General features: G+C 38.1%; 2 protein-coding genes across 3 annotated transcripts; one reads left to right on the top strand and one right to left on the bottom strand.

The window, feature by feature from the left end:
* Positions 1-40,281: 40,281 nt before the first annotated feature.
* Positions 40,282-92,097, top strand: EEA1 (early endosome antigen 1). 2 transcript variants are annotated; one of them, XM_081330408.1, is made up of 29 exons: positions 40,282-40,431; positions 43,003-43,095; positions 48,455-48,582; positions 49,244-49,298; positions 49,411-49,476; positions 50,467-50,506; positions 51,519-51,632; positions 51,723-51,844; positions 54,181-54,336; positions 59,550-59,666; positions 60,286-60,624; positions 62,429-62,578; positions 63,537-63,656; positions 64,578-64,781; positions 66,598-66,798; positions 68,142-68,255; positions 69,208-69,363; positions 72,255-72,358; positions 72,815-73,145; positions 74,495-74,596; positions 75,474-75,668; positions 76,315-76,497; positions 79,705-79,890; positions 81,013-81,144; positions 82,121-82,306; positions 83,066-83,304; positions 84,384-84,504; positions 84,799-84,897; positions 86,411-92,097. In XM_081330408.1, exons 1-29 carry the CDS (start codon positions 40,408-40,410, stop codon positions 86,531-86,533), a joined length of 4,200 nt encoding a protein of 1,399 aa, XP_081186534.1. In that variant the 5' UTR covers positions 40,282-40,407; the 3' UTR covers positions 86,534-92,097. The 2 variants fall into 2 exon arrangements, with proteins under 2 accessions (XP_081186534.1, XP_081186533.1); XM_081330407.1 differs by having other exon boundaries at positions 72,219-72,358.
* PLEKHG7 (pleckstrin homology and RhoGEF domain containing G7) lies at positions 92,096-129,933 on the bottom strand (the record flags this gene model as incomplete). Its single annotated transcript, XM_081330409.1, has 16 exons — positions 92,096-93,546; positions 95,068-95,165; positions 102,164-102,314; positions 104,181-104,260; positions 105,170-105,263; positions 105,975-106,090; positions 107,280-107,451; positions 109,679-109,792; positions 111,052-111,147; positions 112,623-112,718; positions 115,666-115,815; positions 116,065-116,166; positions 122,057-122,097; positions 124,123-124,250; positions 127,564-127,589; positions 129,271-129,933. The coding sequence occupies 16 exons, from the start codon at positions 129,931-129,933 to the stop codon at positions 93,439-93,441; spliced, it is 2,235 nt and encodes a 744-aa protein (XP_081186535.1). The 3' UTR covers positions 92,096-93,438.
* Positions 129,934-144,179: the final 14,246 nt, after the last annotated feature.

The following is a 144,179-nucleotide window of genomic DNA, read 5'->3' as shown; positions in this document are numbered from 1 at the left end:
AAATTTAAAACTATAGTCAGTCCAGGCCCGATTGTTGGAACATCTATGTCTTCAGGTCATGGCCGAAGGACCGAAGGTCAGGGGCCATCCGCAGCTCCGGAGGCAACTCATTCCAGAGGGTCAGCGCGCCCACAGAGAAGGGTCTCCCCCTGGGGGTCGCCAGCCGGCATTGCTTAGCTGATGGAACCCTGAGGAGGCCGGCTTTGTGGGAGCGAACCGGGCGATGAGAGGTTGACAATGGCAGCAGGTGGTCTCACAAGTACCCCGGGCCTAAGCCATGTAGGGCTTTAAAGGTAATTACCAGCACCTTGAATCGCACCCGGAGGGCAACCGGAAGCCAATGCAGCTCGCGCAGGAGTGGTGTAACATGGGAGTATCGAGAAACTCCCATAAGCACCGGCACGACCGCATTTTGCACCAGCTGAAGCCTCCGGGTGTATGCCCCCCCTCTCTTTCTCTCTCTCTATTTTTTTCTCTCTCTATTTTCTCTCTCTCTCTTTCTCTCTCTCTCTCTCTCTCTCTCTCTCTCTCTCTCTCTCTCTCTCTCTCTCTCTCTCTCTCCCTCTCCTACTCTCTCTCATGTGTCAGCAGCCACTTACCTGCCTGTTGAAAAGGGAAGGGGAGGAGGGGGGAACAGGGAGGGAGGATGAAGGAAGCAGCAAAGAGCAAAGACAGTGTGCAACATTGAAAGTTTGAGAAAGTTGCCTTCTATTCAAAAGTGTGATAAACAATTTTGTATCAGTTTCTGATTGGACCTCCATTGCATTTGAACTGCCTAGTCCTAGATGCTGCTGGGAAGAGCTGCAAGCTGTGAGTTAAGGGGGGAGTGCTGAGGAGAAAGGCTGCTGAGCTCTTGGTTGGACCTCCATTGCATTGTGCGTGAATCATATAACTAAAAAAAATCCAAAGGAGCAGCAGTATATTCAGGGCAAGGGTGTCTGAGATTGCAATTTCCTTTTATTTCAGAATGTCTGGCTTAGTTCACTGTAACACTTGTTCTGCAGCTGTCTTTCGCAGTACTCTTCTCAAACTTGGATACTGCCCTATCTGTAAATAAATCACTGGACTACAAGAACAGATTACTTATTTAGGGTCTGTAATCTGTGCTCTTCAAGCAGAAATTAGGTGTCCAGTTTGGCTTTTCTGCTTTATTGAGCTGCCACACTATCAGCCCCCTCTACCACAAAGATCCTGCAGGAGAAGGGCAGTGTGGACAACCGTGGGATCTGGCAGGGTGAGAGCTGTGAACCATGAACACAAACCTTTTGCTGTGTTCCTGCACAATATATACAGTGCCCTTCCTGACCTTAATAGGGACACTAAGGAGACAGATCAAGGTAGTTGTGATGATGATAACTCAATAATGCAAGGGATTGTGGTTTGAGGTGAAGAACTTGTTTTGGACAGGGGAAAGTGTGAATCAGGTATCACACATCAATCATGCAAGAAGAGCAAGGCATCCAAAAAGAGAAGTGACCTTCTGGTTGGTGATTCAATTATAAGGGATATAAATTTAGGAAAGGATACAGAGGTTTCAAAAGAGGTCAGGTGTCTTCCAAGTGCTACTGCCAGCAGGAACAAGAAGCATATTTTTAAGATAGTCAAGAATGCCAGCAAAGAGTATCATGTGGATGCTATTGTACATCTTGGCAATAATGATCTGTCCCAAAAAGATGTACTCTCTGTGCTGAATGATTTCCAGAGCTTCGGGCAGGAACTTAGCAAGATAGGCTGCAGGCTTACTTTTTCAGAGGTTTTTCAGAGGTTTTACCAGTGTATAAGGAGCAAAATGGAAAAGGCCAGCACATAGCAGAATTCAATATGAAGGAGTGGTGTAAAGGCGAAGGCTTTGCTTATATTAGTCATGATGTCTGCAGCTGGTCCAATGAAAAAGTGTACAAAAGAGATGATTTGCATCCATCAAAGAAAGGGACTGAATTACTTGGCAATAAATTCACACATGTTCTGGAGAAACTGAACAATGGGGACAGTGAGTTAATTGATAAAGAACGTTCCTGTCACGGGCAATCTAAAAATTATCAGCGCATGTAACATAGATGTGTGTGTGTGTGGACAGGAATATCAACCTTACTGTCCAGCAAAATCAAACTTTTAATAGCTAGAGGGATTTAAATTATTTAAAAGAAACAGACCAAATAAAAGAGGAGGTGGAATTCCACTCTATATAGGAAATAATTACATCTCTACAGAAATAGACCACAACAATGATGAAAACTATCTTGAATGTATTTGGATCAGTATAAAAGAGGGGAAAAATGACATTGCCATAGGTGTATAATATAGGCCACTCAACCAAACAGAGGAAATGAACTTTTTGCTAGTCAGTTAACTATGGTATGTAGGAAGCACATTACAATAGTAATGGGGGACTTTAATTACCTTGACATCAACTGGGAGACAAACTCTGCACCAAGTGGAAGATCAAACAGATTCCTGACAAACCTAGCAGACAACTTTGTCTCCCAAAAAGTAAAGGGAACTAGGGGATCAGCCATATTGGACTTAATTCTCACTAACAAAGCTGAAATGATAGAAGGTGTTGAAGTCACAGGAACCTTGAGGAGGGAGTGATCATGCAATATTGGAATTCAACATTATGCAAGCACATGCAATAGAACACAGTCAAACTAGAAAGCTAATTTCAATAAACTTAGAGAGAGCTTGGGAAGGATTCCATGGATGAGAATCCTCAAGGGGAAAGCAACTCAAGAACCTTGGGAAATTTTGAAAAGGGAGAGTATAAAAGCCCAGTCTAGCACAATACCAACAAAGAAGAAAACTAACAGCTCTCAAAAGAAACCAGAATGGCTGCATAAGGAACTGTCTGACAAATTGAAAGACAAAAAGGACAAGTATACAGTAAAAAGTGGAAAGAGGGGTACATAACTAAGGCAGAATATCAGCAAATAGCCCGAGCCTGCAAAGATGAAGTGAGGAAAGTTAAGGCTCAAAATGAACTAAGGCTTGTGACCAAAGTCAAAAATAACAAAAAAAGTTTCTTTCAACATGTAAAAAACAAGAAAAAAAATTAAAGAAATGATTGGTCTAATAGTGGGAGAAAGTGTCAAGAAGGTGATAAGCAAAAGGGAGAAAGCAGAACTGCTCAACTCAGGTTTTGCATCCGTATTTACACAAAGGGAAAAAACAGTCCAACCTATCAAAACAGTACTGTAAAAAACAGATTAGAAACACAAGTTAAGATAGGCAAGAAAATGGTAAGTGAGAACCTGTCCACCCTAGATGAGTTCAAATCACCTGGACTAGATGTATTACACCCCAAGGTTCTGAAGGAACTGGCAGATGTGATCGCAGAACCACTGAACTATATCTTTCAAAGATCTTGGAGCACTGGGGAACTACCAGAGGACTGGAAAAGAGCTGATGTAATTCCCATCTTCAAAAAAGGAAAAAAAATGGATCCAGGAAACTACAGACCTATCAGCCTGACATCAATACTTGGGAAGATCTTGGAAAAGACAATCAAGCAATGAATCGGCAAACACCTAAAGGCAAACAAAAGCCAAACATGGGTTTGTCATAAACAGATCATGGCAGACAAATCTTACCGCATTCTTTGGCCAGGTGACAAAATTAGTGGACCAGAGGAATGCTGTGGATATAATTTACTTGGACTTCAATAAGGCATTTGATAAAGTAGACCACAACCTACTACTTGATAAGATAGAAAAATGTGGGTTAGACAGCATCACCACCAGATGGATTCATAGCTGGCCGACCAGCCGTACTCAGCATGTGGTCCTCAATGGAACTGCATCTACATGAAGGTAAGTGTGTAGTGGGGTGCCCCAGGGCTCTGTTCTGGGCCCAGTGCTCTTCAACATCTTCATCAATGATTTGGATGAGGAGCTAGATGGAGAACTCATCAAATTTGCAGATGACACCAAGCTGTTAGGAATAGCCAACACTCCAGAAGATATGCTTAAGATACAGAAGGATTTTTACAGACTTGAACATTGGGTGCTATCTAACAAAATGAAATTCAGTGGTGAAAAAAGTAAGGTTCTACATTTAGGCAAGAAAAACCAAATGCACAGGTATAGTATAGGTGGTACCTTGCTCAATAGTAGTAACTGTGAGATATCAAAGTCTTGGACAATGACTTAAATATGAGCCAGCAGTGTGCTGCAGCTGCCAAAAAAGCCAACAGAGTTCTAGGCTGCATTAACAGAGGGATAGAATCAAGATCATTTGACGTGTTAATACCACTTTACAATGCCTTGGTAAGGCCACACTTCGAATACTGCATCCAGTTTTGGTCACCACAATGTAAAAAGGATGTTGAGGGTCTGGAAAGAGTATTGAGAAGAGCAACAAGGATGATTAGAGGATTGGAGGCTAAAACATATAACAAATGATTGCTGGAATTGGGTGAAATGATAGCAGTGTTCCAATATTTCAGGGGCTCCCACAAAGAAGAGGGAGTCAAGCTATTCTCTAAAGCACCTGAAGACAGGAGAAGAAGCAATGGATGGAATCTAACCAAAGAGAGAAGCAACCTGGAACTAAGGAGAAATTTCCTGAGAGTTAGAACAATTAATCAGTGGAACAACCTGCTTCCATGAATGCTCCAACACTGGAAGTTTTTAAGAAGAGATTGGACAGCCACTTGTCGGAATTGGTATAGGGCAGTGATGGCGAACCTTTTAGAGACTGAGTGCCCAAAACCCAGCTCCGGCCCCACTCTGTCCCTGCCCCCCATCCTGCCTGATCCACCCCCACTCCACCCGCAGCCTGGCCCTGCCCTGCCCACCTGCAGGGCCACTCACCACCTCTACAGTATGCCGCAGATTGCCCAGGCAACCCAGCAGCACCATGGCAGCCACACCCTCCGCCGTGCCTCGCAGCATCAACTGCATGCGATGGGGCATGAGGGCGGAGTCTTGTCCCCGCTGCCCGGCTGCCATTTCCTTGGTTGTGCTGCTCCGCATGGGCTGCGCTCAGGGGTGACTCTCCTTCTGGGGGGCTGCTGGTGAGGAGTGAGCCATGGGGCTTGGTGGGGCTCAGGCGATTGTGCATGTGCTCACAGAGAGGGCTCTGAGTGCCGCCTCTGGCACGTGTGCCATAGGTTCGCCACCACTGGTGTAGTGTTTCCTGTCTGAGCAGGGGTTTGGACTAGATGACCTCCAAGATCCCTTCCATCATCATCATCATCATCATCATCACCACCATCATTATTGTTGTTGTGTGAACCAAACTTTGGAAATCTTATATGTAGCCATGAAAGTTTGGTATAGATATCTGAAGATAGCCAAAAGAAAGGCAAATAACTCTGCTTCCCAATGGGAGCTGCATTCAGGTTTATGCTAGTAAGCCCCAAACCAAGTTTCTTTTGTCATATTTCAAAATATTTGGAAGCACTTCCTCTTCCCAATATGGTCATATTTAGTGAACTCTGTATGGCATTGATATTTTCCTTGCTGGAGTGTGTTTATTGGAGCAAGATGCTTATTTCTACCAAAACTAATAATAAATCCTTAGCATTCAAAGCAACCTTTCTCTTACTTAGGGCTATGCAGAAGCAATGAAGAACAGGGTGCAAAGATAAAGGAACATGCTTTCAGTAGCCAAAAACTTCAGATCTTCAGTAACCTAGATCTGTGATAGGTAGTATATATTTCTGAGCAACATAAAAATCTTCCCCCTTAGCATTTGAAAAGGCAAGCATGAAATTATCATCAATGGCACACATCAGACTTTTTCCCCCCACTCTGACTCCTGACACTCTTGTACTCAAGAACTATTTAATCTTTATTTAAACTCTCTACTAACACTGTCTAGGTGCTAAAAATCTTGTCCTGTCATTAATCCATTGACAAGAGCAAAATTTGGCTAGTCAGAAATGTTTCAGGATCTCTGTAAGTGGCAAAGACCTAGTGACATACTTTGGAAAGTTTCTATTTCCCTTCACAGACTCCAAAGTTAGAATTGGCACTTTTTCCTGTGGCGTAGCAGCTTCAATGTCATTGCCTTTCTTGTGCTGTCCTTACAAAGTCATAATGGACAAGCAACCCTTAAGGCACTTCTGTGGTTGTCATGGTCAAAGCTATATATGCTTACAGGAAATGCAGTATGCTTGGGGATAAGGTGATGCTTGCTTACCCATCTAAATCCTTGTGTAAATCACTACATGATGTAGTATGTTTTGAGGAACAGTTACATAATGAAAAAAAACCCTGTAGCACCTCTGGTAGCATAATAGGAACAGCTGAAAGACTGAGTTATTTGACTGATATAAAACATGCATAGATAAACCTTTTGGTTGCCAGACCTGCAGTCAAATAATAGGTTGCCTCAATATTGCCCCCAACTACATATGCAGTAAACACAAAGGCAGTTATGCAGGTTTATTGATAAGATAAGATAACCCTTATTATCATTTCTTACTGTGGGCACAACGGCACACATCAAAAATGAAATTTAATTGCCTGCTCTCAAAGTGAACACACATGACACACACCTAAACATACTATATACACATATGTATAGACCCACACCCCTACATATACATAACAAATATTAAACACTGTCCATCTTGAATATATAACGGAAGGGGGAAGCTTGAGAGTTCACAAGGTTAATGATGTATGGAATGAAACTATGGCTGAATCTGGATGTTCTGCTACACATACCACGAAGCCTCCTCCCAGAAGGTAACAAGGAAAACAGGTCGTGAAGAGGATGTGTAGTGTCCCAGATAATCTTATGGACCCTGCTCAAGCAACACTTCTGTGCTGTGTCCTGGATGGAGGGGAGGGAACTGCCAACGATCTTTTCAGCCATCCTCACCACTCTCTGCACTGCCTTCCTGTTTGAAGCAGTGATGCTTCCAAACCAGAGTGTGATGCTGTATGACAGGATGCTCTCAATCGTCCCCCTGTAGAAAGTGGTCAGAAATGGGGAAGGAAGATGTGCTTTTCTCATACGATGCAGAAAATGCAGGCGCTGTGGTGGCATACTCCTCAGCATTTGTATGTTGGTTATCACTAGCTGCTTCTTTAAACATGCCCCAATCCGTGCACTCAAAGCAGTCTTGTAATGCTACTATAGCTTCCTTTGTCCAAACCCTCACCTGCTTTACTATAGATTTCAATCTGACTAATAAAGGTTTCATCATGAGAAAGGCAGGGCTAGATGAATCAAAAGTTGGAATTAAGATTGCTGGGAGAAATATCAACAACCTAAGATATGCAGATGATACTACTCTATAATGGTAGAAAGTGAAGAGGAACTAAAGAGCCTCTTGTTGAGCGTGAAGAAGGAGAGTGCAAAAGCTGGGTTGAAACTAAACATTAAGAAAACCAAGATCATGGCATCCGGCCCTCTCAATTCCTGGCAAATAGATGGGGAAGAAATGGAGGTAGTGACAGATTTTATTTTCCTGGGCTCCAAGATCACCACAGATGGGGACTGCAGCCAAGAAATTAAAAGATGCTTGCTCTTGGGGAGGAAAGCCATGGCAAACCTAGACAGCACACTAAAAAGCAGAGACATCACCCTGCCAACAAGAGTGTGTATAGTCAAGGCTATGGTCTTCCCAGTTGCAATGTATGGCTGTGAAAGTTAGACCATAAGAAAGGCTGAGTGCCAAAGAATTGAAGCCTATGAACTATGGTGCTGGAGAAGACTCCTGCGAGTCCCTTGGATTGCAAGGCGATCAAACCGGTCAGTCCTAGAGGAGATCAACCCTGACTGCTCCTTAGAAGGCCAGATCCTGAAGTTGAAACTCAAATACTTTGGTCACCTTATGAGAATGAAGGACTCACTGGAGAAGAGCCTAATGCTGGGAAAGGTTGAGGGCAAGAGAAGAAGGGGATGACAGAGAATAAGGTGGCTGGATGGAGTCACTGAAGCAGTAGGCGTGAGCCTAAATGGATTCCAGAAGATGGTAGAGGACAGGAAGGCCTGGAGGAACGTTGTCCATGGGGTCGTGATGGGTTGGACACGACTTTGCAACTAACAACAACAATAAAGGATTATATGCTGGAATAAGCAGCACTGAGAGATGGTCAGAGGGGCCCAGGCGAGGTTGGGGGATAGCTTTGAATGCCTTCTTGATGTTGGAATAAGCAAGATCTAGTATATTGTCCCCTCTGGTTGCAAAGTCCACATATTGATGGAAATGTGGCAGAATCTGGACTCATTCCTGTTTTGTAACAAGCAACAGATCATACAATAAAACTAAGAAGAAAACCAATAGAACAATATTATTAGCATATAATAAACCATGAAAGTCACTCAGTAAGGTCACTAATAAGCTTTAGGCTTCCTGTCGGGCAGTTCTAGCTCAAGGCATTCCTGATGATGCCAGGGTAGATCCTTTTCAAACCCCCAGGGGAGGCTAGTCTACAAGATGGGGTCACCTTAAAAAACACTGCATTTGAAATTGTACTCTTTTCACCTCATAATTGTGGGAATTCTAATTGTCGCCTTTGCAACTGGATGAGGTGGTTTCACCAGGAAGAAGTCATCCTACAGATATCTAGGATTTAGATGAAGACACATTAAATCTCTTCCAGACAGGCTGAGGAGCATCTTCCTGTCTTCCTAAGCTACCTTCTTCCCCGTTACAATAGTATCGGCCTAAGGAGAGAAATTTGGTACATGCCTGGGGAGGGGTGATTGATATTGATGGCATGCTCATGAAGACCCCATACCCTGAACAATAGACATCAATAATAAAGAGACAGCAATGGAGGAGAGGGTAGGCTGGAGGGGGAAAAAAGAAGCAAGGACTGCAATCAGGTAAAAGTTTATGCTTATAACTTTTTTCTAAAAAAGAATCTCCCTTTGTGGGTGGAATGATTACGTCATTGCCTGTTGAGGTTGCAGTTGCAATTCTTTCTTGCTGAATAAAAGAAAAGTTGATGCAGAAGCAACACAGAAGGGGAGTGCCAATTCTGTTTCACCCCCTTTTTTCTGGGTTTTTAAATAATCTCTGCAATTTTGTAGTTTATATGTGCTACTGTATTTCTATTTGCAGCTCAATTACCTTAAACAAGAAAAGCTGCTATCCACTCTAGTTTGCAAAGGCAAACTGGAAAATTTTTCTTTTCCCCTGACTATATGGCCCTAAATACTTTTATTGTTATTTCAATAATGTTCTGTTGTGCCTCATTTTCTTTGCATTCTTCTTCTAAAGGCTCTCTGTGAGATCATATATCCAGCTTTGCTTTATATTATTCTCATTCTAACATCTCTTTTATGCAGGAGAGCCTATAGATCTGGAAATCCTGGGGATCTCCAGGCCGTATTTTAGCTGCTTTTTCAGTCTCTTGTGACTCTGTTTCCACCATTCCTATTTTTAGTTGCCATTTGCAACTGTACTTGCTTTCTGCTTAGATCGGAAAATACAGAGAAATTGGGTTAGCTGTCATGTGAACATCAGTATTTTGACAAGGACATTACATTTCTAACTTCAAAGGGCTGGGGATTCTTTTGAGAAGTAGAGCAGGGATTTACTTGGCTAGCAATGAGCAGGATCCACAAATTTACCACATTATCTGAAACAATGTCATATTTAAGCCCCAACTCCCCTACAGTACTGCAAAAAACATGAGAGATAACATCTACCTGTTTTGCAATACTAAGTCTGGTTAGGATATTGTTTATGACAGTACAGTCCTATATACAGTAAATCTACTCAGTACAAAGATTCATTGAGTGAGTATCCAGATGACTGTGCAGCTAATTACAGAGTTATCTATCATTTTAGTCATGATGACCTTGTGTGTATATAATCTGCTATATTCTTGGACTGAATTTAACTCTTTAACTGAGTTAATTTTGTTTCTGTAGTATTTCAACTACTGTACTTCGTTCAGGTGAGAAAAAAGCAATTAAGTGTTGAATCAGGTTAGATTTAGCTTTGTGCCTCCCTTTTATGTACAGTGTTCTGATTCAATACTAAACTAACATGCTATTATCTAATTATAGAGTGGGACATAAGCCGTTAACAACACAATTATCCATTTAGCACATCAGCAGTCATGATCTCTGTAAGAATAAAAGAAAGCACATCCCAGTTTTGCTCAGAGAATAATAGAAACATTCCAGAATCATCAGTTTTTGGTCTTAAATAACTGCCAATTTACTTTGGCAATGTTTTTAAGACAATAGGAAAACATGGGTTCTGCAGGGTATATAATTTTTAAGAATGGAGGGGAAAATAGGGCAAGTGCATAGCAAAGACATACTGTAGTCCAGGACAGTAAGGACACGTGACATATGAAAGATGCAACCTTGGCTAGATAAGGGGAAGAGTTAGTACTACATCGTTTGTAAGACTTGGCAGGGAAAGTCTATGATCTCTGCCAGTAAAGTCTAATGAAAGAGTTCAACTGTCACTTTTCTCCTGGCAATGGGAAGTTCTCAATCAAGTCCTTAGTTTGGGGTTGTTTTGCAAAATACATTTCAGAGATGTATTTTTCAGACTCAGAAATGAGAATGGGTAGTGTCTGTCTCTGTCTAGCAATCTATCTTAACAAAGATGCCAAAAAGTAAGCATGTAGCTCATTAGCTAATATATATGTTTTTTGCACGTTTTTTGAAGTGGAAGAAGACAATTGCTAGAGGTCCCATATATGGAGAAGGAGCCATTCAAAGGATGATTCAGCATTTGCAATAATCAGATGGACCGTTTACTTTTGTCCAAAGCAGCAAAATTTATTTAATTATTTAAAATAATTATTGCAGTATTTCTTCATATACTCTCATTTACAGGGCCATTATGTCTAATGAGAAAAAAGGAAAAAAAAGGAAAAAAGGACATAGAATGCACTGAGAAGATAAGGTGGTTAAGTTCAAACGAACTGTATGCCCAAGCTTCTCAGAGCCTGAAAAAGACAAATAACCTGCTTGTGTTTTACCCATTGAATGTTTCTGTCCTGGATGATCTTTGCTACCTCTATCTTAGTAGAAATTTCTTCCTTTCTGACTTGTCCTTCTTTTACTCCAATTGTTTTTTATTCTTTAGTTTTCTACTGTATTTTGAGCTAGGAATAAAGTGTGCCAAGTTGTTTGTAATAGGTAGCAAGGTGGAAAAATATTCGTAGGTAGATGATTTTGGCATTAAATTGAAATCAAGTTCTAAGATAATTTCTTCCCTAGAAATTTATAGTATCTTCTGAGTCGTTCAATCATCACCATGCCAAAATAACAGTAACATACCTCTTCAACATTGTCTGCTAAGAATGCCTATTGTGGAAAGAGTTAAAGACTCTGAACTGTTTAACAGTATGAAATTATCCATTCCTTCTGATTGGGGGATTGTTAAAAATGATATTGACCAAAGGTGATTGATGATGATTATGTACTATTGAGTCAGTGTTAGCTATTAGTGCTTACATAAATATAATTTCTCCTGGAAGATCTGTCTGTAACTGGGACCTTTAGATCTTCCAGTGGTGCATCCATCACAACTATAATTGAACTCATCTTACTGCTGGTCATGTTGTTTTTTCCTTTCCACCTTTCCCATCATTATAGACTTGTCAAGAGAGCTAAAAAATATGCTTACAAATATGTGTTGACTCCTGGCCACTCTGGACAAGGACCTGGCCTTGGCAACATTTTCAGAAATGGCTTGCAGTGTTTTCTTCCTAGAGCTAAGAGTGTGCAACTGGCTCAAGGCCACCCATCTGGCTTCATACCAATACAGAACTACAGTTAGAGCTCGAATTACGACCACAATTGAACTCAAAATGTCTGTTGCTAGGTGAGATATTTTTTAAGTGAACTTTGCCCCATTTTTCTTGCCACAGTTGTTAAGTGAATCACTGCAGTTGTTTAGTTAGTAACATGGTTGTTAAGTAAATCATCTTTTGTAACTTCTGACAAGCAAAGTCAATGTGGAAACCAGATTCACTTAATTTTCACTTTAGCCTTTTTCTTTTGCCCAATATCTTTCTTAATCAATATGTTCTGCTGAGTCAAAGAATCTTTCTATATTCTTATAGGTGTTACTGTACGTATAAAAAGTAAGTCAAGTACAGTATCTTTGTTAGAGACATTTGCCCACTCATTTTTGTTGAAAATCTTTTTCCTTCTTTTGCTCTCTGCTTCTCTTATCACTTTTTGTCCCTCCAGTTCTGGTGTTTTCCCTAGCATCTCTACAGTCTATTTTATCCAGTCTTTTTTCTTAACCTCAACTTTATTTTGTGGTGTTGAAATATAGGTTGTCTTTTCCAAATCCAGTATTTCTTGTAAGTTTTTTTCCACTTGGATTAAATCATACTTCTTTGTTTTGTAAGCTTCCGTCTTTAAGTCTCTATCCTCAGATTTATATTCAGTTATTTGTTTTATCTGTTCCTTCTCTGTTGTATTTTCCTGGAATTTCTTTTGTTGTAAAGTTGAATTGGAGATGAGTTGGTTTATATTTTCAAAGTTATTTGGGATTTCTTTGTGGCTTGAAATCATTGTTATTTGAATTAGTTGCAACATGTCATATGTCTCCTTTTGAAAATTATTTATTTTTTCTTGGTAAGTTCCTTCTATAAATCTCTGATTTTCCATGATGACAAAGAATCCATTTTCCCCCCACTCTGGAAATAGCTTTGAGGTCAGAGTTAAATAAATACTTATAATCCAGAGAGTTTAAAAAAAATCTTTTTTTTGTTCCCTAAAGTTTGTAAGTCTCACTTCATCTGCAGCTCAGATTGTTTCCTTTTTTGTCACAGCTGTTCTCTATTGTTAAAGCTTTGAAGGTCACAAGTAGAGATTAGTTTTTTCCAGATTTTGCCAAGTCTTTCATGAAAGCCATAGCTGTCATAGACTTTATCCACCAGTAGATGTCAGCACTGGTTTATTTTTCAGATTTTGGTCCTTCATAAAAGGTTTAATTCGCCGCTTCTGTTAGCAAAAGGGGGGGGCAAAAATCCCCCTCCTTCACTTTCAGAGGTTTTTTTTGCTTTTTGGGAATTTTTTTCCCCCTTCAGGAAAGTTAATAGGTAGTATAGAGAAAATCAATGTTCTTTTTTTACGAGTAGCTTAAAATAGTGCTTTTGACTTTGGTTGCTTACAGCTTGGGCTAGACTCTGAAGTTAGTCTAGCTTTTCTCCTGTTGGTTTCTGGAAGGCTTCTCCTGGACTGATCAGGTCGACTTCGGCCTCTCTGAGGTCCCTGGGACTTTCTTCCTTCTTTGCCATCTCTCCGAGGTGGTTTCTGGCCCATTTAGGGTCCCCTAACAGGAAGAAACTCAGCCGGAGGGCACGGAGTCCCGAACCCCTCGACTGCTGTACTGTGCACAGGACCGGAAATCTTCCAAAAGCATAATTATTGTTTTTATCCTGCTTCTTCAAACTTCACACAAAAGTGACTGGAGCTGGTTTCCTTAAATGTAAATGGAGATTTTAGCATAGTCTGGCTCTTTGTATGATGTTACAATTTCCAAGAGCATATTTGCAAGGGATATTAAGGGAAAGCTGGTATTTTGCACATGTGGGAATTGGATGCCTTGTCACTATATTTAAACTACTTTAATTAGCTAACTACTAATAGAATCCTGAGAAGTGCTATTATTGAAAAGTGATGCAGAAAAACCTGTTCATTAGGCAAAGAGGAGCAAAGTCTCAGACAGGATATCTCAGATAGAAGATGGTGATATGTTGAAGGACAAAGTGATTAGTTTTCCATAGGAAACTCTACATTACATATCTTGTCCTCAGCTCTAGTAGAGATACTGTCCTGTGGAAGTGCTGAAATACAATTAAGCTATTTCATGTTTTTCCTCAGTCACCAGGGTGTCTTTAGCCAGTCTTCTAAATCAAAGAGGGGCAATCTTTTTCACTGAGACTTTCTACCCTGCCTGAATGTGGTTTGAATATCATGTGACATTTTGGGATTCATTTTCTTAGAATAGTGGGGGAGGGGGATTGTTTTGCTCCTTACACTCCTGCAGTCATATTGTAACTCAAAAAAGTAGGGTAAAATTTGCTGTGATGGTGTTCCAAAGTAGTTATCTGCATGACCCATGATCCAGGTACAGTGCTATTCTCTCATATCTTTTATACAAGAAGTCATAGAGTATCATTCATGTATACTGTATGCATGTATATGTATATTCTTTCCATGGGTTAATAGGAAAGCCTTTAATTAAAGACTTTCAATTAAAGATTAGAGACTCAGATAATATAGAGTTAAGATATATTACAAAGACTTCTTCTAATTACATTTCTCTGTGTAATTGTTTTACCACATGATCAATTACAAGCTTTTGATCTAAGCCAGCCTAAAAACTTTGAGCTCAGTTTGAGAGCTTGAAGAAATTCACATTATGTATGCCCAGTTAAAGAAGTTAGAATGGACTCAGAAGCTCAGCAGATAAAGATGGGGCTTTGTTGTGCTGCAGCTAACATCATGATACCATCCTTTCATGTGATACCAGGACTATCTTTTGCATTTCTCTTCATATGGTAAGACTACTAACCTGACTGGATTGACACTAAACTAGATATCTAGTCTGTCTTTTTTGATAACTTATATTTACTTTGAAAGCTATATCTATTTTTAGTTATTGTATTCCCAGCAAAGGATTTATTCACTCCTCTCTCTGTCTCTGTCTCTCTACTCTGCAACCTTTCTGACAAACATGGGAGGGTATTTTTTCACATTTGGTTATGACTTTTGCTTGGCCTTTGCCAGATAGGTGTCATATCAAGGTTTTTTCCTTGACATTTTATGCTACAGCATAATAAATACAGCCCTGCAGCTAATTTATTAACTTCAGCATAGTTTAAACATTAACATGTATTATTTGTTGAAGCTTATTTGCAGCCTCTTGTATCTAGATCAATGACTGTCAACCTCAGCCACTTTAAGGTGTGTGGACTTCAATTCCCAGAATTCCCCCGTCAAAATTTCCCTCCAAAAACTATTTGGAAAACTAAATAGGACAGAAATTGAAGTTGACTTGAATGAATGAATCATTTCATTGGAGATAAATGGTAGTCTAGGAGTTCAAGAGTGTTGCAGAAACAATAATCAGGGCAAGATCAAAAGATATTCCAGAAGTAGAATTTCAGTCAAGCATGCAATTTATGATCAAACATAGATGCCTTTTATGCTATCTGAAAATAAATTAGGGTCTATACTAAAGAGGATACATTATTTGAGAATTGTCTTGGGGACACAATTCTTGCATTGATTGTAGCTGTTTCTACTGTAAAACTTCTGTGGTATTGTGGGATAGCAACATTGTACACATATGCTTACGCTCAAGAACTGAGACTCTAGATAAAGTGACTTGTTTAAATAATAGGAAGCTATTATGTGTCCCTTAGGATGAGTTTGGAAGTTAGTCTTACAAAACAATTTTTATTAAACTGGAGATTTATTGACATGCAAGAGAGAGAGAGAGAGAGAGAGAGAGAGAGAGAGGGAGGGAGGGAGGGAGGGAGGGAGGGAGGGAGGGAGGGAGGGAGGGAGAGAGAGAGAGAGAGAGAGAGAGAGAGAGAGAGAGAGAGAGAGAGAGAGAGAGAGAGAGAGAGAGAGAGAGAGAGAGAGAGAGAGAGAGAGAGATGAATACTAGAATAAAACCAAGTGGGGAAATGGGTATTTCTAATGTGATAACTAATTAGCTCAAGTGCTGTGCATTATGAACCTTATTTATAATATTCACACATGGCCTTGCAGACTGACAGACTTGTTGTGAGAATAGTGATGTGATGTGATGATGGTATAGCTGCTCCATTGCTTACAGTAGCTTGTATAACTCTATTTAAATATAATGCAAAAAGACTCTATGGACTTTTTAAAAGTATATTACATAAGGTAACTAAATCAAGATAAACTATACATCTCTGGAAATTCTCCCCATTATCATGATTTGAATGTGCACTCCACAGAGCAATCCAAACGTTTACTGCCAAATGGTTGATTTTATAATTTATTTACCAAATTTATATGGCTGCCCATCTCATATAAATGGGATTCTGGATTTCAGACAATAAAATGATAAAATAATAATTGATAGCTGTTTATTTGTAAGGGCTGAAAATAGCAGGTAGGGACAAGTGCGTCTCAGTCAAGACAGAACTGTTATGTAAATGAAGAATAGATGAGTCCAATTCTCAAGATCAAGAAAAGAACGGCCAAAAGTCTGTTCTTGAAGAGGTGGGGATAAAGGGCATAGAATTCAAACTATACAACTCATATATCTGTCTGTTTTGATTCCTGTGTGTTGTAATTCTTGTCTATAAGGAAGTAACTTATTTCAACAGTTTGAATTAGTATTATTGAATGCTGCAATTAATGAAAGTAAGGTTTAGTTTCTTGAGATTTGGTATTTGTTACAATGAAGCTGATTGTGGTTAAAGGGAGATGGTGAGATGTATCCTCAGGCTGGAAAAATAAGGTGTATTTTGAATGAATGAATGAATGAATGAATGAGTGAGTGAATGAATGAATGAATAAATAAAGACAATATTTATTAAGCTTTACAGAAAACAGCAGTTGAGTGCCTGAATGACTACAGACCTGTTGCATTAACGTTTGTAGTGATGAAATGCTTCGAAAGACTGGTTTTCCAACATCTTAGGACATGCCTCCCATGGGACTTCAACATACATCAATTTGCCTACAGGATGAACAGGTCGACAGACGATGCCATAGCTACTGCTCTACACTCTGTAGCAAGACATCTAGAGAAACCTGGAAGCTATGTCAGGATGCTTTTCATTGATTATAGCTCGGCTTTCAATACCATTCTGCCAAGCATCCTTATTGAAAAGCTGACTGACTTGAATTTTTCCCCTTCCATCTGCGATTGGATTAAAGACTTTCTAAAGGACCGGCTACAAACAGTGAGGGTCAGGTCTGTTTTATCCACCCCCCTGAAGCTTTGCACTGTACTCATTGTACACATATGATTGTGTATCGTCTGACCCATCCACTGCGATAATTAAGTTCGCAGATGATACCACCGTAGTAGGTCTTATTACAGGTGGAGATGAAACAGTGTACAGGGGGGAAGTACAAAAACTATCCATATGGTGTTTAGAGAACAACTTGCACCTGAACATTGGCAAGACAAAGGAGATGGTGCTAGACTTCCGGAAGAAAAGAGAGGAACCTGCCCCACTTTACATCGGGGGGGGGGGCTGTGTGGAGAGAGTTTCCTCCTTTAAATTCCTGGGAGTCTATTTCATGATTATTTATATGGTAGAGATTTCACTGTCTACACTGTCCACAAACCCCTTTTGGGCTTATTCACAACAGATAAGCAAACTCCCCACATACTATCTCCAAGAATGCTGAGATGGTCTATATTTGTGTCTGCATACACATTTAAGTTAATTCACAAACCTGGGAAGGAAATGGGCCATGCAGATGGCCTCAGCAGACTACCTCTGCCACTAATGGATCCTGATCCAGCTCCTGCTGCTAAAATATTGTCCATTCAGAACTTGCCTGAGTTTCTCCTCCATGCTGGGGATATTGCTGCTGAGACTGCCACAGATAAAATTCTGAGCAGAGTACTGTCATGGATATACATGGGCTGGTTGGAAAAAAGTCCAGTCCCTGATTTCCAAAGTTTTTTTGTCAGAAGACATGAATTGTCTGCACATAAGGGCTGCATATTATGGGGCAACAGAGTCATTATCCCCACATCATTGAAGGACAGAGTCTTACATTCCTTACATGAAGGCCATCCAGGCATTGTACAGATGAAAGCCTTAGCTAGAAGCTACCTTTGGTGGCCTGGCCTGGATAAGGCTGTGGAGGATCAAGTCCATGGTTGCTATACCTACCAGAGGTCTAGGCCTGAAATGCCTCAGGCCCCAGTTCATAGGTGGGAGGAAACACATACCCCCTGGTCCAGGGGTCATATAGACTACGCTGGGCCTTTTCAAGGACAGCTTTTTATGGTAGTAGTAGATAGCCACTCAAAATGGCTGGAAGTAGTTCCAGTCCCTAATATGACTACTGCTAGGACCATCCAGGTACTGAGAAAACTCTTTGCAACACATGGGTTGCCTGATGTTTTGGTTTCGGATAATGGGGCTCAATCCACTGCTGCTGAGTTTCAGGCTTTTCTCAGAGCTAATCTCATCAGACATGCTACATCTGCACCATTTCACCCCTCTTCGAATGGACAAGCTGAATGCATGGTGAGGACAACAAAGGAGGCGCTCAAGCGCATCATCATAGGTGACTGGCATCATAGACTGGCAGATTTCTTGCTCTGTCAACACTCTACACCCTGCACAGCTACAGGTAAAAGTCCTGCTGAGCTTCGTTGGGGAAGGTGCTTAATTACTAAACTGGACAGGTTGCATCCAGACAGAGTGGCATCCGAAGCCTCTAGACCAAAACCCCCGAGGGGGCTGCAAATAGGTGATTGGGTTTGGGCCAGGAACTATGGGCCTGGAAACCTGTGGGTTTCTGGTCAGGTGATCAAAAAATCCGGACCCCCCTGTACTTCTGGTAGCGCTGCCGCGCCAAAAGGTGGCGTTCTGAAGCCGCCCGATCCTGGGAAGCGTCAAAGTGCCTGGAGGCAGCGAAAATCAGCTGTCCTGTGGCGCTGGAGCTTCTCCCTCGGGAGAAGAGGGAGAGGCGAGCCGGACTGGGTAGAGGTAGAGCTCCCCTGCGATTCTCCCAAGTAGTTTGGGGGATAACAGGGTAAGCCCCCTCAGAGCCCAGGCTTTCTCCGCTCTCGGGACGTCTTTGCTCCAAAAGGAGTGGAACAAGACGCGACAACTGCACCTGCTGCTTAGAGGGGATTGTGAGTATTTTGTTCCTTTGGAAAGCAGGCAGAGCAAAGCAGGAAGATCTGAATTTTCAAATTGGATTTTAACTTTAACTCAGTTTCATTATCTTCTTCAAGTTTCAAGTTTGAAATGGAGTAAAAATGGCGCTGGAATGTTTCTCTCCTGTGTGAAGTGACTGTGTTTGGAAATTGTTATATTTCGCTACAAAGCAAGAGATACAATTTGCAACTGACTTTATCCAGTATCGGATTTTGCTTATTTGAAAGCCTATTCCCTTTTTTTTCCTATTGAAGGTTAAGAACTTTGGGAGAATTGTTATTTTTTCTTCCCTTTTTTCCCCCCCCTGAACTTTGATTCTGCTGGGTGAAAGAGGAAATCAAAACCTAAGAGATGGCTGTGAGATGTGGGGGAGGCAAAAACAAAAGCCTATAACTAGTCCAGTTACGCAAGACGCGGCCGTTTCAGAGCCTGTGGGAGGAGCACGTCCTAAGAGAGCAACAGCTGATCTTCAGGCCATGTTCCAAAGGCTCATGGTCACCAGAGATGGTGAAGTTCCTGACATGGAATGTTAATGGGTTAAATTCACCACAGAAAAGAAAGAAAGTATTTTTTTATCTGAAACAACATAAAAATGACATTGTTTGCTTACAAGAGACACATATTGCATTAAAAGATCAAAAATATTTGATTAATTCCCGATTGGGAACACATTTTGCATCTTTTGCTTCGGACAAGAAGGCTGGAGTGGTTATTTACTTAAGAAAAGACTTTTCGGCAAGATTGATTGAATCGGATAAACAAGGGAGATATGTTAGTATTGAATTAACACTACAAGGAAAGAAAGTTCTTCTTTTTTTTATTGAAAAGTTTTAAAATACATTTTATCTTTAACAATCCCCCCCTCCCCCTCCCCTACCTATCCCTCCCTACCCCTCCCCCCCCGACTTCCCAGAGCTAAGTACAGGGTATAAAAACAAAGAACAATCATAAACATCCATATGCTACCAACAATAAATTCTTAAATCTATCACTCTCTAGCTCATATAAGATAACTACAAACAATACTAATATTTCATATAGAGAGAAAAAAAAAAAGAAAATAGAAAGGAAGACTTATTCAAATGCTAAGTGAAACTTTTTAGTCCCGTATTTCTTCTGGATATATTCAATCCATTTTTTCCACTCCATAATATAACGTTCTTGCGAATGATCTTTCAAATAAGCCGAAATCTTTGCCATTTCTGCCAGGTCAGAAACCTTTAAAGTCCATTCTTCTATAGTCGGCAGTTCCTCCTTCTTCCAATACTGACCTATTAAAAGTCTTGCTGCTGTAACTAAATTTAACATCAACTTAGTGTCCACAACAGTAGCATCGGTAATTATACCCAACAAAAAGAATTGCGGACAAAACTTTATCTTTTGCTTGAAGATCTTCTGCATATTCCACCAAATTTTTATCCAAAAAGCCTTGACCTTTTTACAAGTCCACCATATGTGAAAATATGTTGCATCTTCACCACCACACCTCCAGCATTTTGGCTGAGAGTTCGGATACATACTTGCAAGCTTTTTAGGATCTAAATGCCATCTATAAAACATTTTATAAAAGTTCTCTCTTAAGTTTTGAGCTTGTGTAAATTTTACGTTCCTCACCCAGATCTTTTCCCACGTATCCATTGTAATAACTTCTTGGATGTTCTGGGCCCATTTTATCATACAGTCTTTAACCAGTTCTGTTTCTGAATCAATTTCTATCAATGCAAGATATATCCGTTTGATATGTGCTGGACCCTGATTTCTAATTTGCTTTATCAAATTTTCATCAGTCATTGCAAAACCAGTTTTCTGATCTTCTTTCCACCTGGCCCGTAATTGAGTATATTGAAACCAGGTTTGAACAATCTTCTCATCTCGCAAGAAATTATACGATTTTAAACACCATACACTTCTTTCCAAGCTTAAAATCTCCTTATACGTGGTCACGTCATGTTTGAAACCAACATTTATGTTTTCTATTGCGTGTTTTGGAATTGCCCACAATGGTATCTTACAGTCTAACTTATATCTATACTTCTTCCAAACTCTCAACAATGCCTGTCTTAAAATATGCACTTTAAACACATTATCTACCTTCTTATCATACAACAAATATGCATGCCAGCCAAATAACAAGTCGTGGCCCTCAAGATTTAATAATCTCTCTTGTGTCAAATTAATCCAATCACTTATCCCTGCTAAAGAAAGTTCTTCTTATAGGATTATATGCTCCAAATCAACAACAGCAAAAATTTTTTAAATTTTTACATCAGAGACTAATTGAACTGGATTACAAATCTGTTATTATGATGGGGGACTGGAATGGGGTTTTGGTGCCATCTGAAGACAAGAAGGGATCTTCTAAAAACTTTTTTAATTCAAAATTGCCTAAAGCTTTTTTTGATTTGAAGGAAGATCTGGAATTAAGAGATGTATGGCGGGAAAGGAATATGAGAGACAGAGATTTTACTTTTTTTCGGATAGACATAAATCTTTCTCCAGGATTGACTTTATTTTGATTACTACTGATCTTTCTTCTTCGGTTAAGAACGGTAAGATTTTTCCTAGGACAATGTCTGACCATAGTCCTGTTTGGTTGGAGTTCTTTGCTGAAGACGCTAGTACGAGATCCTGGAGGCTGAATGAGAATTTATTTACAAATGACTTGTTCTTGCAGAAATGTAGAGAACATATGAAAGAATTTTTTGTCACAAATATGCATAAAGGTACCTCGATGGAAATGGTTTGGGATGCTAGTAAAGCCTATATGAGAGGGGTTTTGATTTATATGAATAATGCTTATAGGCGTAAGCAAATGCAAAAACGTTTAGATATTGAGGAAGAGATTAAAACTAAGGAGAAAAAGTTCATTTTGAATCCATTGGATAATAATTTAAAGATCTCAATACATTTATTGAAAGAACAATTTAATATGCTATTGGCTGATCAAGTAGCCACTAATTTGCGCTATGCCAAACACAATACTTTTTGTAACGCCAATAAGCCTGGTAGATGGTTGGCTTATCAATTAAGGAAAAAACAGAAATCATGTACTATAGATAAAATAGAATATAAAGGAAAAGAAGTCTACCAACAAAATTTGATTAAGAGGAGTTTTTTAGATTTTTACTCGAAATTATATTCTAAAGAAAATATACAAGCTTTAGATATAGACAAGTATTTACAGGGAGCTCATTTTCCAAGACTTTCACAAGAACAACAACTTGAGATGAACTGCCCAATTACATCAGAAGAAATTTCTTTAGTTATTAAACAGTTGAAATTGGGCAAGGCTCCGGGAACAGATGGATTAACAGCAATTTACTATAAAAAGTTGCTGCCTGAAATGATTGAACCCTTAAAGATTTTGTTTAATGAAATTCAGACTGGAGGTGTAGTTCCTCCATCATGGAGGACAGCTTTTGTATCGTTGATTCCAAAGGAGGATCAAGACCTTACTCAACCTAAAAATTATAGACCTATATCGCTTTTAAATACAGATTATAAGATTTTTGCTAAAGTATTGGCTAATAGATTAATGCAAGTTTTGAAACAAATGATTCATAGTGATCAATCGGGATTTATATCTGGGAGGTATATGAAATATAATGTAAGACAAATTGTTAACTTGCTTGAATATTTGGATAAGAACAACCAAGTCCCCGCAGCATTGATATTTTTGGATGCAGAGAAAGCCTTTGACCAATTGAATTGGCAATTTTTATTAAGAGTTGTTGAGGAGATGAATTTTGGAGAAGGTTTTCTACATGCTATTAAAGCAACAACAAACTGCACAAATTATAGTTAATGGGGGATTAACAGAGACTTTTAAAATTGAAAAAGGTACAAGACAGGGTTGCCCACTATCACCATTATTGTTTGTTTTAACATTAGAGATTTTATTAATTAAAATTCGAGAGTCCTCTATGATAAAGGGAATTAAAATAAAACAGAATGATTATAGACTGAGAGCTTTTGCTGATGACTTGGTTGTGACAGTATCCCAACCGTTACAGTCGGTTATAGATTTGATGGAAATTATAACTCAGTATGGTAAGGTTTCTGGGTTTAAGGTGAATAGTAATAAGACTAAGATATTATCTAAGAACTTATCTATGAGCGAAAGGGATATGTTATCTAAATTAACAGGTTTTGAAATAGTGAAGAAGGTTAAATATTTAGGAGTATATATTGCAGCCTCAAATGTAAAATTGTATAAGAATAATTATGAAACACTATGGTTGAAGGTACAAAGGGACTTAAATAATTGGAAAAAATTACAATTATCATTACTGGGAAGAATTGCAGTTGTTAAAATGAATGTTCTACCGAAGTATCTCTTTTTGTTTCAAATGATACCTATATTGAAAAAGGATGACAACCTTGATCAATGGCAGAAGGGTATTAACAAATTTATTTGGGCGGGGAAAAAACCAAGAGTTAAATTTAAGATTTTACAAGATGCCAGGGAAAGAGGGGGACTCAAGGTGCCGAATTTGAAATTGTATTATGATGCGGTTGCCTTGACGTGGGTTAGTGATTGGCTTAATTTAACTAACAAGAGAATACTTCATCTTGAGGGATGGGATTTGGTATATGGATGGCATGCATATTTGCTTTACAGGGCTTTTAAATCCCATATTCTTAGAAGTGCTTTATTGCGTGTCTGGAAAAAGTATTATAAGTTAAATTATAAAATACCGATTTGGGGAATTCCTGGACACGCGATAGAGGGCGTATCTATGGGAGTGAGTATGGATAAGGTTTCTTATAAGGAACTACTTAGATTGCAAGGGAATGATTGGCAACTTAAACCATTAGAGGAGTTAAGACAAGAAAACATAAGTTACTCTTGGTTTCAATATACCCAATTGAAAGCTAGGTGGAAGTCAGATCAAAAGGTTGGCATCACAATTACAGATCAAAATTTAGTAAAGCAAATTAGAGATTTAAATTGTGCACATATAAAGAGGATATATAATGCTTTACTGCATGATAAAGTGGGCACAAAATATTCAGGAACCAATTTCGTTGGACACCTGGGAGATAATTTGGGTCAGAAATGTTAAATTTACTCAGGCTCAAAATTTAAGAGAAAATTTTTATAAAATGTTTTATAGATGGCATCTGGATCCCAAGAAGTTGTCCAACATGTATCCTAATTTACAGTCTAAATGTTGGAGGTGTGGTACCTATTTTCACATGTGGTGGACTTGTAGAAATATAAAAGCTTTTTGGATTAAAATTTGGTGGAACATTCAAAAGATTTTTAAGAGAAAGATAAAGTTTTCTCCGCAATTGTTTTTATTGGGTATTGTTGTAGATTGTGATGTTAAAGAAACTAACTTGATGTTGAACATGGCCCACCATAGAAGAATGGGTGTTTGAAGTTTCGAATCTTGCAGAAATGTCTAAGATTTCTGCTTATTTGAAAGATCACTCACAGGAAAGATATATTTCAGTTTGGAGGAGATGGATAAATTATATTCAGAACAAATATGGGACTAAAAAGTTCCATTTAGCTTATGAGTAGATTTTAGTGGGATATTGTTATTGGTACTTTGTTTGTAGTTAAGTTAAAAGGGAGTTAAAGCACATTATGAATTTGGTTAATTGTATATTATGCATAATTTTTATTTAGAATATGATTATTGTAACTATAATCCTGTATTTAGCTCTGGGAAGTGGGGGGGGAAGTGGGCAGGTTTGGGGTGGGAGGGATTTGGGGATATATTGTAAAATTTTGTTTTTGTAAAACTCTTTAATAAAAAAAAATCCAGACCCCTATCTTATAAAGTGGGGTTGGAGGGAGGGCGACTGGTCAGAAGACACATTGACCAACTTAGGAAAAGGTTTCCAGAATGGTCACTAAGTGAGGACTATGACACAAGTCCCTCCCGAAGTCCTCAAGCTGGCGCCCAAGCCAGCTCACACCAGAACCACCAGGGTTTTCCTTTCTCAGTGGAACTTGATTCCGAGGAGGAACAAGGCAGCTCAGAAGTGCAACATGGGACCCCTGACCAGGTGAACCAGCTGAATCGCAGCGACCGCTGTGCCTACTCTGCTAAACAGTCGGACTCTGGGGTGGACCAACCTGGAGAGGCCAACCAGAGCAATTCAACTCCCCTGGACAATGGAGCACAAGGGGACATGGGTTTACCCAGCCCACTGGGTAAGCTGGTAGACCACAAAGTGACTGGAACTCCAAGGCATTCCTCCAGACAACACAAACCCCCAGCATATCTTACAGACTATGTTGTAAAATAAAGTGATGTGTAATGTTGTGACATTGTACCACTACCTACAGAAATTGGGGGTAAATTGTAACTGCTGGCAAGCATGTTCATTGAGACGTTGTGTTATCTCTTTGTAGTTATACTGCATTGACAAGTTATTTTTTCCATTCTTTAATCTCTTTGTAGTCCATTCTACAAGGCACGTCTGTAAAGGTCATGTAATGTCATTCTAACTACCTTGGCTTAACAAAGCATTACATTTATTATTGTTTATTATTATTTTAGTATTTTGGTTGTTGGGAGTGATTGATAAGCCTTGACTATTGTCAAGGGTATTATAGCCTGATCTTAGGAGGGAGGGGTGTTATGTACTGGGCTTTTGGAATAGCACCACGTGCGTTGCTGGAAAACTAATGGTTCTCCAGCAACCCAGACAGGATGTTTCTGGTCCTGCAATTGGTCAACTTTGGGCGGCAAACATGGGTTCAATCCGATTGGTTGCTACCAGAGGGTCTGGCTATATATTGTGGCAGGGTGACTCCAAATCCTCAGTACAGTTTCAGCTTAAATAAAGAATGAGTTTCTCTGTACTCAACTGCGTGTCTTCATTCCTGCTCATCAGAGCCCACGACATAATAGGTGGAGAGGGAGGGAATAACCAGGGTGAATATTGCAGAGCCGCTGCAGTCACTCATAAGGGCGAATGACTGCCGTGGTGCTGCAATATTCATAACTTCGGGACTTGCTTATAAGCACAAGGGGGTGCTTATCATGTAACTTTGAACGAGCGTTAAGTGAACGCTCATAATTTGGGGATCACTTTTATGTGTGGTGGGTTTAAATTAATCCTGTGTAAGGAAGCTGTTTACTTGGAACAAAATAAATGGTTTTTTAAATTCAAATAATACAAAGACCGAATGTAGTAAAATTTACTTTTTAGTAAGCATGCAAAGCAACAGCTTTTTCAAATGATCCCCTGCTGTTTTCTGAGTAGGCATCCAACAGAAAGCTGAAGGCAAAAAGCCATATTTATTTATGATATCAAAAAATCAGAAGTCTGGTAGCACCTTTTCTGGCTCATAAAATTTTATTAAAAATCATAAGCTTTTATGAGCTACAGCTCACTTCATCAGATGCCTCGAGACTGACTGTAAGATTTAATGTAAGATTTAAATTAGGATTAAAGTGTCTCTTTTTAATATTTCTACCCCATGGCCTAAATATTATGTATTAAATATTAAAAATGCAGATGTTTTGTTTTCTTGGACATGTGAAGATTACATGTGAGATAGAAATGGAAAATGGAATATTTCTACCTTCTGCAGTGTTTGAAACAGCTAATAAACATACCTCTATTTTTGATTTTTGTAATATTGGCAAGCATGCTTTTTATTTTTTCACACTGGTGCTCACCATTTTCAGAGGTTGCAAGCCAGAAACATGTTCTTTGAACTTCAATGGAGCTAGTCTATTTCCATTTGTTAAGGAAATTTATAATTTGTCAATTAGTTTGTGATATGCAATGTAGTGTATGTTTTCTTAGAAGTGAGGTCTGTAGAACTTAGTGCAAAAATGTTCCCTGTTCACCCAATCTGCATTCAATAATAATTGCTAGATTAATTAAAATGTACCATAATGTGAATAGGCATAAAGAGACTCTTCTGGTATTTGTTGATATATAGTTTTATATTTCTTAATATGATAAAAGCAGAGAAGATTTACAAAATTTTGAGCAATACTTTGGTGTCTCTTTAGGAAATGTTGCATTAAGTATAATAATATCCATATAATTGGAAAGCATTAACATTTAGAAATAGTATAACTGGAGGAAGTGAAAAGAGTTTTCTTTTATTCAAATAATACAAAAGTAACCACATAACTTCAGAAACTTGCTGCCCTGAATAGCAGGAGAACTGGTATGGGACTGGAAGCTATACTATCAAGAGTAAAGCCATTCTACAGAAATTATTTTCAGCAAACAAGAACTGGATGTGATGGGAGTTGCAGTTAGAGATATCTTCAGGAGAAAAGCAATTAGGGTGGGGAGGCAATTGCAAAGCAAGTATTGCTCTATCCATTTTGTGCATGCAAAATTGAATAATTAAAGACCTGTTAGCCAGATTAGTATTGTGGCAGTTTCAATGCTTTTCTTGCATTCAACATCTTGTAAATTTTCAGGGTAGAATGCATACGTTATGATAAATATATCACCAGTCCATCAATTAATGATATTTAACTTCTTGAGACTACATAAACTTCTATAATTTACTTGTCTAGACAGTTTTACATTAGTCTGCTGTCTCCTAAGCAATGCTCAGCATCCAATTGTCTGTCATTTTCCCAGGCATTTATTTCTTCTTGTTTTGCATATTCCATATTTTCAACATTACTTTCAAATGGATTCATTTGTATTTCTGTCTGGACCTTATGTCTATTTATCTATGGACTGCATTTTTTATTTTTTTTCTAATTCAATCTTAAACTTCTGTTGTTTCACATCTTACATTTGGATGGGAATTTGCAATAAATAAATGAAGGATATGCTGATGTAAGAGACCTCCTTGCTGAAAACACTTTGTCCCTACTTGTACATTGTTACTCAACCAGCAATCAGGATTCTACTTTCTGAATCCTGCTGAGTTTCCTTTTCTACTTTAATCTGTATGTAGACGAGAATAATTTTACTGTTTTGTAAGAAAGGGCATCATCAATATTGCACATTCATTGCACATTCTTTTGAACTAGAGCTACAGTATGTCCCTTTTTCAACAAACCAAACTTCTTTGAAATCATTCATTCTGTACACTCTTCTTTTCCTGTCCCATATGATTTTCCCCTGATTTTAATATTAAAATATTCTTATTATAGTAGGCTTCTTCAAAGTGAAGCTATGGCCTGCCCATGTAAATTTTACTTGTCTGAGGTGGTATATAGGTTCTCCTGCTTGAGCAAGGGGCTGGACTAGAAGACCTCCAAGGTCCCTTCCAGCTCTATTCTATTCATATTTCCTAGTTGTAGTAATGCCATGTGAAGGATTTGGGGAAGAAAGGAAGCAATGTGACTGCAAGCTGAAGCTTTCTATAAAATAGAAACTCCAAATTACCACATACTAATTTACCACTGGTAAATTAGTATGTGGTAAAGGATGGAGGATGCAGTCAAAGGCTACATGATTTTGAGGAAGGGACCCAAAACATGCTCACTCTGCTGGAACTCATGAAACGAGCAGAAGTGCCATAATTGGAGAAGTGCCATGAAGGGCTTTATAGATGAGAATCAGCATTTTGAATTACCTATTGGGAACCAGTGCAGCTCACAAAATAATGATGTTACATGGCTATATTGAAATGCATCCATAACTACTAAAGCCTCTGTCTACAATATGGACCAATTATAGCTTCTGGATGGTTTTCAGGTGTAACTCTATGTAGAGTGCATTATATAGTCCAAAATGTAGGTCACTACGGAGTGAATGACTGTGAGTAGAGCTGTTCAGGAAAGGAAACAATAAATGTACAATGTGAATTACACAAAGCCTGTCTTGGCAATGACTACTACCTGCTTTTCTATCAGGAGCTACAAGACCAAGTGTGCATCACTTCTCTGGAGGTGCATAAGTTCATTCAGACATAAACTAGAGTCCTTATAGTCAGTGGACCGCAAAACCACAATTCAATCTTGTTAGGGTTAAGCTAAAGCCTCTCTCTGCCCCCCATTAAGACCTCCAGTGCCTCCAGATACTGGGAAAGGGCCTTGAGAGCATCAGTTGGTTGGCCTACAGTGGAAATGTATAATTGGGAATCGTCAGCTTATTGATGATATTAATTCTATACTGATGGGAAACTTCACCTGATGTAGAAGTTCATAAGAGTGGAGAGAGGGAGAAGTAACCTGAAATGTCTGTTAGGCTGGGAGAGACAATTGGGAAATATATGGGGTCTGGGAAAATAGACTCTTGGGAAGAATAAGAGAAAATGCAAAGAAAGTAATTTGCCTCCTTTTTTCCTCAAGAGGGAATTATTGTATGCACTGAAAGGGTCAAAGTGAAAATGGGATGACTGTCTGAATGTAGGAAAACAAGCCTTACAGATAACCTTTCCTCTTAATAAAAGAGCTGAATTTGTATTTTTTGGTTCTTGCAGCAAAAAATATAACAATTTTGAGCAGGGGACGTTAATTTCTGAAGCAGGAAAATATTTATATGAATATGCAAATAATTTCATTTTGAGCTGTTTTAAGCATGTAGCTTCATAAATCATCCTAATTTTAGTATGAAACAAGTACTTTGAATAAAAAATGGACTCTTTTGAGTACTTTATTCTAGAAATGTTTCAAAGTTGAAACAGAAGCATTCTAATTTTGAAACAATTTTTCAAATGCTGAACATAGCTGTTTTTCATTCTAAAGAAGAGACTTAAAAATTCTTGCTTAGAATGTTTCAAAACTGTACACTTTGCACATCGCTAATACTGTATAAATATTAGAACCTTTCCTAAGTCTTAATAGCTTCCAACAAATTTTTAAAAACCCTAACCATTTGCAAAGTTATCCTTTAGGGACTAGGATGATCTTGACATGATATCATATATTAAATAAAAATGATATTAAATGATCATGTGTACAGAGCAGCTAAAAGAGCCAGTGCCGTCTTGGGTTATTATTATTATTATTGTTGTTGTTGTTAACAAATGATGCACTCAAGGGTAGTTCTTTAATTGCATTTGAAACTCATTTAGCTTCATTTAGTGTATTAGACTTGGGCACAACATTTTAAAGGAGACATGAAGAAGCTGTAGAAATTTCAGAAAAGAATGGCCAAAATGATCTGAAAACCAAGCCAGATGATGAATTATGGCCATCTTCATCTAAGATTTAAGAAACTGAACAACCATGATTTACCTAAAGCACAGGATCTAGGTTTGCATAACATATTAAATAAAAAACAAATCCCAATATGATTTATGGACTCAGTCAGTGACCAGGAAGAAAATAGGAGTTACATTCTTAGAGCAAACTATTCACAAGTACATTGCTTTAGGTACAAGTTTATTATCCAATCAAATTGGAGCAACACTAAAATCATGGGCCACACTACCAACCGCCATGCTCGTGAGTTCATTGAAGCCTGGTATTCCACAAGCAAGTCCATCAACAGACACATTGATCTAAACCAGCGTATGAACCCCTCAGAATCCAAATCAATCGCACAACCATCTGGAGACAGCACCAACCCTCAAGTCCCTCACCCCCCCAGCAGTTCATCTTCCAGTGACCCTGACCTGATATAATCTCCACATCACAAGACCCATCACCAGCCACTCTGATGACTCATCACAAGACCCTCACTTGACACACCCACATCTGAAGCCCTTATAAATAGAAGAGCACTGGCACAGACATCCCCTAAAAGCCGCTGAAGATGTTGCCTAGCCTGGTAACGAAACATTCGGAAACCAACCCACAAATTCAGAGAATGAACCTTCACCCTCATCCTATCTATTTTTCCCTATAGGTCTGTAAGAAAACATAGGATTCTTAATCTGAAATCTAGGAATTGATCAAATCAGAATTGCTCAGCTTTGATAAGGTGGTTCCATCAAACGAGTAATCCACCCTGATTATAAAATGAAGTTTAAATCTCATAAATTGTTTGGGACCACTTATGACTGGCAAGCATTGTGGCTGGATAAAGTACAGGCATCATTTGGTTATGTTTCCTTTCTTAATTTAAGAGCATGTTTTTCTTCTATAATTGAAGCGTGGGGAAATCCCTCTGGATTGAGGTTTGTTGAAATACGCACTGGGGAGGGCAATGTGCTTGCCTTTGAAGGCACTATAAGGGCCTTAAAATGGAAGCTGCTGTTTGAGATTCGGTGGGCCCTCCTGTGGTTGAGGAAAGATCCTGCACTGTGTCCTGAACTATTCTCAAGAAGATACAGTGGTGATCTCTACAATGGATAGGGATAACACTAGGTATAACGTTATTTCTGATATGTAGCATATGCTAGTATATACATGACTAAACTGTTTAGCTTTCTCCAAAATTTGGCTCTCCTCCATTCCTATTCCAATACATCCATTGGCAACATCACCAGCTGAGGGATCATAAAACCTTCTCTTTAAATTTAAGTCTTCCATTTCCTTTGCTCTGATAATATTCAGTTGTCAAGTTGTACTGCTTTTCTCTCTAGAAATTGTATACCACGATCTCTCCCTTTCAACTTCGTATTTAAATTTCAAACTTTATGGAAGTAAGGACATCTGTACTGCTAATGCTATTTTGAGTGCCTCTACGTAGATGAGTGTTTTATAATTATATTTAAATGAGATCCTGTATTTTGTCACCACATAGCTACTACAGAACAACAGTTTAAGAAAATCTCTCTGATTTCAACAGTACAAATTTTTTACAGCTTCAGCATGATGAACAAGATACCCAATAAGAAGAATTTAATATCGCACTGGAATAAGTTCTGGAAAGTTTTCACCTTGAGTAGACTGTAGGAAGGTATGATAAGATAAAACTCTTTAGCCACCTGGAGAAATATCCCATAAAAGAGGATCAAAATCAGTTCTATATCATCTCAGAGGTCCATTTTAAATTAGATTTAAAAAATATATTGAAGTTACTAAAAGACAGATTGTGGATTGAATATTAAAGAAAATTTTCCTAACAGTAGGAACAGTTTCACAGGATATCCCAAAGTTCCCTTTTTCCTAGAGGTCAAACAGAGGCTGGACAGCCACTTGTCACTGATACTTTAGTTTGGATTCTGGCACAAAGCAAGAGGTTGAACGTGATTATCTGAACAGCCTTCCAACTTTCTAATTCTGTGATGATAGGTTTGTACAATCATAAAGAGTTCGCTCTTAACTTAAAATGAAAAATGCCACCAAGAAATTTTCGTAGAGTTATTATGTCATATGACAACATTATTTCAGACTAGGCAGAATTAATTGCTGTGAAATTATAAAACAAATAAGTTTTTATACTTAGAATTTTTTAATCATGCAAACATTTCCTTCTTAAGTGACTAACTAGAATTATAGTGATCTTACTTTGTCTTTGTCCTTGGAAACTGACATTTTAAAAAATCTAATCTTTTCTGTGTTTTTAAAAAATGTTTACACTTAAGCCTTCAACATAACTATGAAGGGATAAACACCTCTTGACAGTGCTTTTTTTGTAAAAGAAAAAGGTGCCGGAACTCACACATGTTATACAACCCGCCTTGCCTACCCTAAAAGGTTCCATCCAAAAAAGGTGCCGGAACTCCGTTCTGAGCGTTCTATGAGAAAAAAAGCCCTGCCTCTTGAACAGAGAACAAGTCCGTTCCATGAAAATGTGGTTAAAAACTCATTATATTGTTTGAAACTGCATTCTTGCTTATCTCCTTTTCTACTTTCAGTTTTGAAACAAATATAAATATACATCTGCATTATTTAATGCTGTCATCCCCACCTGCAATGCTGTATGCTGGCATTTAGAATATATAGTTATGTCATCCAGTGGAGTTTTGGCATTTGTCTTTTCTAATTTTCAAATGCCAGTTTAGGAAAATGATGCTTTAAAAGGACTTTTTCACAAAGACTAGCCAAGATAACTTGGTCCCTGAAGGAGAAAATCCACGTGGTTCTCCCTTGCGGAAATAAGTAAATAAAACTAAACTGGCAACTTTGCTGATATTTCTAGGAATTTCAAAATCTCTTTTCTGAAGTCAATAATATTTGCTTGGCATTTCATTCAATTGTCCAACAGTATAAGCAAAACTATTACCGTATTTTCCGGCGTATAAGACGACTGGGCGTATAAGACGACCCCCTACATTTCCTGTTAAATTATAGGGTTTGGGCTATACTCGCCGTATAAGACTACCCCTCTTCCAACGCACACCAAATAAAAATTAAAAAACATCAGATTTGATTTTAATATGGTAATTTTAATTCAAATGCTTATGACATGCAGGTACTTAGGAAAACTGTCACTTATAAACATAAGGCTGTTTGTCATCAAACATGCATAAAACAGTGCAAGTGGATTAAACTTAATAATAATAATAATAATAATAATAATAATAATAATAATAATAATAATAATAATAACAACAACAACAACAACAACAACAATAATAATAGAGTTGAAAGGGACCATGGAGGTCTTCTAGTCCAACCCCCTGCTCAGGCAGGAAACCCTAAACCATTTCAGACAAATGGTTGTCCAGTCTCTTCTTAAAAACTTCCAGTGTTGGAGCATTCACTGCTTCTGGAGGCAGGTTGTTCCACTGGTTAATTGTTCTAACTGTCAGGAAGTTTCTCCTTAGTTTTAGGTTGCTTCTCTCCTTGACTAGTTTCCATCCATTGCTTCTTGTCCTGCTTTCAGGTGCTTTGGAGAATAGCTTGGCTCCCTCTTCTTTGTGGCAGCCCCTGAGATATTGGATCACTGCTATCGTGTCACCCCTCACCCTTCTCTTCATTAAACTACACGTACCCAATTCCAGCAACCCTTTTCCTATTTTCCTAATTCACTTTTTCACTTTTCCTAATTCACTCTAAAGCTTTCCCTGCGCAGAGCCTTAAGTAACCCCAGCTGCCTGCAATTAGTGCAGGTTCTCATCCCACCAGGCTCAAGGTTGAGTCATCCTTCCATCATTCCGAGGTAGGTAAAATGAGGACTCAGATTGTTGGGGGCAATAAGCTGACTTTGTAATAATGCTGCTTGTGGGGGGGGGGGTGAAAGCTCTAATAGGCAGGCATATACATAGAATGAAGGCTATTGCTAAGCACATTGATTTGTGCTTTAAATTGTAAGCCGCCCTGAGTCTTCGGAGAAGGGTGGGATATAAATGGGATTTTAAAAAAAGACCAAATGGGAGATCCACTCCAGGTTTTCCAGCCAGCCCGCCCAGTTCCTGAGTCAAATGTGTCCTTAGAGCTAAGCTGCTGCTCTGGCTATGCATTCCTCACCTGCCTTTCAAATTGCTCTTGCATTCCCCACCTGCCTACAGCTGTTCTTCAACTTTAGAAGGAAAGAAGCCCAGACCCCAGCCTGTAAAAAATCACAGACTGCAGCTTCTACTCCAATTGGTCCAGCTTTCCTTGCGCAGACTAAATGGAAGATCCGCTCCAGGTTTTCCAGCCAGCCCTGTCCCTAAAGTTTCAGCACCCTGACCCCTGACTTTTGAGAAGATTTTCATGGGTTAAAAAGTAGTCTTATATGCCGGAATCTACGGTATTATAGTTTGCAAATATAAAATGTCTTTGAAACAAGGAAGAAAGCTTATAGAGATGAATTTACATAGTTGAACTAATAGAAACATTGTTTTTGCTTCTATCTTTTGCAATATCCAGGGGAACTGAAAAGGTTTTTCACATTTTTGTGTTTGTTTAGTTGACTGTAATAAAGGTTTGGCTAAATTAGGTGGCCTCTAGCCAACTTTGGCTGATTTTGAGAACCTGAATAGATTCAGCCATGAGCAGAACTTGGATGGGAGACCACCAGGAAAATCCCAGGAGTATCCACTAGATTGTGAAGTTAAAGTGTATACCCTGGAGAAAGACAATTACAAAACACAAAAATGGATATGTCATGATCAGGAGATGAGTTGAATTTTAATGGAATTATCATGTAGACATGGATTTTGAACTTTTCCCTATCGACTCATATGGTGACAATTGCTCTTAGTTGTGTAATATCAGACTTTAAGAAGATACGGAAACTGATGAAAAAGGGATTATCTTTAAAATGTAATCCAATGGCAAGAGGGAAAAAGATAATGACAAGAAATGTAGAATAAAGGGCCAACAGGCAGCGATCTACACTCAGTGATAGAATAGTTGAGATGAGATCATGGAATAGATTATTTAGTGGTGAAAACAAACATACTGAACAAGCATGTGAGAACTTGACCGATGCAGGTGTCAGTCGATGTAGTGGTTTGTGGATAAGGGCATTGTGTCTATTATTAAATACAGGGGTACTGGATGTCTTCAAAATGAAGCCAGAAATCTGCCATGTGTGTCAATCACAAGTATTGCTGCCAAATTGTCAGCACAGGATGTTCAGGAGGGATTACAATATACACTGGAGTACAAAGTTGGTTCAATGACAAATCATTTTATCCTTCTCTGAGGAGATAGCTTTGCCTTTTCTAGCAGGAGCATTCCAGGCAATTTCCATGAAGCAGGTACTGCCATGTGCAGGGCTTTTTTTCTCATAGAACGCTCAGAATGGAGTTCCGGCACCTTTTTTGGATGGAACCTTGTAGGGTAGGCAAGGCGGGTTGTATGACATGTGTGAGTTCCGGCACCTTTTTCTTTTACAAAAAAAAGCACTGGCCATGTGACATGGGATTTTCATACATAATCCTAAAGCCACAAAGAGATAGAAATATGTATATTATAGCATTGTCAAAAATAAGGCAGTTTCCTTCTTGCTTTCTGGTTTCAATGCTGGTTCAGTTCTGTGTGTATAAGTATGTGTATATGAGGAGAAGACTGATGTATTGGATAATGTAACAGTAGAATATTTTTAGATAGGTACTATAGAGTAATAAATAAAAGTGGGAGAAATCAGATTTACAACAAACTTGACAAAAGAAGAAGGAACATTTTTTATCATTTATGTTGGGTTGGACTAAAACCCTCTGCCTGCCATTGCAATTATTGATCTGCACTTTGGGGCATCCAGATGCTGTACTAATATGGTATTCCCATAAATATCTCTATTATTTCTAGATTTGCATCCTTGGAAAATGCAGTGCACTAAATGGCCCAATACATAATGGCCATCAAGCTATTGCAAACTCTTGAAAATATTAAGAAAACATGAGACTGAGTAAAATTTATGATAACCTTTGCTTGGCCTCTATATAAGGCAATACAAATGTGAAGAGTATCTCAAGTAGCTCATAAAAAACAATTTCATTCTCTCTTCCAACTTGATGACACAATTGAATTTGGGATAGGCCTGTGTAGCAGCTTAAAGGAAATACAAAATAATACTTAGCAATAGCACTGATTTATATACCACCCCATATCAACCCAGTGATGCCCTCTCCGTGATGGCCCGTTGCTTGGAGGCGGTGAGGGTCTGGATGGGGAGGAGCAGGCTTCGTCTAAATCCCGACAAGACCGAGTGGCTGTGCATACCGGCATCTCGGGTTGTCCATTCTATTCCATCTTTATCTATAGGGGGTGAGGTGTTACCCCCCGTAGATAGGGCTTGCAACTTGGGTGTCCTCCTTGATTCACAGCTCAGTTTTGAAGATCATATAGGAGCTCTGACCAGGGGGGCTTTTGCCCAGGTTCGCCTGGTGTGCCAGTTGCGGCCCTACTTGGACCGAGATGCCCTACGCACAGTCACTCATGCGCTCGTGACCTCTCGGATAGACTACTGCAACGCTCTCTACATGGGGCTGCCCTTGAATACCACTCGGAGGCTCCAGCTGGTGCAGAATGCGGCTGTGCGAGTTGTGATGGGGGTCTCCCGATACTCCCATGTAACACCTCTGCTCCGTGAGCTGCATTGGCTTCCAGTTGTCTTCTGGGTGAGATTCAAGGTGCTGGTGATGACCTATAAAGCCCTAAATGGCATGGGTCCAGGTTATTTACGGGAGTACCTTTTGCCGGCGTTAACTTCCCATCGTCCTGTGTGCTCCCACAGAGAGGGCCTCCTCAGGGTGCCATCGGTCAGGGAATGTCGACTGGCGGCCCCCAGGGGGAGAGCATTCTTTGTGGGCGCGCCTGCCCTCTGGAATCAGCTCCCTGTTGAGCTCCAGATGGCTCCCGACCTTCGCTCTTTCCGCCGCGACCTGAAGACTTGGCTATTCGAACTTGCCGGCCTGGACTGAGGGACTTGGATTTTAGATTTAAATTTTAAATTTTAAATTTTAGAATGTGTTTTATTGTTCAGGGCTACTTGTTTAATTTATTTTAATTTTTATAAATTATAAATATTATATGTTGTATATAGTGTTTTAATTGCCCTGTACACCGCCCCAAGTCCTTCGGGAGAGGGGCAGTATACAAATCCAAATAATAAATAATAAATAAATAAATATTCTCTGAGCAGTTTACAAATATCAACATATTACCCCCAATAATCTGGGTCCTCATTTTACCAACCCTGGAAGGATGAAAGGCTGAGTAAACTTTGAGCTGGTCAGAATTGAACTCCTGGCTGTGGGCATAATTAGCTTGCAATACTGCACTTTAACCTCTCCGCCACTATGGCTCCTAATCAGTTTTCTACAATCTTTCATTTAGAAATAAAATGAATTTAAAGGTTAAATCTTAAAAATATTTATATATTTTTATATTTAAATATGGTGTCTAATTATTGCTTTTGCAAATTTTAATATCAGCTATTTAATCAGAGCTAAGGCAAATTCCCACTGCGGTGGGAAGGTAACAGCGTTCCGTGTGCCTTTGGCGTCTAGTCATGCCAGCCACATGACCATGGAGACATCCTTGGACAAGTGCTGGCTCTTCGGCTTTGAAACAGAGATGAGCACCGGCCCCTAGAGTTGGAAACGACTAGCACACATGTGCAGGGGAACCTTTACCTTTACCTTTAAGACAAATTAATAATGATCCACTGTGCATTTTCCCCCAATTGTTTCATAGTAACCTTTCACCTTTCATTGGTGTCCCTCTAACCCTCCATATGTAAGTCACCATGTTCCTAATGGTTTATTCTAAAGAAAGCACGAGGTTTCCTTGCAATGCTACATTGATATCTTTAGGAGAAACTAGTTTAGCTAGCATGGTCTAATGCTTAAGGTGCAAGGCTAGAAACCAGGAGGCTGCAAGTTCGAGTCTTACCTTAGCTATGAAAACCAGTTGGGTGACTTTTGGCCACTCACTCTCTGTCAAACCAACCCAAGTCACAGAATTGTTATTGTGGAGAAAATAGGAGGAGAAAGGTGTGTTGGGTATGGTTTATTTGTAAAAACAATAAAGATGGGATACAAATAAATAAATAAATCATGCAGACCACAATTTATTATCAATGTATAAGAAACCAAGGGGACATCATATATCCTTGTCTTTGCTATTGAATCTTATGCTTACTTTAATATTATATCATTTTTGTAGTTTTCAGTAACGATATTTTGCCTCCACATTAATGGAAAACATTCTATAATTCCAGAGAATTCATTTCATCATATGATTTCTTTAAGTTTGCAAATGTAGTATTAAACTTTGTCCTATTCAATGATCTGCTGAAAAACAAAATCTACTGCCTAGAATAAAGTTGCATTATAAACCTTAAAAGTTGCCCATTATCACTTCTCACAATGTTTCAGTTGGAACACTGCCAAACACCTTCCTAGATATATGCAACAAACTAATGCTCTATAGTTTCTCTTGTTTAAGTGAATAATCAGCAACATCCATAGAAACTTACTGCTTTGATCAGAATGATAAAAGCAATATTGCAATATAGTGCTGCAAATTCTGTCCCTTTGTGGGTGGGGTGTAGTGTCAGTCTGCTCTGGACATCAGTCTGACTCCTATGGTATCTCACCCACAGACATCACTGCCAATAAAGATTCTTCCAATTGCCATCATAATGGCAGTCTTCACACATGCATTAAGCAGGTCCCCATGACTGCTCTACTGTACTGAATCAACAAACATATTCATAATGTAATGGCAGGGCTGAACCCATAGAATGAAAAGTTGGAGGAACCAATTTCTCTACCACAAGTCCTCTGGGTAGACACACCTTGGTTTTGTCTCCTTGATTTTCAAAATATTAGGCCATATCGGGGCATACTAGTTCTCACTGCCACCATCTACCTTTCAAGGAATGAAAAGGGTGCAAACAAGGCTCAGTATTATTCCAAATGGCATTGTCCTATGCAAGCAGAATATCTAATCTAAAGTTTACCACTGCCAGCCATTATGCTGTTGTATACATCCCAGCAATTAGGAATAGTAGCGATGTCCTGAGATATTCAGGATACAAGATACAGATAGACAGACAGATGCAGCCTGCTGGGGAGGTGGAGAAAGAGTCTTTGTTCCTGTATTGCTTACAGTCTAATTGATATTAAACAATTTGGTTTCTTTGGGGAAAAAAGGTTGAATCATACAGGCCTTTGTTATGGTTTAATAGATTTAATTGTTCTGTCAGAAGATGAACTAAAACTATAGAAAAATAAATATGAGAAAGTCCTAGTATCTATAGTTTGATCCAATCGAAAGAAAAACAGCAATGAATCCAATGAACAAAATTTCTATTTTTTTGTTAGTAAAATGTAAATTATGTTCTTTTCTTCTTTTCCATCTGAAGCATTTTAACTTGGACAATAAAAATTAATCCTTCAATTCTTAGTCATATTATGTTTGGGGTGCTGCCATTTTGGCCAAATAAGAACAGAACAGAGCTGCAAATTAGTTAGTAAGATTATTTATTTTCACTTGAATGGGCTCTTTATTGTTTTTTTTTTGCAAGCTGGGCTAATCAAGTAGTTATCTTACTGTTTGCCATAGATGTAATTCTTTGATTGCAGTTCTGTGGGAGTACATCCTGTTAGAGTCAATGACTGTGTTTGCACTGTATGTGAATCCACGGTTAATTGTAGCATACTGTAAATAGCTCAATTGGAATTCTAAGCTTCTAAACATTAAAGTAATATTTAGTTCTCCAAGACAATGTTATATGTGATCCCTTGCATTTCGGAGTTAAGAATGAGGGTGGTGAAAAAAAAAAATGTTCAGCTTGATTTCGACAGGGTTATTTCAGCACCAGTATCAGTGTGCGAGCTTGGAAAATCACGAGGACAGCTGAATGGCAGAGTGCCGTATTTTTAGCATCCATTTTCAATGGACCCAGAAGAGCTAAACGTCCAGTCTGTGTCCAGTCAAGTCCATGCCTCGAAAGATGCATTTGGCACGTGGCTAAGAGTCACTTGGGGAAACTCTGGAATTGACAGGCGATGAGAAGCTGAGATGAGACACTCTCGCCTTGCAGAAGGGGAGGAAGACGAGGCGACCCTCGCTGTCAGCGGGACTGAGAGCGCCGCCAACACCCGCTCTCTCGCCCGCCCGCCCACCTTCGGCCTCCTAGCTCCTCCGACCAGCCTCAAACGCGCTCCGACGACAGCTCCGCCTCTCTGTCAGACGGCGCGAAGCCCCACCTCCGCCAGTCCCAAGCCGAAGAAAGAAGGGCGGACAGCGCGCCTCCTCCTTCGCGGCTCCGGCCGCCCCTCTCTCCCCGCCCTACTCCTGGCGGCGCCTTTCCCCGCTGTCAAGGAGCGGCGGAACGGGTTGGGCCGGAGCGAGTGGCAGGGCGGGGGAAGCCCGAGATTTGGAGATGGTTCTGGGGAGGCCGCGGTGAGCCTGGAGTCGTCGCTCCCCGGAGGGACGTGACCTCTGCCGCGATGCTGAGGAGGATTTTACAGAGGGTAAGGGGGCAGCGCGAAGGCGCCGGCGGGGTTCCGGGCTCCCAGTTGCAGCGCCCGGGTTGGCTGCCTGGGGCGGTGCGGCACCGCTGCACTTAATTGCAGCCGGCCCAGCACCCGAGTGAGCGCTTTGATGCCCAGCCGCCTGTCTGATTTCCTCAAGGCCTCTGAGGCTGGCCTCTCCCTCTCTTCCCAGCGAGCAGCAGCGCTGGTCTTCCGATTACCCTGTTTTCTGGCCCTGGGCGCCTTCTCTGTTAGGCCTTTTTTTTTTCTTCCTGGCTCTTGGTGGCCGAGGGTGGGAGAGAAGCCTTGAGAGCAAAGAGTCTCTCGGGGACGGGAAGGCGAGACTGGTGTGGCAAGAGAGGCGTGGAGTTGTGGGTTGGAGGGCGGGCGACATTCGGCATCTCATGGGATTGTCCATAAACGGGCTAGAGAGGCGGGCGGGAGAAGTTGTGGGACTCCATCTTGGATAGGGGAAAACGGGGAGAGTGAAAGGAAGATGGGAAGGGACTTTTTTTTGTCTGTGGAGGATGCGGACTTCGAGGGAGCCTCCGGGCTCGGTGCTGTGAGTGTTGCTGAAGGCCTGGCAACGTTAACAGCGGTTGGGCTGTTTCTGTTGAGGGTGTTGGCTGTTCCTTGCCTTTCTAGAGTCACTTGTTTGATGAGACTGGTGGCTTACGGTAAATTAGACAGACACAGCAGATTAGGTGTCTGTACAATTGTAGGCGCTGTTGGACATTTGGTTCACGTAACTTCTGGTATTGTACGTATTTCCTGAGATGGTCCTGTTCAGATAGACATTAACGTTGATGGCAAAATAGAAGTACATGTACCTTTAACAATATGATATATGATATGATATCATCAAGAGAGTAAATGAATTGAAATGGGATGGGCTGTTCACGTAGCAAGAAGAACTGATGGCAGGTGGACCAAGGCAATCATAGAATGGATCCCACTTGATAAAAAGCGTCCATAATAAGAGACCTAAAACAAGATGGATTGACGACATCAACAAGTGTTGCGGTCCAATTGACAAAAGAAAGCTCAGGACCATATTGGTTGGAAACAGTGAGTAAGAGGCCTTCATCTTGCAATGGATATAGAATGGCTAAAATGATGATGGTGAGGAGCATCTGGCATATCAGCTATTCTCCAGGATTTCTCAAATATAATACATAAAAGTTCAAGCCATCAACAAATTCATTTGAGCCTGGAGATGTAAATCTTTTAAAACTAAATATATATTCCTTGATATATTTCTATGACTCAAGTTTCAATACTGTTCTTCCATCCTTTTCTTCATATTTACGTGGTGGAATATACTCTTGTTGAAGGAGGTTTGGTCATATCTTCATAGGACTCTTTATATAGCCATATTGGCCATTTCTGCTGTCCTCCATTTTCTCATTAGACTTATTTACAGTGCTTTTTTTGTAAAAGAAAAAGGTGCCGGAACTCACACATGTCATAAATAAATCTAAATAAATAAATACAACCTGCCTTGCCTACCCTACAAGGTTCCATTCAAAAAAGGTGCCAGAACTCCGTTCTGAGCGTTCTATGAGAAAAAAAGCCCTGCTTATTTATAATTGTACTTTTAGTTTTAAAATCCAACTATTTAGGGTTTCTTTTTCCATTATTTCTTCTGCCATGGAATCTTTGCAGTTATTTTGTTTATTCATTAAACCTTTCTTGAAGACTCAGATACATATTTTACTTTATAGACATTCCTTTACGGACAGGTTACATTCCAAAAGGTTATTCAGAAGTCCAGTTTGTTTATAAGACCTAACAAGCATAAAAATAATAGTACTAGAGTTCTTACATAAGTGTCAGTGAGCGGTATGTGTGCAGATCAGCGAATAGTATGTGAACAGAAGGCAGGGGAAAGTCCCATACATATATGGTGCACTGTAGACTAATCCTTTTGTACCTTCTCCTCACTTCTGGGGCCTAGTTAGGAGTTGTGGATAAGTTTGTTTATGTTGATGAAAGTTCATACAATAATTTGAAAGTTTGTAAGTAGAGTAGTGTCTGTAGTCAGCTTTACTTTCTGTTAATTGATTGTTAAAATATAGACTATATTGTATCTGACAATATATGATAAATCTAGAGGATAGGTGGAAGATCTGAATGTTGAAAAGTGTTTATTTTAAACAAGTTCAATTTTCAGCATATGTATTTAAAAATGCAACTTGGAATATTTAGATAAGCAAGTAGTCAAAGAAAGTTGTTGTCTTAAACCTAAGATTCACACTGTATGGTATATCTGTACATTCACATCACAGTCATACAGAATTATCCTGTAGGAAAATATATGCGAAGAGACGCAGTTATTGGTAGGGGATATTTTTGTTGTATGCCTTCTTTAATTGAAAATTTGCAACTCTGCATTAAGAAAGTTATTTTATTTGGCTTCTTCTATAAGAATTAATTGTCAGTACAATGCTACTTCCTATACTTGTGAATAATCCTAATCATAGAAGTATCCATGGGAGTAAATTTACTGCTGCCAGTAGTCCCCAGAGCAAGACAGCTTGACAGAGATAATATATTTTCTCTTTTTTTCAGACTCCAGGCAGAGTTGGATCTCAGAGCTCTGATTCTGATTCATCCGCAGTCCCTGGAAATGCAGTGGATATCAACAATGAGAGTAGTTCAGAGGTACTATATTGCAAGAATGTATGAATTTATTATTTCAGGATGTAACTCAAGTGGTTTTGTAATCTTACAATATTGCATAAATATTGATTTTTATGGCATTTAATCCTGCATTTGACATATTTACGTTGTAATTAGTTTTTGGTAGATTAAGCCTGAGAACTAGAAGTAGAAGGAATCAAAATGAAATACCGTTTTACATAAGAGATGTCAGAAAATTTTGTATATTTTCAGCATCAAATATATCTGTCTTCTGGTCTGAATGTCTGGAAACTATATAGATTTGCTAGATTAAATAAAATTAAATGGAACATCTGCGCATGATTGCCAAGGTCAATGGCATATATAGCAAAAAATAGAGATACCCATAATGATACATGGAATGATATTCTAGAAGGAAATAATTGCTCTTTAAAATAAATAATCCATTCATAGCAATGTTGCCAAAAACATGTCTGCTTTCCCCTCTTCTTATATCAATAGTGAAAAAATAATATTTTAAGTATTAATCTGCTTCACAAAGGCAGTCACCTCACTTTGAAGTATTAATGTAGTCATGGACTTTGAAAGATTCAGCTTCTTCAGAAGCTATGTCCGATGGTATATTTCTGTTTGCTTGCATAGACATTTCACTAATAGATTAATTAAGAAATTTTAAAAATGTATTCAAAACATTAGGAAACATTAATATTATTTTAAATGGTGGTACTCATTATAAAATATACTGTATTTAGTTTACTTACCATTTTAAATTAATACCTAAAACAACTGTTTCAGAAGGCTTCTTTTGTCCAGTGTGTATAAAATGGGTATTATAGCACTGATAATGTCTGAATAGTACTAGAATGAAAACATTGGGCTAGGAAAAAAAAAAGAACACAGATGCTTTATGAATTGCCTTGTAGTGCTGTGACATTTATTTGCTTATGGGATCCTGTTCCTTTCTGGATGCTTGTGTCAGGCATGAACACACATACCCACCACACACATACAGTTCAAGATAGTTACTTTATTTTCTGTAACAGTTTGATAGGAATCTCCATTTTGGCATGTTGGCCTGGGAAAGACTAGATAAAGGCTCAAAGACATTTGGGAGATCAGACCTTGCTCTCTTGTGTATCTGTATATCTTGTGTATTTGTGTATTGATGCTAATTCCCCATTTGAGACCTCCTGACTGGGTCTGTTGGTCTCCAGTAGCTTGATTTTAAATTTAGCTTTTCTGCAAAGTATCTGTGATAGGAACACATAAGGTGACACTTTCTCTGTCATAGAAAGTGAAAGCTACATTGTGTATAGATCACGGGTCGGCAACCCGCGGCTCCGGAGCCGCCCGGTGCGCATGCACCTCTTCGAACGGGCAGTGGTGCGCGTGCACCTCTCCAGTGGCACCGCCCGTTCCAAGAGGTGCGCGCGTACCTTTTCGAAGGGCGGAGGTGCACGTGCACCTCTCCAAGCCGCCGCCGTCCCGTCCGGAGACCTGCCGCGTTCGTCAAACATGGACGAACGCGGCAGCTGTGCAAACGGGATGGCGGCGGTTTGGAGAGTGCGTGCGCACCTCTCCAAGCCGTCCCGTCCCGTCTGGAGACCTGCCGCGTTTGTCAAACATTGATGAACACGGCAGCTGTGCAAACGGGATGGCGGCGGTTTGGAGAGTGCGCGCGCACCTCTCCAAGCCGTCCCGTCCTGTCCGGAGACCTGCTGCGTTCGTCAAACATTGACGAACACGGCAGCTGTGCAAACGGGATGGCGGCGGTTTGGAGAGGTGCGCGCGCACTCGCCAAACCGCCGCCATCCCCTTTGCACAGCTGCCGCGTTCATCCATGTTTGACGAACGCGGCAGGTCTCCGGATGGCGGCGGCTTGGGAGAGGTGCACACGCACTCTCCAAACCGCTGCCATCCCGTTTGCACAGCTGCCGCGTTCGTCCATGTTTGACGAACGCGGCAGGTCTCCGGACAGTGGCGGCTTGGGAGAGGTGCGCGCGCACTCTCCAAACCGCCGCCATCCCGTTTGCACAGCTGCCGCGTTCATCAATGTTTGACGAACGCGGCAGGTCTCCGGACGGCGGCGGCTTGGGAGAGGTGTGCGCGCACTCTCCAAACCGGCGTCATCCCGTTTGCACAGCTGCCACGTTCGTCCATGTTTGACGAACGCGGCAGGTCTCCGAACGGGACGGCGCGCACCTCTCCAAAGGGGAGACCCGTCGCCGCGCAGGTGCCTCCCATTTTGCGCATGCACCAAATGTTTTTTGCGTATGCGCGTGAGTGGACGCACGCGCACGCACTTTTTGCGGCTCCCACTTTTTTGTTTGTGTGATGGAACCGGTTCTGAGTGGCTCTTTTCCTTTTTCCGGTTGCCGACCCCTGGTATAGATTATAAGCATCTTGTATTATTTCTTGTTCATTGCTATATTATGTAGAATAGGTGTAGCTTTAAAACTTGGCCTTTAAAAATAGAACATAATATTATTTTTTCTTATTTTGTTTATGTAAAACTCAGCTTGAGGTAATAGTTTTCTTCTGACTTACTTGTACTTACATTTTTGTATATCTGTAGTATGAGCAATAGTTTGTGTAATTTATAAAAAACTTTCTTTTTTTCAAATAGCATTTCAAATTTGTGTGAAATTGTTTGAAACAGTACAAAAGAATACAAGCAGATTGTTTGGAAAAAATGTAGCTTGATTTTACTACTGTGCAAGGTAGAACTATTTAAAGTCATACCTGATGGTCTTTATTGTATGGTAAAAGATCCGGTATCTAGCATTAAATGCCTTATTTGATTACTTCTGTCTCATTTTTTTCAATATGCAGAGACTATTAGAGTTTCTATATTATTCATTACTTTACTGTGGAGTGTAAAGTTTGATATTGTTTAGCTCATTATTTCCTATAAGAGTATATAGGATTACAACCTTGATTGTGATTTTCAGTTGTCAAAGAGTGTAAAGCAGGGGTGTCAAACTGCTGGCCCACGGGCCGATTGTACCATGCAGAGGCCATGCCCACCCCAGCTCTGGCAATGCGAAAAAAGTCATGATACATTGTGACACATCATGTGACGCGATGAGTTTTACACCTGTGGTGTAAAGCATTACTTCTATGATCTGGCTTAACCTCCAAGGCGAGAATAACTCAATTTTTGTGTCATTCTGCAAACTTTAAAGCAGGGGTCCTCAAACCCCTGGCCACGGCCAGAACTGGGTTGCGCAAGCCTACCGCTTATACGAAACCATCCCCTCTCCCTCTCCCACTGGGCCGCCAAGCCAGAAAGGGGGGGGGATCACTGTTGTAAAGGCTTTTTTTGGAGACCCTTTCACAATTTCTTTGTCAATGATGTAAGGCAGAGATATTTATTATTAATAATAATATTTTATTATATACACAAAAATGTGAAACCATAGTAGCCAGTTATTTAGCTGGTGTTCGTCTTTGTATACATCAAGTTATTCCCAAGAACTTAAGATAATATAATGAATGAGCATAGTTTATGTGCTGATCTAATCAGCACGGCCATTTGTTAATGACAGAAGTTTTGTCATGCAAAGTTTCTACATGCTGTGCAAGATTTTTGGTATGACATCCAGTTAGCCAATAACCACTGGGAGCCATTACGGCTGGTTTTTATTTTCAAATCTTGATACCTTGTGATTTTTCTCATTTCTTTTTGCCTGCTAATCTCTTATCTCCTAGTATTGCTACATCAGTTATCCACATTTTCTTCTTTTCAACCACAGTTAAATCTGGTGTGCTTTGTATCAAGACTATACTAATTTTATTATTACTTTTATTTTATTTTGTTTTATACAAAACAAAGAGAGCTGTTTGTACTGAAAGCAGCCTAGAGTCCTACTGGTTTGAAACAATGCATAGCTTTAGTACATCTTTTTAGGATATCACAGTTACTCATATCATTCATTAATTCATACTTTTTACCATTTATTTCTTTTACATTATTTTACATAAGTTGCAATCCTTTGCACGCCAAGTAATACCAAATAGTAATAGATCTTGACATCTGCTATCCATACATAGCTTTGGGTAAGACTCATATAATGTTTGTTAATAAGATAAAAAATGTGTATGCTAGGTTAATAGCCATTATTGTATATGCTTTACCTATAAGCATCCTCTCATAATGATAAGGACAGTATCAATCAGTTTGACACATTTTGGCTGGTATGCCACAAATGCAACAATAGCTCATTTTTATTCCATGTATTCAAGTTAGGATCTGTAATCAAAATGTTACATTATAAGCTTATATAAAGGTAGTCCTCAGCTTACAACCACAATTGAGCCCAAATTTTTTGTTGCTAAGTGAAACATTTGTTAAGCGAGTTATGCCCCATTTTATGACTTTTCTTGCCAGAATTGTTAAGTGAATCACTACAGTTATTAAGCTAGTAACACGGTTGTTAAATGAATCTGGATTCCTCAGTGACTTTTCTTGTCAGCAAAACAGGATCAGTTGACACTGGGTCACTGCAACCATCATAAATATGAGTCAGTTGCCAAGTGTATGAATTTTGATCACTTGATCGTGGGGATGCTGCAATGGTTGTAAGTATGAAAAACGGTTTTAAGTCACTTTTTTTCAGTGCCATTATAACTTTGAATGGTCACTAAATGAACTGTTGTAATTTGAGGACTACTGCTACTATTGTTTACATATCATCAAATAACATACACACATATAAACATACACACACATACCTACATATATATTTAGATATATTTTGACATACACTATTGTATGTAAATGTTCCAAAATTTGAAGTATTTAACTGTGATGTTTACCATTGAGTTGAATGGTACTTCAATGAATGAATTGATGTACACTGTCCACTCACTTCCACCTGATGGTGGGAATGACATGGTATCCCAGAAGTTGTTTAATATTATGTCCAGTGATTAATATTTTATTTATTCTGTCTCCAAGCTAGAGTTGTACATGAAATTCAAAATCTAAATCTAAATTATAATTCTGGTTTAAGAGAGCTGTTTTGTACATAATATTAACTAAATGATCAGGCCATGTATACCAGAAAGTTTGTCCATTTGTCCATTAGAATTCTTTATTATTGTACATGCAGATCAAGCCATGTTGTTAGCAACTTTGATGAGTAGTTCAAACCCAATGCTGGCATTTGTTCTTGCAATTAATTACATTACAAAATGAAATAGCATTTAAGGCTTCTCTAAAGAAAATTTAATCACAATTCCTTCTATAATATGGTAGTATTCATTTTCATACACTAAATTAAATTGTTATGATGTTTTCTAATTACCTGTTAATATATACAAGAGCCAACAGTTAAATATTAATATTGTTAAATATTATTATTTGTTTGCGCTTTAGGGATTTATTTGTCCTCTTTGTATGAAATCTCATGGATCAGCTGAAGAACTTTTTAAACACTATGAAGCAGTTCATGATTCTGGTATTGATGCAAGTCATGCAGGAGAATCTAACATGAGTCCCAAAAGGTGCTTATAAATACTGGTTTATTTCTTTTTATTATATATTGAATAATAATTTATTGTAATTTCATTTTAATCAGTGGTTAATCTGAATATTGGATGATATTGTGAAATATATTACCTTGTAATAGAAAAATATATTCAATGAAAATAAGTTTGCTAATACTAAAAGCATTTATCTTTAAACTATATGGTAGATTGAATAGCACCTTGGTTTCGATTTACCTTAGATTTGTCTTATGAAGATAGTTAAACCCTTTTTGTTTTGCTAGGCCTCAGAATTATGTTTTAATTTATAAAAATGAAAGAGGATTAAATATTTTGATGCCACTGAAATATTAATTTCACTAAATTAATTAAATTTAAATTAAAAGTATGGGAATATAAAAGAATGAAACCATGCATCTAAGACCAAGTCTTATTTAATTAGGAAGTAAGTTTCATTAGAGTTATTGTGATTTATCTCTCAGGGAACATGCTTAAGACTATGCTACATATGTCTCAGTTGTTTTAATGTTTGTTTGCTGATTAATATGAGGACAAATTTTTTTTTTAAAATTAATAAAAATATGTTTAAATATATTGAAATAAATTGAATTTAATTGCAGTTATTTTTAAAATATTTAAGTATATATCTTTCCTTCTTTTTAATATGGATTGTATTCAGTGATGACATAACTTTATTGAGGCGAGAAGTTCAAGACCTACAAGCTTCACTTAAGGTTGGAAGAGTGCATTATTTATGTATTCAGCTTTTTATTTCAATTTACAAAGTACACCGTAGTGTTATCAAAATCCCAAGGTTGTACCATTCTTTTAACTGTCTTTCTACAGGAAGAACGATGGTACTCTGAAGAGCTGAAGAAAGAATTAGAAAAAGTTCATGGGCAGAGGCAGCAAGTAATTATTTTAAAATGTTTGAAGCAAGCTTTCCACAAGCAATTTTTTTATCAAACTTGAAATGAATATCATTACCTATTTTGTAAGGCACGTGGCCTGAAGAGTTTTAATTGTGCTAATCTTCTTTGTAAGGGGGTGTGATGGCTCAGTGGTTGAAGACACTGAGCTTGTCAACTGGAAAGCTGGACAGCTCAGGTTTGAAACCTGAATGCTGTGTGATGGGTTGAGCTCCCATTACTTGCCCCAGCTCCTGCCCACCTAGCAGTTTGAAAGCATGCAAATGTGAGTAGATAAATGGGTACCACTTCGGTGGGAAGAGAACAGCGTTCTGTGCACCTTGGCATATAGTCATGTAGGCCACATAACCACAGAAATGCCTTTGGACAACTCTGGCTCCCTTGGCTAAAAAAGAGAGATGAGCACCACCCACTAGAGTCAGACACGACTGGACAGGGGAAATCTTTAACTTTACCTTTAATCTTCTTTGTATTAATTGCTAACACAGTGAATGGAGGATTTTTTTAAAAAAACACCTTTAAAAACAGATTTGTTAATATAAACTGCCATTGGGATGTCATAATGAAAATTGTTTGGTGGGAAAAACACTTGTAATTCATTCCTAGATAAAGCAATTTGCAATACATAAGTGTGATTTATTGCACATGTTTTCATTTATTTTAATGGATTCAGTCTGAAACAGCATTATGAATTATAGCTTCCAACACATGATGAGTCCTTATAGTAATGCTAGTTAATAGAGGATCTAACACTCTTGGTGATGTGCTCAAGTACAGGAATTCTCAATCATAAAACTTGATTTAAGATCTTTATATTTTTATTTTCTACTGTAATTTAGCAAATAGTTACAAACTTGTAACGCAAAGTGAAGACTCATAACCAACCTTCCTTCCTTCCTTCCTTCCTTCCTTCCTTCCTTCCTTCCTTCCTTCCTTCCTTCCTTCCTTCCTTCCTTCCTTCCTTCCTTCCTAGGAATCCAAACCTGATGGTCTGGCAACTGCTGCCTCTACAGGTGACAATTTTTTTTAAATGAAATTATGAAACAGTTGTCCAGAAAAATGATTTCCTTATCTATATCTCATTAAAGAAGTGTTTATCCATAAAATAATTTATTGATTGATTGTAAATACTTCAGTTTGAAATGCAGTCTTTAAATAATGTTGAAGATTCTTTTTTCATGTAGTAATTCATGTAATAATTCTATGTTTTATAAGGAATCTTTTTATTGAGCAAATTTGATCTTAAAGCTTATCTGTTGTAGAAGTTATTTCTAATTGATGTTAAAATAAGGATTTCAGTGACCTTTTTACTGAGTACTAGCATCGCGATTGCTATTTTTATCAGATCAGATAATTGTAAAGCAATTGGTGCATCATAATTAACGTATTGTTGTTTTTCTTAGTGTTTATCCTGTTTGGTTGCGGAGTCCAGTTCTTTTTGTGCTGTGATTGCTACTTCATACAGCAAAGCTATCCATGCATGATGTGACAGGGCTTTTCTTTGTCTTTCTCAGCTGGCTTGCTGCAGAGCCTGATATTGACTATGGCTGAGAAAGAATGATTGACCCAAGGTCGCCCAGCTTTGGTCATTCCCTTTAAAGCCCTACAGAAAGATATATCCGCTAATATCTTGCCAGATTGCCTGATCTGGCAATCTCCCCCTGAGAGACCTGAGGTGTGGATGAGATGCTAGGTCTTCTATATAGTCCCCATTTTGTGGAACAATTCCCCCCTCGGAAGTACCACACGTGCAATCTTCATTTTGCTGTTATTCTGGAAATTAGTTAAATCTGTATTTCAGCGAAGTTTTGACCTCATTCGATTGACACCAATTTTGGCTTCGATTATTATCATTTGATTATTTTGCTAATTTGTTTCCTTTTCCTGAGGGTGGGTTCTAAGTAGTAATAAATACAGGAGGCAGGACAGAATTCAGGAAAATTTTTACAGTATTCATCTTGATTAAAAATATGTGTTTTTATAAAATATTTTAGTTTCACCTAGTAATCATACTTTTTATTTTAGAGTTGGAATCTTTAGAACAGCAGTTAGAAGATAGTCAAGTAGAAAAATTTAATATTAAACAAATGAAAGACTTATTTGAACAGAAAGCAACACAACTGGCCACTGAGATTGTGGGTAAGTTGTCCACTACTTATTGCATAATACAGTGTCGACTTCTTGTTTAAATTGAAGGAAAGCCTTTTTAAAAATCTTTCTCTACAACAGAACTTAAAGCCAAATATGATGAAGAAACAAGTCTTCGAGAACTTGCAGAACAGAAAGTGACTAATTTGACACAAGAGTTACAGAAGCAAAAAGGTGTATGTGAAGATTTAAACACAGAGCTGGTAATTCTTGTGGTCATGTTTTATCATGCCTTGTCTAATTGAAAGGGGATGATTTCTACAGCTTGATCATTTTAATTACAGATCTTTAAAAAAAGTTGATATTTATTTTTATAGTGATTTATTTCTGGTGCAACATAAAGAATCAACTTCTATGCTACAGTAATGGATATGTTTCTTTCCCTTGCTAAGAATAAATACTTTAATTTGAAATATCCTTTGTTTTCCATTCATTGTCATATTTTTCCTTTTTATCGTGGCAATAGTAGTTTGCTGTCACTAGACAATTCTTTATTCATTCTCATTCTTAATTATTGCTATTAGAGTTAATTTGCAATATGTGCATTTTTATAAATTATGCTATTTTTATATTTGTGAACATTTTATAAATTACAAAGTTCATTCCTACTGAGGAAACTATTTTAAAATACAGAAATTAAATATCAGGACCATGTAGAGCAGACATGTCAAACACAAGGCCCGGTGGTTTCATGTGGCCCATGAAGCCATCCTGGAAACAGTGAGGGAACGGCCCCCACTGCCTTGGCCCTGGCCCAGAGACCCTCCTTCTGCCAGAGACCCTCCTGCCCAGGCCCCCATAGGCACCCTTAATGCGAATGATGTAGAGCTGACCATGCCCACCCAGTAGGCCATATGCACTCTAGCCACGCCCACCCTGGCCATACCCACCCGGTCCCTTGAGGGCAACCGCAATGCTGATGCGGCCCTCAATGAAATTGAGTTTGACACCCCTGATGTAGAGATTTACATTCAAAGATTCTTGACAGGATTACAAATATATATTAAATATCCAGAATAAAAGATAAAATGTCCACAGTATATACGATATGTAATTGTTAAGAGTCAACATCAATTTAATGACAAATAAATGATCAAACATGGACTATACATAAAAAACAATCAAAACCATACCAACGTATAAGCTAAAAATGGAGGGGGGAAAATCACCAGATAGCATCATTTTAACTAATTTGAAAAATCAAGTTAAAAAAGCTCTCCAAAGAGGCCTACCTTCAGTTGCTTCCACTGGGGCAAGTCAAACATACAGGAAAAGTGTATGTTCCGTAATACAGTAGATGCTATAGAGCAGGCATGTCAAACTTGTGCTATGTGACATTGCACGATGTTTCATTGTGACGCATCTGTCTCGTGAGCCGGCACTTTGACATGCCTGCTATAGAGTAATGGAAAAATATCTTCTCCTGTCTTAAGTGCTCCTAATTTCACAAGAGTAAATGACTAATTATAACTTTTCCTGGGTTGTAAGTTTTAGACAGGTTAATTCTAATTGCAAGAGATCTTAACCCACATAAGACTTTCTAGATCAAACCAGCACTTTAAATTGAACCTGGAAACCTATTAGTAACCAATCTTGCTTTGCATCACAGTTGTAAAGTGGACAGCTGCTTTTTTGCATCAATGGGAGTTTTTGAATAGTCATTAAAAGAAAGTCCATGTAAAGTACCTTTATAGTTCTCCAGTTTGTGTTGCAATAATACAGGTAGTGATCAGAACATAAATGGCCTTTGCTTTATGTAAGACTGTCATTGGTGCTCCAGTCAAAGCTGGACAAGGAACCGTTTAATTCCATAATGTACTTTGGAGCGCTTATGTATACATAAGAGTAGCTATTGGGAACACTTTTAAATTCAGTGTCTCTTCACTAGTTTGTATAGCAGCTATGGAATTCTAGGAAAAGACGCAACTACTTCATGTTTCTCAATATGTGCTTTGGGCATACTCTTATGGTTTTCAAAAGTTATTGTGTTCTCAATGTCTGCTAACCCTATAATTAATTGATTAATCAACTGTTGAAAATATTTATGTTGAATGTCTCTAAGTAGTTAAAGTGGATTTAGCTACATAGTATTTAAACAAAATAAATTCAAGAAAAATTATTAAATTTGCAGAAAGCTAAGAATTTTTTTTGGAACTACAACAGTAGATGTATTTCAGTTATATTAAGGCATGGGTGTCAAACTCATCACCTCACGTGACGTGTCGCGATGTATCGTGACTTTTTTTGCATTGCCGGAGGCGGGGTAGACGCAGCATCTGTATGATGCAACTGGCCTGTGGGCCGGCAGTTTGACACCCCTGTATTAGAGCATACTGTAACAGCTTTCATAAAATTAAGTAGCTTTAAGACTAGACTTGGAATATGGAAAATATATTTACACACACACACACACACACACACACACACACACACACACACACACACAGAGGTTTTGCACAGTAATTTTATAAACCATGTTGAAAATATAATTTCATTTTGAACTTTGTAGTACTGATATTTATATTGTTGTTTTCTAAAGCTTCAAAGACCTGGGGTAGAAGACGTTGCGGTTCTAAAGAAGGAATTAGTCCAAGTTCAAACATTGATGGATAAGATGACTCTGGAATGTGAGAAAGAATCTGAGAAATTGAAAGATGAGTGCAATCATTTGAGAGCAGAATATACAAATGCAGAGGTAACGAATCTAGTCAAAACATTTGAATATGAGCCATAATTTTATAATTTAATGTGATTATATTAGTAGAAAGCTATATGATTAAAAATTTGAAAGTCATTTAGTGGTGGTAGAATACAACTCTTTTTGCTGCAAGACAATAATTTTTTCCCTTTGGAAATTCTCTAGTTATAACACTGATATACTATAATGATAAATTTGTATTACCTTGGATGTTCTCAAGATCATTTCATTTCATTTCAGTTCTCGTTCACTTTTTTATTGGTTAATTAAACCTCTACCAGTTAGAAGGTGGGATAACGTCATGCTTATAAATAATCTGTCTTAGAATTCACTTATCTTACTCAATTTATGTTTTGTTTTGAAGTTCTGAAGCCATCTATGATAATACTTTGACAAGATCATTGTTGTCAAAATCAATGTCAGCCTAACCTAAGGCCATCCACAAGCTGTAGTCACAACTGTGACAACCCATTATTTGTGTAAATTTTTTTTGATTGCTAACAAAGAATTAAAGGGAGACAGATATGGCCATTTCAAACTCATTTGTTCTCATCAGTCAGCCATACCCTTCTGAGATATTAGATATCTTTAGAAATTTTTAATTCTCAAACATTCAAATGCTTTTTTTTAAAAAAAATTACAGTTATTTCTTAGAAACATCACATATAAGCTGTAATAAGTTCTTGTGTACAGTTTTGTTATAGGTAATGAATATGAAAATATTCAATCTTATTTGTAGTCCTTGGCTTATGACCATTCATACAGTGACCAAAATAATGTAATGCTCAAAAACATGCCTTATCTCACATTTATGACTGTCACAGTATCCTCTTGTCATGTGATCAAATTTTGGATGCTTGCCAATTGTTCCAGCCTCGTGGGTCACGTGTGCCATTTGCAACTTTCCAGCTGCTTTCTGACAAGTAAACTCAACGGGGAAAGCCAGATTTACTTAACTGTGATTAATTTAATGGCCATAGTGACTTGCTTAATGACCACACCAATAAGGTTATAAAATCAGGCACAACCACCTTGTATAGCAATGGAAGTTCTGGTTCCAGTTGTCATAAGTTGAGGACTGTCTATATTGAGTTCAGCAGTGTTTATTCCAGTAACTACATACCTTATTACATTGCATTGTTTCTAAGTGTAACATGATTAAATTATAATCCTGCTTGATATACTTGATTGGGTTGTTAGGCTACATAAAATGCTTAGATAACTCAACCTTCTAGATTTTGAGTTCTGCATACATTGTCTTATTTATTCAGTATTTGTAAAATATTGCTATTCGTGGATGCATCATTAGATTGTGTCTAATTGGTTGTTTCTTTTGGCTTTTTGATTGTACAAAACATGTTTCCTTTAACTGTTCTTGCCAAATAAGCCAAAGTGGTTATATTCACTTACTGTAAACTTTAAAAGCAAATCACTGGGGTTACAAAGCTTACTAAGCCAGAATCAGTCTACATTCTGTTTAAATGCAGTGTGTATACCCAGTCAATTCAATATTAATCTCTTTACTTGGATTAATGGTTCTTAACTGCTTCTCAGCCGTGTCTAAGCATTATATGCTTCCAAACATCTGAGGAAATGGAAACATAGAAGTGGCAAACTGTAGAAATTCTTGATGAAAAAGTTAGAGGATTGGAGCTGCGATAGCCAATTTTCAGATTCTAAGAAAGAAGATTCATCAGAAGCCAGTAAAGGGCATTACTATAAAAAGTGACAGAAAAAGCAACTCTAGGAGGAGGATCGTCAAACAAAGGAACAAGTCAATGGATGAGAATATCTGCAGGAAGCAAGAGAAATCGGACATCGTCTGCATCATTGGAACCATTAAGGATCAATCTGAGTTCTCAGATTCAGGAGGTGAAGAATCTTACCAGACTGAGCCTTAGCTTGCTTCACATGACGAGAAAGACACCTGAAGGGAGACAGCTGTGGGCTGAGTGAGCTGATCTATACAGACTTTGTTAGCAAGTGTTCCGACTCCAGCCCATACAAAGAGAAGATCAAGGAAAGCCAAGTGATTTACTTGAAAGAAGTGTTTCTGTCAATTAATGCAGCTAAGGAACTAGTCCAGTGGATGAGAAACTACGTCCTCTGAAGATAGATGGAAGAGATGGGCATATTTAGCTTTGAAATGAGAGTGGGGAATGTAGTAGCGTTCTTCATGCAGAAGAGTGCCAAGATCATTCTACCATCACTGCAGAGTATAGGATGTGAAATATTGGATTTAAGTTAGCAGGCAGGATAGGTCTGATTAAATGTCAGAAAAAAACCCAATAACAATAAGAGCAATTAGGCCGTTGAAACCATTACCTAAGGTTGGGTTCCCCTTTGCTGTATTTGTTCAAGTAGAAGCTAGGCAGCGTTCTCTAGGAGATGCTATAATTTGAATTCCTGTGGTAAGCAGAAGATGGGAAAGCCCCTTCTACCTCTGATTTTAGGTTTAGTCACTCACAAAGACAAATGTTTTCTGATGGAAAACACAAAGCAACACTTGTATATTTTTCTTCTTTTGATCATAACCCCTTTAATGTAGAATCGGCTGAGAATTGTGATTTTTCTAAATTGGTTTTTAAATCATTGATGTCTGTCCCAATTAAATGTGAATGGTTTATCAGCATCACGCTACTGATTTGAGAGATCCATGAACATTCTGTCTAATGTTGAAATAACATTTATCATTGTTTTCTTTTCCATTCACCCATCATTTTTTTTGGCTGCTTTCTGTGGAGGTCTTTAAATTTGAGGTAATTCTCTAACCTTTACACCTCTTTTCAAAGATAACTACAAGCAAATAGCAAATCAGACAGGAACTAATTTGTGTGTACATATTTACAAGCCACCAATCCTTTTTTTTTTGCACTTATTTTACAAACCATTCTCACAATTAAAATAGCCAGATTTCCAGTGATTTTATGCGATTGGTATCAGTATCCGTATTTTGTCTGTTCTAAATGAATTTGCAACAAAACATTCTGATCTGCTCTTTTTGGATTTAATTGTTTTATTATTTGCTTGGTGGTTTCATGAACCACATCAGGACTCTTTTTTTTTTAAGGGCAAAAAGGAATAGAAATCCCTTAGTAAGTAAATTCTGCAAAATGCTGGATAAATATAGTTCCAGAAAATCAGAAAAAATAGTCTGATCCAAAAGTGCATATCGATTTTCTCATGGCAAGAGATTGTATTTCCCAACTAGCCTTACAGAAATTGCATATGAACAAGCCTGAAGGACAGTAGTTTAAGAAAGGTAGCTTGTGAGAGCAGTTGTAACAGCCTGGCCCTTACATGTCCTTTTAGGTTCATTCTTCCTTAATAAAAGAAGAAACGGAGTTTTGTGCCCCACTCTTTGGTAAGCTCATATGAAATCAAGTTAAATAAGCCACAAAGATCTAGTCTCTTATATTTTATTGAGTCTTTAATGTTTGAAGTTTGTTTTTTAAAATTCCATTTATATCCCGCCCTTCTCCGAAGACTCAGGGCGGCTTACAAGCTTAGCAGTAGCCTTCATTCTATGTATATGCCTGCTTATTAGGGCTTTCACACACACCCCAAGCGGCATTATTACAAAGTCAGCTTAATTGCCCCCAACAATCTGGGTCCTCATTTTACCTATCTCGGAAGGATGGAAGGCTGAGTCAACCTTGAGCCTGGTGGGATGCGAACCTGCACTAATTGCAAGCAGCTGGTGTTACTTAAGTTGTGTCATGGTCAGGAGTGAATTTCTTGTAGAGTGAAGGAATTCACTTTGCACGTTATAATGATAACTCTGTCAGATTTAGAGAAAACTCCCTTTGTTTTTTCTTACTGGTACTTTTCCATTATTGTAGGGCAGTTCATGGGAGTACTGTCAGATGAATTACCTAAATCATGATCTGCCTACTGATCATATTCTTCCCCTGTCCTGCAACCAAACACCAAGTATAATATTTACTTTTAAAATAAAGCTATGCTCATTATGTTCTGATATACTAGCTTTACTCTAATATATTTATTTTATTTAAGCACTCAGAACAACTATAACTTGTTGACTAGTTACCACGATTTCTGAAGGGTGCACAGGAGGGTTTTTTTTTCTGTTTTGATTCACGTATCTTACAAAACTGAATTTTTAATAAATGCTACATTCACTCACATATAACGCTTTGTGCATAAAGTGCAGCTTTAAATGCCTCTACTTGTTTCTCCAAGCCTTATTTTCAGAACTCATGAAAAAGTAACATTTAAAGATAAGAATAGATGGAAAGGAACAGTAAGAGGATGCAGGTTCCAGTTCTTAGGTCCTAGTGAATTTATTCTATAACAATGAGTATCTAAAGTAAAAAGATGTACAAAATAATGAGATTAGTTTATACCAAATACAAGGAAATCCCCTATTATCATTAAGAAATACAGTACAGGTAGTCCTCAACTAACCACACTTCGTTTAGTGACTATTCGAAGTTACAAAGTGACTTATGACCATTTTTCACACCTATGACCGTTGCAGCAACCCCAGGGTGGCTCAGGATTTCTGGTAGTTGAAGTCCATGAGTCATAAAAGAGCCGAGGTTGCCTACCCCTGTCCTATACCATTCCAGACTTACTTTGGGTTTGATGGGATGGATACACGTGATCACAGAATACCAGAACAGAATTAACAAGAGTTGGAAGGGACCCTGAAAGTTCTCTAAGAGAACAGGTGGCTTGTTTTTATAAAGAAAATACTATTAACAAGAGTCATGAAATGTTTGATAACAAATAATGTTTCAGAATTATGTCATAATTAGGATCAGGAAAATTACTGGTAGAAATTGTCTGATGGCATCCACTATATTTTTCCTGCCATTCTGAGTTGAAATAGAGGAAAGGAAACCCTTCAGTTCTGAATCTGACAAGAATACAAGTAACTGATCCTTAGGCATAATGTTAAAATTGCATTGTTTGTGTAGCTTTTCTTAGTGATAGCATAAACAACGCAGGAATCATGGTTTTGTGATCCAATCGTAATATTATTCCTTCTTTTTTTACTAGTAATATTTGAAGAATTTATATAAAACAATGTTTCCGTATATACTTTGTATAATATACAGTTAAATAACTTTAATTTTTTTGAAGACACATTAAATTTTGTTGTGGATGTCTATAATTATTTTATGGGAATATATTCCTGTTGAATTAAAAGTATAAATCAATTTTTTTTCATCCTCCCCCTATAGGCTACCATTAATAAGTTAAATGCTGAACTTGCTAAAGGACCACAGGAAGTTGCTACGTATGTACACGAGATCCAGAAACTTCAAACTTCAGTTAATGAATTTGCACAGAAAAATCAGGTAAAAGTTATTATTTGTGTTTTGAAAGCTATAGATTGATGTTCTTGTTCAGTTCTAAAGGTAAAGTATTATTAGTTAAACAAATCATGAAGCCTCTGAGATTACTTATTAAGGTTATTGACTTATACCTCTTCTAACATGACAAAATTAAGCCAAGATCTTGGATTTGGTCTCATGTATTTTGAAAAAAAATAGTCATGAGATGCTAGCCCTTTAGGAACCTTGGATTGATATGAAATACTATTTTATTAGATCATGCAGTATTTTTCAGTTGATCCTAATGCAGCAGTTATCATACTTTCTATTCTTACAGCATTTATATACTTATATATACTTGCAAACACATACTCTTTTGTGGCTGCAACTGAGTTTACAAGCAACAGGAAAAGTGGGATTGCATCTTCTCAGTTTAGGGTCCTTGATAGTATAGTAGAATAATAATAAAAATCCAAACTCAGAATATTGTTTTATGACCAAAAAATAATAATGGAAAGCTACATTTTGGGTCCCTCAGTAGTGCATGTTTTTATATTAAAATAATTTTTTACTTTTATTCAGCTATTATTTTATTTAAAATTAATGGAATATAATCTCAGTTGTATCCATAACTCAATTTTAGAGTCTAGTGGAAAAATTAAAAAAGAAAGAATTGGAATATATTCTGTTAGAAGAAAGACAAAATGAAGAATCACTGGGTAAAAGAAATCTGCAGGCAACTCTTAATCAAAAGGAATTGGACTGTCAACAACTTCAGGCAAGACTCTCTGCATCTGAGGACTCATTACAGAGATCGCAGAAAGAATTGTCTGAAAAGGGAGAAGCAAGTCAAAAACTTAAGGAAGAATTGTCAGAAGCTGAAGCCAGAAACCAGCATCTTAAGGCAGAATACAAGCAGTTACAACAACAAAGGGAAGAAAAAGAACAGCGAAGCCTACTTCTTCAAAATGAGCTCAATCAGGTAAAACTTAAGTTTATCCATTCTTAAGCAAATAAATTATAAAACCTGACTTCACTTGTTGACCAAGAATTCCTATACCGTTTTTCATAGTTTAAAGGTAAAGGTATAGGTTCCCCCGCACATGCGTGCTAGTCATTTCCAACAAGAGCCAGTGCTTGTCCGAGGATGTCTCCGTGGTCATGTGGCCGGCATGACTAGACGCCAAAGGCGCATGGAACGCTGTTACCTTCCCACCGTAGTGGTCCCTATTTTTCTACTTGCATTTTTACGTGCTTTCGAACTGCTAGGTTGGCAGAAGCTGGGACAAGTAACAGGCGCTCACTCTGTTATGCGGCACTTGGGATTTGACCCGCCAAACTGCCAACCATCTGATCGACAAGCTCAGCGTCCTAACCCACTGAGCCACCGCGTCTCTTCTTTTCATAGTTCATAGCACTAAAACTTTTTTTAAACAACCAACTACAGCATACAAATACCTTCTCTAAACCATTGTTTTAAATTAATGACATAACTCAAACCGTCTTAGAACCTTGGTATCATACAAAACTTATCCTGAAAGTAGCATTTAGCTTAAGCAGATCAAGAAACACTTTTTCTCCCTTCTGCTTCTACATTTGATTTCAAAGACACTTTACCTGCAATAAACCAGAACATTACTTTATGACTAAAATTATTCTGCCAATTAGCAATTAACTTTTTCCCTGCCTGTGGAGTTTTCTGCTATGTTAGTTTTTGCCTGATTTAAGCTATATTAAAGTGTACATTGATCCCCCTTAAAGTTAAGCAAGAACATTATTCACTATTAGCTGGTAGTACCTTGTGGCCAGCAGAATCAACTTAGGTCTTTCCCAGATCTATTTCTCCCTCTGATAAGTTAGACATGCCTTGAATCCTTGTCCTTTTCCATCTTCAGTGATCCATCATTTTAGAACCTGTAGTGGTCTTCACTCCACATTGGAATTTTCGGCTCTTTCAGTAGCCAAAACTGTATAAACCCAGCAATTAGTTTGCTAGCTAGCTGCTTTTCCCTCTCTCCAAAACCCTTAATCTTTTCCTCCTAGCCTTTCAGGTAATGTTCATCTCTTCCCTTCCATACCCTGTGAGAGCTCTACATGAAAAGCTTTTATTTTCTCCAGTTTAGTGCTTTTCCAGCTGAATTAATCAAGCTCCACATACAGTTTGTATGTTTTGGGTGATCTCGTGATAGAATAGCAGACTGTGTTTACTTGCTCCCCTATTCTCAGTGTAGTTATATGCATGTTTAACTTGCTTGTTTGAAGAAAACAGACTGTACTGTGGTTTGAAGTCAGTTAAGACAATCTAGTCATATAAATGTATTATAATAAATATACATATTGGTTTTATACAAATAACATAGAGCCAATATATAGTGGTTAAGGTCCTGGACCATCCAGGTTTAAGTTTACTCTTGGGCATGAAAGCTAGCTGTGTGAGTTTGGTCCAGTTATTCTTTCTTAGCCTAGACTGGGAAATGGAAAAAACATCTGTCTACCTATCTGGACTAGACCAGTGGACCTTAATGATTATCTGCAATCATTAGGGAAGAGACTTTTATTTTGCAGTGGATTGATTTGGGAAAACAAAATATAAGGCTGCTCCCATTATTTGAGGTGCAGCCTACTTGTGATTGGAAGGGAAGCGTGAACTGAATCATCCTGGTGTGTGGCTGTCTACTTTAGGACTGAATGTGTTGATAGCATTTGTATGCAAGCACAGTAGTTTTTTTTAAAAAAATCCCAAAGCATGGCACGTTCATCAGAATGAGACCTGTTTTCATTTCCAGTTACACAATAAGCTTCTGGAAACAGAACATCAACTTGGGGAAGCACAGGGCCGACTAAAAGAGCAGAGGCAGCTATCTAGTGAAAAGCTGATGGAGAAGGAACAGCAAGTGGCTGACATTCAGTTAAAACTTTCACGTGCTGAAGAGCAGGTAAGAATTACATGCAGAACATAATTTTGATCGAATTGAATTTGTTTTTGGTAATCAGTAACCAGAAAAATCCCATCTTGCATGCTGTTTTTTCCCCCTTTGCTTGCTTTAATTGAATGTACCTTCCAAAATTCCTTAATCCTTCATTAAGCATAATGGATCAGAGTAGTCATCATTATCCTAGGAGTACTTAATGTCTGTTTCTCAAGATTTTTTCAGGGTTGGGTCCAACCTTTGCCTGGCTATAACTGAGTATGTGTAAGAATTATAAAGATTATTGTTATTGTTGTCTAATTAATGATTGGTATCTAAAAATTATAGTTTTCTCAGAACATTTGATAATGAGAAACAACAGAACTTCATTTTTATACATCTTTCCTAATGAAAAATGCCTAATGTAATATAGGAAATAATCACCTACTGTTATAATGAGCCTTGGTGGAGCAGAGGGCTGATGCCTCCTTAAGTAACACCAGCTGCCTGCAATTAGTGCAGGTTCGCATCCCACCAGGCTCAAGGTTGACTCAGCCTTCCATCCTTCCGAGGTAGGTAAAATGAGGACCCAGATTGTTGGGGGCAATTAAGCTGAATTTGTAATAATGCCGCTTGGGGGTGTGTGTGTGTGAAAGCCCTAACAAGCAGGCATATACATAGAATGAAGGCTACTGCTAAGCTTGTAAGCCGCCCTGAGTCTTCGGAGAAGGGCGGGATATAAATGGAATTAAAATAAAAAAATAATAATGTTATAACATTTTGATTTTGTTGGAAAAGTTGTTCAAGTGACTGATTATTTTTTTTAAAAAAAACTACTTGTAGGACAAATATATCACATGACTTCTAATTTAATAAAAAGGCATCTGATGTAAAATACTTCAGTATTAGAGTAAATTATAAACTATTAAACTACTAAATTGTGCTTGTCAGTTTTCAGTCAACAGTCTGTGACTATTTTTCTAAGCTAAAGGAAAAAGCGGCAAATACAACTGAATTACAACATCAATTAGACAAAATGAAGCAGCAGCATCAAGAGCAGCAGAATCTCCAGCAAAGTACGACAGCAAAACTTCGAGAAGCCCAGGTAAGAGAATTTTGCTGCTGAGAAAAAAGCCCTACATATTGCTAGTGTGCTATAGCAGAGTTTCCCAAGCTTTTCACCTTGCAGATCAGCAGGGAGGGGAGAGGGGATGGTTCCGCATGAGTGGCGGACAAGTACACACGTGCGCGCAGTTCCATTTGAGTGAGTGTTGGGCGCGCCTGCCCGCCACTTGTGCATATTGAGTGCCCACATGCGCTTGTTCGCTACTTGCGCAAGTAGGGATGTGCACATGTGCCCACCACTCCCACTCCCCAATTCCAAAAGGCTCAAGACCGGTAATGGGCTGTGGCCAGGGAGTTGGGGAGCCCTGTGCCACAAGAAGAAATATTTTTGTTGAAATGCAGCTTATAGTTACTACTACAAGATAAGGAGCTTGGTAGACTCAAGTTCTGATGATTTATAAATGGACTGTTATGCTATTGTTTTAATGGCATGACATATCAAGTGGCTCAGAATTTGGCATATTTTTGTTTGGAAGCATTGTTATTGGCGACTGCATTTCTGAAGCTCATTTCAAAGTAGGAATTGACCTTCAAATCTATATCTTTCATAATATGTAGCACTTTATCATTGATATTTGATAGTAACGATTTGTGGCAGATACCATTAATTCATTGGTATAGGCTATAGAGATATATCATTTCTTTTTCTTTTTCTTCTCCCTGTTTTTTCTGAAAAATGAATAAAACCCTTTATATTTTAAACAAACTAATTTTCTCTTGTATGTTCTACGTTCCAAACATTTTATTGTGATTGTACTTTTTAACTTTCATGATTCAGCTTTCTGTTTAATTACATGAAGAATAAAAATGGCTTCAAGTTGCTTTTGTTAAAAAGGGGGCCAGGAGCTCTTAAATATAGTGTTCCTAGATAAATGTAGCTATTGTATTCTTCCTTTCCAAGAATGATTTAGAGCAAGTTCTACGTCAGATTGGTGATAAAGATCAAAAAATCCAAAACCTTGAAGCCCTGCTACAAAAGAGTAAGGAGACTATTTCTCTGCTAGAAAAAGAAAGGGAAGACTTGTATGCAAAAATTCAAGCTGGTGAAGGAGAAACAGCAGTTCTAAATCAGTTACAGGAGAAGAACCATGCTTTGCAGGAACAGGTAAGAAGTTTTCAAAGTAAAAATTCCAAATTTGTTAGATGACAGTATTTTAAAAGTGACATATCTTGTTACTTGATGGTTCATGTCGTTGCCTAAAGTCCCTATTACAGGTAGTCCTCGACTTATAACCACAATTGAGCCCAGAATTTATGTTGCTAATTGAGAAATTTGTTAAGTGAGTTTTCCCCATTTTATGACTTTTCTTGCTGCATTTATTAAATGAACCACTGCAGTTGTTAAATTAGTATCACGGTTGTTGAGTGAATTGACTTTACTTGTCAGAAGGTGCAAAAGAGCAGGGCTTTTCAACCTTTTCACCCATTGTACCACTTTTAGGATATGGCAACATCTGAGTACCGCCTAGCAAGGTGTCAAAAACTTGATGACCGAAAAAAAGAGGAAAAAAGTGATGAAGTACTGGTAGTCCTCGACTTACAACAGTTCACTTAGTGACTGTTCAAAGTTACAGTGGCACTGAAAAAAGTGCCCTCCAAGCCACAGCCGAGCAAGACACCTGCCTGCCCGCCCGGCGGCACTCTTCCTCCTGTCCAAGGTTTTCATTGTTGTGAACATTTCTGTTGAGGATTGGCAGCGGGGATGGGGTGTGTGGGCGGTGTTTGGTTTTTATTCCCCCCATCTCCTGGGTGGTTGCAGCAGCTTTTGGTCACTTTACATGACCCTGGGACACTGTGACCATTATAAATATGAATCAGTTGCCAAGCATCTGAATGTAAATCACAAGACCCTGGAGATGCTGCAACATTCCACCTGATCGGCGCTTCTTCTGGGCTCAGAAGTGCCAGGATCAGCACCGAGCTCCAGCTGGATCCTGGCGCTGATCCTGGCGCTTCTGCTGAGTCCTGACAGCCCCAAAGAAGCGCTGATCCTGGCGCTTCCGCTGAGCCCCGACAGCCCTGCAGCTCCAGCCATCTCTCACTCAGGCTTGTTCGGTGCTGCCACCGGTTCAGCTCATTCCCCTCCCCCGCTACCACTTTTCTAGGATGGTCGTGTACCAGGTGCCAATGTACCACAGGTGGTACCCGTACCACTGGTTGAAAAGCCCTGCAAAAGAGGATCACAGGATTCCAGGACACTGCAACAGTCATAAATATGAACCAGTTGTTAAGCATCTGAATGTAAATCACATGACTATAGGAGATGCTACAGCAATCGTAAGTGAAAAATGGTGATATGTCACATTTTTCAGTGCCGTTGGAAATGAACTGTTGTAAATCGTGGACTATCTGTATTGCAATAGGGATTAACTACATTAAGGTTAGATGTGGGAGAATGAAGGATAAAAAGACAAAGTCTTAGAAGTGGAGAGTTTGTTAGGAATAAAACTCTTCTATGAGAATTTTTGGAAGGAAGCTAAAAATCCAAAGCTTGCTTTTCCCATTATTTTTCCTTCTAACAGACAGGGCCAATTTTGATTGATATCTCTGAAGGAAGGATTCAGAATTGCCATATGTAGTGAGTTGAGTTGTTGGGTCTGACTTCGTTCTACAATTTGTAGCAGGAAGTGATCTGAAAATATCTTTTAGAAGAGCTAGGTCTAGGTTGCTTTTCAAAAACACAGTGATGGAGGGGTCATTGTAACCTTTCAGGAATGCTGTTCAGGCATGAGACCAGCGACAGAAAGCCAGACTCTGTGGTCCCTCCAGATAATATTCCTTTGTTATGGACCCATGCAGAAACCACTTGAAGAAGAAACTGCCAAGGATACCCAGATCTTGAGACATAAAATTTCAGGACTGGTCCACAGCCAATTTTAATTTCAATATTTCATTGTTGTTTTCCTTTATTTTGCATATAGGTAACCCAGTTGGCAGAAAAATTGAAGAATCAATCAGAAAGCCATAAACAGGCCCTAGAAAATTTGCATGAGCAAGTGCAGGAACAGAAATCCCATTTAAGAGCCTCTCAAGATCATGTTCTTTCCTTGGAAACAACTGTCAGTGAGCTACATAATCAGCTAAGTGAAAGTAAAGAAAAAGTAATACAACTTGATTTGCAGGTGATTTAAGTTTATATTTTTACTCATGTAAAGTATAAGGGATAGGAATACTAATTTAATTTTAACAAACCCAGTAACACCTATCTATTAAGCTAAGTTCCAGAAAGTTTAAATCTGTAAGCATCGTATATACTGGTGCATTTGGATATTATGTCACTATTTTATTGTGATGAAACTACTCTTGAGTGAACCTTGGGCTTGCAGGTTTTCCCTTTGCCTCTATGGCACAGCTGTGAGAGGATTATTGAAATCTTTGCTTCCATAGATTTATAACTGATAGCTCGTTGTGATGGGGAATAAGCTATGGTAATGGTAAGTCTTGGTCTTGAATATCCCCTTCATTATGACTCTGCAGTTTTTTCATCTCAGTGAGGGTACTGAGTAGTATATTAAAGAAGTTAGTTTGTATTATAGTTTTAAAAGGTATACGTAGATATTAGGTTAGAAAGAAATGAGATGGTGTATTCCTGTGGTTTTCTGGAAGGCCACTAGACAAACATAGGAAAGCTTAAGCTTTGGACAGGTGTTCTCACAAAGTGTTGGGGATGAGGGGAAATGCCTGTGCATGTAACATCCCTGCAGGAAAGTGGATCTTTAGTGGGGGATCAGACCATTTTATTAATTGGGATAACTGATACCAAAATCACACGCTTCCCATCCTTTCTTGCCCATCCTTCTCCTGCCATCCATTGCGGGAGACAAGCGGAGAAGAGCGGCTCCTCTGCTACTGGTTCTTTGATCTTAGTCTTTGGTACCTTATAAATATGCCTTTGTAAATATCAATTTAACTCTGTTTGAAGTGAGCTTAGAATCAAAGATCTGGATAAAATTTTAAAGCAATTTAATGTACTATGACTAAACAGTAAAGTCAAGCATTTTGCAGTCTTTTGTTAAATTATTCGTAATTGGTGACACATTTTAGAATAGAAATGAATTGTGATTTTTCAATAATGTAGAACACTTAATTTTTCTGGTCGATTTTAGTTCAGTTGTATTGTTTGTATTTACAATCCAGTAAGTTTACCACAGCATTGTCTGTCAGTCTAACTCAGGGGTAGGCAACCTCAGCTCTTTTATGACTCGTGGACTTCAACTCCCAGAATTCCTGAGCCAGCATGGCTCAGCTTGGAAACCTCTCCCTTTCCCCTCAGCATGGCTGGCTCAGGAATTCTGGGAGTTGAAGTCCATGAGTCATAAAAGAGCCGAGGTTGCCTACCCCTGGTCTAACTTCTATCCATTGATAATGTTGTGGTACACTTAGTAATTGTTTACCCTAAGAATATCTGATGTTTTACAAGGTAACAACTATCAATATTAGAGAATATATTTTAATTCTATGTCAGGTTAAAGCAAAGACTGAATTGCTTCTGTCAGCAGAGGCAGCAAAAGCTGCTCAGAGAGCAGACCTTCAGAATCATTTGGACACTGCTCAGAATGCATTGCAAGACAAACAGCAGGTGAGAGAAATAGTGAAAACCTATATTATGGCTTCACAGTTAAGAAAGATTTATTTAAATCAATGTGAATCTTATGTGTCATCTAAAATATGTAACTTTGTGATGTTATTTTTATATTTATCTCAAATAGCCCAAGTGATACATTTAAAATATATAATTTCTAAATAAAATGTAAAATGTTGGGGAAAATGTTTTTGGGGAATGCCACTTGACTGTTGAAAGATGGTGTATAAATCTTTTTTTTTAACATAACCAAATGGTTCTTTTTGAGAATCAGCATGGTATCAAGATTAAGATTCTGGACTAGAAGACTGACATTCTAATCTTGTTGTAAATGTTGTGGTTAACTCCATTGATGCAGATTATTTATTTATTTATTTATTTTAGATAGCTGCCCATCTCATATATGTGATTGGGCAGTGTATAATAAAATAACCCAAGTAATCAATTATAAAGAATATAATACAATAATTAAAATGTTAAACAATTTAAAATGTTTAAAATACAGCAAATAAGAACCGGTGGGACTGCAACATAGACAAAAGGAAGTGAAAATGAAGCTAAAGGACATTAGAATTCAAGTAGACAAAGCACTTGCCACATAACACCTCAGATTTAACAACTGTTGATAAAAAATATCTACAAGATATTTGCTAAGGTGTGTGTGTGTGTGTGTGTGTGTGTATATATATATATATATATATATATATATATATATATATATATATATATATATATATATATATATATATATATATGTTAAGTATTTGTCAAGTCTTGACAATTTACATATATATATACACACACACATATATATTCAAATGACTTGACAAATATTTAACACACACACACACATATATATGTATATGTATATATATAGTGTTACTTTCATACTTAACCTAATGTCACTGTACTAGTCTAAAAATGATTTTTAAAAAATTGTTGCTAATAGGAACTAACAAAAGTCAGTACTCAGTTGGATCAAGTTGCTTCCAAGTTGCATGACAAAGGAGAATACTGTATACAGTTGGAATCCAGTCTTAAAGAGTACAGAGAAAAGCACCTTAATTTAGAGCAAAAAACAGAAGAGCTGGAAGGTCATCATAAGGTTTGTATTTATTTTTTTCTTTTAATTCATATTTCCAATTGTGGCTGGTGTCCATATGGAGAGGCGATGAGAAAGGTACAACAGCTGATGCAAAGCATAGTCATTATTAAGTATGAAATGAGTGGCTCAAACAGAAACTGATTTTACATAGAAGCAGATAGGAAAATCTTAAGGTCAAGTCAAGAAACGTCAAATCATGTTTAACTGTGGAAAGTGTGAAAGAGAAGCTAAAGATTTGTGTCTTTCTTATCCTTGCTATAACACAAAAGCACCAGTTATGTTTTTGGTCCATAGCAGCAATCTTTAGATCATTGATGTCACAGACAATTCTTTCTACCCTCTGCTGGTTCCTGTTTGTATCCTTTTTTTCATTTTGCATTGGAACTGTGACTAACATATTTTTTTAGAGTTATAAAAAATGTATGTTTCTCTGCCTAACTCTTTCCATATAAAAAATTCTGATCCTACATCTTCACCGAATGCCTAGATACGAACCTTGCACCATTGAGAGATTTTTACCTTTTTATTTCAACCATACCGTAGAAATAACAGAATTGCAAGAAAAAGAAATTAAGAGAAATAGCAGACCTAAGATTGTATAGGAGAAGAAAGATGACAAGTATTGGCAAAAAGAAGACTAGAAAAAAGACAATAATATATTTTAGTCATTGAGAAATAAAGATGCATTCAGTAAAAACAAAACAAAGTTAATCCATCAATGACTGCTGGCAACCATTAGTAGGTGAAACTTGTGCATAAGGAAGCAGAATTTTGCTACTTTTAGAAAGAGGTTTATCCTTGTTGATAGCAATAGAGTATTGTTATCAATGAACATTGTAGTGTTGAGGAAATATTTAATTATTATACTGTTCAAGCTAGTAAGAAACAAAGAAGGTGCAGCACTTGCGTACTCTCAGTTCTGTAGACATTCAGTTCATAAAGGACCAAATTTAAGGGCTAAGGCATGTGTTATGGGCTGGAAGCTCATAGAGTCTGGGGTAAATGGCATATTTGTGCCTGTTCTTTGCTTCCTTCTACACTGAGGTTGACTTGTTCATCAGGCAGACTGTTAACAAGAAGTCATATTTCTAATAGTCCACTGATCAACAAAAGACTGCATTTGTTTTTGTCTGCCTGGATAATCAAACTCAAAACAGCAGGAACAAAAAGGGAGAATATTTCCTTCTGATCCCTTTACCAAAGCAGTTTAAATTGTTTAAACTTTAAATTTTTAAATTTTAAAAAATTCCTAGTTCTAATGATAGGGAAAATGTGTGTAGTTTGTAACCATAGTAATAACTGCTACTACTGTTACTACCGTTACTGGGTGAGGAAAACTAGAAAATAAATTTGTATATTCAATCAGACATTGATCAACTTCATACTAAGAGAAGCTTTGTAATCAGGAAAAAAAAGTTTTTACAGACATTGAAGTTAATACATTAGAACAACAATTAAATAATGAGATTTGAAATTGCAAAAGAGTATCAGCAACCAGTTTGACAAAACATGTGAAATGCAAGAAAGACAAAGATTGCTTCATTTGAAATTTGTACATTTAAATGATGTTTGTGTGACGCAAACAAGCATGCATGCATACCCAATCTAAGCACAACTCCAAAATAGAGAATAACAATAAATAAATAAAAATAACAGTAGAGCTAAGTTATAAAATTAGAGTAGAAATGAAATAAAAAAATTAAAAGATATTAGTAATCTTCAAAAATTTAAATAAAAAGATCTAAAGATTAGGTGTGGGGCTAAAAAAATAGCCACTGGAGAAATACCCGCTGCAAATGAAATTAGTCTCAGAAAAAGGAAAATGATTACTGTTAGCACATTCAGTTTTGAGGTTCTTTGAAGGTTTACAGGAGATAAGCATACAACAATTGTGCTTGGCCTTGACCCTGAACATTGAGGACATTCTCCATTTGGATTTTTGTTTCAAATTCAAAGATCAAACTTGCTGAGGGTTAATGCTTGGCAAAATATGTTGTATCGTATTAATAAATTTAGAGTCAAAGCTATGTTTCTATAATTACAGTTAACTGGAGAAATTAGTTTCAGTGAACCTGTTGTAGTTTCTTCATGAACCAAAGGACTGATTGGTGAGATGATGTTTTTTTACTTAATAATTATATACAAGAGGGACGTGGTGGCTCAGTGGGTTAGGATCCTGAGCTTGTCGATCAGAAGGTCGGCAGTTTGGCGGTTCGAATCCCGAGTACCGCATAACAGAGTGAGCGCCTGTTACTCGTCCCAGCTTCTGCCAACCTAGCAGTTCGAAAGCACGTAACAATGCAAGTAGAAAAATAGGGACCACTACGGTGGGAAGGTAACAGCGTTCCGTGCGCCTTTGGCGTCCAGTCATGCCGGCCACATGACCATGGAGACGTCCTCGGACAAGCGCTGGCTCTTCGGCTTTGAAATGGAGATGAGCACCGGCCCCTAGAGTTGGAAACGGCTAGCATGCATGTGCGGGGGAACCTTTACCTTTACCTAATTATATACAAAGTGGTTTTCTTTGAAATACTGTGCAATCTGAGCAGTTGGTCATATTTTGCAGTGATTGTCAACTGGTGTTGCTTTTGACATAGGCTATAACTAAGTTTTTACCCAGAAGAGATGATCTGTCTGAAAATTTAGAGGAGGATAGGATAAGAAAGGTTGGAATTCCTATTGTTTTAGACTCTACAGAGGCCGGTTTGACCCATGCAGAATGAAATATTTTGACAGTCCATATTCATATTTGTTGAGAGAAGGTAACTAAAGCTAAAGTGGGTTAAAGTAATCTCCTTTCTGTTATCATTAACATTTTGTTGTAATTCTTTGCTTTCTAAAAATTATCATTACAGAAACTTGAAACTGATCTTTTTGACGTTTTGGGACAGAAAGAAAAGGCTCTTCAAGAACTAGAGCTGCAAAGAAAACAGTGCACGGAGTTGAGCCTCAAAGCTGCAGAACTGAGTAAACAATTAGAGGAAGAGAGAGAAATGTATGTTAAATTATCTGAATGTGCCACATTTAGCTGTATTATCTACATTTTAAAACTTGTCAGAGTTTCTAATTTTCTAGCATCTTTTTTTCTTTTGTACTCTGTTGCCTTACTGGAGTTGAAATTAACTTTTTGCTTAAATCTGTGTGGAATTATACATGTTTGGCTATATCCCTATTTTAAATAAATAAAATGTTTTTTGCATTGTTAGTATGTAATAATTAATTTTTAATTTTACTACATTTTTCGGCTGCTCATCTCCCCTACAGGGTGACTGGGTGACTTCAGTAATAATATTCAGTGTTCAGTAATAATACTGAAATAGTGGCATTAATTTTACAGCGCAAAGTATAGGAAGTTTGTTGAATAATTGAAACGTGTTATATAAAAGTTAATGCTCAATCATGTAATCTTGCACTTGAAATAATTTCATTTTTATATGTTGTGTTTATATAGGATATCTGGAGCCAAATTAGATTTACAGAAAAAAAATGATACATTAGAAGAAGTAAGTCAACAAAGATTAAAGCAAGAAGAAGAAAATGAAAAACTGAAGTTAGAAATTGAGAAATTAAATCAAGATAAATTGAAGTATCATAGGGAATTAGATGGCAAGTTGCAAACATTAATGGATGAGCTGAAGAAAATGAAGCTCGAAAAAGATACTCTGTTAAAAGAATTTGAAATCCTCAAAAGTAAACTGTCAAACAGCAACGAATCTTTGGAAGAAGCAAAGAATGCATTGGAGAAAGAGAAAGAGAGAGGAAAGGCAGCCGTGGCAGAAATTGTGAGTCCTGAATTTTAAATAAAAGTATTTTCTATGTAACGGATATACATATGCAATTTGCAGGCTACCTGTGAAAATTCAAAGCAATATGTTAGTGGTGATGGCAGTGACTGGAAAATATTGAAAAAATACTTACTTGACCATTTTGCTTATTATAGATGTATCTTGGTGCCTAAACATGTAGCCTGTTTTGAAAAGAAAATGTTATTATTGCTTAACAGCGTGGTAAAACATCATGTTCTTTAAACATAATAACTTTTGCTTCACTGTCTTATAGGTTTTGCTTTTAAAAACATACTGATTAGATTTTGTATGAATTAGATCTATTTGGTTTCAAATGTGCTGTGAGTTCTTTAAAGTACCGTATTTTTTGGACCATAAGATGCACTTTTCCCCTCCCAAAAGTGGGTGGAAAAACGAGGTGCGTCTTATGGTCCAAAGGTAAGCGAAAACACTTGTCTCCCGTTCAGTCAACGCAGTCCATCAGCTCCATTGGAGAGACATGATTGAATGAAGACGTGGAATTCTCCGCCCCGCCCCTGTGATTGGTTGGCAGGGGAGGAAATACGGACGTGCCTGCCATGCCTTCTGACTGCCTCCCCCTCCCTGCGCGCGCATAGGCAAAGCCGTGAGGAGTTGTCCCTGCAGGTTTCTCTGCGAACTTTATTGGAAGTGATTTCCCATTTGCAAGATAATACTGCTAATTGTTTGAAATTGCTTCGGCATCTTAGAAAACCTATTCAGGGAAAAGAAACTACCGGTACCTACCTTTCTTTCTTTTTTTCTCTCTTTCTTCCTCCCTCCCTCCCTCCTTTCTTTCTTCCTTCCTTCTCTTCCTTCCTTCCCTCTTTCTTCCTTCCTTCTCCCTTCCTTCCTTCCTTCTTTCTTTCTCTCTCTCTCTCTCTTCCTTGCTCCTTCCATCCTCCCTCCTTTCTTTCTTCCTTCCTTCTTTCTTCCTTCCTTCCTTCCTTCCTTCTTTCTCTCCTTTCTTTCTTTCTTTCTTTCTTTCTTTCTTTCTTTCTTTCTTTCTTTCTTTCTTTCTTTCTTTCTTTCTTTTTCTCTATCACTCTTTCTTCCTTCCTCCCTCCATCCCTCCCTCCTTCCTTCCTTCCTTCCTTCTCTCTCTCTCTTTCTCCCCTCCTTCCTTCCTAGTATACCGGTACTATTTGGTTCAGAATATTTTTTTTCTTGTTTTCCTGCTCTAAAAACTGGGTGCGTCTTATGGTCAGGTGCGTCTTATGGTCCGAAAAATACGGTAATTGAAAGTATGTTAGGATTCATTAATAATATTTGTAATGTATTTTAGTAATTTAACAGAAAATTCTTATTAAATATTTTTTTTTATACAGGAAAAATCTTGTCAAGAAGCTAAACATCAACTTCAATTACAGTCGGAATCGATAGCTAAAGAACAGAATGAACTGAAAAACTTACTGGAAAAACAAGATGGGGTAATGTTAATTGTTTACCATAAGCATGACTCCTATGGCATTCAGATACAGGTAGTCCTTGACTTATGACCACAGTTGACCCCAAAATTTCTGTTGCTAAGTGAGACATTTGTTAAATGAGTTTTGCCCCATTTTACAACCTTTGTAGCCACAGTTGTTAAGTGAATCATAATAGTTGTTAAGTTAGTAAGACAGTTATTAAGTGAATCTGGCTTCCCCATTAACTTTGCATGTCAGAAGGTTGCAAAAGGTGATCACATGACTTTGGGACACTGTAACTGTCCTAAATTTGAACCAGTTGTCCTGCATCTGAATTTTGATCACGTGACCGTGGGGATGCTGCAAGGGCTGTAAGTGTGAAAAATGGTCACAAGTCACTTTTTCATAAGTCATTTCGAACGGTCACTACATGAACTGTTGTAGGTGAAGGACTACCTGTAGTGGTTGCTAGACTTAGAACTTTGTGGAAAGGAAGAATTAATTTCCTCTTAACTCTATACAGATTTTTCTCAAATTATGAATTATTGCTGTACAATTAAATTATTTAATTTAATTTAATTTAATTTATTAATATTTCTATACCGCCCTTCTCCCGAAGGACTCAGGGCGGTGTACAGGGCAAGAGTAAAATACAAAATACAATTTAGTATGCGTATATGAAATATGTGGAGTTTCATTGAAAAATATGTACTTAGTATTAAGAAAAATAAAGTAGTAACATGAGAAAAAAAGAGATTTTCTATCAAAGGATAATATTTTTATTTATTTATTATTTATTTATTATATTTTATTATTATATATAATATTATATATAAAATAAATATAATATTGCCATAATAGCAATGGTATTGAAGTAATACTACATTTCGATATTTAGATATCCAAACAGCTAGCAGCAGAGCTTGATTTGGCACGTGTACAAGTCCTGCAGCTTCAGGGTTTTCTCAAGGACAAAGAAAAAAATGAACAGCAGCTCCAATTGAAGGTAAAAGAACTGAAGGAATCTTTTGACCAGAAGAAAAAACAAAATGAGATACAACAAGCTGAATTAAAAACTGCCCTATTAGAAAAGGTAAATTCATATAATCTTTCAGTAACGTTATGTTATATGCTTTTATATATGCTGTTATATAACATTATGTTGTTATGTCTGATGTAAGATATTTTGTTGCTTCATAATAATAACAATTTTTGGTTGATGCTGTGGCATCATATCAACAGCATGATCTGTGGAGGCATTGCTTTCTTCATGTATCATTATAGGCATATGGAATAATTCTCCTAAGGGAGGTCTATGAACATTTTTACTGTGTTGTTATAGTCGGAAAATAATTTGGTGCTCAGTGGCAAATATGAGTTTAAATGAAATACTAGTAAATTATGGAAATGTAAGCATTCTTTAGGCCAATTTTTTTATTATTACTTATTATTTATTATCGTTGGAATGATAAAATAAATTTTGATTTTTTTCTTCAATAATTGAATACAACTAGTAAAATGTTCATTCTAGTTTGCATATAAAAGCAATATTTAGCTTTCTAGCATGTAAAGTTTGTGTCTGCTTTTGTTCACCCATAGATTCATTAGATTATTGAATTTGGTCAGGGCTTCCCAAACTTTTGAATGCAATGGTATTTATATATGACCTTGTTATCTGTTTTCTCAATTACCTTGCTGTGCATAAGAGAAATAATATATCTTGTCCATGTATGTATTAGGCAGAACTGGAAAATAAATTGCAGCAGCAAATAACATTATCAGAACAAGTCCTTGGTACACAGAAGGAAAAAATAATAGAACTGCAGAAATCCCATAAAAAAGCTCAAGAAAACATGGAAAAACTTCAACTAGATATTTATGGTAAAGAATCTGAAATCTTGGCTATACGGCAAGATCTTAAGGTATATGACTTTGTTTTGAGACTGCACACGTTTCTCTCAGTATATGCTTTGTGTGAGTTAAAGGATTCTTTTGCTTAGGATTTGAACAGTTGAAGCTAACAACATATTTCAAAAAAGAATCCTTGTACTTCATTTTTTTTCCTACTCAACTGTATGTAGGCCATTTTATTTTTCCTTCTCCCACGTTTTCTATTTTTTTTCCCTGTAATCAAAATATTCAGTCCTTATTAAAATATGTTAGCTTCAGAATGGGACAACTCACCTCAGCCAACTTGCTATGGCCAACTTTCCATGGTCAACTCTCCACAACCACTTATAGCCATGCTTACCTAGAAAACGTAGTACATGGGAGAATATAACTTTAAAATAAGCAGGCTGAAATGTATCTTGGAATGATACTATATGACTATATGAAGTCTTTAAAAATATTTTTGAAAATGAAGGCTAGTGATAGTTTATGAGGCATTAATTGATCCAACACATGAACACACTTAGGTGGTTTTGGTTCAAACACAAACATGTATACCTACCCACAGCCAAAATTATATTGTGGTGAAGTACCTGTTGAATTGAAGCAGTATTGGTGAATGGCACCATCTACTAGAAAATAGCTGCAAGTAATAATTTTGATATATGCTTTTCCATTACTTTTCTAGTAAAGTTGTAAAACAGTTAAGATTATTGAAGAAAGCTTGGAATTTGGAGTATAAGACAATATACATTTAATTATTAAAGGAACTAATTAAAAAGTCCAGCAAGTAGCAGTAGGGTGCCATTCATTTTTGGCTTCTTTCTTCCATATACTATGTATAAAGTATCTGGATTAGTACTGTGTTTCCCACCCTGAAAATAAGTCCTAGCCTGATTTTTTGGGGGTAAGTCGTATCCCAAAAATAAGCCCAGGGGGGAAGGCATGGCCAGCACAAGTGGCGAGTGTGCAGAGGCCGCAGCCGGCCCCTTGGAGCAGCACAACAGGTAACTCCAGCATGGAGGCAGAGGCAGTGGGGGGGGAGGCAAGTGATCTGGACGCATCACACGCTTTTCATCCAGAGGGAGATGGAACCTTTGTCTGCTTGCAAAGGGGACAGTTGGAAACGGAGCGAATGTGGTTGGAAATGGAGTGAATGCATCCATTTCCAAACGCCCCATTTGCAAGCAGCCAAACACTTTTCACCCGGATAGAGAAATGGAGACTGGAAGCTTTGTCTGCTTGCAAATGTGATGGTTGGAAATGGAATGAATGCCTCGGTTTCCAACCACTCCATTTGCAAGCGGACGAAGCTTCGTGTCTCCCTCTGGGAGAAAAGTGTTTGGGTGCCTATGGGGTGCTTGGGGCAGCTCCAGCCCCTCCCCACCTGCCTTGCCTCACAGCAGCATGGTGCAGCGGGCTACACTGCCTGCTGTGAGCGGGCACAGAAGTGGGCCAGCAGCCACACATTCCTGCTAGATGGGGCTGTCAGTGCTAATGCCGGGAGGTGAGGCAGCTGTCAGGAAAAAAAATAAGATATACCCTGAAAGTAAGATCTAATCCCTGAGTTACAAGCATTCCCTTAGCGAACGTTCAAAGTTACATGATAAGCGACCCTATGGTTTACGAAAAAGTCCCTTAATTACAAATGTTGCCGCACCACGGCAGTCGTTCAGCCTTATGAACGACCGCAGTGGCACTGCAACATTCACCCTGGCTATTCCCTCCTTCCCCCTGGTCTCCCTAGGCACTAGGCCTTGGATCCTTCGCTTTCTTGGCTGCTCCAGGCCTTTGGTGCATTTGCAGAGAATGGAGGCCTAAAGTAAAGGAAGATCACACGAAATCTCACGTTACTGATCTCGTGTGATCTCATGGTAGTTTTTGGCCTCTGTTCTCTGCAACAGAGAAGGGAACTGAAGCCGGGGGAGGCTTCTGCATGCCTCCGGAGGCCCGATCCGGGCATTGGGGGACTTTTCTGGGTTGTTGCCACCTGGGAAGGAGGCTGGGGGAGGCTTCTGCAGACCTTCGGAGGCCCAATCCAGATGTCGGAGCCCTTTTTTCAGTTGCTGCTGCCTGGAAAGGTGGCCGGAGACACTTCTGTACAATCAGTACTTTATTTTATAGATAAGGAGACTTTAAGTATATGAAAACCTTGATTTGTTGTGGATTTAAAAATAAATTCTGGTAGGTTTTTCTAGGAAGCACTTAGTTTAAAACAATATTTCTGCTACAGTGTTCCTTGCATTGTGATACTGGTTAATTGTGCATAAATTGGAGCAATAATGAATTCCAAGAATAGGTTTCTCCTGCAATTTCCTTGATTATTTATTCTTTTGTTAAACTGTTGTTTGTTACTGAAATAAGGACCTGGTAGAAATTAAATTGTTGGAGCAAAGAGTATAATGTCTTCTGATCCTATTGACATATTTTTTCTTATCTCAGTTATAAACTCTCATCCTGCATCAGTTTACCTATCACTCCTTTACTGTCTAAAATATGGGTATCCAATCCTTTGGCTTACCTGGGCTTCATCGAGTGAAGAGGAATTGTCTTGGGCTGCATATAAAATATATAATATAATTAATGTATATAAATCACATAATAATGTTAAAAGTTTATGATTTTGTGAGGCCAGATCACTAGCTTTCCAAAGCTTCATGTGGCCCATAGGCCATGATTGGAAGTATGTTGGGAAAATATACTTTCTGTTTGATGTGCGTGGCGGATTAATAAAAGAATAAATAATTCATTGTGTAACCTATAGCTCAGTTTCACCGATCAGAATGATAAAGAATTGGACTGAGAAGTTTGTGGCCCAAAGTCACCCTGATGGTTTTTCATATCTAAGTTGAGACTAGAACTTACAGTTTCTTGGTTTCTGGGCTGACACCTTAATCACTACATCAGACTAGCTTCATTTTCAAGAATTTCATTGTATTTTACTGGTGACAGGTGATCTAGGAACCTGTGACTGCAGGGAGGGTTTTCAAAAGTCTCAAGTGATTAAATGAAAAAAAAAACCCCATTAATGCAGCATTTTTTTTTTCATCCATTGCTTGTAGTTGTATTTTTGTGGATCTTTTTTGTGAGATGAAGTGACATATTCTTCTGATATTTTGCTAGCAAACATTCACTATAATTCATATAGATGATTCATTCATCTTTCATCTAAAAAACATTGTCAGTTGTAACTCATGAAGTAGCTCTGGAGTGTTAGTGATTCTTTGCTTTCTATTTAGAGCACAGAAGAGAAGCTAGCTTTGGCTCAAGAAGAATTGATTTCTAATAGAAATCAAATTAGTAATCATAATCAGTTGATCAAAGAACTTAAGGCTATAAGATCTACACTGGAACAGGATGGGTCCAAAAAAGAACAGCAACTGAAAGAACAAGAGAAGTTGTTACAGGAAATACAGAAAGATAAGGTAATGTATTTTTGAACTATATATTATATAGTGTGAATAGAATAGTATATATCTACAGTATAAGTAGAAAAATTACCTTTCCTTTGGTTGTTGAAGTTTGAAGGAGAGGTCATGTTACAATACTAATTGTAATATATTAATGTAATGTAGAGTACTCAAGTATTAATAGTATCTTGAAAGATGATTTTCTTGGCTATTAAGAATAGAATACTTTATTGGCCAAGTGTGATTAAACGCACAAGGAATTTGTCTCAGGTGCATAAGCTCTCAATGTATGTGCAAAATAACAAAATAATAATCATAATATCAAAGTAATAATCATAAAGATGATACCAATAAGGGAAGGTAACGGAACAAATGAGAAGTATAAAAGTAATACAGCCATACTGCATGGGTAAATATACTTAGCATCAATTCAGCAAGTGTTTCTTTAGCCCCCAGGCCCCAATTAATTGCATAATTCTATTTTTCTTTGAATCAAGAGATTTAGTTCTCTAGTCTCAAAGCAACAAATAGTAAATAGTATCTTTGAAATTCAATAAATTATACAACATAAATAGCTAGGTTTATCCATAGTACATAAAATAAATTTACCTCTTGGAAGAGGAAGTATAGAATCTTCATTAAAAGAGTAAATTAAGAGATAACATTGGGATTAGTGGAAAATATAAATTCATTGATTTTATTTGAATGAATGCTGTTCATTGAAAGTAGTAGCTCCTTTTTGAGTAAATATGCATATTTATTAAGGACATGGTGGCCCAGTGGGTTAGGATGCTGAGCTTGTCAATCAGAAGGTCGGCAGTTTGGCAGGTTGAATCCAGAGTGCCGCGTAACAGAGTGAGCGCCTGTTACTCATCCCAGCTTCTGCCAACCTAGCAGTTTGAAAGCACGTAAAAATGCAAGTAGAAAAATAGGGACCACTACGATGGGAAGGTAACAGCGTCTAGTCATGCCGGCCACATGACCATGGAGACGTCCTCGGACAAGTGCTGGCTCTTCGGCTTTGAAACGGAGATGAGCACCGGCCCCTAGAGTTGGAAACGACTAGCAAGCATGTGCGGGGGAACCTTTACCTTTACCTTTATTAAGGAAGTATATACTTGTTGACTTTTTCCGAAGGATTTAAAAGAAAAAGATTTGTTTAATGAAAAGTCGAAAACCTCGGAGCTCTATAACATCAATTGCAAACAGGAAGAAGAAAATGTGAAACTGAGGGATGAAATTAGATTCTGCAAACAAGAGTTTGAGAAGGTACGTAAAGCCATATACATTCCAGGTTTATCAGGATTATATTGTATAAGGCTTTGGAAAATGTGCATTAACATTGTTCCAGAATTGTGCTGTAAGTCAGCTGATCTGCACTGAGGTGCAGCCTTGGTTTTGAGACGAGTTTTTTTAACCTCCAGTTTTGGTAGGTATTTTTTCAGCTCTGATGAATTCTTTCCTATCTAAGCTTTCAAATTTCTTAGTTGCTTGTTCATTTGTTTGTTTATGTAAAGCATTTATATAGGCTGCTCTACTCAAAACCATTTGACTATGAGTAGCATAATAAACAAGTAAAAAGATAAAAACAAAATAAGCATTACCAACTGAAAGTAAATATTAACAATTAATTGGCAGTTGGGAATGATGTTCATTACACTCTTCTAAACTGGACCTCCAATCATATTGACCACAAAACCTAAGTATGCTCATAGGTTTTCACTCCCTCTCTCAAGGGATGTTCAAGATTGGGGCCAACTGTTTGCCATGGGAAAGAGGGAAGAAGTCATTTCAGAAAAGGCACATTGCCTTGATCTCGAAAGGTGACATTATTTCAGGGAGAAAATACAACGGCATGCCCACCCTTGAAAAAGGCATTTCTGCCAGTAACTCAGTTCTGTGACATCTAGGGTGTTTTTGTGTCTGTGTGTGTGTGTGATAATGTGCCCCTTGGAAGACTGTAAGAAACCAGTGTGTCTCATAATCTAATGCTGACCACTCAGCATAACTTTATTTTTTAATTTATTTTCTAATTAATCTTCAAGGGTAGTATAGAGTGCATTGCAATATCCAACTGAGAGATAATAACTTCAAGCAAGGCCTCACAATCTAGGAATAGTTGCAATAAGTGCAAAGATGAAATTCTGAAAAGGGAAAGGCCTTATATTTTCAAGTATTGTTCATTTACATAATATAACTCATTCATATATTAGTTTAATTGAATTGTTTTTGGTTTTTTTAATAGGAGATAACAAATCAAAAAGAGGCCAAACAGCTGTTGATTAAACAGAAACTAGAATTACAGGAAAAGGTTGATAATTTTAGTACAGCTATGGAACAAGAGAAGAAAAACCAGGAAATCATGAACGATCAGTGGAAGAAGAAAGAAGGGGAACTGAAGAAGAAATGTGCTGAGATAGAAGCAAAACTGGTCAGTATTTTTTAGAAACGAATCCAGAGGTGTATCTCCATAATGAGTAAAGTGATTCATGAAATGATTTGCACAGTCAAAATGCTTAATTTTGATGATAAATGCAGAGATTCCAGTATTCCTTTTTCTTCTTACTTTTTATATTACAGCCTGTGAGTAAAAAGCAAAATTGCTTACAGAATATACTATTATGTTTTATTCACATTCATTTTAATCAAGCAATGTACAATCGGTACTTTATTTTATAGATAAGGAGATTTTGAAAACCTTGACATGTTGTGGGTTCAAAAATAAATTCTGGTAGGTTTTTCTAGGAAGCATTTGGTTTAATACAATATTTCTGCTACAGTGTTCATTGCATTGTGATACTGGTTAATTGTGCATGAATTTGAGCAATAATGAATTCCAAGAAATAACTAATATTCTCCTGCAATTTCCTTGATTACTTATTCTTTCCACAGTGTCCTGTGTTTTTTAAAAAAGCCTTGCTCTTCAGTTGGGAAACTCTGAAACATTGTTAGAGGAAAAGCAATAAAGTCAAGCTTTTTATCTTCAGCTAGCGAATATCTTTGTTGGATAAAATCCTTTCTGTTTGCCAATTGAGGTTCCAAGCCAGTATTTCCCCTATTAATTCATTTTTCTCCACAGAAAAAAAATTGAGGCTTTTCTTCAAAAATGTTACTTCCTTCCTAGAGTGATACCTGAACAGATATTTGAGATGTTGAAAAGAGGATTATTATATTGTTTCTCTTATTTTAGCAAGCTTTGATCAAGAAAAAAGATGAGCAGTGTAAAAGTCATGAAGAGGCTGAGTGTAAGCTCAATATGCAGATCACAGCACTGAATGAAAATCTAGGGACAGTGAAGAAAGAGTGGCAAAGCAGCCAAAGAAGGGTTAGTGAACTAGAAAAACAAATAGATGATCTGCGTGGAGAAATTGCAGTTCTGGAAGCCACTGTCCAAAACAATCAGGATGAGAGAAGAGTATTGCTGGAAAGGTAAATTGCTAAATAAGTTTTCAACTTGTTTATTTTAAATTAGGAAAGACATTTTTCCATTCTTTGTAATAAGTTGAACTTTGTGTAATTTGGGATAAATCATTTTTCCCACTTTTTTTAAAAAATACTATGGATTCCAATTAAGCTAAGCAAAATAGTAACGGCTAAATAACAGCTAAAATTCATAATCTTAGGGTGAGTTTGACGATTATGTGAAATTTAAAACTTTCTATATTGCATGTTATGACTTTTACTGTCAGTGTAATGTGATTTGTTACAACATTCTACTTGACTTTGAATAGCAAAATATCAACATGCTCTTTGAAAATCTTAATGGTCTCTCTTGTTAATCAAAATATGCATTGTTTTTGGCTTTTGGTTGGAGCCAAGTTGAAACAGTTTTCCATAGCATAGTGGTAATAAAAGGATATTATGAATATCAAGATTGATAGTACACAAATTGATGGTTTAAATTAACAGGCTACTAATATACTATAGTATTACTTCAACTTGCAAAATATTTAGACTAAAAAAGTTGTGGTGGCACAGTGGTTAAAATGCAGTATTGCAGGCTGATTCTGTCCACTGCCAGGAGTTCGATCCTGACTGGCTCAACATTGACTCAGCTTCCATTCTTCTGAGGTCAGTAAAATGAGGACCCAGATTGTTGGGGGCAATTTGACATTTGTAAACCACTCAGAAAGTGCTGTAAAGCACTATGGAGTGGTATATAAGTGCTATTGCTATTTCTTACTAATAGAAAGGATACTAAGTGATTTGTTTGTTTACTACATTCCACTTCTGCATTTGTTTCATTATAAAGAGAATAGATGATAGGTACCTGAGACTGTTGAAATATTTCATCTCTGTGGAAATTTCTTCATTCCTTGCTCAGTCAGCCATTTTTGTATAATAACAATTAACAAAAGGGACAGTGATCTAAGAACAGTTTTATGCTATTTATTTATTCATGATAATTATCAGGATGATCTTATTAGTCCCAGTTACAGTATATGAATATGTTTCCCTGTTCTTTGGTGTTTAAAAGATTATTCACTTATTTGCTATCTTCTTTACAGGTGCCTTAAAAGCGAAGGAGAAATTGAAAAGCTTCAAAGCAAACTCATGGATGCACGAAGAAAACTGGATGATACAACTGCAGCCATGCAGGAGCTAGGAAGAGAGAACCAGTCACTACAGGTATTTTATTTTATGCTGAACGACAGTAATTGGTAATTTAATATTAGTATTATTGTTCATATTACATAGATAAGTAAGTAAGTAACAAAAGTGAACAAGATATGCAATCTGGTTGGGTTGGCTTCTACTGGTCTAACAGTGAGTGGCCTTGGATTTAGAATACTTTGAGTATCTGGAGTGGCAGGGAGAGAGAGGGAATGATTTTATAGTTTCAATAGCCTTACTGAATTTTGATTACATAATTTTCATACAATTTGAAGTTTTGATTTAATCTATTTCTTAAATTTTGTATAGATCAAACATACACAAGCATTAAATAGGAAATGGGCTGAAGACAATGAAGTTCAGAATTGCATGGCTTGTGGAAAAGGTTTTTCTGTAACAATAAGAAGGGTATGTATGGGTATATATCATGAGGCTTATTTTCATAAAGTGAAATCACGTGTTAATAAGATTAATTTAAGAAATAATCTCATATATCTCTCTGATAGTGTGGGGTAAATTTATTCAAAATACTATATATATTTTCTTTTGGACACAGTGAGAAGTTTGTTAACAATGCCAATTTTCACTTGCTTTCAGTTAAACTTGATGACAACACCTGCTTAGCCTGGATAGTGACATATTTCTCTCTTGTTAATATCCACTGCATGTAGTCGAACTGGAAATAGATGATTGTGACCTTGGAAATCGGAACATTTTATTAAAATACAAACATTTTAAACATATTTCAGATATATTCTAACAAAATTAGCATAAGAATTTTTTCAGAAACTTTTCTACTTACAATGTTACATAGGAAAGATAATATTTCTTATTACTGTTGGGTTAAACTTTAAAAATAGGGTTGTTGCTTGGTTAATTTTGAATTATATCTGTTCACTGAAATACACATCAATATGTATGTATATAGATATTTTATGCAGCCCAGTATCATTCTAACTAAGAAATATATTGTTAGTAGAAAACCCGGAATTATATTGACTGTTATGTTTTAAATTCATCCCATGCAATACAGCCACTTCTCTTTTTGTAACTAATTAGGTTAGTGACCATTCTCAAATACAATGGTAATAAATGGTAATCATTTTCTGAGGAATGTGATCAAATTTTGCCTGATAGCAAAACGTTTGGAGTAAAACTGATTAAGGTCTGGTCAATTTCATGCAGTAATGGGAGGGTTCCAGTCAACTAATTAAGATTATAGAACTATCATTTATTGTTACTTTTTGGGGAATTGTTGCACTGCTGAATAAAAGCAGGTCAGGAAGAGATAGGTTGTTTAAGCAATTTCTTCATCATACAAGGGGGCAAAAAAGGCAGAGGAAGAATCTGAATGAGACAGCAGCAATCAGTGATCTTCACAGCAGCTCTTTTGCTCTCTCATGTGTTCCCTAAGCGACCATTTTGTTTAATAACCACGTCATTAGAGTGGAATATGGTCCCTGAATGAGGAGACGTGTACTTCTAAAAATAGTGTACTTGCGCAGTAGGCTCACTTTTACTTTCCTTGCAAACTATATTCAGTTTATTATTTATCCTAAACCATAGCTAATTATTGCATCAGAAATATCCATGTATGGTTTTATGTTAGATGTTAAGTCCTGGCTTGATGTGTTTTTTGAATATAGTCATTGAAGCTTAACAAAGCGTGGTTCGTGTCTTAGTTTAGGAACAGAGACTCTTTGAGAGTGAGATGAGTGGCATATAAGTTTAATAAATAATAATACTAAATAAACTCAGACTTGTTCAATAACCAAATATTAGCTTATATTTTAGTATTGATGTATGAGCCAAGTCTAAACAATTAAGTATTGGAGTAACATTTATGTAATACCAAGCTATAGAGTTTGAGCTTATATATACTATGTGTTCATAACTTTTCTTTTTTGTTGTTGTTTTTCAGCACCATTGTAGACAGTGTGGAAATATTTTCTGTGCTGAGTGTTCCTCAAAGAATGCCTTAACTCCTTCCTCTAAGAAACCTGTTCGTGTCTGTGATACTTGTTTCAATGATCTACAAGGATAATTACTCACAACTCTTACATGTTATGCTAGAGTAAAATTTCTGTTATGCACTTCGTACAATACTCAGACTACTATTTTGGGTGGGCACTGATTGTAACAATTGGCAAAATTATAGTATAGTGTTTAACTGGTAACGTCAAACAATTGTACTTCTTGTGAAGTTGAAATTATCTGTGACTTACTTGGTTTTGGTCAAAGAGAGCTTCTGTGTCAAGTTTATAAATCTCCAATGACTTGTAAATAAAATTAAAATAGAGAAATTACAATGTATTTTTTTATCCTAATTTGTTTGTTCAAAAACAACCCCTTTAAACAGTTTTGCAGGGATTTTGTGTTTCAATTATTGCTGCATAAATATCTTAATGATTGTTCAGAAATGTATAAGGTATTAATAGCCTCAAACAAGCAGCTTTTCATGTCTTTTGTTTTTCCCCTCTTTTTTCTTCTTAATTTTTTACTATGAGTTCCTTTTTATGATTATGTCTAATTAGTGGAAGCTGCCTTGAACTCTCAAGATTGTCAAGCTGTTTTCTATAGTATCACTGTACAATATATGTCACAGATAATGAAAAGCAACCCCAATACTATAGTGTAGATCTGATATTTCTTCTCTAAGGATATGCTGCATCCTGTTGAAAATAGTTGGGCTACATCATCTTTGATATGCAAATTCTTATGCTCCTTTACATTTCTTTGTACTATTCAAATATGTTTGCACTGTTCTCTCAAATATTGCCTGGAAGATCCAAGCATAGCAAATTCTGGTACTGAAAGATACATAGTTATGATTATTATTAATTATTTCATAATTCCACCATTTTCAAGGTGCATGTTCCCCATTTTATTATTACAAATCTTCGTCCTCCTTAAAATTTGGAATGAAACTCAGCACTGGTAAAGATTGAAGAGAAACCTAAATTCTCAGTAGTTTCTCTTGTTTTATGTTAATTAAGTTAATTAACAATCTCTAATTATGGAGTTTATTAAAAAGTAATGTCATATTTTATTCATCTGAAAGTTAAAATTACTGTTTTGAAACTAATAGATGGATAACAATGTTTGTTGCAGTTGAGATTGGATATACATACACTACTATGCACACTGTGCTGATATAAAATAATGCACTGGTAAAATCTAGTTTAGTAACATATAGTTATTAGTAAAATATAAGGTAATATTTAAAATCATTTTTGGGGGGATTTGTAACCTGTTTGCATGGGAGATGAGTGCAGTTGTAGACATAGAAATGAATATGGAAGTAGAAAAAAAGTAACACAAGTGGTTTAATAAAGATATATTGACAAAGAGGGCTTTCCATGTAGAAGATTCTAGTTCTGTTTGTATCTCCAAATAATGAAATCACAGGTACTAGGGCTTACACACTTTTTTTTCTTGTCTGAAATCTTGGAGAAAAAATAGTTGTGGACTATACAATTTTGGTTTGATAGATCAAAAGTCTTAAAGATTATGAGTCAGTATGAGGTAAAAATGTCCAAATGGTCAAATATGAATATAATGTATAGAGATCAAATCTTCTAAGTCAGCTATTCATAGAGTCTACAATAGAGATACAGTTCAGATGCTATCCAGCTGTTTTATTCACTATTATTACTTTAAATTGGAAAAAGATAAAGTTTGAAGTATTCATGATAGGAACTGAATTTTATTGGGGTTATCTTCTGAGTAGTTGATTAATTATATATATATTTAAAACTCTTCATCTCATAAATTAACATAAAGAAACTGATTCAGAAGGGGGAAGTAATATTTTTAAGATGATGTTTGTATGTGTTGTAGCAGGTGTCATTTTGGAAATGGCTTCCTATATATAAGATAAGGGGGAATTTTTTTCCAAGGTTGTATCTGCCATTTGCATTTTTTTCTAAGTATTTTTAAAAGGATATTTAAAACAAGCAAACTATCTGCCCCTCATTTAAGTGGGAATTAGATTTCATTGCAGTCCCTAGATGTTTTACATACATTAACACACACATGGATAAAGTTCAGCTTGTCCAGAGAAAGGAAATGAGGTTGATCTGATAGTTTAAAAATTGAAAACTCAGGAAGAGCAAGGTATTGCATTGTCACTTGCACTATGCACTTTTTAGTGTAACCAACACTATATGCAAGAGAAGGAACAAATGTTTGAAAGAAGTGATGTAGTAATTGGTCTACAAAATTGTACATTCTTAATTAAGTGCTCATTCAATTCCCTAGTAATTTCATATTGTGTTTAGGAATATTACGTCCATAATTTCTATGGACAGAGGATACATAGTTTAGTATACATAGTGTATACTGAAGAGCTTTGCATTTTCTTTAAAAGCACTGCTTGATTTTAAGAATAGAAAAAGTAGACTTGGCAATTTTGCACATTTCATGTTCTCAGTGGCTTTCATTGTTCCTATACAAACATTTGTTATTAAATTACATAAAAAATATTTAGATGATCTATTTTCAGGTCATAGCAATAAACAGAAAAGGAAATTCCCTACTTAAGAACAGAAATGTTAGTATTTGTATTGTTTCTTTAAAACTTAGAAGTGGTATATTTTCAGTTTCCATTTAGCGTTTAAAAAATGAATAAAGCTGTCCATATTTAACATTAACTGCTTTGCCTCAGTATGGAATTGTTTGATAGCAGGCATACAGGAAAACAGTCATGAGAAAACTAGTTTGTGTGGTAGACAACACCATTCAGCAGAGATTTGTTTTTCTGCTGTGATCTCTTTAAAACCCATATGAATAAGGTTTGTTATTGGCGTTTTGAATTTATAAATTTCAAATACAGTATATGTTGTTGATTAGTGTGGCAGATTTGAATAACTCATGCCACCTGCATTGTAATATGTGGTTAAATCCAAACTCTTTGCACCAAAGAGAAAGAAAAAACATTGTTACATCAGGTTAATACACAAATAAACATTTTGTAATAGAAATCTATCCAAAATGCTGCTTGTATAGGATTTATCACTTTTGTAATAAAATTATTTTAAAAACACACAAAAAGCCCAGTTGAAGAATGCCACTATGTAAGATTTCATTTTAACTACCTCTTGATATAAAACTCAAGTTGAGCCCATTTTAAAATGGTTTCCTCACTACGATGTTAGATTTGATTTGTGATTACTGCCAAATTTTAAAACATTTTGATTCGCCAAAAATGTAATATTTCAGTATGTGTGCTTATGTAACTTTCAATTATTATAATCGATACTCTTTGGTTCCTTTAATTCTACAAACCTATAGGTGTTGGAGAAAAATTACATTATAGAACTGTTCCTAATTATAATGTTTGATCGATATCAGCTGTATGTGTCACATTGGCTGCTGTTAATATTTACACGTCATTAAGTTAGCCTCTATTTCCAGTGCTTTTGGCAAGAAATTGAAAAATGCTATTATGCTTTAATGGAAGTGTGCCACAAATTGTATTGTCCTATTGGCCTCTTTTTAACTATTGGCTTATTATGGTCGCAGATGTGAATATTGTGCATAATGTTTATTGGGGTGGGGTCTGTATATTGTACAAATTAGACTTGAAGAATTTCTGTGCTTATCTTAAATTACAGATGTATTAAGGTAGCTTTATCTACATAAGATTGCACTTCTTTTTCAAGTGGATCCTTACATTCACGTTATCTTTAGATAGTCTTGCATGGCAATTTTTATCAGGTGGATTCTCTTAAGTCCTTCTTTGAGTGGTGTGTTTATGACTTGTAGTCATGTAGTCGTGCCTTATAATGTTAAAGAGTTTAGTTCAGTATGCACTGTAATTCCTAAACTCTGCATTTGGAAAGTGATGGAAGCTGAGTAGTAAGAAAAATGACACCATGCAATCACTAATTCTGTATGAAACCCATGGGTGGATACTTATGGAAATATTACTTTTGTATTCTATTATTGGGCTGAAAATAAAATTAGAAATTTCTAATAGACCATTCGCAATTACTGTTTTGGTGCACTTTTGCTGGTATGGAAAGTTATCTGCTATATATGTCAAACCTATTCATCTCCAATTCACATATTAGTAGAATGCTTCAACTATTTCATATTTTGGCTATGGCAAGATTGAATTTCTTCCTTTATTCCGTATAATGATATTGCTATTTTAAATGATTATCATTTTCCCTGAGTTCTTTGAGTTTGTATAAAAATTTCAATCTGTGTATTACTGAAACTCTTGTGTCTTGTAGACTTTAACTGGACGCAAAGTGCATTATAGGGCAACAATTTTTGAACCAAGGTACCTCAAACTTATTTGAGGTAAGTTATTTATTTATCATTATTTATCAAATTTATATGCTGCCCATCTTGTGATTCAGATGACTTACTTTGCTTTCAGAGTCTGGGACCCATGACTTCTCTGGGATTGAAATTTGGCAATTTTATGGTCACTTCAATGCTGATTGGAGTTTCAGTACATCAGTTCTGCCCTAGCCTTCTGCAGGTCATGTAGACCAGTCCCATCATCAACTGCTAAAGAGCAGTCGGCTGTGTTCAAGCTTCCAGGAAATTGGAAGTTGCTTTTTCCATCCACTATTTTTTCCCTTGGTTTTCTATTTCAATAAGGAAATATCTCTGAAACAATGATCTAACAGGTTGTGTATTGTCTAGTATTGTTAAAAAAGGCTGTATAAAATCAGTATCCCTAACGTGTAGTGCCAAGTACACATGGCAGAATGGAAAGATCTCAAGAGATATAACATAATTGGATGTGTATTATGAACTAGAGACCCTATGTAGCAGGTTAATTAGTTCGAGTCTTGTCCAAATCATATGAAAGAATTTTTAGTAGTAGTTTCACCAAAACATTTCAATTAATTTTTTGACTATAGCATCCCATAGCATCCTTTAATTGCCAATTGAATGGATAAAATGAATGATGCATCATATTTTTAAAAAAGTAAAAAGACCTCTCATAATGGAAGATTTATAATGGATTTTGTATGTTTAAGTAATTGTATGTGTGCTGTATTGCCAGTCCACCTTAAAAAAAGCCATGCTCATCTCCTAACAACTTTTTGGACATACTGTATTTGTGTTGCTTTTCATTCTGTCTAAAATAATTCAGGATGGGTGGTTTATAAAGAGCTTTGAATAAATAAGCAATACAGAAGTGATTTCCCATTGTCTTCATCCAAGATTCCCCCCTCCCAACTTTTCAGCCTCCCTTAAATGTTCGTATTTGTCAATAGTCTTCCATCCAAAAGAACAGTTTGGTTGGATCTTGCTTAGCATGTCAAAATCAGCCAAAATTATTTAGGTGCTACCAAGTAGATAGCTTATTCATAAATAATATTTAGTGAATAAAAATATTTTAATTTATAAATCAAAAGTCCTATTGTCCATTAACCTGCCATAAGGTTATTTTTACGTGTGGCTCTGAAGTAATTTTCAATTTGAGAAATTCCAGTTAACTTGGTTGTCAAATATCTGTCAGGTTGTTTTTTAATCATGGTGATAAATTTGTTACTAAACTCATAAATCATATTCTGTGGCATTTTTGTTCCATTTTCTATTAGCATGGTTGCTTCAGAAAAAACATTTCAGCCATAAAAGCCCTGTTAATTCATTACAACAGAACATTTCTGTTTTACAATCATCAGTGTGGCAAATGAATCCTAGCAAATGAGCTGTTCTTCCAGTGTCTGATGATAACTAAGATAAAGACATTTCAAAGCCTTATATTTGCTAATAGTTTTGTCCAAAAACCCAAACCCTTTAAAAATCCCTTCTGTTTCTCCTTTATGCCTAAGTATCTCTTTAGTGCAGAAAGGAAGAATCAGTGCCTCTAGAGCTATATGAAGTTTTTCTGGTCGTAGTTCTGCTATTAAATAGCTACCTTCTTGAGTTTTACTTGGCACTGTTTTAGATAATTTCAATTTTTTCCTGAATTTAAAAGTCTCTCAAAGTAGAATCAAGTTTTTTCAGCTAGATGAATGTTCTACCAGGAAATCTCTGCTGGATACCATTTCTTCGTTGTCCAATTTATCATAACAAATGACAAATATGATTAAATTCATCTCTACACCATTGCAACAATTTTCTTAGTTTTTGTAGTCACATTATTTATTTATTTATTTATTTATTTTTATTAGCCTTGCATATTATAGGATTTTTTTTCTTTCTCATTATTTCTTCATCTCTGTCTTCATCACTATTATCTTCAGGTTTTTTATTGTCATTATAATTTTTAGACAGGTCATAATGCTATCGTAGTTAGTTTGATAAAGAATTAAGCATGAAAGTAAATTAAAAATGTTAGTTTAATGGCACTTAATATTCTTATATTTTTTCATTTATGTTTATTAGTAAATGCAGATGAACGCCCCGCACCCTTACCATTGCAGCCAGGCCTCCCATGAATCGACACCTGCCTCACTTCGCTGGCCCACTTCTGCGGGGGCCCCTGGCCTGCATTTCAACATCAGAGGCCTTCAGGAAAGATCTCTGCAGCTGAGAATGGAACTCCGGATTCAATCTGTAGCTCGGTTCTCGGCTGCAGAGGCCTCTGACGGCAGGATGCAGGCCAGGGGGCACTACTTGTGTCAATTCGGAGCTCCATTCCAGCTGCAGAGGTGTTTCCTTCGGCCTCAGAAAAAATGGGCCAGCTGGGCAGGGCTGTCGGTGCCGCCACCGCCATGAGATGAGCCCATGGAAATAACCCCTGAAAATAAGACCTGGTACCTCTTTTTGGGGCAAAACTTTTTTAAAAAATAAAACCTGGTCTTATTTTCAGGGAAACACGGTAGTAACATTGATGTTTGCATATATTCATATGAGTTATTCTCTGAACTCTGTTCAAACTAAAGAATACTCCCATTTCAAAAAGGTTTCCAAATATTTTAACACTTCTTTAAAAATTGGAAAACATTAAAAAAGTAAACACATTACAAGCTACAGCTAAATTTCAGAGGATTCATCAAGTGTACTGAAAAATGAAGCTTTTGAAAGTTTATTTCTTGTTATATAGTTGGTGATTGTTGTTTCCATCTGGGATATCCATGTTTTCTGAGAAAAAAAACAAATGTTTTTAGTTTTTACAATTTATTGATTGGATTTGTATGCCACTTAACCCCCAATGACATTGGGTAGCTCACAAATAAAAACATCAAAAGAGAAAAAAAGAGGATAAAGAAATTGCAAGAATGACAAAAACCAGACAAATACAAAATAGAAATAACCCACACAATCCAAAGAAAGCTTCCTCGCTCTTACTAAAGGCTGGGGTGAAGAGCCATGTTTTTAAGGGTCTTCAAAATGTAAACAGGGTGGGGGCTAGCTTGGTGGTTGGGGAACTCAGTAAATATTGCAAGTGCTGCTACAGAGAAGGAATGCTTTTAGAGTTCCAATAGCATTATTTAATCACAGGCACTTGTGCGCCGACTCTGCCACACTGAATAGCCTGAGCAAATGCTATAAGAGATAGGTAGCCCCTCAAATAATTAGGTGCTATACCATCACGGGGTTTATAGGAATAGCAACTCCTTGAGTTGCACAGGAACCGAAAAGGCAACTAGTGCAGTTCATAAAGCAGAGGTGTTGCATGGCACACAGGCAATGTCATCACTACCCATTCCACGGTACTCTGGCTCAGTTGAAGCTTCTGAGTGATCTTTGAGGGTAATCCCATGTACAACATACAATAGTCAAGTCATGAGATATTCTGGGTAGGACTGACTGACAGTCTTCCAGATCTGGGATAGGGCATAATTGGTGTACCAGATGAAGCTGTGCAATGGACTTCCTGGTTACAGCAGCCACCTGCTTATTGAAGTGCAATCCCATGCAAGGTCAAAGCTGAATAATTCAAGATCTGAGTGGCCCAGGCACTCAGAGCAAGTTGGTCTTTATAGAAGTGAATTCCTCCCTATCCAAACTGGCACAGACTCCAGTGGGACAGAACCTTAACAGCTTGGCCAGCCCAGGGTCACGAGATATAATTATGTATTATCCCTGTATTGATGCTACTGAACTTAGCAGTTTTATATGGATGTTGAAAAAAAGGGGACAGAGAATAAAACTGTGGCACCCTACAAAAGAGGGGCAAGAATGATTTCTTCCCCCAAGCAATACTGATTGAAGCTGGCTCTGGAAAAAGGAGAATCATCATAAAATGATGCCACCATCCCTAGCCAAGGGAGGCATCTCAGAAGAATACCATGGTCAACAATAGAAACAGCCATTGAGAGTTCAAGAAGCACATGAATGGAAGCAGTACCTCCACCCTTTTTCTGATGTTGTCTACAAGGACAACCCAAGTTGTCTTAATACTAAATCATGGCTCAAACCTGACTACAATGGGTTTAGATAATCCATTTCATCAAGAGTTCCCATCTACTCTGGACCGATTATTTTCTCAATGACCTTTCTCAGAAAGAAGAAAGGGAACTGAATGATAGTTATTGAAAACTGTTGGAGAAGCAACAGCATTATTTTAAGGCAGGAAGTACTACCTCATCCATCAAAGAGGCCAATAATTATGGATACATTTTATGCTTTCAAGAAACATTTCCAAAATAAAATGCCTACCTTGGATACCTCTGTTTGTGCTTGAAGTAAATAGGCTCCTATGCACTGTTGATATCTATTTTCATGTTGTATTAGAAAAGCATTTTGTAGTCCCAACGCTAAGGAAATACAGAAACATGATACAGCTTCATTCCAGATCTCTATAAACAATTAATAACTGGCTTTCAGTTTGACCAAAGGTGCTTTTTTCAAGTGGCAACTGGACTTTCTTGTTTTTCTTTGAAGACGTTTCACTTCTCATCCAAAAAGCTTGGATGAGATGCGAAACGTCTTCAAAGAAAAACAAGAAAGTCCAGTTGCCTCTTGAAAAAAGCACCTTTGGGACAACCATGACGTAGTGGATTGAGAATCTCCATAGACATTTTGCCTTTAAGTTTGTATAGGAATATTTAATTGCTGCTGATGTACATGCAGATAATTCAGTGAACAACTTCAATAGAATGTTCAGCTAACGTTCTTTTATACAGAAGTAGGTAACAGTGACTTTTGGGTTAATTTCAGGGAGCCCTTTTGGAATTTTAGCTATTAAATCTGTTGAGATCTCTTAACTGCTTTCTTTTCTTTAAAGTCTGTTATTTTGGGAAAGAGATGAGAATGCAATACATACATACATAAAAATGGTTCTCATCCAAGACAATAGGTGTTTCTACTCTCTAATGTTGGTTTCTCCCCTTTCTTCTTTTGCCTCTGTTTTGTACCTATCATGTAAGTTCCTAAACAAAGATGGGTTTGGTTTAGATGTAAATGCAGCCTAAAAATTGGTCGTAAGTAGTACGAAAACAAAAAAACAAGGTTTCTGAAAATATTCATGAAAATTATTGTTGAGTACTAAATACAAAGTTCTCCAAGGAAATTAAAGCACAAACTCACATACACTTTGGACATCCCATTTTCTCCTAATTGGTTCTGGCTCATGTAAAATCACATCTGCTACTGATACCCACCCTTGTTTTACCATCAAAGGAATGCCTTTCAATTACTGTAAAGAGGATAGTAAAATAAAGGGCTAGCATTTTCATCAATATTAAGAAAAAGGTTCTTCTATAAGTGATGATATTTAATCTCGGAGCTGCCTGTGTTACTGCTTCCAAATATAATAGATTGTATTAATAGAATAGATTGTATTAAGTCAATCTGAATGTGAAAGCTAGCATTTCCATTTCCACTTTAATTATCTGAATACTTACTGTATTGCTATTCTAAGGAAAGGGCATAATAGTGCCTCATTTTTCCTCTGCTGGTCATATATTTCACCATAAATGTCATTGTCTCTACACACCAAGCAGAAATAGATTACAGTTTTAAGAGCTGAAGCTGGTTTTATACATGCAGTAGTGGTCAAAATTGTGGAAACCTTTTGGGAAAAGTACATTTGAGGTTTGATGGCTAATAATGCCACTTTTTTTGGAGTAGTACCATAAAATTATATGTCAGTGGAAAGAATTTAATCAAGAATGTAATATAATAACTTTTATGAAGGATTTGGTATTACAATAACAGTTATAAAGAAGAAAAGTGAAACACATAGAAAAAATGAGATATACAAAAATCACCATAGAAAAAACAACATATACAAAAATTATCACCATAGAAAAAATGAGATATACAAAAATTATCACCATGTCAGTTAATACTTAGTTGGGTAACCTTTAGCATGAATTACAGCCTTACAACGTCTTCCCATGGAGTGAACCAAGTCCTTTAGTTCTGCAGTTGTTATAATGTGGAACCAAAATTGAATGTTTGCTTCTATTAACTCGGTTTTATTGCTGGGTTGCTTCTGACTAACAAGTTTCTTTAGTTGGCTCCATAGATTTTCAATCGGGTTAAGGTCTGGGCTATTCCCAGGCCATTCCAGCAGTAGAATATGATTATCTTAAAACCACTTTTTGCACACAGCAGCAACATGACATGGAGCTGAATCCTGCTGAAATATATATGCTTCATTGTCTTGGAAAAGATCATGTGCGGAAGGCTTCAGTTTGGGCTCAAGTATTTCATTAATGTATTTTTGGCCATTTATATTCCCATTAATCACACACATTCAGCCCACGACTTTTGATGTCATACAACCCCAGATCATAACACTGACTGGGTGTTTCATGGTACATGTAATGCAATCAGAAGGCAAATCTCGGATTCTCCTTACATATTTTATGCCATCACTACCAAACAGGGAGATCTTGGTCTCATCATTCCAAATAACAGTGTCCCATTGTTCCTCTATCCAGGTAACATGGGTTTTAGCCCAGTTTAGACTTCAACCTTTGTTTGAGAGATAAAAGTGGCTTTTTCTGTGGAATTCTAGATTTTAGGCCAAATTCCTGCAGTCTGCACTGAACAGTCCTTGCATTCAACTTCACATTGCATTGCGCCATTTCATCTTTCATATACCTAGATGATGTTCTTCTGTCATGTAGGCACAGTCTCTTAATTTTTCTATCATCACTTGCTGTTTACCTTTTCCTGCCTTTACCAGTGTGGTTTTGTAGTGACTGAGTCTCCTTATACCTCTTCAAAAACTTAGAAATGCCACTTTTGGTTAAGTTTTCACCAATTTTTCTTCTTATTTCTTTATAACTGTAGCCTTGTTCACTTAATAATACTATTTTACATCGCTTTCTGGGTGACCAGTTACCTCTTTGCACCATTACTTTAATTTATTACATTTTACATGCTCACTAAATGAAAGAACACAAAAAAACCCAACCAACTTGAGAGCAATCACATAACACACTGACAGATATCCTCCTCTCAGCTTCAATACATGACATCAATAACTGAATCCTACTGACACCTGATTGGCTCTCTAAACACTCATGCTCATTGGCTACAATCAGATGAAGGAAAGCTACCTGATATCAACCTAAACAAGTTGTGCTTCCTTTTTCTGGTTATCTGGCTATAACTTTTCATATTATACAGATAATTGAACAAACTTTGTTACATTACATTGTTGATTAAATTACCTTCACATTGATATATTATTTTATGGTACTATTACAAAAAAAATTGTTATTAGCCATCAAATCTCAAATGTACACTTATTTTATTTATTATTTATTCAATTTATATACCGCCCTTCTCCCGTAGGACTCAGGGCGGTTCACAAGGTTTTTTTAAAAAAACAGATACAACAATTACAAAACTTAAAATCAATTAAAAAGAATTATATAAACCTTGCAATAAAACCCCAGTTAAAAAACAGTTAAAATCCCAATTAATATGCTCAGACCAGGCCAGAGAGCTCAAAGAGCCAGGTCTTCAGGTCCTGGCGGAATGAGCGAAGGTCAGGGGCAGTCCTAAGCTCTACAGGCAGCTGATTCCAGAGGGCAGGCGCACCCACAGAGAAGGCCCTCCCCCTGGGTATTGTCCGCTGGCAATCTTTTACCAGCGGTACCCTGAGAAGACCCTCCCTGCGGGAGCGCACAGGACAAAGGGAGCTTGATGCCGGCAGCAGGTGTTCCCTCAGATATTTATTTATTTTATTTATTATTTAGATTTATATACCGCCCTTTTCCAAAGGACTCAGGGCGGTTTACAGGATATTTAAAAGAAAATCAATACAAAAGTTAAAACAATTAAAAAAGATTAAATGAAACCCTGAGAGAAAATAAAAACCCCAGTTAAAATTAAAAATTAAAAATTCTCAGCCTGGGCCAGAGAGCTCGAAGAGCCAGGTCTTCAGGTCCCGGCGGAATGAACAGAGATCGGGGGCAGTCCTAAGCTCTGCGGGCAGCTGGTTCCAAAGGACAGGCATGCCCACTGAGAAGGCCCTACCCCTGGGTGTTACCCACCGGCAATCTTTAACCGGCGGCACCCTGAGAAGACCCTCCCTGTGGGAGCGCACTGGATGAAGGGAGCTTGATGCTGGCAGCAGGTGTTCCCTCAGATATCCCGGACCCTCGCCATTTAGGGCTTTGTAGGTCATCACCAGCACCTTGAATCTCACCCGAAGGGCAACCAATGCAGCTCGTGGAGCAGAGGTGTTACATGGGAGTATCGGGAGACCCCCATCACGACTTGTGCGGCCGCATTCTGCACCAGTTGAAGCCTCCGGGTGGTCCTCAAGGGCAGCCCCATGTAGAGAGCGTTGCAGTAGTCTAAACGGGAGGTCACGAGCGCATGAGTGACTGTGCGTAGGGCATCTCGGTCCAGGTAGGGTCACAACTGGCGCACCAGGTGAACCTGGGCAAAAGCCCCCCTGGTCACGGCTCCTATATGATCTTCAAAATTGAGCCGTGAATCCAGGAGGACGCCCAAGTTGTCAGCCCTATCAACGGGGGGGTAACACTTCACCCCCCATTGTTAGAGATGGAATAGTCTGGTTGACCCGAGATGCCGGTATGCACAGCCACTCAGTCTTGGCAGGATTGAGACGAAGCCTGTTTCTCCCCATCCAGACCCGGACTGCTTCCAGGCAACGGGACATCACGGCGAGGGCATTGCTGGGTTGGTTCGGGGTGGAGAAAAAAACTTGGGTATCATCAGCGTACTGATGATACCCCACCCCGAAACCACGAATGATCTCACCAAGCGGCTTCATATAGATGTTGAACAGGAGGGGGCGAGAGAACTGACCCCTGAGGAACTCCACAAACGAGAGGCCTCAGGGCGGACCTCTGCCCTCCTGTCAACACCGCCTGCGAGCGGCCCAGGAGATAGGAGGAGGTGCCTCCCACTCCCAACCCCCTGAGACGCCGCAGTAGGATACCATGGTCGATGGTATCGAAAGCCGCTGAGAGATCTAATAGGACTAGGACAGAGGAACAACCCCTGTCCCGAGCCCGCCAGAGATCATTCACCAGCACGACCAATGCCGTCTCCGTGCTGTGACCGGGCCTGAAACCCGATTGGTACGGGTCCAGATAATCAGTTTCATCCAGGAACAGAGGAAGCTGATGGGCCACCACACTCTCAACAACCTTCGCCAGAAAGCGGAGGTAGGAGACCGGACGATAGTTATTTAAAACAGCCGGGTCCAGGGCAGGCTTCTTGAGGAGGGGTCTCACCACTGCCTCCTTCAGGGAGGCCGGGAAGACACCCTCCTTCAAGGAAGCAGTTATTACTGCCTGGAACCAGCCTCGTGTCTCCTCCCGAGCCGTATAAACCAGCCAGGAGGGGCACGGGTCCAACAAACAAGTGGTGGAGCTCAGCCTCCTCATCATCCTGTCCACATCATCAGGGGAAACAGGATCGAACTCAGTCCAGATAACGTGCTCAAGACCGTCCGATTCCTCCACATCCCAAACCGGCCCGGATCTGAGCGATTTTGTCCATCAGATGATGACTAAACTACTCGGCCTGCCCCTGCAAGGGCTCCTCTCTCACCTCCTGATTAAGGAGGGAGCGAGTCACCCTAAACAGGGTGGCTGGGCGATTATCTGCGGACGCGATGAGGGCAACGAAGTAATTAGCCCTTGCTGTCCTCATCGCAGCAAGATAAGACCTTATAAAGGTTCTTAGCTGCAATCGGTCAGATTCGGAACGGCTGGACCTCCAACCACTCTCTAGACCCCGTCTCCGACGCTTCATCTCTCAGAGCTCCACAGAAAACCATGGAGCCCAACAGAATCTGCGCCGGGTAAGAGGTCACAAGGGTACAACACAGTTGAGTGCCTCAGTGGCCGCCTTTTCCCAGGCATCAACCAAGGCATCAACTGGGCTGTGAGTGAGGGCGATGGGTATAGACCGAAGCGCCATCTGGAACTGTTCAGGGTCCATTAGGCGCCTGGGGCGGAACCATCTGGTCAGTTCCGCAGCCCAGCGGCGGGGGGTGGCATAACGGAAGACCAGCCGCAGGAGATGATGGTCGGACCATGACAGGGGAACAACGACCGGTTAACCCCCTCCCAAATCATCCAACCACTGTCCAGACAGGAACACCAGGTCAAGAGTGTGACCCCCCACATAAGTCAGGCCTTGAATTACCTGGGTCAGGTCCATGGCCATCATGGAAGCCATGAACTCCTGGGCTAACTCCGACGACCCTCCCAGGGAAGGCAAGTTGAAGTCACCCAGCACTATAAGCCTGGGGAACTCCACCGCCAACCCTGAGAGGGTGTCGAGCAGCTCAGGCAGAGCTGTTGCCACACAGCTGGGCACCAGGTATGTGAGCAACAAGCCCATCTGAACCCGAAGACCACATCTCAGGAGGAGGGACTCACTCCCGCCAATCTGGACAATGGTGGTCTCCCGCAGACATAAAGTCTCCCTAATAACCACCGCTAACCTGAGCCCGTGGCCGGTGTAGCACATGGAAACCTGGGGGGCATAACTCGATCAGAGGGACCTCTCCCTCCGAGCCCAACCAGGTTTCCGTAATGCATGCCAGATCTGCGCGTTCCTCCTCGATCAAGTCACGAACGAGGGGAGCCTTATTAACAACGGATCTGGCATTAAGGTAAACCAGCCTGAGCTCTTTCCCCAAAAGGTTTCCACAATTTTGGTCACTACTGTATATGATTTCTTGTGATATACAGTAAGTATCACTGTAATCCCCATAATACTATTTGATTAATCAAATATTGAGGAGAAATGATAATCATATCATAATCAGATGCACTATATATAGTGGTATCAGTTGTGAATTATAGCTTCATACTAATATATGTTGGGGACATAGAAAATGGAGAACTCAAGTATGCTGGATTTATTTGAAAGTGGGTAACAGATTTATTTTGCAAGAAGTTTATTTTCACACGAAAAGAATACAATAAGAATAGATTGTTTAGATTTAACAGTGAATACCAACATCAGTGCTAAATTGTGGGTTTGTCTCATCAGTTTGGCTTCTTCCCCAGGACACTTTAAAAAGCAAATCCATAATACAGTACATGCCATCTATATAGTTCAGTATTGTATGTATTCTATTCATTACTTACAAGTTGTTGAATATATACAATGACCGTTTAGAGGCTTTGTAATGAAAGTAGGCATTTTTGGAAAAACTTCACACCCCTGTTCGTTATTTAAGTTTTCTAAATATTTTAAAGTAGGCTGACGTAGATGACCAGGCCTTCAAGAAATGATTGTATATATGACATGTACAATTTTTAAAATCTCTGGCAAAGCAATTATAAAGAATTTAGCATACCTGTTATATGGAATGAATCAATATTTTTTACCATCATTCTATCTAATGGAATAGGCTGGTCAAGTACTACGCAGTTACCACCTTCTTCAAGCAAAGACTGTAACTCCAGACTGAAGAAAGAACAAGCAGGTGTTAAACTCAGGTCAAATTTCTGAAATGAAATGAAAAACATATTTGCAATCCATGGTTGCAGGACATAGGAAAAAGGATCCTCTGGGATAAATAAATAAATAGGAATGAACAGTAGTGTGGGGGTGGGAGTAGGGCTAGTGTCAAAAATGGCAAGTTGGCAGATACAGTGTTGTGACACAAGATCTGGTACCTATGGTGCATATACTTCAAAAGGGCTAGGGCCTTTATAGTGATGTCCTTGCCAATTTTGATATCCCTGCCCATAGTTGCCACTGAAATAGAGAATGTAGGAAAAGCTAGCAGCTCGTCTTAAATCCTCTACTTTATGTTATAGTTTAATTAACCTATAAAGATCAATTAATGGAAGACAGATGGAATGGTGGAAAATGAAAACCAACTAATTTGGAAGGAGACAGGAAACTAGCTCAGAATCATATACTGACACAAGTTTGGGCATGTTCAAAGGGAAGAGGGAGGAAAGAAAAAAGACAAAATTGTTTGAAAACAGCAATGTGAAGCTGATGTTTAAATCAAGCTACTAATTTGAATAAGTAGGGCCATTTCCTGCTTCTATCAAAAGCTCTACAACGAATGGCTGGCTTTGCACAAGATGCTAAACCATAATGTGGTTTTCTTTATTTTTGGCTTAATGAGATATGTGAACCAACATGCTCAGGAAATCATAGCATTATGTTTGAACCAGGCCAGTATACCTTGTTCAACAAATCACGATGACAGCTAGCCCCATCTTAATGGTTGTGAAGCTAGTCACTCTTTGCACAGCTTTTGATATAAGCCAGAAATATTCTCTGGTTATTAATATTAAGTGTATTTACTACCTATTGTGAAGAGACCCAAGGGGAGTTCCCATCCAATATCCTTCAGCCAAGCTGTAATAACTATTATGCACAATGAAATAGAAGATACTGAAAGTATGGCACCAAATCCTAAAAACAAATATGGTTGACATAGCAGATACTACAGATCCTCCAAAGACTTGGCTCGTATCATGGCCATCCTTAAAGCCCTTCTCTTCTGGGAGACTAACTCAACCCAAAGCACAAACCAATGGCTTTAGTGTATGTTTTACAAGAGTGTTTTTTGTTTCTTTAAAGTTGATTTTCAAGGATAAGCTTCCTCCCTCCCTGTATGTTTAGTAAGCCCAGTTAAGCTTAGTGTTTGCATTTCAGTAGGCCTATTTTCCTCCCATTTCTAGGGATTTCTTTATACAAGACATGTTTAGACTGTTGCAAATTCCTTATTTCCATCTGCCATCTCTTTGATCTATGATATTTTCCCATCTCCTTAAGATTGGTTGCTGCTGCAACTAAATTTCATTTTTGATGTGTGCCGTTGTGCCCACAGTAAAAAATGTCAATAAAGATTATCTTATCTCTGATTCAAAAGTTGTTGATCAGGATGGCACTGAAGGTGAACAAAAGAAGTTGGGGGCCATTTCCGAAAGTGATTCTTCCATGTAAGCAAATAGTGGACTTGTTTAGTAAGGTATGTCTTTGTAAATGTTAGCAACGTGTGCTCTCTATCAGAAACTGCTTCAGGAAGCAAAACAAAGGGAAACAATTCCAAGTTTGGGCACGTTCAAAGAGAAGAGGGAGAAAGGAAAAGAAAAGACAAAATTGTTTGAAAACAGCAGTGTGAAGTTGATTTTAAGTGGTGAATGAAACAGTTCTGAAAATAAGTCTGGTAGCTTTCTGCAAAAGGACATAGTTTCATTCCATAGCCCTATTCTTAATTCTTTGATAATTAAATAGTTGCTATGCCAGTTATCCACAACTCTTCCTGTTCCCAACAAGTCAAAATGTATATAAATACAACAGCAGCTGATTGTAATTTTTCTCTTTCTTTCCTTCTTTTATTTTGTTACCTTTTTATATCGGTTAGGTTTTGTAATCAATAGCAAATCATCAAACAGGAACAGATAGACGTCAGTAAATCTCATAGATTCTGCAGAGCAAATAAAAGGTGAACCATGATACAGGTATATTAAAAACAAAACTATTTTCTGAGCTCCTCACTACGTCTTGATTTTGGCAGATCTAACAGAAAAATTTGGAAGTTGAAAAGTATGTTACCTTTTCTAACCAATAGATCTTTGATTTTATATATCCTTCTATGCATGAGGAAATTGGAAGAAAACAACTCCTTCCTATTAATATCCTACAACTTTAAAAGTATAAAGAGATTAAATATATATTTGAGTTATTAAACATTCATATCAGCCATAGTGGTACTGTATTGACTTCAATGTAAAGATAGCTCTTCATATAAAAATACTTGCAGTTGTATTTATAAGGCTGAATTAAGTAAATGGTAGCAGCAGAAATAACTTTAGGACACACTATGGTCTGGATTTCCACAGTAACTGGAACTCATCATCAGGAAAAAAAACCCAGTCCCATTATGAGAGAACTGGCTAAGAGAAAGGTATTGCACCCATAACAGGCTGAACAAAAAAATTCCTCAAGAATTAATACTTTAGTTTAGTAGACTGCCGAACCAATCCTGGGAATACCGGTATGCAAGCAAGGGAAAGTCTAAGTAGTAGACTTTGACTTTGCAAACCATGGAGAAGGATGCTGTGTTGATTTTATGAAATTCCTGAATACTTAACATTTATGGCATTTATGGAATGCTTTAATGCTCTTATTTCAATCTATGGCCGTGTACTTTTACTTATTAAATAGTAAATATCCAGAATTGGACACAAAAATGAGCTAGAAATTCTGCCTGGATAACATGTATTCTCTGCCTCATTTTGTTAAGTCTTTGTTTTTGTTCTTTCATGAGGTGTGGAAGGTGTTTCATTCTGTGTACTGTCTAATATGGCTGCCAAATATGAAATATTGTATTTACCTGCAAGTATCAATCGCCCTTCAAGAACAAGTGATCTCGTTGTAGGTGACAAGATATTTTCATGTGGATTATCTCTTAGCATGTACTTCAGAGACTTGAAGATGGGGATAAAGGAAGGCAGAAAAGGCCACAATAGATAAGAAGTGAATTTTTATTGAAAGTGTAAAGAAAATAAATAACAAGTAGATGTCAGTAGAAAACAAACTGATACACCATGATACTGTTAAAGGGTAGAAGAATCAAATCTCATATACAAACTTCACAATACAAAGTTATTAAGCACTAATCTTTAGCCCTGCTTTATTAACAAGATCAGGGCTTCTGACTTTAGCAATACACACCCATGTTGTTTTTTTAAGAAGAATCAGCATGGTTCTGGTCATGCTTTCTTCTCTTGGAGGCTGGCCAACGAAATAAAAATGCTGAGCATAACTATTGTATACCATATTCAAACATTAAAAAATGCTATAAAAGAGCAACTGGAGGATGGGGGAGGGACTGAAGGGGTGAAAATACAAAATTTTTGTTTTAGAGTCTCCAAGGCCATACATGCCTGGAGACCCTTCAACCTTTATACTGTACTTCATACTGTGAAACATCATTTGAAACAAATAATAAACAGATAGTGATCTTTTATATTCAACATTTTGACTGAATATTGTGATCTACCTTCCATGAAGGTAGAATGTTCCACATTATGTGATAATGGTTAGAATCTTTTACTCAATTTGTATGACAATACTTAGGTGAGAAAGTTTAAAGACTATACTATAACATTTTCTATGCTAATCAAGAAATTGCATACCTCAGGAACAAAATGTCTTTTGTCTTGATCCCAAAGTGAAGGCCAAATTATAATTTCCTGAAGCTGTTTAAAATTCTGAAAATTATCCAGCCATTTCACTTTACCTTCCAAATCTCCTAAAATTATGTCACAGAAAGTCAAAAATTGATGACTGATAATAACATCTCTATAAACATTTATGGTTATCATGATAATTTAGAAAAACAGTTTTGTATATATAGCAAAAATGAATTGTCTAGATTTTTAGTTTCTTGTGCTTATTTTGGTTTGAATAAGTTGATTTTTTTCAGTAAGTCTGTATAATACTACTACTGATAGTAGTATAAATAATATGTACATTAATTTTCAGAACAAAAAGATTCCCCAGGCAGCTTATAGTAAATGACAGAAGTATTTCAAAACCAACATCTAATAAGAAAAGCAAATATAAAAAAAATATAAGAACTATAGCACAAAATAAAAAATATCCATATATAACGACAAAATAACTGTTAGAGAATTGGAACTAAAGAATAGAAACAAAACTGATTTAAAAACTACCATTCTGTTGGAGGGGGAGGGAGGTTGGCATTTATGGGATGCTTCTGCTTTTGCTGCATGCTTGGGAAATAGGGAGGGGGATTGTTCTCAGAGACGGGGCAGACTCCCAGCTGGTTTCAGTCTGCTTCCAAGGCCATTGCGCCATGAGAGTGACCTATTATCTGCCTAGCCCCTCAGCATTTTCAAAACTTCTTCTTGGCATCATATTGTCTGTGGGTGGACTGGTCAGGGGGTGGGTTGGGATTGGGGAAAACAAAAGAATTGCTTTGTGCTTTGGGCGGGACCTTCAGATTCTGCCTGACTTTACTGCAACTACCTTCTCTCACTAAAAGTTCTTTTGATTCAACTCAATGGATTCAAGAGTCTTGCTTTCCTGAGGGACTAGCTGGGGCAGATCCTTACACATGAAAAGAGACAGAAGGAACAAAAAAGCTTTCTAAACAAAAAGAGTAAAATAAGGGTGAAGGCCAGGGGATATTTCAGTCTTGTGGGATGAATACGGAGAAGGCCTGGCCACATCTCAGCCTGCAAATTCCCTAGGCCTTCAGAAATAATCTAAGGCTTGTGTAGAGAAAAAAAAACTACGAAGATACTGTAGTCCAAAACTGAAAGATATTATAGCCTTTGAAATGTGACAATGCAGTAATGAAGTAACATCAACCTTGCTTTGCCATTTTTTTCTTAGTTAGAATCACAGAACAATTTTTTGCACATTTCTTTGAGAAATTCAGCATAGAACAAATCCCAAAGCATTTCTTTACTCACGTATTGATGTTTCCACCTTTTTCTTAAGTGAATTAATGATAACTTTCTCTTCTGTCTCTATATTTTTCCAAATGTTGTTTAACAGGAGGGGATAACGGGTCAACTTGTGTAAAGGTGCAACTAACATTTCAGCTAGTCGGAGTCGCTTACATTCTTTATTCTGCTCACACCACTGTTAAATTTGATGGAAAAGACATGTTAGGAAATATAATTTCAATTGGATTTTTTTAACAGAATAAATATTGGCCATACTATAAACCATTTATTTCTTAAATTGAATATGACATTATTTATTGAATAACTTACACATTTGCAAATTATTCTATTTATAAGCAAATCTTTTAATAGTATTTTTATACTATTACTTTTAAATATTACACTTAAAAAGAAAAACTAATACAAACTAAAGCAATAAAAGAATAAAAAGAAATAATATGAAATGCACAAAAAGAAAATAGAAATAAGAATAGAAAAAATAAGTATATAGTAAAGAAAATATATTAAAAAATGACTTCCCTCTTGACTGAACAAAAATAAATTAGTTGAGTAATTTATTATCTTATCTTAAAACACAACAAATGATCTTTTCTTCCCATGTATTATCTCTTTATCTATAAACAAGTATTTAAAGCATCATCATTCTGTCCTATGCAGCAGAAGTCTAGTAAGGGCTACTAAAGATAACATATCTATTTTATCCTTGATCAAATAAACGGATTTTATATTTTATTTATATTTTAACAATAGTAAACTATAATCCCTTCAACTAAAGTTCTTGAACTTGATTTCTTTTCATTTTTCTAACTACCTTTTAAAGTCCTTAAACTTGTATTTAAAACTTATTTTGCCTATGATTGAAGGAGACTCACCTAGTGCTGGAAAACTTGTTAATGTAAAGGTTCCTAATAGCAGAAAAGCAATTAATAAGCAATTTTCAAAAATGATTAGAAAAGGAATTATGTGAACCCTGTATCCATAAAGGTGCAGACTGTGCTCTGAACAAGATGGATTCCCTTGTCTTCCACAACAGAGGTCCCCAACCTTTTGGGCATGGACTGGAGAGTGCGTGGTTTTGTGTGCTGCCTGCATCCCATGGATGGGACTTTGTTTGTTTGTGCAGACTGATTGCTGGCATGCCGTGGCCCGGTACTGGTCCACAGGCCGGGGGTTGGGGACCCCTGTTCCAGAGTTCAAACTATCAGAGACCTTGAATTTTCAGTCTCCTTGTGAGGAGCAACTGTCTGAAGCACTTGTATGCAATGGCAAGTCCTCCCCTTGTCTGCCGAGCCAGGTTACTGGTTGGCTCTTCATTCCACTCTGGTCACTGGATATGCTTTTAGCAGAAGCATCTTCAGTTTGGAAGTCCTCAAAATGAATCTTTTAGAGGCACATTATAATGCAGTAAACACCAAAAATGTTAAGGGAAATAGAGAAGGAATTTTTGATGATGTAACCTGAAATATGTACTAAAGATTTTGTTATTGAACTACCCAATCACCACGCTGCTTTCCAAATTCTTAAATGTAAAACTGGAAAACCAATAAAATTTGTTATTAAAAAACCCCTACCACTCCCAGCTCCATTTGGCCAGCCACCCCAGATACATGCTGCTGTCATTGAAGTTTCTGGCAACTTAATAAACAAGAACCTTCTTTCTAAAGCAGTCTCCATTTTGTTTATTCCTGGCTTGGACTGGACCCTGATGAAGATTTTTCTTTCAACACTGTTCTGTTCCAGCCTACTACTGGCCCTGCATAAAAGTCAGGGACAACCCCTTTACAAAAGGCAAAAGGCTGGCAGTAAGCCCGCCAAATTTATTTACAGAAAACAGATCCAAAACAGAGCAAACTGAGCAAAACAAAATACGAACCACTAAAACAGAAGCTGCTCAAACGGTTGCCTTCAGCAACCAGCCCTCCCACACATTCCCCTTTTAAACAGTTTCAGGGCGTGGCTTCTCTTTGCCTCCTTCCGAGGTGCCCCATTGCCTTCCTCTGTTTACTCCTACTTGACTGCCTTCTGCTTTGGGCGTCCTTGAACAAGGCCAGCTCTGGGTCATCTTCATCCAAGCTGTCAAGCTCACACAGCTGGGTCTGAGTAGTAACCAGATGGGAGGGGCCTGGCTGAGAGCTCTGCGATGCCTCAGAACTGTCCTCTGCAGGCTCTCCAAACTCCTCCTCCTCCTCCTCCTCCTCTGAATCGTCCGACCCAACTGCCGAACCCACAGGCTGACACTGAATCACAACAAACACCACTATTCACTTAAAAGCAGACTGAATCTCTCCCTTTCCCTTTCCCTCTCTCCTCTCTCCTCTCTTTCCCTTAGTGATTTGCTCTGGACATGATGAAATCAGTTTAAATAGTGCAAAAGAGATCAAAGACAAGATTAATAGCTTTACTTTCAAATAGGTCCCAAAGTCTTCTCTTTTTTTCAGCTTTTCCAAGTAAAAAATAGCAGAAGAATATGTCAGACAGTATATCTGGTGGCTCTGGCACAGGTTACCTTGGAAATGCTGCAAGATAAACAAAATACTAGGCACTTACTGTTAGAATGCAAAGCATACTGTGCTTTTTTTTCAAGCAAAAATACCTTGAAATTTTTGCCTAGCCATGATGCTGAACTTTGTATGCATTAATACTAATTCTTTGATCATGATTGTTACAAAAACAAAGGTACAGTGGGCATAATCCAGCCTTATTGCAAGGCTTAAAATAGTATGTGCATTAGTTTAGGACTGGGGTGTCAAACTCAATTTCATTGAGGGCCGCATCAGCATTGCGGTTGCCCTCAAGGGGCCGGGTGGGTATGGCCAGGGTGGGCGTGGCCTACTGGGTGGGCATGGCTAGAGTGCATATGGCTTACTGGGTGGGCGTGGCCAGTTCTACATCGTTCGCATCAAGGTTGCCTATGGGGGCCTGGGCAGGAGTGGGGCAGATCTGAGGGTCTCTGGCAGAAGGAGAGTCTCTGGGCCAGGGCCAAGGCAGTGGGGGCCGTTCCCTCACTGTTTCCAGGATGGCTTCACGGGCCACATGAAACCACTTCGCGGGCCGGATCCGGCCCCCGGGCCTTGTGTTTGACATGTCTGGTTTAGGAGGTTCCATTGATTTTAGTGAAATTTATTGTATTTCTAGGAAATAGGCATGGGATCATGGAAAATATTGATTCTCTTTGGCTTACAAAAGGAAATTATTATCAAAATCTCTTTTTATCAGACCTTAATGCAAGGGAGATTGCGTATGAAAGACCAAATTTCTGCTGTGATTTGTATATTTTGGATAATCAGAGATTTACTCAACTGGCATGATTTGCATGATGTACATCATAACTTAATCACACAAATCATATAAAACTGCCATGCTCTACTCTCCCATTCAATGGACTGTTCTCAATAACAGAGACATTTCTCCCAGTTAATCTGTTAAAGCAAGATTTCACTGCTGTGGTGGTCTTGTATATAGTTGTCCAAACAGATCTATCCAAATGCCAGATTTCCATTTCCCTCATCATAGCCACAATAACCAAAGACTTGGAGCCTGCAGAATTATGAGCACCAAAATATGCTAGATACTCAGAAGTCAACAGACTGGGAAAAACAAATTATCATAACTAGAGGAAAGGATGCCACTTTGAACGCTTGTGGCTATAATACCATTTATGTGGCATCGTGGTGATTTGAGACTAACAGAATTGTGGGTTTCTTTAGAATTAAAACTTCTGCTTTCCAACATTTCTTACCAAGTTCATAACTGAATGTGTTCAGTAACTTATTACCTTTGTGAGTACACTGATGAAATCAAGGGAGGGGGTTTGCCTGAGAAGATGATCTTCAATGGTGCTAAATAAACTGGTTACAAAACTTAGAGTCACCTAAGCAAAGAATAAATTTATTATTTTAAAATAATTTTGGGTTAAATACTGGACTTTAAGATATACAAAATATGAGGATTTGTAAGGTTTATCAGGGACGCGGTGGCTCAGTGGGTTAGGACGCTGAGTTTGTTGATCAGAAGGTTGGCAGTTTGGCGGGTTGAATCCCGAGTGCTGCGTAACAGAGTGAGCGCCTGTTACTCGTCCCAGCTTCTGCCAACCTAGCAGTTCAAAAGCACGTAAAAAATGCAAGTAGAAAAATAGGGACCACTACAGTGGGAAGGTAACAGCATTCCGTGCACCTTTGGTGTCTAGTCATGCCGGCCACATGAACACGGAGACGTCTTCGGACAAGCGCTGGTCTTTGGCTTTGAAATGGAGATGAGCACCATCCCCTAGAGTCGGAAAAGACTAGCACGCATGTGCGGGGGAACCTTTACCTTTTACCTAAGGTTTATCAGTGAGGGGGCAGCATATAAATTTAATAAATAAATAAAATGAACCACATTCCTTTCCATTGAAGCTACTGATTCCTGTAGGCTAGAAGTGGATTGGATTAAAAACTGAAGAGGGGTCTCTTTGTGCAGCAGGGAAAGACCACACCATCTGCTGCAATTGGGGCTTGAAAATGGTTTAGAATGTCACTGTGTAATTGGCAGGAAGGCACCACAACCACATAGACAAAAGGCTATTTTTCCTGTTACTCTTCCTAAGCGTTACTTGTTGTGCTTCTATTCCACGTCAAAGCTCAATTTTCAAGCCTAGTTGTTTCACTGTAACAAAATTTGTCCTGTTTTTTTGGTGCAAGTGACTGCAATCGTTTCTCCAGATCATTCCTCAGGCAGTCAAATTAGGCTTGGCAAAAACTTTTCATTGTTTTCAAGGAACATTTTCTTAAATCTTATTGCTGAGGATGAGCAATTCTAGATGGGCCCAGGTTGGGGGAGATTAAACTTGTGTAGCACAGTCCATGAACGTTCCTTTGAAATTAAATTAAAATATATTTCTGGACCTTATGTATCATTCAAAGACAGGGACCCAAAGACATTCTTTTACAATGCTGGTGTTAAGATCACAGGATCTTTTTTCTTGCTCCAGCTTAAAATAAGGACACATCTATGAAATATTAACAGACACTAAAATGAGTTTTGGATGATTATTAAAACAGTATGTCAGATTTGGTGAGCACACAGTTTTTAACCACTCAGACCAGGAGTCTAAATTCTGTTCAATGTAGGATTATATATCATACTTTATAATTAAATCACATTTTTGGGATAGATGCTTTGGAAAACTTAATATCTTGTATTTTCTATTTCAGTTTTCCAGAGATTTACATTTAAAACAACTAAGCAGTATTTGGGTTTTGATACTAGTACTATTTTATTTTAATTATTATAAGCACATTAATTTGGTGGCATGAATATTTCTGGTATGTCCACATTTTTGTTATCACTAAAATTCCTTGTTGTCACCTGATTTAATTCTTCAAGATTTGCAAACAGTAGCCCAGGATCCACATCTGGTAGGAATTCTTTGCTCTGCAGGTACTTTAATGTATCCATAAAAATCTTTGAAAAACAAAGAAAGCAATTTTTGGATAAGAATTTATTTTCCAAATCCTTGAATCTTACTATTGCTACTAGTTCTTCTTTTGAGGAAGCTAATCCATTATAGTTCTAAAACAGAGCCCAGATTTCACTGAAAGACTACTTTGTTTTTAAAGTAGAATTTCAGAATTATTATAGTTATGAAATTATAATTGTTATAAATAAACCTATTTATTAATAAGGGGAAACAGAGAGATTTTGACCAAAAGAATTTTAAAGTCAAGAATTAGTTATGGCTATTAGAACTGAAATAAATGTATTCCTGTCATAAGGCAGTATTATAATTTAAGACAGTGGGATCATTTTTGCCATTATTAAAGGACTGGGAATATGTTATCCCTGTCAAATCTATTTCAGATCATATGGGGAACTATTAGTAAATTACAAACTGTGCTCTGACTGCCCCAAATAACCAAAAAATTCTAAGAATAGCACTACATTTCAAGGATCTGTAATATATGTTTGCATATTAGAGAATGCATCTCAATTCCCTTCAATTTCCCCCAAACCCCCTGTAATAACATAACACAATGTGCTCATAATTGCTTGGAAATCTTGCATACTGCATTGCTGCCAAGTTGAAATGACAATTATTTCATAATTTAGTTAAAGGATAAAACCTTCCAAACAGCTTAATTTGAAGTAGGCGTGTATAAAATTGAGCCATATGTTTTCCTTGTGTTCTTTGTTTTATGCTGTTTTATTAAAACATTTTCTTTGAAATACCAAGTATTGATACAAAGAAACTATCTTCAGTCCTTTTGATTATTACATATAGTAAGTCATGATGGTGGTTATCTACCACACATCTTTATAAGAAATGCCATGGGAACCAAGCCTTGAATACAAAGTATTGGATCAGAGACTTAGAAAGTGGAAATGTCATTCCATTAGTTCAAACACTATTCAGCTAATGACAAACCATTCCAATACTGTGCCAAGGAAGTTATCTGAATATGTCCATAATGTTATCAGGAAATGAGTTTGATTGGAGGAAGATTTCCCTTTGGAAAGATTCATTACTAGAACACCTTCCTCTTACATTTGAGGAAGCTATTTCCAGTAAGTATAGTTCTCCATTTAAGTAAATGCAAGTAGTCTTTTCTTCACAAATGTATTTGTATAACTGGGTTTCAGTTCTCATGTAGTAAGGAAGCTGGTAAATGAAGAAGTGAAAAACAAAAGCAGTGTAGTGTTGAAGAAATCAGGAAGTGTCGTAAAAAGTAGCCTCTATTTTATGAATAGCCTTGTTTGTGCATAATACTGAACCAAGAGTTTTTGGAATCATAAATTGTTGAACAACAACTTATGGTTTAATTTTGAGCTATACAGAATGGACTTACATATCACTTGCATAGTCCAAAAATAAGCAAATCACATTATTGATGATTTATATGTATCTGATTGGTAATTGAGTTTCTCTGTTCCTAAAATAGCATTACACTAACCTTCCTCAATCCACTATGCTAAATTATACTTTCCTGAGGGCAAGAGAAGAAGGGGACGACAGAGAATGAGGTGGCTGGATGGAGTCACTGAAGCAGTAGGCGTGAGCCTAAATGGACTCCAGAAGATGGTAGAGGACAGGAAAGCCTGGAGGAACGTTGTCCATAGGGTCGCGATGGGTCGGACACGACTTCGCAACTAACAACAACAACAACTACATATTTTTTTCTTAAGCCAGTGTCAGAAATTCTATCCTGGTTTACAGCACGTTGGCAATGGAACTGGGCTCATGTTCACCTGGACTAGGACCATTGCAAATCTGCTTGGTCATTCCCCTGCTTCTCACTTTTTTATCCATGCATGGAAAACAACCCTTGCCAGCCAGGACCAGTGTGGACCAATCTGCCAATGTTTTTCTTTCCTTTCATAGATTGTTCATTTCTTACTAGTTTCTATGATTCTTCTTATTTTCCCAAATGTTTGCACCTCTTTCCCCACATTAGCTTCTTTGACCCGAATAGAGGCTATTTGCCCTCTTCCCCCCCCCACATTATGTTCTTATATTATAATAATCAGAGCAACAAGAAACGGGATTTTTTTTACTCCTGTTTCCTCTGTAGTACCATGGAAACTCTTTAGCAAGAAAGCACTGAGTTCAGCTTTATAGAAACCAAATAGCTATGTCTCTCCATCGCAACTTAAAACTTTTTGTTTTTGTTTTTTACGGAAGGATAGCTTTGCAGAACTGTGCAGCTTGAATGAAACATAAGCTTCTGGAGTTAAGATGAGTCATTGACTTAATGGATAGTTAACTTTAATGTCAAGATTATTTTGAAAAGAGTGACTATCCACCACAGAGAACACAGAAGCCTAGGAATCCAGGATGAAATGCCTTCGAGGGAAGCAACTACCAGTGGGAGGGTGGGGGTGTGCAAGGAATGGCATCTTATTGAACATGGACTGCTACCATACTAGAATGGACCACTGGATACCATCTCTATTGAAGTGCTTTAGATAGGTCCCATCACAAAACCACAGTTTTGTGATGGGACCTATTGAACCCATCTCTATTGAAGTGCTTTAGATAGGTCCCATCACAAAACCACAGTTTTGAGTTGACACTGGAAAACACAGGTAGGGGATGTGTGTAATGGGTTGGAATGAGAAGAGGACATTGTCATCCATTTCTGCACTCAGATAGCAGAGAACAGCCCTCAGTGCTGATGGGCCGAGCAGAAAGTCTGGATCTGCTCTTAGATTAGATATATTCTTTCCCAATTCACTTCATTTCAGTTGAGATTGGCTTGCATAAACTGCCAGAGTCTTGTTGAGCAATCCTTGCTGTGGCTGATATCTCAGCTTACAGAACACCACCATCAATAGAACAAATGGTTACATAAGACCACAATCAGGTAAATGGGTAAGAGGCAAGCAGTAAAATATCTGAAATAATTAAGCATACCATTTGGAGAACCAACAGATGATCAAGAAAATAGTTGCATTCTGTTGTGAATAGCTCCCACACAGCTTCTTTCTTCTTTGTGTCTAATTGATCACTAGTGGCTTTTGGCTCCAGTTGATACATCTTCAACATTTCATGCCATGTTTTATCCTGTAATTGTGAATACGGATATACAGTATGCTTCTTTATACATATTCATTCTCAAAGGGATCTTTGCTGTTTTAACCCCAGAATGATTCGTGATGGTTATATGTTGAACATTTATTATAGGATTAAAACATATAAAATAACATTAATAGTATTTTATATATTGTACTGAGGAAAATAATCAGTTAAGAGAAATCAAAGTATAAAGTTAAAACAAATGTAGCTAATATTATATGATAAGAAATATTATACCTTTACATTGTGTAATTTGTAGTCACCACACTCAGACATTTTAATGGTTAGAGTTGAGAGACAATATTCCAGCTCAGCCATTTGTTTTTGTTTGTCTTTATTCTATTTAAAGATAAAATTCACATGTTAATTTGAAAAAGCTAAAACCATATATTTAAACGGGAGGGAAGAGGGAAGGTTACAGATCATTTTCCAATAAACTCCCCCTTTAGAAAAATAAGATCAAACTTCAGGAAGGCAGTCCTGAAGATATATGAATTTTAGTATAACATGATTCCCAACCGTTATGGAATATAGACCAAAAAATAAAGTAGACTGATCTACTAGGTTAGTCAGCATTGGCAAAGGAAAACAAACAGGAAAATATTTTGCATGTTTTTATTATAAATGAATATTTTCAGAATGTATTGAATGCAGACGAATTAAATGACAGTTTATTCATCCTCCTTAAATTATGAGGGTATCCCTTTCTCTCTTCCACTTAAGGCTTGCATTAGCATGACTTGTGTTTGGTTCAGGTAGACAATGACTCAGAGTGGTTCACAATTAAAGAGTTTATTCAATACACATAAGTCAACTGTCAACTGTCAAATGTTTCAGGCTTTTATAGTAGAACTGTTTAAACTGTAACCAATCATCAATCGCTATCTTCCCGCTTCTTTGCTACTTTAACCAATGGTTGCACCAGAATCTCCCGCTTCAAGAACCTACTTTTGCAACCTGCTATTTTACATGTTTGCAACTATTTACAGACACAACACCCCTTACCCCCCAGTTGTTGTTATTTATTGACATAGTCCCTTAAATATTTGGGTGGCCTATGGACTCTTGAAGGATATCTATTGCTTTGGATACCTAAGTCATTCCTATCAGATTGTCTGCTTGGCTGGCTTACTCTGGTGGGCCTGGACTCTTGGCTAACTGGCTCAGATGCTTCTCTGTTGACAATTTGTGGTTGTTGTTGTGTTTGATGTTCAGCTAATGCTGGCCTACTCAGAGGGGGCAGTTCCCAGTCAATTTGACTGTGTTGTTGTTGGTTAGCTGTGGACAGGCTGGTTTGCATTTCTGCTTCCCCACTAACTGGCATATTGTTATCAATAACCCCTGATGCACTGTTCTCCCCGTGTATACTTTGATTCCCCTCAACTGGCATGCAGCCAATAGTTCTCTTCCTTAGCTGATCTATATGTCTTTTGCTAACACTGTTCCCTACCCCCTCAATAGAGTAAGACAAGGGTCCCAATATCTCAGTGACCACCCCTGGGATCCATTTGTCCCCTTGTGCATAATTCCTGGCCCAGATTAGGTCCCCAATTTTGAATGATCTGTTTGGAATGTCCAGTTCCGCACTTGATGGTAGTCTGTCAGGATGTAACCTGTCCAATTTGGTGGTTAGTCTCTTTCCCCACCTCATTTCAGCTGGGCTTTTACCAGTAGCCGTGCATGGGGTCGTATGTTGGGTCAGCAAGAATTCTGCCAGTCTTTGGTGCCAGTCGCCGCGGATGATTCTCTTTAATGCGTCCTTAGTGGTCCTCACATTTCGTTCAGCCAAGCCGTTGGTGGACGGGTGGAAGGGTGCTGATGTCGTGTGTTTAATCGAGTTGGCCCTGAGGAAATCCTGGAATTCAACAGAGGTGAATTGGGGCCCATTATCTGACACAATTACATCAGGTAACCCGTGAGTGGCAAAGAGGCCCCTTAAGACTTGTATTGTTTTACCAGAAGTCATTGAACTGATGGGTATTACCTCTAGCCATCTAGAGAAACTGTCCACTACTACAAGAAAGGTTAACCCCTGGAAAGGTCCAGCAAAATCAATATGAATCCTGGACCAAGGATTCCTGGCTAACTCCCACTTATGAGTACGTGTGTGTTGCAACTCAGGCCTAGAACGTTGACATAAATAGCAATTAGACACACAATCTTCAATGTCCTTGTCAAGACCAGGCCACCACAAGTGGCTCCTAGCCAATGCCTTCATACGTACTATCCCAGGGTGCCCCTCGTGTAGTTCTAATAAAATTGAAGGTCTGTGGATCTCGGGAATGACAACACGGTTGCCCCATAGAACACATCCCAAATGAGATGACAGTTCATCCTTTCTTCTAAAATAAGGAATGTACTTGGCATCTGGGTTAGTACTTGGCCACCCACTAAGGACCCAGGCCATAATTCTTTTTAAGATATGGTCATTATTTGTTGCCACAGCTATATCTTTAGCAGTTAAAGGCCAGTCAGGAATGTCCTGTAAAGACATTATTTGTCCCACAGGGGCAGGGTCTTCCTCGGTGATATTTAATGGCAGTCTGCTAAGGGCGTCCGCATGTCCCATTTCCTTGCCCGGTCTGTGTTGGAGGGAGAATGAATATGCTGAGAGGAAAATTGACCACCTCAGCATTCTGGGTGACATTATTTGGGGTGTCTGTTTATCCGTGGTAAACAGGCCCAAAAGGGGTTTATGGTCAGTGAGTATGGTAAGGTTCCTACCATAAAGGTAATCATGGAACTTTTTTACTCCTGCCACGATTGCTAATGCTTCCCTATCTATCTGTGCGTAATTCCGCTCTGCTTTAGTAAGCGTCCTGGAATAATATGCGATTGGCCTTTGAACACCTTGGTTGTCCAAGTGGCTGATAACAGCCCCTACACCATAAGGTGAAGCATCGCACGCTAAATAAATTGGTTTATTTTCAATAAAATGGGTTACTGTTGATTGGCTGGAAAGAATGTCTTTTAACGTTTGGAAACTCACTCTATGTTTGTTAAGCCACTGCCACGGGGTCTTTTTATCTAAAAGTCTATGGAGAGGTTCTGCTATGGCAGCTTTGTGTGGCACAAATGTGTGGTAAAAATTTACTAAGCCAAGGAAGGCTTGTAATTCAGCCTTGTTTTTTGGTTCTGGTGCCAATTTGATTGCCTTGATTTTATCAGGGGTAGGATGAATTCCATTTTTGTCTATCCTAAATCCTAGAAATTCAGTGGACTTAACCCCAATGCAACATTTTTCCTTTTTTAATTTCAGTCCAGCCCTCCTAAACCTTTCCAATACCTGTTCCAGACGCTCTGCTAATATTTCTTCATTTCTTCCAGCTATCAGAACATCATCAAAATAAGGGCATACACCAGGTATGCCCTTTAAGGTCCTCTCCATCACTTCTTGAAAGATGCCTGGAGCTGCTGCAATACCAAATTGCAGTCTGTGGACTCGGAACGCCCCCTTGTGGGTAACTATCGTCTGAGCTTCAGCAGCCTCTTCAGAAACAGTTAATTGCAAGTACGCCTGCGCCAAGTCGAGCTTGGCGAAAATGGTGCCGTCCTGTATCGTGGCGAGGACCTGCTTCACCGTCGGGACCGGGTAAGCGTGTTTTTTCATTCCAAGGTTCAGGGTGGCTTTGTAGTCAGCGCAGATCCTCACATCCCCGTTAGGTTTAAGGGGTGTGACGATCGGCGTTTCCCACAAACCACCCTCGACTGGTTCTAAGACGCCTTGGCCTACAAGCTTATCGAGCTCGGCCTCGATTTTTTGCTTCAGGGCGAAAGGCACCCTTCGGGCCTTAAGCCTGATGGGTTTAACCGACGGGTCTAGATTAAATTTAATTGGGGGCCCTTTGTATTTACCTAAAGACCCATCGAATACGTCTGCGAATTCATTGCAGACTGATTCGAGGGTCTTATTTTTAATAACTGTGTTTATTCCCCCAATCCAAATGCCCAGGGCAGGGAACCAGTTAAGGCCAATTAGACTAGTCCTCTGGCCCTCAGTAACTATTAAATCTAAAAACCCCTTAAACCCCTTAAATTTAACACTAAGGGTAATTTTCCCTTTAATCTTTATTGGGGTTTTTTGAAAATCGGTTAATTGGATTTTGGTTGAACTAAGTGGAATTTTCCTGCCACTTATTTGTTCAATCCTTTCCAGGGTTTCACTGGATATTATGGACACTGAGGCCCCTGAATCTATTTCCATTTTGCAAGGAACCCCTTGTAAATGGACTATGATTTTTAATTTTCCTTCCGGAAAATTATTGTTTTTCCTTTTCCTACTATGATTGACTCGCGCCACCTCCCCGCGGTTCAGAACTTTAGCCCACGGTCTAGGGGTCTCTTTGCCACTATAGTAAGGGGTTACCTTACCTTCGGGCCAAACGTCGACTTCGTGAAGGCGATTGTCGCGTGCACGACCCCTGCAGATGGCTTGGATGTGGCCGGTCTTCCCACACGATCTACATTTGGCGGTACGGAATCTGCAAGTGGCGCGGGGATGGTTGCCCCCGCAGCTGCCACACCGGTTGTCGTTGTCGCGCGGTCTCGTTGCGGAGTCTCTCCATGGTCTTTGGGCCGCTGTCATTTGTCGTTGCGGTGTTGCGGGTTGGCATCGGCGGTTCGATTCAGGCCCCTCACTTCGGGATGGTTTTGGCGCCATTTTTCCAAATCGTCTGGAGACTTCGGCAATGTCATCTTCCCATTGCTGGTCCACCTCCCCACAGTCCACAAGGCCTTCTTGGTTGATTTCGGCAGGCGCGGCCATGCTACTACAGGGGGGGGTCGCGATACCCGGTGGATTCGTACGTTAATAGTTCATCGAGTACTTCTTGCAAATCGCCGGTGGGCTTGGCGATTATTCTATTTTGTAGATGCTCGTCTCGCAAGCCCAGTACTACTCGGTCCCGAATTCTGATTTCCAAGTTGTCATACTTGCATCGTACTGCGGCTTCCCTGACGGCGGCAACGAATTTTTGAATTGATTCGCCCGGTCTCTGGTTCCTTTTTTCGAAAATACGACGCCAAAAGAGTTCGGATCTCCTAGGCGTGAAATGTACTTTTAGCTTAGCTAACAGATCGGCATACGTAACACTAGAGACCGGCTGTGGTTGACAAAGTCCTACAGCGATCCGATATACTGGTGTGCCGCAAATTGTCAGTAGCGCTGCCGCCTTTTTCCGGTCGTCCGTTATCCCGTTTACAAGCAGGAATCCTTCGACCTGTCCTATATATTCTTCCCAGTCCTCTGGGAAGTTTGGGTCGAATTCTTTTAAGGACCCAATTTGCGCCATTCGGAGGATTGTTTATTCCGCCGCGGCCGCTTGGTTGACTGTGCTTCTTTCAAATTTGCCGCCTTTGCGCAGCTGTTCCGCCGAACCTTCTCTGGTCTGCCGTCTATCCCACCTTCGTCGCCAATTGTTTGGTTCAGGTAGACAATGACTCAGAGTGGTTCACAATTAAAGAGTTTATTCAATACACATAAGTCAACTGTCAACTGTCAAATGTTTCAGGCTTTTATAGTAGAACTGTTTAAACTGTAACCAATCATCAATCGCTATCTTCCCGCTTCTTTGCTACTTTAACCAATGGTTGCACCAGAATCTCCCGCTTCAAGAACCTACTTTTGCAACCTGCTATTTTACATGTTTGCAACTATTTACAGACACAACAACTTGTCTTTTTATATAGCTTACAGAAATACTGTATGAGTTGAACATCAGTGCAAAATACAGGGCTGCTATGACGATAAACAGCTACTTTATAATATGCTATTTTATAATATGTTATAAATATTATGTTGACTAACTCTTGATCTGATTCTAGAATGCAAGCCCTATTGAACACTAGGTGTGTGCCAATTTGAATATTTTCTGTCCTCCCTCCCTCCCTCCCTCCCTCCCTCTTCTCTCACTTACTACACCCACCCATCTGCCCCCCCCGCACACTCCACCATCAACCACCTCCATCACTAAGTGACCAAACATGCCTGCCAAATTGATATAATTTTGCTCAAGAGCACACATCCCACTTAATCCAGGGCCTAAGAAAAGCATCAGGTCTTCAAGGCCCATTAAAAAGTCAGGGGTGCCCGGGAAAACAAGGAATAGTATTCCAGAAGGCAGATATTGTGGCAGAGAAGTGATACCTTCAGAATTTCATCAGGTTTTCAGTGTGCAAAGTATCAACTGATAGTGAAAGGGAAAATCTGCAAATTTTGCAAACTACTCACAATTCCTTTTTTAGCAAATGGCCACCATGTCCTTTTGGATTCTATTGCATGGAAGAAAAAGAAGAGCATTACTAAAGAAACAAAAATATATATTGTAGAAAATATGATTGTGCCATTTACACAACACAATTAACTCAGATGATCCAGGGCCTGTGGAAAAGACCAGGTCTTCAAGGCCCATTTAAAGGACAGCAGAGTCAGAGAAATCTGAACCTCTGGGGAGGACACTATTCTAGAGGGCTAACCCATTCAAATTAACTTATAAGGTTCTGGCAGCACATAATAATCTATCTATCTATCTATCTATCTATCTATCTATCTATCTATCTATCTATCTATCTATCTATCTATCTATCATCTATCTATCTATCTATCTATCTATCTATCTATCTATCTATCTATCTATCTATCCATCCATCTATTATCTATCTATCTATCTATCTATCTATCTATCTATCTATCTATCTATCTATCTAATGCTAACTTGGTCAAAAGTTGCTATATTGAGAATACTGAGTCACTCCCCCCCAGCTCCATTTCTCCAGGAATCGTGTCTGGTATCCTAAGAGATGTTACACCAGGGAAATCCTGGTAGAGGGATCTTGTATCACCAGGCTCTTCTCCACTAATCAGCCAACCAACAGTGCTCAGGAAAACTCAGGAAAAGAAGGAAAAAGAATAGGAAAAGGAAAGAAAACTGGCAACAGTGTTTGTTGAGGGAGAAAGATTGGCTGTGGTTGTTTAGACCATCCAGTTCTAGATGGCACTTTTTCATTCAAGGGTGGTGTGTAATTTGGAGATGTTCCTGGACTCATAGTTCCATCTTGATGAGCAGATGAAAGCCTTTGCACAGCTTCATCTGGTGTGCTCTTGAAGATCATACGGAAGCTTCAATTGGTCCAGAATGCAGCAACATGAGCACTGATGGGCGTGCTGCAGTATACCCATGTAACACCTCTGCTTTGCAAACTGCACTGGTTGCCTATTTGCTTCTGGTGCAATTCAAGATGCTGGCTATTACAGTACCTACAAAGACCTTCATTGCACAAGGCCCAATTAATTGAGGGACTGGCTGTCTCAGAGTATCTGCCCAGCCAATCTGATCTGGCAGGGTTGGTGTGCTCTGAGTCCCTTCAATTAAGCAATGCCATCTAATAGTACCCAGAGGCACCTTTCTCTGTTGCAGAGCTTGCCCTCTGGAATGACATTCTCCTGAGATCCCACCCTGCTGGTGTTTCAAAGGGGCCTGAAAGCCTGGCTCTTCATCCAGGCCTTTAGTAAGGATGACTGAAATTTCCTTTTAACTTGGATTGTTTTCTTTTGTTTCCATATGGTTTGTTATTATGCCACCTCTACTCTTTTCTTTCGTGTTGATTTTATTGTTTAAAAGTCATTTGCAATTGTCTGACTGGGTGATAGTATTCACCTAATGAATCTAACTGCAAAGAGCACTTTAATACAACAAACTAGGGATTGTTTTTACCTTCTTAATTACATAGCTGACTGGATTTAAGTTTTCCAGGGTAACCTAACTCCATCCATACTTTAGTTTGTTGCGAGAACTAAGCTTGATTTGTCTAATGCAAGGGTGTCAAACTGCTGGCCCGTAGGCCGCTTTCATCATACCAAAGCCGTGCCCCCCCATTGCCAGCAATGCAAAAAGAGCCGAGACATGTCGCAACACGTCACGTGACGTGGCGAGTTTGACACCCGTGGTCTAATGTATTAAACTAAGGTTTTTTTGTGATTCAGGATCTTTTTGGAAACAAAGCCAGTGTCCTAGCATGCTGAACAAATCAGGTCTTCGGATTGAACTATTATATTGGGGTTTTTTTGGAAGGGGTATCTGGGCATAATATTTATATATGAACATGAAATCATGGTTTGTTATCCACATTTAGACTTTATCATGTTCTTTCCCACCAAGGTGTGGAGCACAGAGCATTTTGATTGGGACTGGTTTTCATAGCCAATGGTGCAAAACTGCTGTTGCAATGTTTAACAGTATAAAAACCACAAAAATTATTTTTTGTTAAAAACTCAATTCACAGTTTTCCCTCCCTGACCTGAGTTTTGCAGTGATGCTGATTGGTATAGGAATTGTGTTGCACTGTCTGATATCAACAAGTCTCCAGGGAACACCTCAAATCCAGGCAAACTCACCACCACTGAGCTATGCCTGCGGACAGCTGACCTGTATAGTTTACAAGGAAAACAAAAAAAGGTGCTTAATTACTTCCAAAAAAAGTTATTAAAGAAGGGAGAAAATGCACTCCTCAACTTCATTTTTACCCAAGGGTGCCAACATTCATAGTTTGAAGCAAACAAGCCACCTTGTACAATAGTATATAGTCATTTACCCAATCAACATTGCAGGGTGGCTGACATAGAGGAACCTTTGCAAAGAAAATAATGTTGGTCAAACAATTTAGCTTTGCCATCATATAGCAGCCATGTCATCTTAGTCCTAATACATCTAGGTTTATTGTAAGGCTGACTTCCATTGATTTTCATCTCATATTTTACCAACACAAATATAAACTTTTTTACTGAGTAAATACAAGTACCATTAATACAGATATATAATACATGCATTTTGCATGTTTAAATAGCAGCTCCTCCATAACAGTTTTGTTTCTACTGTTGTGGAGTCTCCTTGAAAGCTAAGAAACAACGGCTTATGACAATGAACCATGTCAATGTGGTTTTCTATTTTCTGTTTGTCTTGTGATATATTTGAAAGAGCCTGAAAGAGCCATATGGCTAATTAATGAAGCAGCTTGGATGCAATGCTGACACATTCATTCAGTATTCAGATGCAAAGATTTACTTACATGTATCCTACTCCTTTTAGATTTTGTGCTGTTTCTGAAAATTTGAACCTTATTTTACTATTGCAAGAATAAGGATATGAATAATGCCCTAAGGAACTATTTAATGAAAATAATTTTAGAACTCAGTAAATTATCTTATTGTCAATACTGTTCATAAAAAAAGAATGCATTATATTTCACTTTAGCCATATGGAGATATTACAATCTCTGTTACATAATGTTTTTAAATTTCAAACAGGTTATGATAAACTCAAAATAGCGAGTCTACAAAACATGTTTTTATTATAGTTTTCCCTCCTAGGTTTTACCAGAAATCAATGAATCAATCAAAGAGTTTGATAAATCTAGCACAAGATTAGTATAGACCAGGGGTGTCAAACTCAATTTCATTGAGGGCCACATCAGCATTGTGGTTGCCCTCGGGGGGGGACAGGTGGGTGTGGCTAGGATGGGTGTAGCCTACTGGGTGGGTGTGGCTGGGGAGGGTGTGGCCTACTGGGTGGGCGTGGCCAGCTTGACATCACTCACTTCAGTGGTGCCTGGGCAGGACTGTCCGGCGGAGGAGGATGGGACCAGGGTGCGTGCTGGGACATGGTCCCTCCCACCCTCCCTCCCTCCCTCCCTCCCTCCCTCCCTCCATTCCTTCCTCCCTCCCTCCCTCCCTCCCTTCCTTCCTTCCTTCCTTCCTTCCTTCCTTCCTTCCTCTGTTCCTTCCTTCTTCGCTCCCACCCTCCATTCCTTCCTCCCTGTTCCGTCTTTCCTCCCTCCCTTTTTCTCTCTCTCCTCCCACTCTCCCTTCCTTCCTCCATTCCTTCCTTCCTTCCTCTCACCCTCTGTTCCTTTTTCCCTGTTCCTTCCTCTGTTCCTCCCTCCCTCCCTCCATTCCTTCCTTCGCCTTCTCATCTCTTTCCTTCCCCTGCGCTCAGGAAGGGGTGATGGGAGCGGGAGAGATTGTCAGCACTAATATGCTGCTGCCGGCCATTCCTGTACCATGTGGGTGGGCAGGGGCAGTCCCGTTAAAAGGGATGCCTTGTGGCTGCGAGGCTGGAGGTGCTGGGGTGGGTGGGGTGGGGTGGTGCTGATCTACAACCTGGTTGCGTCCATCAAAGCCAGAACACGCTCAGCCTAAGATCCACTGGAACCAGCAAGGAGCTGCCCCGCCGCCTCTGTCCTGCCCCCAGGTGTGCACACAGGAGACAGCCAGTGCCGGCGTCCTGGCTGAAGTCAGCCTGCAGGACAAGACAGCCAGCAGGAATGCCGGACTCCACTTGTGTGCACACCCAGGGAGCAGGGCGAGGCTTCCCCATGGATTTAACGCTGAGCGTGTTCTGGCTTTGATGGATGCAACCAGGTTGTAGATCAGTGCCTGGTCAGCCTGGGCTGGGCTGGGCTGAGGTGCAGTGGGCAAGTCCTTCACTCTTTCCAGAGCAGGTCCCCGGGCCGGATGGAACCACATATCAGGCCGCATCTGGCCCGCGGGACTTGTGTTTGACATGTCTGGTATAGACACTATAGTTTGCATATTTTAATTTATTCTGCACAAAATCTGAAAAAGTTATTGTGTCCTTTGATTACAGAGAGCATGATTCTGCCTAACTCTGTTCTGCAAGATCAGGCTAAAGAATTAATCACCCAAATCAGATCAGCCAATGAAAACTTCTTTCCTGCTCAAATTCAAGGCTGCTTTTATTCAAACAAGCCAGGTTATATGCTCTCTTGAGCATATTTAGAATAAAATAGAACAATCACAAGTGAAAAAGAAAACCTGAACAGTTTGCTGCCATATGCAATCTGCTCCTTGTAACAACAACTTCATCCTTCCTAATGGGATGATCCTGGTTGTAATGTTTTTAGAAAAAAAAAATATAAAATTGAACAATATTATCTACAGGTAACAAAAGAGGGAGGGGAGAAGGGATTATGGTGTTCTGAAAGCAAGGAATAGTTCCTACCAATATAAGCAGAATTGGTAATTTTATTTTTCAAGACAGTTATATTTGCAAACATCAAATAACTGAACAATTGATCTATTTTGAAAAATCTATTCGTTTTTCTATCATTAACAGGTAAAATAAAGGGAATATGGATGATTAATTTTTGATGGCCTTAATGTTCATTAACATTATTTTACATTTTAGGAATCAATCTATGTTTGTTGAATCTGTAGCAACATGGACTTTGTGTAGTCTTGTGCAGAATCGCTATAATAGTCTTCCTCAATATTGACCAACTGTTTAGGGATTAAGGGATCTGAAGTCCAATACATCCAAAAGGCATTAGTTTAGGGAAAGGTAGTCTGAATTGTGGATGTATTTTCAATTTAGTAATTCAAGGATTAAAAAAAACTTGGAGAAAGATATATTACAGTAGTCTTTTTTGCATTAAGTTGTTTCAACTCTGTTAGCAATTTCAAGCAGTTGTGCAGCTACTTCTAACAATACAAAATGAAAAGATAAATATAGCTGGGCATGTCTAAACTAATATGCAAACATGAAGTACCTGTTGTTAAAAGAGCAAGTTTAAACAACTCAGTGGTGGAACATTTAAAACATGACCACATAAACAGAAATTATTTTGTTAGATGCAGTGAATATATCACTCTTACTTCTTAAAATGAAATAAAATGTAAATATTATGTTGATTTTAAAATAGCAAGATTAAGTATATACATACCTACTAGATTTATGTAAATCCAAAGCCTGAGAAAATAAGGCATTGAGTGTTAGTTCTTATAGCTAATGGCTGCACTTCACATGAAAAATGGAATTTCAAAATGGATCCAATTGAATGTTGACCGTATTCACCTAAGGCCTACAAATCAGGCCAGGAACATATTTAGTCCAGCATTTCATAACCAGCTAGTTGGATTCAAAACGTCCACAAGCACAATAGGTGACCATCTCTTCTATGTTGTGCTCAAGCAATAATATACTCCAATTAAGAGTACAATCTATAAACTGGCATTTGGTTAGCTTAGTGGCACTAGTAAATAAAGTGAATGTTTTTCTGCCAATGTGACAGCATATTCACAACTACAGAAAATTTTTGTCTATTCTTTTATATATAGCAAGTGTGATGGGTGTTAAGCCTGCCACCAATAAGAAGGAAAATGAGGTTTCCCAGAGGCATATTTAAGGGCCACAGCTTGCATGATAGAGTACACCAACACTGTGGATAGCATAATAATTTCTCTTTCATTGGAATCAATTGAAAAAAATAATAATTCTATCATCTTTGACTGAGAAGTAACAAGGCTGAGGAAACTGATAATGATATTACAAAACCTTTTTTCCATAATCATAGGACTGTTCAGTCTGTTTCATGATGGAATCAAAACTCCCCTATAATTTTTCCCCCTCAGGTTTAGATGGAATTTGAAACCTTTTGAATTCAGGTCATTTAATAAACTATACTGCATGATAAATGCTTGATTGGATTTGTGTTTCCTGCTCTGAACAATCATGCCAGAAAATGAACCTTGGTGGAGCAGTGGGCTAATGCCTCCTTAAGTAACACCAGCTGCCTGCAATTAGTGCAGGTTCGCATCCCACCAGGCTCAAGGTTGACTCAGCCTTCCATCCTTCCGAGGTAGGTAAAATGAGGACCCAGATTGTTGGGGGCAATTAAGCTGACTTTGTAATAATGCCACTTGGGGTGTGTGTGAAAGCCCTAATAAGCAGGCATATACATAGAATGAAGGCTACTGCTAAGCTTGTAAGCCGCCCTGAGTCTTCGGAGAAGGGCGGGATATAAATGGAATTAAAATAAATAAATAAATAAATAAAATAAACATGGCCTTCTAAATTCCTAGATTCTTTACAATCCATTTATGCAAACAGTTTTTTATTTAAAAACAAATTAATTTTGGACAGTTCTAATAGCCCTCTACTGCTTAACACGTGACTTGAGTCTGAATGGCCTTCTGGACTTTACTGCCTGTCTCCCAGCATTCCTTGACATTGGCTATGATGGTTGATGATGAGGGTTGACGATTAGCACCAACTTAACTGTTTCAACTATGTTATATAAATTATTTGATTTTCAGCCTAAACTAATGATTGCAGGCTTAGTAATTAATTTAAGCTATGCAAGCTTAATTGGGAAATGACTAGATAAGGATGTCCAAATTGGTGCCCTTCAGAAGTGTACAGAAGTGTTCAGTTATAAAGAAAAACATGCTAACTGGTTGAGACGGAAGACACGTTTCAACATATTTGTGGGATTTCAGGTTGAGACAGGCTGAAATAGGCTGTCAAACAATGCTAAATTCCTTTTAAATCTAAGAGTAATAATGATTTGTTATATGAGACTCTCAGATGAATAATTCTAAAGTATGCCAATTTAGAAAAGAAAAAAAAATGATTTTTTTTCATTACTTACCTGGCTATATTGCTGAGAATCCTTTCCTTCATATTCTGGAGAAGAGTTGTTCTCTCTTCTGTTTTGCACTGTTTGAGTACCACTGAAATCATGTTTATGATCCCGTAGATTTGCTGTGGGGTTAACTGAGGTAGAGTGTTGTATTTGGGTCACTGTATTTGAGTAAATGCCAGAGGTTGATGGGAGAGAACAGTGCTGAGGGTGTGAAGGAAGTTCTGGATGCATAGAAAGAAAAATGTCAACTTGTGGCATCTGTTTCTTTGTTCCTATTTTCTCAGCACTGTCCTGGAGTGGAGATATTTGAGAAACTGATGATGTGTTCTTTCTTAGCCTCCTCAAGGTTGGAGAAGTAGAAATCCTACTTGGAGCATTCCTATCAAATAGATATGGGGGATTGTCGGCACCATTGTGCTCCACATTCAGCAAATGCAACGTACCAGTCAAGCCCCGCCTCCTGGTAAGGCTATCAGGGCCCAATTTTATCCCTGCATTGATTGGGGCTGACATTTCATGGGAAGAGGACATGGTATTGCCCAAGTCACTCTTTTCTAATAAATCCACATTTTCTTTCCAAAGCTCAGTCTCCTTAAATATATGGTGCTGTTCATTCATGTTGATTACTTTATCCATGTCCAGAGAAGATCCACTGTCCATATTTTCCATTCTAGATTATGGAGCATAAATCTATAGTCATAGGATGGAAATAAGAGCAATGTTTTCAATTGCATAATCAACATCAATTATTTTAAAACTATATTTTATCATTTATTTTCCAAATGTTGGATAATGCATAATAATTTTTCATGAAGAACTCTTTACAACTGTTGCTATCATATCTTTAATTCTGGATAAGATGAAGCATAATTTCTTCTGTGACAAACTGGCTTATAACTGCACAAAAATGGAAAGATTCTGAAATAACCACAATGGAGGAAAAACTAATGAAGATGAAAGAATTAGCAAAGAAGGCAAAATTGATGTGTGATTAGAGAAAGGACAATAATCACATTTATTAGTGACTGGAAGCCTATTATGGATTTTTTGCTGATAAAAGATAAAAAAATGAATTTATGATTTATGGATTTGATGACTAGGAAGTATAAACTACGTATATAAAGAAGGAAATTATGTTGTAACCTTAGAGAGAGAAGGTAAAGTATAAATGTACTTAGCTACTGTTAAGAAAATCAGAAGCAGCTTTTTCATAACTTTTTATTTTCTTTCTTCTTTATTTCTTTATTTACTTTTAAACTTTATACTTTTTTTCAAAATTTGTATTGTTTTTATACTCTTAAATTTTATTGAATAAAAATTATATGTCAGAAAATAACTTGGGGTTCTTAAGTGAATCTCAGCTGGCAGCTGTAGCAAATACACCCTTGTAAAATTTCATCTGTAGGAATAATTATGGAGTGGTAGACTTTCCCCTCATTCACACATGCCTTGGTTGCTTTTCACTTGGACTATTGCAATGCACTCTACATGGGTTGCACTTGAAATCCTTTCTGAAGCTGGAGCTGCTCCAGAATAGTGATTAGACTTCATGAATTCTGATGTAACATCTCTACTTCAAAAGTTGCATTGGGAACCAGTTTGCTTTGAGTACTTGTTGCCAGGTTCAATTTTCCCTTTTAAAGACTTAAAAAAAAATCAGATAAACTTCATATACTTGTAATTACAGATTGTTTTTATTTATATATTTATTTGTGTGTTTTTCTCCTTTATTTTTGGTGATTGTACATTTTTATGACTATTTGAAAATAGATAATAAAAACTATGGTTGGGGACTTGGATGTCTTTCTCCCAATTGTTTCTGCTTGTCCAGATCAGGTACACATTTTTAATCAACGTCCTCCTTCTTTGAAACAGCATTCTGTAACTACCTGTGTAAATCTTTTGGACTCCTACCCAGCTGGACTTAGAAAGGCCATTAAAACTGGCTTTTCCTGCAGACTTTGGGGATATAAAGATGTGGTTAACCATGACTTCTTATAATTTGTAGGTTGTTTGAAATGAATTTATTTTACTGATATCTGTCATGAAAATGTGAGCTATTGTAGAATGTTAAATAATTAATATTTATATAATTTATAATTTATATAATATTTTTATATAAATAAATTTAGATACTAATTTATATAATTTTGAATTTTATAAAATATTTTTGAGTATGTGAACCATTCAAAGGTGGCATCAACTGGAGTAGAATATAAATCCAGTAAATATGTTGAAGCCTTTGAACTATGGTGCTGGAGAAGACTCCTGCGAGTCCCTTGGACTGCAAGGCGATCAAACCGGTCAGTCCTAGAGGAGATCAACCCTGACTGCTCTTTAGAAGGCCAGATCCTGAAGCTAAAACTCAAATACTTTGGCCACCTAATGAGAAGGAAGGACTCACTGGAGAAGAGCCTAATGCTGGGAAAGATTGAGGGCAATAGAAGAAGGGGACGACAGAGAATGAGGTGGCTGGATGGAGTCACTGAAGCAGTAGGCGTGAGCTTAAATGGACTCCAGAAGATGGTAGAGGACAGGAAGGCCTGGAGGAACATTGTCCATAGGGTCGCGATGGGTCGGACACGACTTCGCAACTAACAACAACAACAAATATGTTGAAAAATTAATAACACAATTTGTTATTGTCTACTGTGAAATTACTCTCCAGAAATCAAGGGGAGCAGTATTTTATGGAAATTAATATTATAAGTGTCATTGTCTGAGATGGGCATCCATGGAAATTGAACAACTAAATAAACTGGGGACATAAAAAATTTGGAAAAAATTCACAAGTTTTCACATTTCTTGGGGAACCATTTTTTTTAAAAAATATTTGTTACTAAAAGTTTTTTCTTAATATAAAATCAGATATAAATAAAGAGAATGGAAAAATAGGAGAAGAGGAAAGGAGGTGAAGGAAAGGGAAAAATGTACGTAAAGTGAGGAAAAATAAAGAAAAGCAGAAAACAAAAAGCAATGACTTCCAACTTCTTTTGGTAATATAGTTATAATGTTAACTTTTTATTTATCTAAAATAACTAATCCTGGCCATTTCTACAACCATGGCCTGCTTAATCATCAAAACTCAAACTCGAAAGTTTTATTCCCCCCCCCTCTTTTGAGGTAAAGTGGTTTCCCAGCGGGTTTTTTTTATTCCTAGTTAAAGCAGTTAATTTTGCCATCTCCACCAAACTTTGAGAGTTCTTGGTAATAAACTACACCAATGCAATATCTTCCTAAGTTTTTCATTCACAAACATTTCTAAGGAATATTTATAAATATCTATCAGTGGAGAGGCAGTCTCTGACCACAGGGCCATATTAAATTCTTCTTGAGGAGAATGGGCTTCCATCAATGATGAAAAGTTGATGGGACAAAGGAATGCTCAAATAAAGTTGTGCTTTTTAGTTTTATAATTTTTTTGGGGGGAAAGAAGTGGGCTTTTATTTTCATTTATTTTTAACTATGTTAAATATCATTGCACTCAATATTCTTCATTACAATGGTGTGAAATCATGCAATCGTTTTTGATCACCACTTTTGTGAAATTTTTCAGTAAGATTCCTGACACACAAAATAAGTTTTGGGATTCCCAGCCCAGTCTTTGACTGCTGGAGTGCTGCTGTGATGCCCATTTTATATTATTGTATCCAGTGCTTTTTTTGTAAAAGAAAAAGGTGCTGGAACTCACACATGTCATACAACCCGCCTTGCTTACCCTACAAATGGATGCTTATCCATCCAAAAAAGGTGCTGGAACTCCGTTCTGAGCGTTCTATGAGAAAAAAAGCCCTGATTGTATCTATAGTACATAACTTATTCATCCTGCTTGGATTGTTTCAGTTTACAGTAACAGTAACTTCTATTGCATAACACCCAGATGGTTCATTTACCTTCTAAAGATTTCTTGCACTTCCATAAACCTAAGGGTTTGGCAAGCTTGTTTGATACAAAACATGTCAGGCTGACCCTTGGGCAACATATCATGTGTATATGTTTTATACAAGCAACAGAGAATACAACCAATGGTGGGATTCAACCAGTTCGCACCAGTTCGACAGAACCAGTAGCTAATTTTTTGTTGCCCAGGCCCAGAACAGATTTCCGGAAGTGGCATCCACACAGAGAACCAGTTGTTCACATATTTGAATCCCACCACTGAATACAACATTCATAAAATCACACTGCACATCACCTTAAAATATTTTAATTTCACTGTCTTTCAAAGCCACTTTAAAACTAAACATGAAAAAAACATGCACACCTAATTAACACTTTTATAAATAATAGCAGAAGGTAAAATTTCTAGAAAAGATAATTTTATGATCTTTTAGTTCATTACTTACACTTTAAGCAGCAGAACAAGCTGTTTCAGAGTTGTCTTCTCCCGCAGAAAAAAAGCACATTGCAAGAAATTTTCTTCAAAGACTCCTGAATCCTCCAGTAAGTTTCTCTACCTCCTGTTAATGTGGATGAGTTTAGTGTAGTTACCTGAAATGTAACTGCAGTGCTTTGTTGTTTGGCTTCACAAGCCTTCTTTCTGAAAGCAACAATAAAAAACTTGTTTGACCTCTTTGTATGTTTCTAAGGGATTTTTTTTTAATCACAACAGTAAAAAGGGAAGTGGTAACAAGCTAGTTTACAGAAGGTAACATGATCTACTTTTTTTTATTCAACACATTACTCATAATATGTGCCCTATATATATGTTCCTTTAATTGTTTTACTTCTTATTTTCTTATTTGCCTCATCTGTTTTCAGGTATCTGCCTAGAGAATAAATAGCTATAAAAAAACAAGAAACATTGCTAAAGTAGATTTGATAGACAGTGTTTTATTCATCTATGAATAAATGTACAATTTGAACAGACTGATCTGTCTTCTACCATGTTTTTTTTTGCTGTCTTATAGCACCAAGATAGTAATGCATCTCTTTTTACTGTCCTTTTGCTCAGATTCATCCTACCTGATCAGAAGATTTTGATATCACAGCCTGGTGCAGAATGCGGCCGCACGAGTTGTGATGGGGGTTTCCCGATACTCCCATGTAACACCTCTACTCCGTGAACTGCATTGGCTTCCAGTTGCCCTCTGGGTGAGATTCAAGGTGCTGGTAATGACCTATAAAGCCCTAAATGGCTTGGGTCCGGGATATTTGAGGGAACACCTGCTGCCAGCATCAAGCTCCCTTCGTCCAGTGCGCTCGCAGAGAGAGGATCTTCTCAGAGTGCCGCCGGTAAAAGATTGCCGGCGGATAACACCCAGGGGGAGGGCCTTTTCTGTGGGTGCGCCTACCCTCTGGAACCAGCTGCCCGTGGAGCTCAGGACTACCCCTGACCTACGTTCATTCCGCCGAGACCTGAAGACTTGGCTCTTTGAGCTCTCTGACCCAGGCTGAGAATTTTAACTGGGTTTTATTTTCAGGGATAATTTAATCTTTTATTTGTCTTTTAACTTTGTATTTTGTATTGGTATGATTTTAAAATGCCCTGTAAACCGCCCTGAGTCCTTCAGGAAAGGGCGGTATATAAATCTAATAAAATCTAAAATCTAAAATCTTTGGAAACTCAAGACTTTCCTGGATTCAGGTTGGGAGAAGAAGTGAGGAAGTAGAGGAAGAGAGGGATTTACCAAAATAGGTATAGGTTGCAGACAGTTTGGGGGCATCTTGGAGATTCAGGATGCTTTTGATTTCAGAAGATCCATTAATTTTTTAACCCAAACATGCTTCCCATTCCATCGTTCTGACATTCTGAGGCCAGAAAGAACTTTCTGGATGGATTGGAAAGAAAGATGGTTTTTGATAATACAAGACTATCTCATAACTTTTTGGTTGTGATAATGTTCTTATTAATTCAGAAAAGATGTTATATTAGGGTCTTTGGGAGCTCTGCTTATTATTTTATTATCATAAAATGTAAGGGTTTGAATATACTTAAAAATCATCTTGTCTAATCTTTGTCCAATACAAGTTTCCATTAATACAGATTTAGCCAGCCAATCTGTCTTTAAAGACTTTCAGCCAAGTAAAATCCAGTTTGTTCCATGTTTAGAATTTTTCCCCCTGATGTCCGTCCAAAGTATAAGGTAAAGGTAAAGGTCCCCCCTGCACATGCGTGCTAGTCATTTCTGACTCCGTTTCAAAGCCGAAGAGCCAGTGCTTGTCCGAGGACATCTCCGTGGTCCTGTGGCCAGCATGACTAGATGCCAACGGCGCACGGAACGCTGTTACCTTCCCACCGGAGTGGTCCCTATTTTTCTACTCCCTGTAATTTAAACAATTGATTTTCTTGTTCTGGAGCAACTGTGAAAAATCTATCAATTTTTCTACATGACAGCTTTTTAGATGCTTGGATCCAAGTTACATGTATATCCATAGTGTCAGTTCTCTGGGCTAACATTCTCAATGCCTCCAGTATTATTCATAAGGATTTTTTCAGGTCTTGATCATCTTCCCTGCTCTTCTCTAGATGTGCTGCACTTTATGCCCAATATTTCTCATCCATCCCATGTTTTTTTTTGAAATCCAGGATTTTTTAGTGTCCTTGTTGAATTTCATCTTGTTAATTTAATTTATTTCTATTATTCCAGTTTGTCCAGCTATTCCTCACATATTTTAGGCTTAAACACTCCTTTGTGCAACTGGATTCTTGATTTTCTTACCAACAGGCCCCAATATGTGTGAGTTGGAACAAATACCTCTAATACCATTTTCTTGAGCACAGGTTCTCCTCAGGGCTGCGTCGTAAATCCGCTGCTGTTCACCCTGTTGACCCATGACTGTTGTGCTAGGTTTGCCACAAACCATATTGTGAAGTTTGCAGATGATACAACACTAGTGGGCCTTATTCATGATGACAAGGTGGAAATTTACCGCAAGGAGGTTGAGGGGTTGGTGAACTGGTGTAAGGAAAACAGCCTAGCTTTAAATACCGGCAAAACCAAAGTGATCATTGTTGATTTCAGAAAAGGCAGGCACAGCCACCCTTCTCTGTGCATAAATGATTCACCTGTGGAGATGGTTACCAGCATCAAATTCCTGGGTGTGCAGCAAACGAGTAGTCTGGCTTGGTCGCTCAACAGTGAGAAACTGGTGAAGTGGGCACAGCAGTGCCTGCATTTTCTGTGTTGTATGAGAAAAGCACATCTTCCTTCCCCATTCCTGACCACTTTCTACAGGGGGATGATCAAGAGCATCCTGTCATACAGCATCACAGTCTGGTTTGGAAGCATCACTGCTTCAGACAGGAAGGCGGTGCAGAGAGTGGTGAGGATGGCCGAAAAGATCATTGGCAGTTCCCTCCCCTCCATCCAGGACATAGCACAGAAGCGTTGCTTGAGCAGGGTGCATAAGATTATCTGAGACATCCTCTTCGTGACCTGTTTTCCTTGTTACCTATGGGAGAAGGCTTCGTGGTATCTGTAGCAGAACATCAAGATTCAGCCATAGTTTCATGCCATACAGCATTAACTTTGTGAACTCTCAAGCTTCCCCCTTCCGTTATATATTCAAGATGGACAGTATTTCATATTTATTTGTTATGGATATGTAGGGGTGTGAGTCTATACATATGTTGTTTATAGTATGTTTAGGTGTGTGTCATGTATATGTTTCACTTTGAGAGCGGGCAACTAAATTTCATTTTTGGTGTGTGCTGTTCTCATACTGTTCTCTCTTACGTCATCTGCAAAGTTGATGTTCATACTTTGTAACCCTTGATCCAGTCATTTATGAATATGCTGAAGTGTTCAGCGCTAGAATGGAACCCTGTTATATGTCACTTGGCACTTTTCCCCAGATGATGTAGCTGCTGATGTGCTTTATAATTAAATACAATTCTTCAACTAGCTTATTCTCTCTACTAGGATACCACTGGAAATGTTCTCAAATGTCTACTACATTCTTGTGGTTAACTAAATGCCTACTAAGAATCTAAATGTTTATATGTTGGAGATCTGTATTAATAATAAATAGTTTACCACATACCTCCTTTGGATTCCAATTTTTGTCTATTATGTGAAAAATAATAGATATGTTGGAATTTGGTAGGAAAAGAAAGCTCATATGAATATCTTTTCCATTACAATGTGCTTAGTACAGTTTTAATGTTTGGAAGTATTTTATTCTTCCTGATAATGGAATTGTTTTTGATAGTAATTATCACTATCCATTTTTTTCATGAATTTAGTTAATTCATCAATACATTATGGACATTGCAACAGCCAGATACATTACATTAATTTTCTCTTATTTAATATACCTGATTGGCTGCAGTAAGAAAATGGCAGGGAGATGGACTGACTTTGGGGAACTTATTGATCAGCTAGGTCCCGTGGTCCTAAGGAGGTTTTAGGAAGAAAGCGAGGATGTTTTGTTCTGTGTTTATTTGCATCTTCATTCTTTAAAAATATCTTTTCTGTCTTAAAACAGCAGAAACTATGTTGTGGTTTTTAGCAATTATGGAATTTTGATTTGGGGGAGGACTCTGGAGTCACATAGCATTAGGGACCTTGTGAGACTTTGGAGACTGCATCTTTCCACTCCTGGAAATGTGAAAGTACAAAAACTATTCTTTTTTTAAAATAAGAAAATACCATCTTAGCTACCAGATACAATATAATCAGCTACAGTTGTTTACATACAGTGATATAACAGCCGAATCAATGAGTTTACATTATTTTAAGAATTGGCTCCTCTTGCCTTGTGTTTAGATATTCATCGCTGTAGAGTTAAAAACTAATCTGACATCTCTTCAAGGCAGTTATGAAAGCTAGAGGAAAACAAAAGTATGGCACCTACAAATTTAGAGTAACTATGAAAATTAAAAGTGGCTTGTGTGCATTTACTATTCTTTACTCTTATGTTTATATATGCTTAGAAAAGTAATCGAAGCAATTTTTCAGATATATTTTCAATGGGAAGAGAGGGTGAAAGGAAAAGGACCCTTTCTAGCGACTTAAATATATAATCCTCTCTTTTTTTTAATGTAGCACCAAAGTAAATATTCTCCAGAAACAGAGATAAGTACAGTAAATCTGCCATTTATGTCTTATATCCAAATATATTTGACTTTATTTTAATAATGTAACATTATTTTAAATCAAATAATTTACCACGTTTCTTTGTAGAATAAATGCTTACAATTTTAACTGAATTCAGTGAAATCCGGGTTTCCTCTAGAACAAATTGAATCTTAGTCTAGTGGGCTGTCAATGAAATGGGTATTTCCCCCTTTTTAGTATTGCATAGCAGCCTTTAAGGGACGTGGTGGCTCAGTGGATTAGGACACTGAGCTTGTCGATCAGTTTGGCGGGTTGAATCCCGAGTGCCGCGTAACAGAGTGAGTGCCTGTTACTCGTCCCAGCTTCTGCCTACCTAGCAGTTCGAAAGCACATAAAAATGCAAGTAGAAAAATAGGCGTTCCATGCGCCTTTGGCATCTAGTCATGCCGGCCACATGACCACGGAGATGTCCTCGGATAAGCGCTGGCTCTTCGGCTTTGAAACGGAGATGAGCACCGGCCCCTAGAGTCGGAAATGACTAGCACGCATGTGCGGGGGAACCTTTACCTTTACCTAGCAGTCCTTTAATAGAAGAATATTTTAATATCATATAAAACATATTTATAAGTTGCATTTTGAATTATTACTACTGTCTCAGTAGAATAGTGCATTAAAATTGTTCTGATTTTATCACAATGTTTATTATTCTTCAGCATATGTAATAAAGGCACTATTGAAAAATATTGTTGTTGTTTTAATCTTAGGACTGATTCTCTCAATTGTTTAAATTGTAACCCAGTGTCATACAGTATGTTTGCTCCTAGAAGAGCACATATTACACCTCTGCTCTTCAAAGCTGCATTGGCTGGCAGTTTGATTTCAGGTACAGTTCAAGGTGCTGCTTTTAATCTTCATGATGTGGGACAAAGTTATCAAAAGGACCACTTCTCTCCAATAACATCAGCCTCTCCCATTAGATCTGGCAGAGAAGACATGTTGCGGATACCACCTGGCAGAGAACTGCAACTGGTGGGTCCCAGGAGATGGGCCTTCTCTCTTATGGTGCAAGCAATAATCCCCCCATCCCAAATCAGTTTAGTGCCATCCCTGTTGTCATTCTGGAAGTCCCTTAAGACCTGGTTATGTCAAATATTTAGCACAAGACAACACAAGACACAAAACTGTAAGAGTATAGTCTCATTGTCTTGAATCCAAATCCTGCTGTCTGAACAGACTGCAGACTATCAATGAAGGTGGTAACAGGGTTTTTTTTGTAACGGCATTATAAAGAATATAGGTTAGCAGTAGTAATTCTGTCTTTTATCCCCACATTTGCAATATACAATATGGTGCATTTACATAATGGTGACAATTATTTTATTCTCTCCAAAACAGCAGATGGCATTGTCTGATTACTTTGGAGCATAAATACTCATCTCTGGGAGCTGATGCTTCAAAGTGACAAGCTTATGTTTTGTTGAAACAAAGTGCTATTACGAGTTCACTTGAGGTGTACATCCAGATATTGAATTGATCATTTCTCATGTTTGAAGAAATGAATGGGTTTTATTTGTGTGTTATGTTTTTGGGTCTATTCGGTTGTTCTGTTTTCACACAGAAACTGATGATTAATATAATAGCTAACCAATACAAAAAATTGCTTTTCTCCTGTGAGATTAGAATTTTATTTTATTTTTTTATTTTAATTCCATTTATATCCCGCCCTTCTCCGAAGACTCAGGGCGGCTTACAAGAATTAAATGCTTTTGCTCTTTTTCAGCTGAACCACTGAGTAGAAAATTGATTTATCAGCTCAGTATGTATATATGTATGTATATGTGTGACAAATACACTCCACCCACCCACCCACCTTTGAATTAGTGTAGTATTGGTGCAGACTGGGGGAAATCCTTGAAACACATGGAATCAGAAAGAGACTTTGTGCCTCCTTGACACTTCCAACCACACACTTCCAATCTTTGCCGATCCCCAGATGTAACTCCACTGTGGGTCAGAAGTCACCTATCTGAACCATTCACATTTCCAGAGCTTTGGCCAGAAGGTGTTGGAGGCTGTCAGTAGGTGCTAGAATAAATGTGTGACAAAGGATTGAGTAGTGCTGCCAATCTTTCCTGGTCCACGTTGGTCAGGATTTTTGGCCAGATGATACCAGAGGGAGTTGATTGCGCAGTACTCCAAATATAATCCAAGTCTGTCATTGTTATGGGATTACCCATTGTGGGTGCACCCTGAAGCCAAAGAATGTAGAACACCTCCCAAACATTAAATCTCCTTAATGATGTGTGGCTTTTGGTGCTGTTGTAAGCAGTGGGAGATGGATGAAAGCAATCTTATGCTACAGCACTGGCCCAAAGAAATTTGTCTTGTGGAGGCAAACAGGATGGCCTCTTTGCTTCAAGGAAGTGAGTTTTGGGTTCTTTAAGTTTTACCAGACCTGAAGTAATCATCTAGTGTGGAATCATCTATTGTGCCTTCCATTTTTCTAAGGTTGCTTCTGTTACTGATAAATAGAATTCACTGTATATGTGTGCTAAGGACTATATTTCTTTCCAAACATCCATGAGCCCAGTAGAGACAGAAAATGAAGTACTACAGGTAGCAGTATCCAGACAGGAGATTCTATAAATAGTAGGAGAGTTAAGAAAGAAAATTATCTCTTTTTCAAACTTTCAAATGTATCTGAGTGTTGTGTGGGAAAGGCAAACAGATAGAGGGCAATGTAGGTGGAGTGTTGAATGGATAACAATTCATTTCATAATTCCTAACTAAATAATTGCTAGGGCAAAGAAAGGAATAGAAATGTGTACTTTGAAATCTGTTGTGGCTGCTCTTTTCCTGCTGGAAAGGCATATGATATAATGGCCCCTAGATGGCAACACAACATCTTGCAAAGCATGTCCTGATCCCTTCACAATAACCTTTTCTAATATGTCTTTTTAAAAAGAAACAACCAAAAAAGAACCACTAATGGTAAAGAATGCTCAATACAGATAGTATCATAAATATCTTTATGTAGTGATACTTTTTTCTCAGTTAACTAGAAAAGAAAATCAAAGAAATTTCACAGGGCATACCAAGTTGTAAAGTTCAGTTAATGAGCAAGTATGTACTGCCATATTACTTCATAATAGATTAACTCTTTAACTAAGATCTGTAGTCAACTACAACATTATTTGTTGGACTGCCTCTAAGCACATCTGCTCATTTCAGATTTCGGTAGTAGAGGCATCCTCCTGGTCCCTTCCCTGAAATGATGCCATCCTACAGGACCTAGGAAGCATGTCTTTTACATGGCAACCTCTGCCCATTTTGAACATCCTTTTTCTTGAGATATGGGTGTCCCCCACTCCTTCAACCTTCTGAAAAGCACTTAAGACTTTGTTTTTTTCTCTGACTGCTGGGATAGGGAGAAAGTGGCATGGGTGAATTTGTGGGCTGAGTTTCCTAGAGGACTGGCTCTATACATCATACAATATTAAACTCCTACTTTTGGTACCTTGTAGTATTTGTCCAAATGTATGTAAAGGAGTTAAACAACTATGGTATTAAGGTCTGTACTTTTCTTTTCTATACTCATTTGTAAAAAAGGGTAGCAACTCATGACAGATGGATTTTTTAGGCTGGGACCTGCACTTGCCATAAATGAATTAAGGGCAATGTGAATGAGCCCATCCAGATTATACAGTCTATATATGATGACATTTTTCCTCCTGGATACAATGCTGGTTGTCAAGTCCTTGATTGGATTCTAGAAAACCTTGATGCGCCAAAATGCCCCTTGTAGTTATGCCCTTAGGTGGTCTCCAACAATTTAAACAATTTCTTTTTCTTTTTTTAGTTCACATTAGTCCCCTGTGGGAGGCCTTGGTGATTATAGGTACATAAAATGGATGCATATCCTATCCTATTTCCTTCACAATAAACACACAATTACTGTAGGGCCATAAAAGAAATAAGATAGTTACAAACACTTAACTGCACATTATCTGGTAATTAGCAAGAATCCAAGAATCCTGATTACAAATCTTCAAAGAAATTTTCAAAGCCATGTTTACTTTTGCAACCTCATGTTCCTTTTGGTGAATTAACAAGAGAGTTAGATGACATAAATGTAGTTCAGTGAAAATACTCAGAGCCCAAAAACCCAACTGTAATAGCTCATGGCCTTTCTTGCATAGTATAAACAGTGTCAACTGCTTTATCATTTTCAGCAAACATAATCTTCAGAAATAAAAGGTTTTGCAAACCTTTGAAGAAAAAGAAAGCAAGAGTTAAATGAGTTTTTGTATACATTTTTATGTATCAGAGGCAGTAGTAAGGGTGTTGTGTGCATGTACATGCATGCCTGCATATGCACAAGCCAAACAGGGATTTTGTTATCTTCTTGAAATACCTTATAGCCTAAAGTATTTTAATGGTCTTTAAACAGCTGTGTTGCTAGTGATAACTTGCTGACTAATGGGTAATCTGTTGTATCCTACCGTAGCAAGAAGGTTGAAATACAAAGCAGATCTTTGCTTCAGCTTCTTTAAATGGATAGAAACGTGCATACTTTCACCAAGCCTCAACATATAGGTCATTTATTTCCAGATCTTCCTTCCAACACATGAGACGTGGATATAAAAGTTATCTGATTTTAATTTATTTTTGAAGTAAGACAAGAATACATAGTTACTAGTTCCCTATCACAGTAACATTTTAAATTTTGTGGCAACTTCCAGGGACAGGTTGCGGCTGTGAGATCTCAGATAGATGCATCCAGATCCCTACATGTGTATGATTTCTAAGAATCCAGGCACTAGGAGCAAGTAGAAGAATATAGTAACTAATTATTCCACTTCCAAGACCCTGAACTGTAAGAAGAACAAAACATGACTACTTCATTTTGCCTGCAAAGATAGTGCACATGAAATACAATCCTGTTCAAAAAGTCAACTTGAGCAGGGCTTGCTCCCTAGGAAACACATCTATCCTAAAAATAACCCTGTTATTTTTTCCTGCTAGGCTTCTATCTCAGCCGCCCTGTTCCTGAGGCTCTACCACTCCACGCCCATTCAGCCTATCTTCTTTTAGAAGTAAACTTTCATTCCTTGCTAAAATTGTTTAGAATGTCAGGAAACCTCTTCATCTAACCAGTTTGTGGTCTGCTATTCAGACATTATGAAAAATGCTTTTCAGTCTATAATTCTGAATATTTTTAGTTGTATTTTTATAATGCAATGCCCAAATAGTACAGAAATAACAATTGTTTCACTGATTTTCATCATTATATATCAGAACCCTGCTTTCAAATTATTTTTTCTTGATAAAACAGATGTTAATGATTAGGAAGCACATTTCACTTTCAAATAAATCTTCAGATGACTAGTGCTCTCCCTGACCTGCTTTTGGTAACCTGCACAATTATATGCAACTCTGAAGAAAATGGTGCCTGATTTTCAGTGGATACATTTCCAGTTCAAAGCCTGGTTGCACATAGAAAAATAAAATCTGTGTTAGTTGAATGCACTTTAAAATGTTTTGTTAGAGTGTATGACATTTTGATTCCAAGGTGGCATGTTGAGTAGAGAGGGGAAAAAAACACACACACTTTGCCAGCATGTTTTACTGAGCAGCTCCATGCCAGAGGCAGATTACAAACTCCAGGAGGAGTGGAGGCTTGGACAGTTTTGAGCATCAAAAAATTCCTCTGTTTGACAAGAGGAGGTAATCCAAATACTGCCTGAAGCAGAAAGGCAATCCACTTACCAATGGGGGCGGGGGGGGGGGAGCTTCCAAGGACATAGGAAAAGAAGGTGAAGGAAGAAGAGGAGGTGGCCCATTTTATACTTGCTGGGTTGGCAACCTTGATGGTACTTGAAGATTTCAGGGTAGCTTCCCAATCAAAATGTA

The sequence above is a fragment of the Vipera berus genome (assembly GCF_964194415.1).
Source record: "Vipera berus genome assembly, chromosome: 6".
NCBI lineage: Eukaryota > Metazoa > Chordata > Lepidosauria > Squamata > Viperidae > Vipera > Vipera berus.
Note: the sequence above shows the minus strand (reverse complement) of the source record. Positions and strands in the feature narration are given on the sequence as shown.

Coding starts and splice junctions, on each gene's coding strand:
- EEA1 (XM_081330407.1), top strand. CDS start 40,408: ATGCTGAGGAGGATTTTACAGAGG. Junction 60,625..62,428: donor TTCAAAATGAGCTCAATCAG/GTAAAACTTAAG, acceptor TTTCATTTCCAG/TTACACAATAAGCTTCTGGA. Junction 68,256..69,207: donor CATTGCAAGACAAACAGCAG/GTGAGAGAAATA, acceptor TGTTGCTAATAG/GAACTAACAAAAGTCAGTAC.